Source organism: Phodopus roborovskii, unplaced genomic scaffold (genome assembly GCF_943737965.1).
Source record: "Phodopus roborovskii unplaced genomic scaffold, PHOROB, whole genome shotgun sequence".
Taxonomy (NCBI): domain Eukaryota; kingdom Metazoa; phylum Chordata; class Mammalia; order Rodentia; family Cricetidae; genus Phodopus; species Phodopus roborovskii.
Window position 1 is genome coordinate 46642062 of NW_026126480.1, and position 125601 is coordinate 46767662.

A 125601-nucleotide genomic window follows, 5' to 3' on the forward strand; every position below is an offset into this window, starting at 1 on the left:
GGGAAAAAAAAAACAAAAAAAAAACAAAAAAAAAAACATTTAATTTGGGTGGCTCACTTACAGTTTCAGAGGTTCAGCCCATTATCATCATGGCAGAGAACATGGCAGAGTGCAGGCAGATGCAGTGCTGGAGCCAAGAGGCAGGCAACAGGAAGCTGACTGTCACACCTCAAAGCCCACCCCCATAATGACACACTTCCTCCAACAAGGCCATACCCACTCCAGCAAAGCCACGCCTCCTAATAGCACTATTCTTTATGAGATTATGGGAGCCAATTACATTCAAACTACCACAAACAGTTAAGGAAAGGTACCTGATATCAAACTCTGATCTCAATATGCATACACACACTTAGGCACTCACCCATATACACACATGCACATATCCACACTAACAAGCATAGAACATACACACATACACGCGCATACACACAGAGAGATACCATATAAAAAAATAAATAAAACCCACACCACAAATATTCTGGAAGTCTGTGTGGCCAGCAGAGCAGGACTCACACCAAGAAAGCTCTGAAGGCCTCATGGGAGGATTCTCCAAGCATGAGGAGAAGGTGCTCCCTCCATTCTCAATGGTGTCCAAGAGAAACTAAGTTCAGCGATTCCAGTCCCCTCGGTAGCCATGGCACTTGATATAGACCCAACTGTGAAAGCCTCCCAGGTTGTGACTAAGTTTCGTACTCAATACACCCACGTCTTCAGATGAACTCACCGTGTTCTGTGAACTCCAATCCCTTATTGTGAGCACCCAGGAGGCCACAAGCAGGCTCTCTGCTTAGAGGTGATTATTATCTGATTAGGTGATTGTTCTCAGTTTTATCCATCTAGACATTGTTTGCTTTGTGCAGAATACAACTGATTTTGTAAACAGGGTTTACTTAAACATAGTTTCACAACAGTGCTTGCCCATGTGGTGCTCTCCTGTGTGGTCTAATTATCACACCTTCTATGGTGGTTAATCTTCATTGTCAACTTGATGAAGATTTAGAATCACTGTGGAAATACACAGTGTTTACCTAGAAAGATTTACCTAGGCAGGACAGGAGAAGGGGGTTTCCCATTCTGAATGTGTGTTTAATGATAAGAAGCCAGGTGAGTATCTGAGTATCTACCTTCATCTCTCTCTCTGCTTCCTGACCTTGGATGCAGTGTGACCAACTCTCCCTCTCTCTCTCTCTCTCTCTCTCTCTCTCTCTCTCTCTCTCTCTCTCTCCCTCTCTCTCTCTCTCTCTTTCTCTCTCTCTCACTCTCACTCTCATTCTCTCTCCTTCCTGACCTTGGATGCAATGTGACCAGCTGTCTCAAGCTCCTATAATCATCCCTTTCCCATCATGAAGCCAGAATAGATATCCTTCCTTTACTTTTTCTGGGGGTATTTTGTTCCCAGCAACAATAAAAGTAATTAATACCCTTTTCTGCTTATTGTATTTGGAAGAGCTAACATCACAGTCATTGTGAGCAGGGTACCCCAATATGCATCCCACCCCATACTATCTGCCATAGCTCCCCCAGTGAGAAGGAGAAGTTGGTCCCTTTTCCCCATTTGCCAGGGTGTGGAAGCCTGTATGAGCTGGATCCAGTCCCAAGAACATGTCAAGAGAAAAGGGAGGCTCGACTGTGGTATGGGACTCACACAAACTAAATACCTTCCCGGTCTCCCCAACCACCTGCAAAGTTCCCCAGTCTGACACCCCTGTTCTTTGTGTTCCAGCAATGACTTCTCAGTTCCCTGGGGCTGACATTCAAAATCAGTCCCTTCATTCAGCTTTGTGGACTAAGTCACCACAGAGCCTCTCCTGCTTGGCTACTCACAGGTCACCCCAAGACTTAGAGAAGCCAAGACCTGACATCAGATGCTCTGAAGTGCCACACCACCTCCCCTTCATCCTTAGAGTCTTCCCAACCCACTCTCAGGAACCAGGCTCAAAGAAGCATCATTCCCCAAAATGTACAATGGAAATGGTGTAGAGGGCGCTTCTCATCAAACTGCCTCTGGTTATCTACTTATCCATGACTGCAGCTGCTGCAAATTCCACCCACATCCTCCCACTTCCTCCAGGCAGTTCACATTGTAAGGTTTATAGGGAGGATGGGCAAAGTTGAGCAGGTCAGGCATATATGATTGTCACCTTCATTCCTAACACCTGGGACAGTGGACATTGCAGGACCTCTTGCCCTTCAGACACTTTCAGGGCCATCCAGCTGCCTAGTGGCTTCTGCAACCCTGGGGTGTTAGTACAGTGACTGACACTTCTGGCAGAAATGTGTTTGAAGTAAACAGGTGGGGAAACTCTCATCAGCCCTTATAAGAAATTTAGATTAGATTCAAGACAAAACAATGATGAATTTGACCCAAATATGAAGAAAATGAAACCATCTCATCACAACCAGAGTATCTCTTCATTATTTTAATTACTAGCTCACGTTCATTGTACAAATTCATGGTTTCACAGTGACATTTCTATACACATATATACCATGTTTTGGTTGTTCTCACCCATCCTCTGATTCTCATTCCCTCCTTCTTGCCCTCCCCATGACCCCTTTCCTTAATAATTTCTTTTCTTTTCCAACCATATATTTCTACTTGTATGTTTCTATTCATAACAACAAAAAAAAAGTGTGATTCTTGTCTTTCTGAGTCTGGCTTATTTCACTCTTCTGTTTGCCCATAAACATAATTCTGCTCTATTTATAAATACTCCATTTTATATGCCACATTTTTTTATTCACTCATTTTATCGCTCATTGATGGGAACCTATAGAAATCCCTTAGCCTATCCCTTGGTAATAGTACTTCAATAAACTTGTGAATACAGGTATCTGTTTTGCATGTTGACTCTACTTCCTTCATATAAATATCCAGGAGTAGAACTAGATTACATGACAATTCTGTTTCCAGTGTCTTGAGAAACTCTACACTAATTTCCATGGTGGCAAAGTTGATTACATGCCTATCATCAGTATAGAAGAGTTGCTTTTTCCCCCACATCCTCACCAGTATTTGTTGTTATTGCTTTCTTGACGGTAGCCATTCTAAGAGAAATGTCATGGATTCCTAATTTTGATTTGCATTCAACTGATGGCTAATGATGTTGAATATTTTTCATATATTTATTAGCCATTTGTATTTTCTTATTAATCTGTGTGTGTGTGTGTGTGTGTGTACACATTTATGCATAATAGCACAAGTGTGGGGAGTCAGAGGATTACCTCAGGATTCTGACTTCACCTTCCACATTTAGTGAGACAGTCTGCTTTTTTTCTACTGCATGTGTCAGGCAAACTAGCACATGAACTTCCGGCATTACAGACACATGCACTACTACATCTGATTTTATTTATTTTCAGGACATTTGAACTCAGGCCCTTTTGTCTGCACACCAAGGGCTTCTTGAGCCATTTCTGAGCCATTTACAATATCCCATTTATATTTTTTCCTTTGATTGGTGCCTGTTTAGATCATTTGTTCATTTGTTGATTAGATTTCTTATTCTTTGATTGTTAACTTTTTGGGTTCTTGGTATATTTTGGATATTATCTCACTGTCAGATAATAGAAAAATATTTCCCCCAATGTCTAAGATGTTTTTTCAGTCTGTAGTTTGTTTCCTTTGATGTTCAGAAGCTTTAAAATCTCATGGAATCCTGTTTGACAATTCTTGAGCTGGAACCCATTAAGTAAACAAAACTTGCCTTGAATTTACAGCAATTCTACTTCTGCCTTTGGGGCATTTGGATCGTGAGGTTGCACCACCTTGTCATCCAGCACTCTCTTAACCAATCTCCACTATCTTATCCAGAATTTTTATATCTCGCCATCTAGTGTATGACTTAGCAATTTGGTTCTAAGTGATCCACCAAACAAAAAGTCAAATATATGCATGCACACACCAAGTCTGGAGTACAAAAAGGTCACAGCAGTTTTATCTATAAGAGCCAAGACTCTGGCATCATCAAAACACCTATCAAGCAGTAATCAATAGTAGCTGTGGCTTTCAGAGTGGAGTACTGGTTAGGATGAAAAGCAAGGAGCTGCAGGCAAAGCAACAGCACAAATAAATCTCCCAGTTGTGCGGATGAAAGAGCCAGGTACAAAGGAATGCAGACACCAGGCAGCAGGTTCTGTGAGGCTTCGGAAAAGTAAAAGGACAATAGTGAACCGAAGGGACCATAAGCAAAGTAAACCCGATGAGATGACAGAGATCGCATGACTGAGCATTTGTTAAAATAGGCATTTGTGAATGCTCAATAGGTGATGAGTTGAAAGAAGGGAATTGTTGCTTTGTAAATTAGACCTCAACAGAGATAACTTCTATAAAAATCAAAATGATCTGGGCACGGTAACTCACACCTTTAATCTCAGCACTTCAGAGGCAGAGGCAGGCTGATCGCTATGAACTCAAAGCCAGCCTGGTGGACATAGTGATTTCCAGGATAGGCAGAGCTACATAAAGAAACCCTGTCTCAAAATAGTGATGATGATGATGACTGATGATAAAGACATAAATCCAGGGGGTGGGCACTTGATACAGAATATTATGAATTGAGTTCAATCCACCAAACCCAAGAACAATGCTGGGTGTGGTAGCCTGCAGGTGGAGACAAGGAAGACCAGCTAGAAGCTCACAAGCCAGCTAGACTGGCATATACTGGCAGAAATGAGAGACTGCTTCAACAAGGCAGAAAGCAAGGACTGATTCTTGAAATTTGTTCTCTGACCTCTGTCTATGCACCATGGCCTGCACATGGCTACATTCACACATACACACAGCAAAAGTATTAATGCTAAATGTTTAAAATTGTTTAACATGAAATCAGGCTGGGGAGATGCCTCAGTGGGTACAGCACTTGATGCCCAAGCCTGAGGAACTGAGTTCAAATGCCCACAGCCTATGTAAAATATCCAGGTTTAGTGGCAAGTGCTTGGAATCCTAGTACCTCCATAAGAATAACATTCAAGGTTGACCTCTAGCCTGCACAGATACATAACATATACATGCCCCTATCCACACAGAGAAGTTGCCTACAAATAAATAAATAAACACACATAAAAATAATGGAAATAAATTATTTGAAAGGTGATTGAGGTCCCTGGTGTGTTTTGGCTCACATGGCTTAGGTCCATCAATAACATGTTTGATTATAAGTTAAAGCTAGAATATTTTAGCTGTTTATTGGGTATTTATTGGTTCGTTTAAAATTACAATATAAAAATAGAAATCCTTTTCCCCAGTAACTTGTCCTTGAACTTAAATTTGGAGTCAAAGCATTTTTTTATTTAATTTATTATTTCACATGTCGATCCCAGTTCCCTCTCCCTCCCTCCCTTTTACCCTCTCTGCCCTCTCACATGCACCCTAACCACCCTCCCCTCCCATCCCCCCACCCCAATTCCATATGTAGGGGAATGCCATCCAGTTGTGGTCATGTAGCTCTGACAGGTCATGTGAAGTAGGGACTAGGGCTTCTCTCCTGTCTCTAGGTTAAGGCAGTTATCCCTCCATGGGGGATATGCACCAGGGATATATCCTGGCTCCACTGTCTGAGGGTAGACTGCTCAGTCCTTCTGGCTGACGCCCAAATTCCCAAATAATGTCTATAAATGTTTGTTTTCAGTTAAATGGACTTGGTTATATAAAATAAATAAATAAATAAAAATTACAATATAAAACCCATTTTATGGTAATGTTTTTATGACAAATAATTTTCCAAGTTTAAAAAAATACTATGAGTAAGATCTTGCTTGCAAATAGACATACTAGGGCTAAAATCCTGAACCACCATACCCAGCTTGACTGAATTCCTTTTATCAATTGATTCCCACCAAGTATTATAGGCAAGGTAAGTGTCATTTTTGAGTTAGGATCTTGTTATGTAGCTCAGGATAGCCTCAAACTCATGACCCACTGACCTCTGTCTCACAGGAACTAAAGGACTTAACCACCATACCCAGCTTGACTGAATTCCCTTTGGTAAGTTGATTTCCACCAAGCATTATAGGCCCTTGTAGAGTGTCATTACCCATGTCCCTTTGCCTCCAGCTTCCTCAGATGCAGTAGGGCTTCTCCTGGAACATCCATAGCCCAGCCCCACTTGGCTCAGCAGGTTCCTGGTCCAGGTGCTCCTGCACTAGAGATGCATGGCTCTGAGATTGGCTGCCTTTGTGATGCTCTGCAGCTGAAGCTTGTTGTTGCTTTCCCAGGCTCTGACCTGTCTGTTGCCATGGTTTCAAACACACCCTGTGCTTGAACTTCTTTCTCCCTTTCATGTTTCTTTTCTTAACAATGTGAATTGAAAGGCTAGGGGTGTTGTGCTAATGGCTTCATCTGAACTGAGGCGTGGACCTTAAGTGATAGTGGACCTCGTGGAAGTGTCATTAATGTATTTATGACCAATCTTTCATAGCATGCTATTCAAGTTGCCTTTAAATTATTATTATTGTCGTTATTATTATTACTACTACTATTACTGTGTGTGTATGGTTGAAGGGGGCACATGAAACAATGTAAGTTATCTCCTACTTTTTTGTGAGTTCTAGAGGTTGAACTTGGGTTACTAGGCACCTTATCCTCTTGAGCCATCTCATCCTTTCTCTCCATAGCCTACCTCTATGTTAAATTTTGCCAACTTGACACAGACCTAGACATGTCTAGGAAGAGAGAATCTCAACTGAAAAATTGCCTCCATCAGATTGGCTTGTGTGCATGTCTATGGAGCATTTTCTTGATTGCTAATTGATGTAGGAGAGTCCAGCCTGCTGTAGACAGTGCCATCCTAGGTAAGTAGGCCTGGGATATATATAAAAAAAAAAAAAAAAAAAAAAAGGAAGCTGAATGTGTGCCTAGGAACTACACAGTAAAGCAGAATTCCTTGTTCCTGTATTGAGTTCCTGTCACAGCTTCCCCCATTTTTTTTTTAAGTACAGCATCCTAGGGAAGGGTGTTATAGAGCCCTCAAATAGCTGTGGGTATTCTCTGATACATGCCACGCCTCCCTACAGGTTAACAGTGAAGTTAGTTCATTTTAGACTTCAACACAGAACTAATGGACTACTCCTGCCCTGTCTGTCCTGTACTCTTCTTAATTTCTTTGAGGTGAGGACTGTGGTTTTGTGTTAACACATCATGTCTGTTTTGAAGTTGTTTTGTTTTGCTTACTGTTTGTGAACTCACCACTGATTTGGCCAGGAAAGTTACTGAGGATTGAGTAGCTTTTACATGTGCTGGGACAAATGCCAGTTATCCACTTGTCTAATTTTTGCCTAAAAGCTCAGAACTCGTCATTGGCAACAAATGCTGTTGGCTTCTTTCCTCAGAGTAACAAGTTCCATTGCTCATTTGTAGAAAACATCTGACCAACAGGAAACCCAGATTAAGAGTTTCTCTGCCATTTCCTCATTCAGATATAAATCAGTAAGAGAAGAAACAGGGAACTAGGGAGATGACTCAGCTGGTTAGAGCACTGGTCGCTCTTACAAAGGACTTGGCTTCAAATCCCAGCTCCCACATGGTGGCTCACAAACAACTGTAACTCCTGTCCCAGGGGCTCCAACACCCTCTTCTGGCCTCCACTGGCACAGGGACACATATGGTAAGCACACATACTTTCATGCAAAACATTCACACTTAAAATAATAATCAATAAAGAAGAAAAGCAGCAGCATGCCTACACAGCCCAGCACTGCCTGTCATGCTTAGGGTCAGTAACAGCAGCCTTGGCACAGCGACAGAAGCTGCTGTGTGCTCTTCCTCTTGTGCTGTGGGATTCCCCAGCACAGTGTGCTGTCAGGGATTAGGACTAAGTACTGCTGGCCTCTGCTGTGTTGTAACAGGGGCTCTGAGGAGGATGACATGGAATTCTACAGCAGATGCTGCTCTGGTCCCACTTGGGCACCTACACTCTCCCATGGTGGTCTTTTCAGCAGCAATACTCATGGCAACAGCTATTTTCTTGGTGCTATCATGAGCAATTTTACCTCTTTCCCCTTTCCTCCCCACCTCTTTCTCCTCCCTCTCATCTCTGTCTTCTCCCAAGTTCATGAGTGAGGAGTGGGGGGGGGGTGGTTGTCTCAAGCTTCCCAAGAGCAAGAGACTGGAAATCCTGTATAAAGCTATAAGCTTTAAAACTGCACTACCATACCCAACAGAGGTCTCTCTGGGAGGAGCATGGGTAGCCACAGGAAGCCAGAGGCCATAGCCACAGAAGCAATCTTCTCCAATGCAGCATTGGTGGGAAGAGCAATGTGTCACCCCTTCCCCTCACAACTGGATGCTTTGTAGGCTCTTTCAGTTGTATGCTCCCTCCATGGTCCCAAGCCCCATGGTCCCTTGGCACCAATATCATGGAAGGGACCAACATGTGTGGACAAGAAAGAGCCTTACCTTTACCCTCATGCAGGAGCAGGTGGGAACCTCTGAGTCCAAGGAACTTTGTCCTTCAAAGTTATATGGGCCACCAGCTACAAGAAGTATTCCATTGACCAGCCCCAAATATATACTATTGTTTTGACTGTCAACCTAGACAATATTAAGGTATAGGAAGATAAGATATCTTGGGCACCTGGGCTACCCACATTCTGGGCAGCTCACTGACTGCCGAGGCTGGGCATCTTCCATGAAGTAGAAAAAGAAGGCATTCTTGAGGTAGACAGTATAGGCAGCTAACATTCTAACTAGAATCCAGACTCTGCGATCATTCTGTGCCTGTTACCCCTTCCATAAAAGGGAGATGATAGCAGGACCTTCATCAGAGGGTATATTTGACACTTTTCCACTATAGCAGCCAGGTTCAATGAATTTCCACATCAGAGGAGCTGCTTCTCCTGGGTAGGGAGAAGCTTGTGAGTTTACTAACCAAAGATGTCTCATTCTGGGACAGCAGCAGTCCCTAGTCCCAAAGTTTTATCTTTTCTTCAAGCCATGGCAGGAAAATAACAATAAGACAGAGAAATAAGAAAGAGAAAACAAAGCCATGTGTAGTTTAATCTCAGAACTCAGGGACTCGGAGGCCAGAGGCATGTAGTTTTCTTTTAATTTGAGGCCAGGAGGTCACATAGTCTGTTCCAGGACAGCCAGGCCTACACAAGTGAAATCCTACCTCAAGAAGAAGAAGAAGAAGAGGAGGAGGAGGAGGAGGAGGAGGAGGAGGAGGAGGAGGAGAAGAAGAAGAAGAAGAAGAAGAAGAAGACAGACATTGAAGAGTCCATAGTAGAGAAGGAAATGAGTCAGCTGAGGTTTGGGATGGAAGACAACCCACCAGGCAATTCTACAGATATAGCTCAGATCCTGGGTGCCCATCGCCCACAGACACACACCAAGACAGATAGTGCTGTGGGGGTAGGGGGTGGGGACACTGCAGTGCAAAACCATGGGCAAGAGAGGTCTACAAGCACAGCAAGCCCTGACTAAAGAAAAATCCCCATCCCCATCCCAATCTCTCTTAAAGTCCAGGCTGAAGGGACCAGACCCTAACCCAGCCTCCTGCATTGGCAGTCATGATGGGCACAGAAAAGACCCAGCATGAGGTAGGCAACATGTGCTGGGCTTCTGACCCTTCCTGACTTTGCCCCAGTCACTAGGAAGCCAGATACCCTCCATGTGGCAAGGAACCAATCAGAAGTTAGCTGGCAGACTCTGGATGAGCTTTATGGCAACTGTGGAATGCAGAATATAGCAACCACTCTGGCAGGGCCTCTGAGCATAGCAACCATTCTTGAACAATCAACTCAGGACAAATCGCCCAAGCCTGGAAGGGCACCAAACTTGACCCCCTTGCTCTACCCCAATAAATTCCCTGCCCCATGGTCCCTCCAGGTCCTTCTCACTCCACTGTATCAAATGGACAGAAGGCCTGAGTTAATACAGTTAACTCATTAATTAATTAAAGACTCTTTGCTTTTGCATGGGATCAGATCGTGTTTTTTGGTGATTTTGGAGTTCTGAATTTGGGCACAGCACATTCCCAAGGTTCCTGGAAGTCAGATACTTGTAAATTCATGGAGGCTGTGGAAGGAAAAGCAGCTGACCCCAGCCCCAGTCAGCCTGTGGTTGCAAAAATACAAACAAAAACAAAGGGGCAGCAGACCAACCCTGTCCCTGCTGTTCTAAAACCAGCTTACCTAGAAAACAGAGCTTACTTCTCTCCTGCCTCAAACAAAACCTGGCCCTCCTCCTGCCTTAGCTATAACACACACACACACACACACACACACACACACACACACACACACACACTCACTGTATTTTTCACTCTCTCAAATCCTGTTACAAAGTTCTTGTTGTGGAGGTCAGTCTGAATTTTCATTTTTTTATTTCTTCCTACAAACTTAATTCCTAACACCTACAGTTCTGTGACACATCCCTTCAAGACCCAGATTCAAGTTTACTTCGGCCAATTATTGGGACACAGAGCAAATCTAGAGACTACTGCCTCATAGGACAGCAAAGGAGACTGTTACTGCAGAAGAGAGCAGAGGTTGGCCTGAATCCTTGCGCTCTTCATTCCGGAGTTCACCTGCTGCTTCCCAACTATTGCTCCTCAGTGACATGCAGACTTTCACTCTGTATAGAGCCCCATGAGGGGTTCCTCAGTCCACAGTGATGTACAGACCCTCAACCTATACAGGCCCCCATGCAGGGACTCCCCAGCAGGAGTCCAGGGAAAATGACCTGCAGAGCATCTGTTAGCAGACTGATCCTAGGCACCCAGTGTCGCCCTTGAACAGACAGAGATGGACTATTCTTCTGGGAAGATGGGGTGGGAGAGAAGGCAAAGGACAAGAGGAGAGCAAGGGGAGCAGACCCTTGTAGGGTAATGAGGGATGGTGGAGTAGGGGAACAATCTCCTGAAAACCAAGCTCACTGTCTACAAACCCTCAACTCAGAGATTAAGACAAGAGAGCAAGCACCCATGAGCCTGCATAGTTCAGAAAGTCCAAATCATCAACAGGGTAAGGAATGAGACCAAAGACACAAATGCTAAATAAAATACACAAGCCCCCACTGGGTCATGGTTCAATGAAAAGATCAATAAACTATGGATATGTTCTGTGGGATGATGTGAGTATGGCTGTCTATGGTCTTACTGGTATTTTTGTTATGGAGATAAACAGCATTCAGATTCCCTGGGAAGACACTGTCATCTTCAGAAGACACAAACAAAGGTTTAACTAGGATGGAATCATGCTGTGGGCCACTTTCAAACAGCAGGACAAGAAAAATACATACTCAAACAAAGAAAGTGAAGGTGGCTGTCTTGGGGTTTCTATTGCTATGAAAAGATATATAGCACTTTTTTTTTTTTTTGAGACAGGGTTTCTCAGCGTAGCCTAGGCTGTCCTGGAACTTACTCTGTAAACCAAGCTGGCCTCAAACTCACAGAGATATGTCTGCCTCTGCCTCCTGAGTGCTGGGATTAAAGGTGTGCACCACCACCTCCTGGCCATGGCAACTCTAATAAAGGGAAACATTTAATTGGGGTGGCTTACAGTTTCAGAGGTTCAGCCCATTAGCATCATGGCAGGACACAGTGCCATGCAGGCAGACATTGTGCTAGAGAAGTAGCTGAGAGTCCTACATCTTGCAGGCAACAGGAAGTGATCAGAGACACTGGTGGTATCTTGAACATATATGAGACCTCAAAACCTACCTCCACAGTAACAAACTTCCTCCAAAAGGCCACACCTACTCCTACAAAGCCATATCTCCTTATAGTGCCACTCCCTTTGGGGGGCATTTTCTTTCAAACTGCCACAATGCCCAGCTTAACTTCGGTGGGATCTGGAGCCCTGTTTCTGCCTTGCCTGGAAGCCTGGTGTTCCTCCTAGTGAAAGGCTGGAGCAAAAGCTGGCACTTCTTAAACTTTGATTCTCCTTCTGAATGCACAGGCCAGGCTAAAGATCAGTGTCAGTCCCACCAGAGTGAAGAGTGGGACATGAGCTGCACCATCAATTACAGGGATGGCTTCCAGAACATCTCAACCATAGCTGGAGACTTCTGAAAAATCTCCACTCTGGGCAGCATTCGGAACACTTGATGCCTGACCTCCCTCTATCAGCAGTGAAGCACAACAGGATTAGCATTCCCCAGGACAGCTCCAGATAGCCTGTGTGCTTACCCAAGGCAGGAGGAAGCTAAAGCACTTGATAGCTCAGGCCAGGGTTAGGGAGCAGCTTCCTTCCCTCTGAGACCATGCAGCACATAGGCTGCAGATTGTGGGCAAAGGAAGGAGGTCAGAAGTCAGAGAAACCCCTCTAAATGGCAATAGGATAGGAGAGTCATGCCTGGAGTGGACAGCCATCCAGGGCAGGGCCTCAGAACTCTGGCCTCACTCAAGCCCTGTTACGTTGGGATAAGGAGAAATGGGGCTGAATCTGTTGTATGCTAGTGCTCCCCATGTCTTAGTCACTGTTCTATTGCTGCGAGGGAATGCCATAACCAAAGCAACTCCTAAAAGAAACATTTAATTGCAGGCTTACTTACAGTTTCAGAGATTTAGTCCATTATTATAGTAAGATATAGTAAGATAGCCACCCCACCGGCATCTGTTGCACTGACCATGCCCATTTGGTGCAGACATGATGGGGGAAGGCTAGGTCTGGGGTCCCAGACCCCAGCTCGCTCTCTTGCTTCCTGGTTGGGTTGCGGAGAGCATCTGGGTGGCATCTGTAGAGTGGGAACCCGTGGTGGTCATCTGTTTCATGTGTAAGTGAATCCTCCCAAATAAACATCACTTAACCTATACTGAGTCCAGTGAATCTTGATTCCCACGCATTACATTATCATCATGGTGGGGGCATGGCAGGAACACAGTGGCACTCACGGCACTGAAGCAGGAGCTGGGAATCCTGGTCTGCAGGTAGAGAGAGAGAGAGAGAGAGAGAGAGAGAGAGAGAGAGAGAGAGAGAGAGAGAGAGAGAGACTGGGCCAAGTCTGGGCTTTTGAAACTTTCAAGCCCACCCCCCAGAGACATACTTCCTCCAATGAGGTCACACTTAGTCCAACAAGGCCACACCTCCTAAATCCTTCTCAAATAGTGTGACTCCCTGATGACTAAGCATTCACATGTAAAAGCCTATGGAGACCATTCTTACACAAACTACCACACCAGGGATGATTCTGATATGGCCTTTAGAATAGGGACCAAATGCCTACGATGTCTATGACAGTCTCTCAGAGGAATGAATGAAGCATTCCCCAGATCAATGCTGAGTCTTCAATGCCTTAGCACCAACCTAGTCCTCAGCAGGTGACCAGAAATTACCCAATGGCCAAGGATGGACTTCAGATGATAGGTGTGTAGGTACCTGGTAAATATTCACTGCATGATGGGGGTGTTGACTGATGGTTCCAGAGCTTCCCCAGCGCAGATCACTGATGTACAGTTGGCTTATACAATGTGGAGCCCACAAGGAGACTCACTGGATCCTGCTGCTGGTCCAGAGCCACAACCACCAAGGCTGAGAGAGAGGAAAGGGAGAATATTAGCCTAGGACCAGAGGACACAGAGATGTTCCTCTTCAGCTACTATATGAGGTGCACAAGACTTGGAAACTGGGAAGCACCAGCTGGACCAGCCTATGGGCCCTGCCCTCCATCATCAAGTCTCTGAAGAGCCCCTTTATCAGCCCTTCCTGCCACTCTGCGGTACTTCTACGGCAGCCCACCCAGTGTTCAGATTCCCCTAATGAGAGCTGTTGGTTCCCAAGCATTGACAATGCTACTGAGAGAGAATAGGAAATGACACTAGGTAATTGAGTCTCCTGGGGCCTTGGTTCTGAATTCTTTTCTTCACAGGCTGATTCTGCCCCTGTTAGAAGTTGAAGAAACCTCCTCTACCATTCACAAGGCCAACACCCACATCTCTTGAGGTCCACACGTCAGTTCAGATGAAGCCATTAGCACAACACCCCTAGCCTTTCAATTCACATTGTTAGAAAAGAAACATGAAAGGGAGAAAGAAGTTCAAGCACAGGGTGTGTTTGAAACCATGGCAACAGACAGGTCAGAGACTGGGAAAGCAACAACAAGCTTCAGCTGCAGAGCATCACAAAGGCAGCCAATCTCAGAGCCATGCATCTCTAGTGCAGGAGCACCTGGACCAGGAACCTGCTGAGCCAAGTGGGGCTGGGCTATGGATGTTCCAGGAGAAGACTTCTGCATCTGAGGAAGCTGGAGGCAAAGGGACATGGGTAATGACACTCTACAAGGGCCTATAATACTTGGTGGAAATCAACTTACCAAAGGGAATTCAGTCAAGCTGGGTATGGTGGTTAAGTCCTTTAGTTCCTGGGAGACAGAGGTCAGTGGGTCATGAGTTTGAGGCTATCCTGAACTATATAACAAGATCCTGACTCAAAAATGCACAAAGAAAGGGTGAAATTTAGCATGCAGGTAAATGGTAAACATGAGAGTTCTTTACAGTGATGCACAAGAAGCTTCCACTTCCTGTCAGACAGGAGCCAACGACACTGTTTGTCCCACTGACTACGGCTAAATCCTCAGCACAGCTGACAGAGCATCAGCCTGAAGCCTGGTAAACACAAAAACTGTGGGACTAATGGCAGAGATAAAGCATGAAATAGGCCACATGGCAATGAACGCCCTGCCTTATTTCCTTCTAGCTCCTCAGTTATTCTCAGAGTGGCCCAAATCCCCAGGTTACACAGCAAGTTCAGCCAATAGCAACTCTGAGCCTGAGTCCAGATGCCCAGGGCTGTCATCCCTCTGCCATCATGCCCCAGGTGGAAATGCCAATCTCACGGGGTGGCATACGCCAGCGTCCCCACACTGTCTGAGGCACACCCAGCTGCAAGCATATTCCATATCACAAGGAGGAGAAACGCTGCCTTTCTGGCCAGAGACCAGGTGGAGAGGCCTGAGAGAAAGTGTTATATCAAGGAAATGAAATAGGTCAGCATAAATCTAGCAAGATAAATAAAAGATCTATACGCCAAGAACTATAAAATTCTTGTGAAAGAAATCAAAGAAGACCGAAATAAATGGAAAAGTACACCACAGCCATGGCTTAGAACACCAAATTTAGTTAAGATGCCAACTTTCCCCGAAGTGACCTGTAAATTTAACACAACCCCAAATAAATTCCCAGCACTGCTTCCTGTAGACGGACAGATCTTAAGGTGCACTGATGCCATACTAAAATATGTATTGTAGTAAGGCAAAATATTTTTGTGAAAGGAAACAAAAGTTGGCAGACATGTATTGCCAGATTCTGATTTACCACAAAGCCATAATGATTAAAATGACATCATGTTGTGAAAGATGCAGATCAATCCAGAAACAGACTGGCACAGAGATGATCAGTTAATCTATGTCAAAAGTGCAAAACTGATACAGTGGGAAAGGACAGTCTTTTCGGCAGATGTTTCTGGAACATCTAGTCCATCCACACACAATAAAAAATGTGGGACCCAACCTACTTTGCACTTTATACAAAACCAAGGGCAAGAGAGATGGCTCAGCAGGTAAAAGTATCAATTGCCAAGACTGAGGACCTGAGCTCAACCCCCTTACATGCTCACACATGTGCACACACACACACAAACACACACACACTAAAATGTAAAAATAAATAAATAAATAAACCAACTAATTAGGCTATAGACTTCAATTAGAAACTATAAAACTTTCAAAATACAATATATAATCTTTATGTTAGCAAATAGTTGAATAAATTAATTCCTAATCCCTATAAAGTTGATGGGCAGTTCAACATAAAATTAGAAATACCTAACTTTTAAAAGGCACATAAGAGAGGCTGGAGAGGTACTCACGGGGTAACAGCACTGGCTGCTCTTCTAGAGGACCCAGGCTCAATTCCCTGCACCCACATAGCACCTCACAAACATCTGTAACTCCAGGTCCATGGGATCCAATGACTTCTTCTGGCTTTTGTGGGCATTAGGCACACATGTGGTGCATATATATGTAGCCAGGCAAAACACTCATACACATAAAATGACAAAATAATAATTTGAAGGCACATAAGAGGAGAAAAAGAATAGTCACAGACTGCAAGGGAATGTTCACACATAGCACATCTGATAAAAGACTTGTATCCAGAATATGTGTGTGTGTGTGTGTGTGTGTGTGTGTGTCTCAATCACAAGAAATCTTGACAGCTGGTGGTGGTGCATGTCTTTAATCCCAGCACTTGGAAGGCAGAGGCAAGCAGATCTCTGAGTTGGAGACCTGGTCTGTAGAGCGAGATCCAGGACAGCCAGGGTTACACAGAGAAACCCTGTCTCAAAAAAAAAAAAAAAAAAAAAAAAAAAAAAGGAAAGAAAAAGAAATCTAGCAACTCACCCAGTTTCTCTCTCTCTCTCTCTCTCTCTCTCTCTCTCTCTCTCTCTCTCTCTCTCTCTCTCTCTCTCTCTCTCTCTCCACCCCATGTGGCATCTACCATAAAAGGCATAGGGGCCCTTTGATCATGCTGCTAGAGAACAGAGCTCAGCCATAGGCTTAGTATGGCCTCAACACTATGGCTGACGAGAACTGACACCGTCTCTGGCTATGGGCTAACACAACCTCCTTTTTTGTGACATTTCTCAGCCTCACAACTTCCCCTGCCTCCTCTCAAGGCTAGAACATTATGTGCTTGGGACATCCCTTGGCACTGTGTAACACAAGATCATAGCCAGCTATGGATGCTCACAACCAGACAAACTGCTGACTGGCAAGGTGGTATCTGGACACATGCTGACACAGGCATTCTACTCCTACCCGTGTGGTACCCTGAAGCTCACTTAGCTATTTGCAAAATTGATGTTGGCTGGGAAGCACAACACCACATCTGTCTTGAATGTCAGGCAGCCCCCTGCAAGATCAAAACCCAATACTTTTGCCTATGACCTCTGCGCTGTGAGTGTGCATATTCTCTCAGCTATGTGGAGTGATCCTAAATGGGAGAACTTATCAGCCAGCAGTAGGGACAGTTTGCACAGTTCTGTCATGTCCTTTCCATGCTGTTCTGATACTTCTCCATATCAATCTCAGCTGGTATAGTTATTCCCTTCCTGGAATCCCCTTGAGATACATAAAGACATCAAGTTCAAGGCTCTGTAGTGTGAGCTGATCTCCCTTTTTAAAGCCATTGATGGAAAGAGGCCAGCAAAGGCTTCACATACTATCTCACTTAAACCTCCAAAAAGTTATTCTCCCCTCTTCCACTGCAGCCCCCAGATTCAGTAATGTTCTTGCCCAGGGGTTGATCCCAGGGTCCCTTAACACTGTCTCCCACAAAGTACCTACAACAACAGGAGAGACACTGACAACTGGACTCATGGGGTCACTGGTGCTCTCTGTGAACACTACAACTGTGTTTCCTGAAACCCCTTCCCTTCTAAGAACAGGCTGGTGTAGTCCATTACAGAAGGCAGAGGTGGCACGGGGTGACTTCTGACACTAGGTCTCATGAGATGATATGGCTGCCATCTTGTTCACTTGAGCCACTAAGTAAGTGTCCATCCTATGACAGAACCACATGGGACCTTTTAACAGGCTTGAAGTCTTCCCAGCACAGGCACCAGACATAATGCAGTAGAGACTGCCCATCTCCAGTGTTCCTGGTGCATACCTGTGCTCTTGTGAGCTAGGAGGCATCATAAAATAATGGCTACTATGGGCGTGGGTAATTTGTTACGCAGCAGCTGATACTGCACCACAGCCTGCAACAGCAACTGTTCTGTCTTTCCTTCCATGCCTGAGGTGCAGTGCTTTGGATGAGAGACTGGAGAAGTCATCTTAACAAGTATGCGGAAGCAGCTGAGCTTTCCCAACATAAGCCAGCTGCTGCATAACTCCCTTCCTTCCTATAGCAAAAGGGGAGAGGCCAGCAGAGGCCAGCAGGAGGAGCCATCAGGCCTGGTTAGGACAGGTAGGTGAGTGGTCCTGTTCCACTGTGGTCACTGAAGGCTGTCCTGAGCCTGAGTCAGCTCTCAGGCTCCTGGGTAACAAGGCAGCATCCTAGGTGGTTTTCCTGAGATTTTTACTCTCTTTTCATTCCTGCCTGGAGGCAGCCTTGAACAATTTCATATTGACAAGTTAAGTCTGTCTCTGAAAGTTAGGCCTTAATTCAGTATGGGGAAGGGGGTGCTTGAAGCATTTAACCCAGCAGCTTCAGCTGGCGCTCCATTTAGAAGATGCTTATTGTAATAACATGGAGATATTTCTTCAAGGGTGTTTGACAGGCAATCTCTAGAGGCCATCTTCCCACATCAGGGTATTTTTTTCAACCTAGGAAAAATAAAAGATACATGGTAGTTATGTCTTTACTGTAGCAGAGGAAGATTTACTTTCTTAATAATGGAGACCCTGATGCAGCTAGGCCTTGCAGCATGCTGCAGTTAATGTTTGCTTTTGTAGTGCTGTTCCATCGTGAGTGTTTAATTGACAACTTGAGATTTGCCATTGCACAGCCATGAAACATCTGGGAAGCTTGAGAGACACGTGTTTTTACAGCCTTAAGGCTACTCGCAATTTGATAAGCATAATAAGATATGGATGATCTAAATGCTTAAGCATTTAATTACTAGGAAATGGAAGATGTTTTGTTTTGTGTTGTGTAGCTTATCCTTTCATAAGTTTTCGTTTAAGCATCTGGGAACAGAAGCCAACTTTCTGTCTTTGCCTGGTTCCATTGTCACCCTCTCCTTAAAAAGCAGTGTATGACACACTCCAGGAAAAACAGGAAAAACTCCTGAGGCCTGGGGTAGCCTCCACTCTCACTGTGGCACCTGAGAGCATCCATGTCAGTAGCATGTCCACCCTCCCTCTGATTTTCCTCAGGTCCCCACTCTTCCCTAGTCCTCCTCAAGTGGGGAGCCTCTCCTACTCCTTAGACCCCAGAGCAGCAATGATGTGACATGGGCAGACAAAGGCCTGTATGTGATCGAAACAAGGCTACAACCACAGCCTAGAGATACCCGATGTGGAGAAGCCAGGCACACTCTGGGTCCAGAGAGTAATAGTCAACATTCTCTTCACCAAGCACAAGCTTGGATTTACCCTAGATAATCAGGGTATAAAATCCAATGGCAATGTAAGTTTTTAAATGTCTTTCTATCTATGGATGTATCATTTGGCTAAAGTGCACCTATGTTATATGTCTACAACACAATACCGGCATTAAGCCTGCCTTTCCCTTCCCTACTTAATCTTACACACCAACTTCTCCTTCCTATTGCTTCTCCCTCCATCCCTCACTGGCCTCTTACCACCCCCAGGGAGCCCTTGGAAGAAGTGGCATATAAATTTGCCACAGTCCTTCCAACATGAGCATATGACTATTCTGGCAAATGCACATTTAGGGGGCCTTCTTCCTTGTTGATTCTAGGAAGTAAGAACATAACCAGTACATTTTTCTGAGACTTACTTTTCTCCCCTAACAGCCCATGTGGCATTCCATTCTTGGTGTTAGGGACCTCTGTGCTGTCTCTGCCCAGAATCTTGGGATAGACAGCTATAATACAGATTCCTGCAGAGTTACCTACATCAGAGTGTGTATGCTGTTAATATTGACAGTTACTATAAGGTAAAGCAGTATTACAAAGTGACTCTAACCAGTCAGGCCAACACATGAACCCCATCACTGTCAGAGATGGTAACAGCTGCCCAGCCACCTCCAGCACTATCCTCAGCTCTTGGCAGAGCTCCGATGAACTCTGGCCTAAATGCCCAAGTACCATATTCCCCATTTATTCCAGTGTATGAGTCTTGTGACCTCAAGGAAGTTTCCAACTCCAACTGTAGTCTGCTGATGGTTCAATAGCTCTCTACTGTCCACTTGGAGCTGGTGCCTCTGGATGTCCCCTGTGGCTGCCACACTAGGCCTCCCTCCCCAACAAGCCTGTTCTGGCCCTGCATACATGACACTTGCTGCCTGATGTTTTTTCCCAGGTAGAAGTAAAAGGATGGTTCCAGAACCCCACTAGCTGCCAGTCAAGGGACACCCACTCCACTGCCTGCTTGTCAAGTGACATTCTGGGCCAACAATAGGCAGTGAGAACCATTGAGTGAGCAATCCAGACACAGAGAGTGTTTCCAGGTGCTGGGAACCAGGAAGGTGAAGACCGGGGAACTGTGATGGCCTATGGAGGAGGGCACGGGCTGTGAGTCAGAGCAGGTGGAAGACAGCGAAGAAAGAAGGGATGAGGCCCAGCTGTGACATTCTGACCTCCAGGCATACATACCCTGGCTCAAAGGGATATCACAGAATGGCTGCTCTGCTACTGCCCACCCCTGAAAAGCAGGTAAGGCAGCCATGAGTCCTTTTGACACAACCAGGACTTTGGACCTGTAACCCTAACACCACCCCATCACCTGACCCATTCCAGGGAAGGTTTTACATGCATGACCATGAACCCTGCACTTAAATTTAAATGTGGTTTCCCCCCCCCAGTGATGTCAATGGGAGCAAGCATGGGCTGCTGGGGGAAAAGTCTCCACAAAGTCCAATATGGGGAGCAGGTAACAGCACCCCCCCCCAGAGATTGGTATGGCTTCTGATGACTCACAGAAACACTGAATGAGATTCAGTGAGCAAACACAAACCTTGGGAAGACACTCAGCAACATAGGGTCACCAGAGCTCATGATTCAGGCTGCCAAAGAGTTTGGTCCTCATGTAGACCCTAGGTACCTGGCACTAGATGTATAATCACTCAGTATCAGTTCAGAGATGACACCCAGTCAGCTCTCAGTGCATATGGATGCATCCAAGCCACAGACAGGCCAGATGAAGTGTACCCCAACATAGCAAGAGGCCCTGAGGCTTCTTGTGTACCCTGAATACATAGCCCTGCACAAGCAGGAAGAGAAGGCATGTGTCACCAAAACTTCTGGATTTTACAACAGGTGAAGTAATTCACCCCACACTCAGGACACCACAGAGCTCCTGGCAGGGTTTGGAAGGACATCACACCTTCAGGGCCTCCTGCCACTGCCCAGCCCCATATGGCTCTCAAGACAACCCACCATCATGTCACCAAAGTGAGCGCTGCTGACTCCTGCTCTTGGGTTAAAAACAATGCTGCCTGGTTTTAAAATATTTGGCATTGGAAGGTGTAAAACAGCACAAACCCCCATCAGAAACCATGTTCTCCTTGGGCCCCCTGTGCACCTCAAGGAAATAGGCCCAGGAGCTTGAGAGATGGCTTAGCAGTTAAGGGCACTTGTTCCTCTTGTAGAGGATTCAAACTCAGTTTCCAGCACCCACACAGTAGCTCACAACCAGCATAGGCAAGAGCAGCCCCCCCCCCAACCTTACACTCCCACCCACTCTCTGGGCAGAGAGAGAGAAACCAAAGGACAAGCACATAAAACTTCCACAGAGTCAACACCCGGGACAGAACGTGACCCTGAGATTAGCCAACCGCATCAGCCCCTCTCCTCCTTTTTCATCTCTTCCTGCTCGGGCCGGTCCCATGCTGTTCAGAGACTTCAAGCATTCCTTGAAGCTTCCTAGAAACTAGTGCTGGAGACACAGCCTCAAGAGGCCAGTGCCTCTCTTGGGAGGCAGGGCTGTAAGTCAAGGGCTTTCAAACTGTATGTACTGAAGGGCATGGAGGCACAGGCCTATAATTCCAGCACTAGGGAGGCCGAGACAGCAATATCTTGAGTTTGTGGTAAGCCTGAGCTATCTAGCAAAACCATGTCGAAAATAAACTTTTAAGATGATAAAAAATAAAATGTAAATAACATGGGGATTTGGTCAGCTTCGGTGCCTTTTCACCTTTCTTCAGGAGTAGGGCACGCTCCGGAAACCTGGTGCCACACTGACTTCCAGCCTGAGACAGACAAATATAATGTCTCATTGGACCCTGAACTGGGATGAGCTGAAGTAACTGGGCTACTTCTCTCAGGCTCTAAGGGCACCAGAGGATGTCACAGCCAACTTCTTCCAGCAGAGCCTGTCCTGAGCGGGAACAATAACACCCCTTGAAGCTAATCTCTAAGCATCTGGGTGCACCAGGAGGCCTTTGCCTTCCTTCCCCATCTGGCACCTGGAGGTGTGGCAGGCCCAGGGGATGTTTTGGAAGACAGGCCTATTTACCACAGAAAGCACAGCCAGGCTTTCAGACATGCACGCTGCACACAAATGCTCAAACCACAGGGGAGGATCAATTAGGAACGTGTCTTGTACCTGAGAAAATGAGGGGGTGGAGGTAGCTGTCACTCTTGTTGTAGAATAAAAGAGGCCTAGAGCAGAATCTTGGTGAATGCCACCCCTGTGTAGGACAGGAAAGGGAAAGGGTGAAGCTTAGTGGTCCCCTCCTTCCATGCTGTGAGTCAGATTGCTCTAAGTACACCCCAAGAGTTATGCTGTGGCAAGCAGGGACCTTCTGGCCACTCGGGAAACCAGTGTCTGCATAGATTGTCCATGTAGATGCAGGGGTCTCAAAACACAAACCGCTTGGTCTGGAGAGATGGCTCAATCAGTAAAGTGCTTACCAACAAATGTGAGATCTGAGTTCAATGCCTGGAACCCACATAAAAAGCCACATGCTACTACAAGCCTGTAATCCCAGCACTGGAAAGGCAGAGGCTGGAGCAGCCCTGAGGCCTTCTGGCCAGCCAGCCTGGTGAGCTGCAGGTCCAGAAAGAGACTCTGTCTCAAATAACAAAGTAGAGAACAGCTGAGGCTACCTAATGTCAACCTCTGGCCTCCACATGCCTGCATGTATGCACACACACTCACACACACCCCACATGCCATCCACGCACATACACACAAACACACTAGCTCTAGACATTCTGAGATGATCCCAGGATTTGGACTACTCTCTGCAAGGGTCCCCAGAGAAGCAGCTCCTCCTGTCCCTGCCCTGCCCATCTTGGCGAGCCACCAAGGAGGACAGCCACATCAGCCAGCTCTTGGAGAACCAAGAGCACACCTTGCTGGGAAGGATGCCCAGGTTCTGGGAAGCTTTGGCCATGGATAGCTTCAGCACTGTCAATCCAGGGCCAGGCCAACCCAGTCTCCCTCTTCCCAGGTTACTCTTTCTCTCTCACACATGGGCTCCAGTTCTAGGGCTTTCCCTGTGAGCCTTGTCCTAGCTCTGGCCAGGGCTCCTCACACCAGCACTCTAGGCTGGCATGCAAGACTTTTGTTTTCATTATTTTTCTATTGTATGACTAAAAGCAACTATGGATGAACTTCCTTTTCTATCACCAGCCCCAAATAATGACATGGAGATTTCTTATCAATTATGAAAGTTTGGCTTTAGCTTAGGCTTGTTTCTAACTAGCTCTTATAACTTAAATTAACCCATTTCTATATATCTACATGCTGCCATGTGGCTCACAGCTTTTACCTCTCCTCCTGCATGTTCTGCTTCCTCTCTGTCTCCTCTGGCGTCCCCCCCCCCAAAATAGATTCATCTCCTCTTCTTTTCTCTCCGCAAGGAAGTCCCACCTAACTTCTTCCTGCCTAGCTATTGACCATTCAGCTCTTTATTAAACCAATCAGAGGTGGCTCGGCAAAGATACATCTTCACAGCACACGAAAAGATTATTCTACAACAAACATGGGGAAGAAAGAGTTTATTACGTTATAGCTTACAGCTGCTCATCATGAAGGGAAGTCAGGGCAGAAACTCAAGGCAGGAAGCTGAAGGCAAGCAAGAAACAGAGGCCATGGAGGAATGCTGCTTACTGACTTGCTTTCCATGGTTTGCTTGACTTGGTTTTTAACACAACTCAGTACCACCCTCCAAAGGCTATCACTTCTCACAGTAGGATTGGCCCTCCCGCATCAAACATCAACCAAGAAAATGACCCATAGACTGACCTAAAGGCCAGTTTGATGGATACTTGTCCTCACTTTAAGATTACCTCTTCCCAGATGACTCTATAGCTTGTATCAAGATGACAAAAACCTAAGCACCACAGCTTTCCATCTCTCTTTCATAAGGCAGCCTGCCTAGAGTGGAAACCACAGGTGACTGGCCAACCCGGAGCCAGCACCTTCTACCATATATCCCCACCATGTCTGTGACCAAGAGGGCTCTGGCATGGCTGCTGCTCCCAACAGAAGTTCGAAAGGATTTTCCTGGGAAGAAGTGGGGCTTGCCACCTCCACACATCTAGCATTCAAGCCATATATGTATGTCAGTCACTGAAAACCAAAGGAAACGGTTCTACTTTCCAACCTCAGATTACTCTTCACCTGCAGTATTTGGTCTATCCTGATCTAAAACATCCTCCTGAGAAGCAGCAGGTGTCAAGACAAGCTGGAATGACCCACCAGGTACCTGAGGACCATCTGCCACTTATCCACTGTTCCTCATGAGCCCTTGTCTGAAGGACTGCCCACTGATGAACACCCAAAAGCCAGGCTACAGAAAATGAAAACAAACATAAGCACAGGCCCCACGTGCTCACTCATGCCACAGTAGAACAACTGCCTCCCTTTAAAGCAGCAGGAAAGAGCCAACAAGCAGCCTAGAACAGAGCTGGGTGACAAGAGGGGGGCTTTCCTTGGCAGATCCCTTCCCTTACCAATGGATTATTCTGGTCTAGCACTCCATGCCTGGATAAGTTCCAGTTGTGACAGCTGAAAAGTAAAAAAGCTGCACACAGAAGGACCCCCCAGCTTACCTGCTGTAGCTATTTACTCAGAAAGTTCTGGAAGACACATGCCATCAAAATGAGGAATGAAGTCAGTTTGTGTGTGTGTGTGTGTGTGTGTGTGTGTGTGTGTGTGTGTGTGTGTGTGTCAGGGGGAGTCCAGAAAATGAAGTGTCAGACGTGGAAAAAAAGAAAAAACAAATTTCAGAAAGGTGGGAGTGGGAAACATCCTCAGGCAAGAGCCAGCTTAGAGCAGGAAGCTGAAGAACTCTGGAAAGCCTCAATCAAATAAAACACAGGTAGGCCTCACTGGCACTCCAGGGAGGCTCAAAGAGCTTGGTTCCCCTGGAAGGCAATTGGCTGGGTAAGGATCTGGGACGGTGTCTGTTGCTTTAGAATGTGCTGCAATTTTTCTAAATATGCTTTGGTTAAAAATTAAGGCTAAATGTAAATAGAAAGGACTTGGGTCAAAACAGTGGGTGGGCTTTGCGATTGTAGCATCAAGCCAGTGGCTGAATGGAATTTGAAAATGCTATTACAGTGCCACTCAACTCAACAAACTGGGCTTCATGCGAGACAATACAATATATGAGGATAAAGATGGGAAAGAGGCCATGAGAATCTCTCTGAGAGCTTCATAATTACAGACTATTCTGCATTAAGAGAGCCTCAAACTCAACTACAAGGCATCAGATCTTGTTTAAAGAACAGGGCACAAAATACGAGGAGGATAATTCTACCTGGAGCCATGTCTGAAAGACATTATTCAGGAAAGAAAGGGTAAGAATGGGCTAAGGAATCTCATAATTGAGAACTGTGGGCGTGCCTGGTCTCAGGTTATTCTTATGAACTTGGTTTAACCTGACCCCCAGCTTAAGAATTATTTGCTCTGCAAATGTATTGGAGGTGTGTGTGTGTGTGTGTGTGTGTGTGTGTGTGTGTGTGTGTGTGTGTGTGTGTGTGTTTAAAAGAAAGCCTAAATATCCAATCACAGGTATAACCCTGTACATTTCATAATATCCTGGGGCAGGGAAGAGGTCTGTTCCAGGAGCTACTACTGTAACTTAAATATGTGTGTTACTGTTTAGGACTTTAGAATTCATGGAAATCCTCTGAGTAGGATTCCCTGTCCCCTACCTCATTACACTTGTTGTCTTCCCAGGGTCAATTCTCAGACCTGAGGTACTGATAATTCTGCCCAGGGCCAACCACATGGTCATTGCACCCTTAGTGACAGGTTGGTTGTGGGTCTTCGAACATCACATGGGTCAGGATCCAACGTGTAACTCACATATCAGGAATGCCTATCTCCACTGAACGCCTGAAGCTCGCAGTCCCACAGCTGGTGACCAAATTTTGCTTTACACTGAGCTGTTGAGCTTGCTCCAAGTGTTGATGTCCCCAGACAGAATCTGCTCTTGGGCCACAGCTCCACTCTGGAAACTGATTCTTAGATGGAAGCCAACACTTGCAATGAGACAACCACAGTCTTCATACTGAATGCTATGGATGACTTAAATCTCCATTTAACAGAGCAGCAGCTGTCTCTGGGGGAACTAGAGACAAATTTCACCAGTCTCTGGGCATTTTCCTTAGTATTTCCTTGGTGTTTTCCTCTTGGTCTCCATTTTTTATAATATGATACATGACTTTTGAAACTGAAAGCTATTTCCAAGGGTATGTCCAATTTCCATCTCCGAGAAATTGTTCCACAGTAGGAACCACCACCCCTAGGGAATCCTGCCACAGGGTCCAGCCTCTTTCAGGGAAACTCTGGAGTGGGTGAGGTGTTGAGGAACCGGGTCCGTTCTGGGGCAAGCGGAAAAAATGATCAGAAGCCACACTCGGGCCTGAGGATGCAGCTCTGTTGGTAGCCTGCTTGCCTAGCATGCATGAGGACCTGGACTGCCCAGTCCATGCATTTTAAACCAGGTGTGCTATTGCATGCCTGTAAGCACAGCACTCAGAAGGAGCAGGAGGATCAGATATTCATCCCGGGCTACAAAAGACCTGTCTCAAAAACTTAAAATTCACAAAAACATAACTGTCCCTCCCCCACTGAGGGCAGAAAGCACTGGGCTTTACCAGCACTGAGGGTGTCCTGAAACAGGCCTGAAGTTCACTGTCCCCGACACCCCAGGAGTCCCTGGGTCCTGTCCCCACCTCAGATTTTCACAGAGCCCAGGAGAGCCACAGGACCCTTGTCAGGCAACACAGGGACAACCATCTTTGATCTTCAGCAGATAGCAAATTGAAACTGCTTTTCTCTTCCTGGCCTAGCTACTCTAGATTGTCTCAGAGCAGCCTGCGATCTGCTTTGGGACACTGCCCCCTGTTGTCATTAGAGCAAACAGTCCTGCTCCTCCCACCTCCCTCAGTGGAGCTGGCCAGCCCCTGGGGAACTAACTCTTCCTCAGAGATTCCAGATGTCCCACCAGGGTCAGGCCAGGCCAGTCCCCTTGCCCATGCTGGACCCTTGCAAAGCCCCAGGAGCTTGAGCACCAAGCACCATGCAATGTGCCTTCCCCCAGGGCTGAGGCAGATGGGGGAGACGCTGGGGTGGTGCAGCCTCACCAGCACCCCACCCAAACACACACACACACACACACACACACACACACCCCTCACCTTGCCTCCCCATAAGCAGGGAATGGATGGAAGTGGAGAATAGAGTGAATTTGTAAATTGGCCAGTTGGTGAATCCTCCCCACACCCCACCCACAAGAATAACCACCATAGTCAGGGAAGAAAGTTTCCCTGCTGGCCAACCTGAGAACCCTCTCCCTTTCTCATTTTCTCAAATCTCTGAATGTCCCTACCTCCCCTGTCACTTTGTTGTGCAGCTACTTCATCCCCAGAAGTGCAGGAACTGTGTCCATGGATGTTGTTGCCACACAGGTCACTCTGCATCCCAGACTAGTACCCACTCAATGCTGGACAGTCATCTTAAGCCAAACAAGCTGGAGGTGCACAGCCCCACAGTGGCGGGCTTCTTAACCCATGCTTGGGAAAGGATCACATCAGAGGGCTTGCCTGTAGCTGCCCGGGTTTCTGGGGGCTCTGCCTGCCACTCGAGGGCCTTCTGGGGCTGGTAGCTTCTGGAAAGCTGTGAGTGTGAGCCTTCCTATGTTCCTGTCAGTAGGCATGCTCCAGCTGGAAAGACACAAACACTGAGCTCTGCTGGGGTGGTACTCAGGGCAGACTGCAGCATCTAACTGCTAGTCAGTTCATTGTGGCTGAAGAGAGGAGTGACATTGCTGTCCCACCCCCGCCTGAGGGAAGCTCTGTGGCCAGCTGAGCCCTTTCCAATCGCCAGACCCTATTGATATATGAAAGAGACAACTAGGCACTGCCAGTGGACTCTAACCATTTACCCTCAGTGTGCTGAGAAGAAGGAGGATGACCTGGGAAACGGCCATCTCTCTCAGAAGGTGGCCTAGAGCAAGTGCCATTCATCTTATTTGTGACAGCATGAAGCTCCTCAAGGCCATAGGAGCTGGAGATGATATGCTGAGGGGTTACCAAGGTCTGACCACTCAGCCCCTGGGCTTCAGGCCAAGGGTCCCCATGTAAAGGTTTGGCAAGGAACCAAGCGAGTGCATGCAAAGGTTTTGTTAATGGTCAATAACTAAATAAATGCTGGGGTTGTTATTCCTTGCCAAGTTACCAACCTGTGTTCTCTAATTGCCAAGTACTCACTCCTGAGCAGAGCAGATCTGGGCACCAGGGCTCATTAGGAATTCCAGGCCATTCCATGTCTTATGCTGACCTCTGCACTAATTCTTGCCCTTTTCTCCCCTCATTAAATCCTATTCGTGGAGCTGGTGTTAGCTCCCTAGTCTCTCCCCTGATTAAATAATGACCAGGGATCACTCATTTTAGGTGTTACCCACCTTCATGACACCACCAACTTGAGGCACCCCATCTTTGGATGTGTCTGTTGCTATGGGTACTGGCTGACCTGGCAGATGTCACTAATCACCTTTGGTCTATCTTCAGGCAGATGCCTCTCATGCCAATTTTTTAAAGCTTGCAGCTTTCATGGGGGAGGAAACTGCACTTCTATAAATAATTAGGTTGGGATTTGATCTTCCCATAGTAAAAGGACATTAACAAACCCATTCCTTCAATCGAGTTCTCATCTTGAAGTTTGAGGTGCTCCCCACTGATAGCCATGAAGCCTTGTTCTGGGGTCTGCCTATGACCCTGCCTCCCCTTTAGCCCTTAGCTGGTTGTCCAACTAGTGTTTAATGAGTCACCCATCATAGTCCCTGATCTGGCTTCTTTGAGTGTTTCCTGGCCTAAATTAGAAATTCCAGCTCTAGCCTGGCAGTGGTGGGTGCATGCCTTTAATCCCAGCACTCAGGAGGCAGAGGCAGGCAGATCTCTGTAAGTTCAAAGGCCAGCCTGGCCTACAGAGTAAGTTCCAGGACAGATTCCAAAGCAATACAGAAGGAGGAGGAGGAGGAGGAGGAGAAGTTGTTTCTTGCAGGTACAAATACAAATTATTTACAAATACAGTACTTGTAAATAACCAACAATCCAATTCAGATACAGGCAAAGGACTTGAGCATATCATTTGTCAAAGAAGTCTGTACTCATTCACAAATGGTGAATGAGTACATGAAAGACATCCCAGACCACCAACCTCCAGAGAAACGCCAATCAAAACCACTGTCAGATGGCCATGGCCAAAAGGTGGGAAATTGAAAGTATGGGTGAAGATGAAGAGAAAGGGAAACATTGTATATTGCTAGGAAACTAAAAAAATAGTTTGGCCAGTATGAAAAACAACACAACCCTTCAGAAAATTAAAAACAGGGCTTGGGAGGTGGCTTAGTAGTTAAAGTGTTTTCTGTGCAAGCATTATGACAGTTTGCCATCTGAGGAGATGGAGTTCCGGGCAAGAGGAGTTATTATAAAATGGACATTTTTATCTACATCAGAAAATAAAAGTGTATTAAATACTGAAGAAAAAAAAAGAACCTGAGTTCAAATCCCTAGCACCCACACAAAATGTTAATCATGGCACATATGTGTGGTCTCAGTTCAGGGACTGAAGACAGAAGGATCCCTGAGGATTGAGGGCCAGCCAGTCTAGCCAATTAGTGAGAGACCTTGCCTCAAAATAAGGTGGAGTGCAATAGAGGATGATGTCTGGTGTCAGTTCCTGGCCTCTACACATCACGTGTGAGGACGTACACATATGCATATGCGCACACACACACACACACACACACACACACACACACACACACACACATTGAAAACTTTATGATCCAGAAATTCTACTTCTGGCTAGACACCCCAAAGAACTGAAAGTAGGACTAGGGGTGTTACACAGTCGTTAGAGCACTTGCTTGACTTGAATGTGGCCCTTGGTTCAAATCCCCAATTCTGAAGGAAAAAAAAAGAATTAAAAATAAATTGAACCACATATTTGCAACCCTTCTTCACAACACTGTCATTCACAGCCCAAGTACCCATCAGCAGGTAACAGGTGAATAGATAAAGAACGTGTTGCTTTGATCTGGTCAGACTGCCATAACAAAATGCCATAAAATATGTAGCTTATAAACAACAGCTGTGGAGGCTGAGATGTCCAAGGTGAAGCTACCAACACATTCAACATCCAGTGGGTCTGCTGCCTGCTTCACGGGCAGCATTTTCCCACTCTGTCTTCCCATGGTGGAAGATACAAATTAGCTTCAAACAATGGAAGGGACCTTTTTTGCAAGGGCACAAACCACTTTTGCAAGGCCTTGGTCCTTGTGGTCTAGCTGCTTCCTGAAGGTTCAATCTCTCAATACCAGTATACTAGGGATCAGGTCTCGGGGTGACACCAACACTCAGGCCTATACACAACTGTATATACCCTGCCCTATTCATGCAATGTAGTGTAGGCAGCCCTAAAAAGGAATGAAATTCTGATGTGTTGAATGAAGCTGGAAGACACAATGCTGAGTGCCAAAGAAAGTGATTCTCCTCAACTACAACCTTTGCTTTTAAAAGCCACCCAATGCCACTAAGGCCCAGGAGTCCTGCCCTCACCAATACATGCCATGTTGCTTCAAGGACCTGGAAAGAGATGGCTCCAGACTTCTCAAAAAGCTAAGAACAAATGGGGTCATGAGTCACCAGAGATTGGTGTGTTGGTCAGGCTTTTGTTGCTGTGATAAAATACCTTAAGTAAATGACTTAAAGAAAGAAAAAATTGTCTGGACTCAGTTTCAGAATGTTCAATCCGCAGTCACTTGGCTCCATTGTTTCTGGGCTGTGGTCAGACAGATCCTTATAGTGGCCAGGAAAGAGAAATCAGAGAACAAAAAGGACCAAGGACAAGCAAGCAAGGTACAGCCTTCAAAGGCAACCCTCAGCAAATTTCTTCCTCCAGCCAGGCCCAACCTCCTAATGATCCAGCTCTGAAATCAGTGTGTTCAACTCAGTGTGTTTATCCCTGATGAAATCAACACCCTCCTGAGGCAATTGCTTTTCAACAGTGCCATCTGCTGGTCACCAAGTCTCAGCAAAAGTACTTGTTGGGAACATTGCTAACCAAAATAATCAAATAGGATATTGAATATACATCAGTGGAGATAACAGGAAGCTTCTTCTTTAGAGGAATCAAAGACAGGGATGGTCAAAGGGTGGACTTGCCATGACAGAGATGGCTGCCATTCAAATACTAGCCTTTCTGTAGTCCTTTAGGGCAACAGATTTTCCCAGCATGCACAGTGGTAACCTGGGTCTTCCTTGGGAGGAGAAACAAGATCAGATGCTCTGGAGGTTTCTTGGAGTTCTTTAAAAAGAGGTCCACTCCAAGCCTCCCATTAGAACTGCATATTCCAGTAGTAACCCCTGGCTATATATGGCCACTTCATTTCTATTCAAACAAATTACAGCTAAAAAAAAAAAAAAATAGTGTGTTTAACCCAGTCTCCAAAGTCTTAAAGTCCTCAACAGCTGTGTTCAGCTAGCAGCACACGCTGAGCTGCACACACAACTCTCCCGGCATGCAGTTCCTTCATGGGGCCCTCTAGCTCCCAGCCTGTGGCTCAAGGTCATCTGGAGAAGAGGTGAGTTCAAGTCTCCTCAGGGCACTGAGGAGTCGCAACAGAGAAGGGTCACCTTCCTGCTCAGGGGCAGGCTTCTGAGTTGTACCCACTTGGAAGCAGCAAATTGGGTCTCTGCCATGCTGGTCTCCCGGGAAAGTGAAAGACAAGTTCATAAGGCTGGTTAGAGAGAAGAGCACTATTGTTCTCCTGGTGAGTAATCTCAGGTGACATAAATCCCTGTTTAGTGATTAAACCTCCAGTCCCATCCAAATAAGGTCTAGCATTGACCTTTCGCCTCCTAAAGCCTCCATAATTGCTTTTATTATTATGCCAGGATTTTATCTCAGCTGAAAGTTTCTTTTCTTGAACCCTATTCAAAGTGTTAATAAGCTGCATTTAAGACATTACCTCACAATTATGTTGAGTAGGCTGAATAAATCAACACTGGTTCTTAGTCCATTTAAGGGGGAAAACTGAACTGCTGTGAACTTAAATATTTTAAAAGTCAGAACTGATGAACATGTTAATGCTGCCTAAAATTAGCATAGTGACAAACAAGAAGCCATTCCCTGAAAAGAAGGAACACAAGAAGGCAGGAGCAGCCACCAAAATGCATTTGGCAGAAGTTTCTAGGAGCTTCCTAGTTCCCTAGTCCATGGTGTCTCTTCCTTACTTACACCTCAAATTCAGATGAGAAACCCCTTTTGTGTGTATGTGTGGAGGGTGGGGTGAGGTGCCTCATGTATGCCCAGGCTAGCCTTGGATTTGCTCTGTAGCCAAAGGTGACCTTGAATGCCTTGAATATTCCTCCTATACCTGCTTCCAGAGTGCTAGAATGACAGTCACATGCCGCCACACTAAACCAAGAAGCAGCATTTTTAATGACAAGAGCTGGTGAGATGGTTCCACAGGTAAGAAAGCTCACTGCACAAAATGAAGCCCTGAGTGTGGACCCCAGTGTGGACCCCAGGGACCATGCAAAAGACTGAGCACATCCAGGTGTGCAGCCTGCAACCCCAGCACTTTGGGGGGTAGGCGACAGAAACAGGAGATAGCTGGGGCTTACTAACAGCCAGCCTAGGCTTCAGTCAAAAGAATAAGGCAGAGAATGACAAAGCAGGACACCTGACATCCTTTCTCTGGCATCTTCAGGCATGTGCACACAGTTGCAAGGCACAGCCATACACACACATACATGTGTACATACACCACACATACAAATGCCACCTTACACACAATAACAATAAATAAAAGCCCCTGGCAGGTGCTTGTATAGATAAGCTCCATGGGAACCAAGCAGCTCTGGACACGTCCTGCAAGCACTTTGGGAAGCTCAACTCATTCTCAACCATTTTACCCTTCTCTTCCATCTAATATGGTAGAAATGTGCCTTGAGATAAAATCCAAATGGACTCCCAGACCAAAGGTCTAACACACTTGGCCTGCCACATCTTTAATGCAAATGTCAAAAAGCCAAAGTTGAGGGGCCAGGGAGATTTCTTAATAGATAAAGTGCTTGCTTTGCAAGCATGAGGACCTGTGTTCGGATCCCCAGCACCCATGTTAAAGCTGGGTATGGTGACTTACATCTATAACCACAGTGCAGGACAGACAGAGACAGGACCCCTGGAGCTTGCTGTCTAATATAGCTAAAATGTTGAGCTCTGTCTGGGTTCAGTGAGCAATACTATCTTTAAAAAAAAAAAAAAAAGGCAAAGAGTAATAAATGAAAGTAATCAACATGAACCTCTGACCTCTATATGTACACATACAAATGGTCAGGTACTTATGCACAGATGCATACATAGGCATATATCAAGTTCAAAAGTTCATGCACACAGAGGGAGGGAGGGAGGGAGAGAGAGGCCATACTTGGATACTGGCTAAGTAGCCCAGTGGTAGAGAACTTGACTAGTGTGCCAGTTAACCTTCATTGTCAACTTGACTGGATGTAGAATTACCTAGGAAACACAGTCCAAGGTATGTATGTAAGGGTGTTTCCAGAGATGTGTGACTGAATGGCAAAACCCATCCTAAATGTGGGTTGCACCATCATATCCCATGGGCTGGGGTCCCAGGCTGAATAAACAGAAAGCTAGTCGAGGCATAGTGGCATACACCTTTAATCCTCACACTTGGGAGGCTGAGACAGGCGGACCTCTGTGAGTTTGAAACAAGCCTGGTCTACAGAGCTAGCTCCAGGCCTGGCTACATAGTGAGACCCTGTCTCAAGAGGGTAAGGAGGAGGGGCAGCGGGAGCAGGAGGAGCAGGAAGAGGAGCAGCGGGAGCAGGAGGAGCAGCAGGAGCAGGAAGAGGAGCAGCCAGAGCAGGAGGAGCAGCAGGAGCAGGAGGAGCAGGAAGAGGAGCAGCGGGAGCAGCAGGAGCAGCAGGAGCAGGAAGAGGAGCAGCCAGAGCAGGAGGAGCAGCAGGAGCAGGAGGAGCAGGAAGAGGAGCAGCAGGAGCAACAGGAGCAGGAGGAGCAGGAAGAGGAGCAGCAGGAGCAGCAGGAGCAGCAGGAGCAGGAAGAGGAGCAGCAGGAGCAGCAGGAGCAGGAAGAGGAGCAGCCGGAGCAGGAGGAGCAGCAGGAGCAGCAGGAGCAGGAAGAGGGGCAGAAAGGAATCTGAGCAACAGCACTTTTCTCTCCTCTCCCTGACAACAGTGCTGCCTCATTTCTGCTGCCATGCCTTCTCTGCCATGGTGAACTACACACCCAAACTGAGTAGGAAGGAAGGAAGGAAGGAAGGAAGGAAGGAAGGAAGGAAGGAAGGAAGGAAGGAAGGAAGGAAGGAAGGAAGCCTGCCCTCCTCAAGTTTGTTTGGGCATTTTATCATAGCAATGAGAAAAGTAACCAAAAGCAATTAGCATGTACAAGACCCTGGGTTTCAGCCCCAACATAGCACAAAAGTCAGAGTCAGGTCCCTGTGGTGGTAGCTCAGTGGAAGAGTGCTAATCTAGCACTTGAGAAACCCTGGAAGATTCCCCTTCACTACAAAAGCTGACCCAAGGTTCAATCTCCAACACCAAAGGAAAACTACATAAGCCAGAGTGGCTGGCTCCAGGCTGGGGGAAAGGAATACCAGGCACAGGTCTGCTCAGGGGTAGGTCCCACTCTCACCTGGTGAGGCTCTCCAACTCTGAGGGACTTGCCTGAGAGGATGGGGGTGTCAGGGGGTGAAGGGGAACACAGAAGATGACACCACATGCTTGATACAGGCCACGGCTGTGGAGCTCCTGGATAGGGGGACAAATGGACACACTTTAACAGGCATGGGGGTGCAGCCTGCAGTTGACATTCACAGGAAAATAGCTTAGTTCTTTGTAAATGTCAGTAGTTTGTAATATCTAACATAGTCCTTAATTACATCACTGATTGCTGGGGTCTTTGTTCCGTTTTGTTTATTTTGAAACAGTCTCTTGACTGTAGCTCAGGCTGGCCTTGAATTCACTACCCTGCTGCTTCAGCCTCCCAAATGTTAGGATAATGGTACAAGCTACCACGCTACCTCCTTGATTTTAATACATAAAACAGTATGTGAGCAAGTTCTTGTGGGATAAAATCAGTGTCCTGAGAAGCTCATCATTTTTCTCCAGGGCATTAAATGTTTCTGAGACAACAGAACAGAGAGCATCCACTCTTGAGAGACAAGACTAAGCTCTGCCCAGCAGAGGGAGGTAAAGCCAAGTACAAATTTTCTCGTGGCAACTTTTTCACAACAGCCTTAGAGGTGCCACTAATACAGCCCAGGAAGCTTCCACTCCTCTACTGGCTCTCTTATCCATCCCTAAAATCAGAGGCAAACACCTCTGCCATCAACTACATGGCCCAAGAGCTACGGGGAGGGATGGGGGCCTCTAGAAATCCTTTACCTCCAGAACAGGTCAGCATGAGTCCTGTGTTGTCAACTAATAGTGAAATAAGAGCATGCACAACTCTAGGCTGACATTCCACTTTGGTATTCTGTAAATGTACTCAAATTGCTTATGTATTGTTATTTATTTTATTTATGGAGGCTAGATTTTCCAAGTAAATTATTCTCCCCTGACTCTAATACATTAGTTTGAAATGACAAGTGTTGCAACATTCAACACAAAATGAGCTCCGAGTTAAAGAGATGTGAATCTTCAGATGTGGGGATAGAAATGTCCAGAAAGCCATTTGAAGTCTGCATATTTAAAATGTCAAATAATCTAGAGGGCTGGTGGAATTTAATGAGTTATAGCCTTGTGTTCCTTAAAATAGTTGCTGTCACAGGAAGGCTGCTCAGACTGTAAAGCACCCGGGGAGAGGGTCTTGTATGGCCACACCATGAACACTCCCTGTTTCTAGCTACAGGCTTTTCAACTGTTCACAGACCACATCTACCCAGGGGTAACTCAGGTGACCTGACTCAGTTCCCAGGACAGCCTCTGGCCCAAGATTCCCAAAAGGTCTGCTCCTAAGTTCTTCGACATTTGTAGTCCTGGAGAGACATGGGGACTTCAGCTTCACTGCTGGGCAGTAGAATGAGGGCACATTAGTGGACAGTTGGCCTGCCTGTGGGTGTAGAGGATCCCCAGAAGCATGCCGGAAAGAAATCTAAACAAATCAGTGTACAACCAAGAGAAAGAAGCCCACTCAGAGTGACCAGGTGCTAAAGGGCCATAAGAAAAGGTGGCCTGGGGCTTTTTTGTTCTGGGCTTAAGAATAGGACATTCATTCTTACTCAAGACTATGTGGAACTAACCCACGTTGGTCCGGCTGCCCTGAGGGACAGATTATCTGTGGCTTTTCCAAGCAGTCAGTGCCACTGGCCAGTCTTTGAGAGGCTAGGGTCTCCATGGTCCCTGATGTGTTCAGGTTCCCCAAGGATCCCTCACACAAGGCTCCCTCGCAACAAACCAATTCCTGAGCAAATGATGGTGCTACATGTGGTGTGGCAGGCAGGCCGTATGAGACTAGGGGTGTAGGATCTGAGCAATGACTTTGCTCCTAGTTGCTCTAAGCACCATCTAGCCCAAGTCCCTGACAACACTGAGATGTGTGTCCTAAAGGACTGGAACCATTCTGTACCAACAGCTGGCATAGTATGCAGCAGCCAGGCTATCTCCTTGTCTATAGCCCAATGCCCACTTTGAAGTAGGAGGTTGCTCCAGGCCTGGAAACACTCAACCTCAGACCACAAAGGTAAGAAGCCTGTTATCACTAGCAGGACTTCCTAGAGGCCAAAAGCATGGGGAAAACCCAGGAACCCAAAGACCAGGCAAAGGCTAAGGACCAGGTGCTTGGGCTAGGCTCAGTGCTAGGGTAGGGAGACCCAAGGCACAACCCAATCCTATAGGTGAGAACAGAGGGTCCCCACGACCTCACCCAAGAGGAAGATGTCCCTTGTTTTGGATCTTCCTGAATGTACCTTCAGTGTCTCTCTTAGGTGTTACAATCTAGATAGTGCTTGCCCACTGTGGCCTCGCCCTTGAATTGGTCATCTGGTGCTATCTTAGGCTGCAAGATGACCCAGGACCTCAGGACTCATTTGCGGTTTTGGTTATAATGAAGGATCCAGTCCTGCACCTGCAACTCTGCCCTGAGAACTATGGAGGTGCTCAAAAGACCCTAGGCCATACCTATAATTCTATCAAGTATATCCATTGCTCCTGAAATCTGGTAAATCTGCTTAGTTTGAGACACAATCTGGTGTAATCCAAGGCCCTCAAATTCACTAAGCATCAAGGATAGCTTTGAACTACTGATCCTCCTGTTTCTACCTCTGAGTGCTGGGATTACAGATGTGCAGCATCATGCCCTGTTTATGTGATGTAGAGATCAAACTAAGGACCTCACAGCATGCTAAACAGGCACTCTAGTAACTTAGCTACAGCCCTAGCTAATAGCTTCCTTTCTTAATGTTAATTATTTATAGTTGTGTGTATATGTGCAAGTCTCTGTGTGTGAACATGTACATGAGTCCTGACGGCTATGGAAGCTAGACGCATTGGATCCCCTGTAACAAGTTACAGCCGTGGGTATTGTGAGCTTCCCAGGCCCTCTTCCCATAGCCTTTCCTCTTAACAGACAGATTCTCTAGCACCAAAGTTAAAGAAAACTTCTAAACCTTTTGTTATAAAGTCTTTTGGAAAACTCACTAATGGCACATTGCTGTCTACCTAGGACCTCTAGAGGAGACCAGATTCCTCTTTAAAAATGGAACCCAGACAGAATATTGTAGCATTTCCTTAGAGGCCACAGCAGTGGGGACTGGCAGTGTAGCTCGGTGCTCAGGGTTCCCAGTTCGATTCCCAGTGCAGACCTGTGTGCTCTTTCCCCAGCTCCGCAGATAGTCTCAGCATCCAACCGATCCAGTGAGCATCTTGTTTCCTTTTTTCCACCAGGGGACAGCCAAATGACTTATACCTGAAACAATGGATGTTAAAGAGGGAAAATGGCTCTGGTAAGGAGGCAAAGGGAGACAAGCCCCAAAGTCCCAAGGAATCCCAGCAGTGCTGAATCTCACTTCAGACCTCCTCCTGTTCATTTTGTAGACAAATTAGTTAAAAAAAAAAAAATTGTTAACTTGGGGGTGGGGGTGGGAAATCCCCTTAAAATGAGACACAAGAGCACCACCCTGTGGTGAATTTCTTCCCTGCCATGTTCTGTATTTTCCTCCTAAAAAGCCATGCATATGAACACCTGCAGCAGCACACGCCTTCCAGAACATGCACGTGGCATCTGAAAGGGGAGCCTGTCTGAGGCAACCCTGCCACCCCAACCAAGGAAAGTTGGTGAAGGCAGAGGAATATTTAACTGGAAGGTCCAGGGTCTTAGAAAGACTGACCCCCCCACACACACACCACCAATGAGGCAGTGCTAAGCTTCAGGGAAAGCTTCATTCATGGTGTGCCACAATGCTCAGTGGTTTAGGCCTGGTCTTCACCACAAACCCTGGAAGTGTTGCAGCCCTGATCACTGATCTGGAAGGATAGGGGCAGATCAGGAAGGATGGGGGCAGATCTGGAAGGATGGGGGGCAGACCCTAATGGTGAGCTAGGGCTACTGGGAAGCCTTCAGCTGTGACTGCTTCTGTGTCTTCTGCATCTAGAGAAGGCCAGAACTTGATGCTGGCTAGTATGCTGGTGAAACTTGAGGACCTAGCTGTCCCTTGAAGGTACCCCATTAACAACCAAGCCCACAAAGTTGGACAAAGCCCAGAACAAAAACTGACTGATGGTGATGGGTTTTTTTATTTTTGTTTTTTCTTTTTTTGACAAACCAACATCATGCTGTTTATTACAGGTGTGCCACTTATTCCCACTGACAAGAGTCATTTGGATTCTGCATTCCCACGCTGAGAATTAACATGTAGTATCGTCATTAAACATAACAGCATCATTTTGGGGTCAGCAGTATTGTGTCCTTGTTGTTTCCCCAAGGTCTCAGCTTCATGAGTTAACGTTTTGATGTCTCCCCAAGTTACCGGCTTACTCTTCTTTTTGGAACGTCTCCTCTTGATGGGTTTGTCATCTACCTTCAGTTGCTTCGCTTGTCCAGTGGTCTCCGGGGTGCTCTCCGGGTTGGATGTATCAGGACGGGAGCCCCCTGGGACTTCATCCTCTTTATGTGGGTCACCAGGTATTGGTGGAGTACCAGAAGATCCTGAAGTCACTTGGTAAGGATTATTCGGAGTAGGATGAGGTCCTGGCATGGGATATGCTCCTGTGGGGGCAGGATATGGTGCTGGTGGTCCCCAGGCTCCCGGTGGCACAGTGCCCCATGGAATAGGCGGTACTCCTGACACTGGAGGAGGAACAGTGGGATGTGGCCCTGGGGATTGATATGGCACATTAGGATGCTGCCCCCCAGTTCCTGGTGCCCAAGGTCCAGAAGATATGGGTCCCCGTGTACCTAAAGTAGCAGCAGCAGCTGGATCTGTGGGTGCACCATATGGCCTAGGTAACTCTGGAAGAGGCATATTTGGTGTAGCATATGTCCCTATCGGACCAGGGCCTCGTACAGCAGAGGCTGGATAAGGACCACTGGGTTGGGGACATGACAGTTCAGAAGGAAGAAAAGGTGCTGGGGATCCTGGTGATGGCCCAGTCAGAGGGATGGAGGGATACAATCCTGTTGGTGCTGGTCCAAAACGCAAAGTGGAGGGTGCTGTACTTGGGGAGAGTCCAGGTAGCACAGCAGGTGGAGCACTTAGGTTACGCCGGGGGTTGGAGCCTGGCCAGCCTTGAGGAGCTTGGCCAACTTTTGGATTTCTCACAGCAAAGGTTCTGGCAGGGGACTGTTCAGGTAGCACATATGCCAACAAAAATTCATCTGGCATTTTCCAGGTAGGATCTGAGCCTGAGGCATGACGCATAGCGGTGATGAGTCCAAAGAGACAGGCAATGGAGAACCGGCCTGAGCAAGTTGCCTGCTTAAATCTGCTTCATAAAGGAAATTTTGCCCTAAACAAAACAAAACAACTGGTTGATTAGAACCCTTTTTGAACCTTTAGTGGTCTGGACACTTTTCCAAATTGAAGAAAAGGCATAGGAAAGACTCAAGTAGTGGAGACTGGATGGCTGAGGACTGAGAGGCCAACATGTAGGGAATGAGGGCAAGAACAGCATCTACAGAGCAGCAGTGTGGAGAGAGATGGTTCTAGAAACATCTCTACTGCTGATTCTAGAAAACACTCTTATAGACTGATTTTAAAAGAAGGGATAGTTTTATAGTAACTTAGTAAAATTCTAGTAGAGTGAAATTCCCCCAAATTAAGAACATTTACAAAAAGCTAAAGTTGACTTCTTTCTTAATGATGAGAAAGTAGATTATTTTCACTTGTGATCAGGAAGTACAAAGTTGGGTTGCCCATGTCACCACTCCTACTCAGTATCATAGAGGTGACCCAGCTAATGGGAGAGGAAAGGATACAGAAATGGAAAGAAATGTAGGTAGATGAGCAAAGGAAACAAAAGTCTCTTTTCCAATTATCTGATTGCCTATAAGGAAAACTCCAATGAGTTGGACAACAACCAAAATACTCCTAGAGATATAAGTGATCATAGCCAAGCTGCAGGACAGAGTCACCACAGAAAAGCCCTCCCCCCACCCCCCACCCCACCCCCGGGTATAAGCCCTACACCAGTGCACAAGCACCAAGAGAATTAACATCAGAATTCCAGAATCATCAAAACAAAATTGACACTCTCCAACTTAAAATAAGGTCATATAGTGACAAAAGGCAAGGCAGCATTATACTTGAAATAAGTAAATAAATAAATAAAAACAATGGGATGGAATAGATAGTCTAGAAATAGACCCACACAAATATCAACAGATCTTGACAAAGGAGTTAAGACATAACAATGGTACAAAGAAAGTGTCTATTCCACAAAAGATGCTGAAACCCCAGATTTCACAACCCAAAAACAAACAACTGAGACAAAGACGGCCTCCTCTCAAAAAAATAGCTCAAATGCATTATAGACCTAAAGGCAAACATGAACTGAACAAGGACAGCCCCAACAGACACACAACAGTGGACAAGGAAAAGCCCACAAAGCCTGCACCCTACACAAAGAACTACAGGCCACTGAGGAAAGCTGGGAGTGGGAGAGTTTGTCTTCCCTGGGGAAGGACATACCAATTGGTTGTCCAGTGCCAAATGGTCAGCCCTGAAAACATACAGGTGGCATTACACAGACTGAACAGGTTGTATTTAGGAATATATGTTTAGCCATATACATACATGCAATAACAGTTAAAAAGGAAGTCATAAACTTAAAGGAGAGTGGGGAGGGGAACATGGGAGGATTTGAGGGTGGAAAGGGAAGGGAAATGTTATAACTTATATTGTAATCTCAAAACTTACATAAAATACACCCCTGGTAAAGTGCTAGTGTCAAAAAAACACAGAGGAGCCCAGAGAAAGAGGGATGATTTGGTATACTGGTTCATCCAGCTATTGTAATAAATTGCCACAAACTTCATGACTTTCAGCAACAGAAGTGTACTCTCCCTCAGCTAAGGATACCAGAAGTTTACATCTAGCCTCACTGTGGACTTGGCTGGGCTCCTTCCAGACATTCTAAGGTCCTTACTTCTGCCTTCAAGTCACAGAGACAACTAGAGTACATCACTGCTGTGCGACTCCCCTCCCTTACCGCCCCCCACTCAGTCTCCATCTCATCTGCTCCTGTTTCTCTCCCTTTGCCCCTATTGTACAGTATCTGGGGCTCCAGAAAACCATGTCATCATCTCAAGACCCTCAACTTGAGACTGGAGAGATGGGTCAGCAGTTAACTGAACCCTGACTGCTCTTCCAGAAGACTAGGGTTCAGTTCCCAGCATGGTGGCTCACAGCCATCTGTACTTCCAGTCCCGGGAATCCATTGCTATTTCTAGCCTCTACAAGCACTAGACACATACGTGATACACAAGACATAACACAAACAACATACCTATGCACATAATAAATAAATAATTTTTTAAAGCCTCTCAGCTAGCTGGGTGTTGATTGTGTCCACCTTTAATTCCAGCACTCTGGAGGCAGAGGCAGGCAGATCTCTGTGAGTTCAAGGCCAGCCTTGTCTACAGAGCTAGTTCCAGGATATGTTCCAAAACAATACAGAGAAACCTTGACTTGAAAAAACAAACAAACAAACAAACAAACAAAGAAGCCTCAGCTTGATTATATCCAAAAACTTCATACACCAGTGAGGCCTCATTCACAATTCAGGGAATGGAAGTATAGATGCATCAGCCTTGACAGTCAGCACAGGAAAGCCTAAGGAGAAAGGGCCTATCAGATCACAAGGAGACATAAGGGGGCCTAAAGCCCTCTGGCTAGCTTCAGCATCTAGATAAGGTTTAGAGGGGCTCTCACATTTCCTGAGGAATCATGGTAAGTTTCACTTGTTTTGGTTTGGTTTTTCAAGACAGGGTTTCTCTGTGTAACCTGGGCTACCCTAGAACTCACTCTGTAGACCAGGCTGGCCTTGAACTCAGAGATTTGCCTCCAAAGTGCTGGGATTAAAGGCATGTGCCACCATCAACCAGCTTGAAACTGGGTTAATGTAATTCCTGCAGATGGTTGACAGAAGGGCTGAGGAGAGACGGGATCACTAAAGGGACAGCCACCAGAAATTCCAGCTCAGAGAGAAGCTTGGGCAGAAGCTGCCATATGAGTTCTGTCTCCCAAAAGAACCTGTAGGGTTGGCTTCCTCCCAGAGAATGGGGCATCTCAGACCTGAGAGTAAGCCATGTGCTCAGACACTCAGACCAAGAGCCTTGGTCAGCCTAAGTTTCCTGCTTCACATGGTAGAGGGGACACTATGCCTTCTCCTCTAAGTTGAGACATGATTTCTACATCAAAATAGTAATAAACTGCAGTGACTACATGGGATATGTTTTTCCCAGGACATGGGTCATGTTTATCAAAACTCCACAGTCACAAACAAAATGCCTGGCTGAAGGTCAGCTGGGTCTCCTGTGAAGACCTGACCCCAAAAGTCTCATCCGTGGACTAGACAAAGAACAATCAGCCATGCCTCAGAGGCAGCCGGGGCATTTTCCCCAGAACCCCAAATGGCAGATACCCGTTCTGCTTTGTGAGGGTGACTGGGCTAGGTCCTGTCAAGGAATGCAAATTTGTGTATACACGAACACACGCACGTATGCGCGTACACACACATCCTACCTACCCTGCTTCCACTCACTTCTCTCTTTCCTGCTCTCCCTTTCTCTTCCTCCCACGCCCCCATCTCTGGCAGCAGGTGAAGGTTAAAGCCAAAGGTCAGGGACAGGACATGTCTATAGCTTAGATGCATCCTAATGACCTCACCACCCATTCATAAGGCTGATGAAAAGTTTCTATCCAGGATCTTACAGTGGGTTTGCTAAAGTGTAAAGATCCCAACAGCTTGTAGGGGTAGGGCTCAGCTTCTGATCTGAAGGGATTTCTGCTTCCAGGATGCTTTTGTGAAAACAGGATTCCAATCACCTCCCTATCCATTACCTTGGTCTCTTCCAGGACTTCCAAGGTGAGCACTGAGCTGATTCCCCTCTCACAACCAGCAGAGGGCAGCAACTCCCTGATGAGGAAAACACCAGCTAAGGAAAGGTCCTCCAAAAAGGGTTAAATCAGGCATCTGGTATTTCTATGGGTGGGTGGGTATGTATTTATGTATGTATGTACTAAGACCTATAAATGATTCCCACCTCTCTGAAGCTCAATAACTAAACTATCGCTCACTGAGGCTACTAATAAGGTTTACATAGAATTTCAGTGTACTTCCTTGGTGCCCTCCTAACTCCTTATGTTAGATTAGGAACTGTTCCTCCTAACTATTGCCAATGAAGAAACTAGTTCAGAGAAGCTAGAAAGTCATTGGTGGCACACACTTGTATGTCAGCATATACCTGTGTGGTGGTACACACCTGTAATTTCGGCACTGGAGAGACAAAAGGCAGGAAGAGTCAGAAATTCAACATCATCCTGGACTAGAGTCCAAGGTCAGACTGGTCCACATGAGACAAACAAGAAAGGAGAAGTGAGTCTTCCAATCTGGTGGAGCAGAAGCTTCAACTCCTGACCTTGTTGGGCTCCTGGTGCTGGCCACTAGGGTGACTCCTGAATGGGAGTGTGGTGGTAGGGAATGATGCTGCAGCTGGAATATTCATATTAGGGTAAGTCCCAGGAAATACTGTCAAGTTCACAAGACCAAGCTCCTGGACACCCACTATGTTAGCTTAGAACATGAGGCCACCATCGGGTTAAGTTTTGAAGAATACATTGTTGCATACCTGACCCTTCCTTGTTAATGACAGACAGGAGACTGTCACTAGGCTTGGTGTGGGTTCTGCTCCTGATGGTGGCATGATTCGAAAGGTGACTCATGGGGTAGATAGCAGGTGCTAATATGAAGAGGCTGCCCTAAAAGGGCTTTCCACAGAGCAAGCAATCAGAGCTGAGGCAGAAGAGAAGCCTGTGCACTGGGGCTCTCCTCAGAGCAGCCCTCACTCCCCAGATCACATCAATCAAGCTGACAGTTCCTCCCACGAGAAGATGAGACAACTTGCATTGTTAAGGGGCTTTGATGTACAAAGAGCTTTTCCCAATATACAGGATTCCTAAGTTACTAAGATAAATGGGGGAAGATTTGACATTTATTGTGCATAATTTAAGTTCAAATAGGTTCCCAGTGAAGAAAAATTGCAAATTGCTGAACTGGGTCTGTGCCTTCAGTTCCAAGCCTTCTGCTGCCATTGGGCTCTGCACTGCACTCAAGCTGCCTTGATTTTATAATGTAGAGAACAAAGCCATATTGTAGAATATTGGGAAGTTGTATTTTTATTTTTGAAATGAAGTTATCCCCATCTGTGAATTATTTTTTCAGAAAAGCACTTAAAATGAGCAAGTATTTTTCTCTCACTTCAAAATATGTGATTCAAAATTAAAAAAAAAAAACATAAAATGGCTGACAATGTTTTAAAAATTAAAAAGAAGAAAATGCATAGGTATCCATCACATTTAGAGGAAAAGTTTTCCCAAGCCTCTAGGCCAACCTCTCAGAGACCTGCTGTGCATTAATTCAATGAAGTGTGTGCTCTGCTCTTAATTTAGGGCCTGCTGTGTTGCTCCAAAATGTGGAACACAGACATGCCTGAGTATCTGTGTATCAACTCAGGATGAACAAACTAAACTGCACTCTACACTGTCAGCAAGGACAGTAGGTTTCAGCCCTCTGCTCTATCTCTGCCTCCCCTTCAGAAATGGGAGGAACAGCAAATGGAGGGCAGCCGAAGGGTTAACATCATTTTCCTGATTGGGAGTTCCTGAGCTAATGCACAAGTGGGGAGGCAAGGGCTTTCTTCTGACACCAGGACTTGTGCATCCCAAAAGTCAAGAACTTTGTGCTGAGTCTCCATTCCTTAGCAAGATGCTATGGTCCAGGGTGTGGGGAGAGGTTAGCATTAAGTGCCTGATTCATACTCTAAGCTCTTCAGTGGCCTCTGACTTGCCAATGATATACATGCACAGACACCAGGAACATCTTCCAAATCTCCTGGGTACATATTATTAGGTAGTGCACCTGCTTCTTATACCTTGGGTGACACCTTAGAGATTCCAGAAGTGTGGCTGGAATCTGGCCAAAGCAATCTCGGGAATTCCAGACATGGAGGCTGGCAACTGAGCTAGCAACTCCACCAGAGTATAATTGTCCCAGGACTCCTGCTCCTCCCTATCCCCAGGGCTTCTCTATGCTCACCTGCCCTCTCCCCCAGGTTCCTGTTCAGTCCCAAGGAGCTCCAAAGTCTGAACCAGAATGGTAGCTTAGACTGAAGTTAGTGCTGGCATACAGCTACATGAGTCAACCAAGTTTCTACAGCCTTAGCTGAGGTTAGGCCATGACTGATGGTTCTACTCCCACTGAATTCCTGTTAACAGGGTTATCAAAGAGCTTTGGAAACAGTGCTCTTTAAGAAACTGGAGACTCTTGTTAACCATAAGCCTTCAGGCTGACATGCACTGGCTACTTGACTATCCAGTGTAAGGGGGCTCAAGGTCTGTGCCACAGCCCAAGGCAGCAGCAGCCCTGGTGCTTCACCAGGTACAAAACAAGTGTACTGCACAAAGAGGCCTGGACATCCTCTTCTATGTTCAGGGTTCTCAGGCTCCTTGAACTTATTGTACAGAAATGCTTGAGGAGGATACAGGGTGAGCAATCACCAGAACAAACCATAGCTTCTCCTGAGGCCTCATTTCCTGCAGCAGAAGCCTCTTGGAGGGTGCTCCCCTGCATTTATGGGTAGAGCCAGTTCCTTTTGTCTCCACGTTGTTCCCCAATGGAGACAGTCTCATCTGAATGACACCTACTCCACTCCCACTTCAAAGCCACTGAACACTCCATGCCTAGGGCAGATAGACACATGAGTCATCTCTATCCTCTAATTCCTTCCTCAACCCCTATCACCCATCAAGGTCACTGATGCTTCCCCAATAGCCTCAGCACCCACCTTTCTGGCTAAAGCCCAGATCCCCTTTGTTGAGCTCCCATGGACTTCCTCCTGCCCCTCCTCCTTACACAGCAGACAGATATGGCCCAAAGATGACTTGCTCCTGAATGACTTAGAGCTCCTGAGCACAGAGACTCAATCAGTCTCACTCAACAGACACAGTATTTGTTTCATTAATTACTTACAGTTGCTATGGAGACCTTAAGACCAGAAAAGGCAGGGTCTACAGCACAGTAACTTAAAGTCCCTAAGGAATGACCCACAGAACTTCTCATGAGGACAGGACCACACACTTAAGAGAGGAGGACAATAGATACACGAAAGGAAGTGGGGATGGAGTAGAGGTGGGGAACAAAGGCAGGCACTATCCTACTCCATATTAAGGCAAGCAGTAGGAAATGATGAGGTTGAAGATAGCTGGGTGGTAAAGAGCACTTGCTGCTCTTCCATAGGTCCTAAGTTTAGTTCCTAGCACCCATGCCAGGCAGTTCACAACTTCTTGTAACTCCAACACTAGAGTATTCAACACCCTCTTCTAGCCTTAGCATAGACATGCATAAATTTAAAAGAATTAAATTTTGCCTGTGCTGGCTCATTTTATGTCAACTTGACACACAGTAAGTCATCTGAAATGAGGGAACCTCAACTGAGAAAATGTCATGTAGACAAGCCTTTTGGGCATTTTCTTAATTAGTGATTGACGGGGAAGGGTTCAGCCCATTATAGGTGGGGCCACCTCTGCACTGGTGGTCCTGGGTTCTATAAGGAAGCAGGTTGAGCAGCCATGAGGAGCAAGTCAGTAAGCAGCTCCCCTCCATGGCCTCTGTATCAGCTCCTGCTTCCAGGTTCCTGCCCTGACTGCCTTCAGTGATGGACTATCATTTGGAAATTAAGTAACTCCCACCCCAACTTGCTTTTGGTCATGTTGCTGTTTCATCATAGCAATAGTAACCCTGACTAGGACAGTGATACATCCTTTAATCCCAACACTCTAGAGGAAAAAGCAGGGGAGTCTCTGAGTTTGAGGCCAACCTGGTCTGTAGAGTTCCAGGATTACCAAGGATAGATGGTAAGTCCCTATCTCAAACAAACAAAACAATGAAAAAATTTTAATTAACCTGCCTTTTTAAAAAGAAAATGCAATGATCAAAGTCAAACCCATCTAAAGTCACTGTAAGGATTCCAGCCCCATAGACAGTGGCAACACAGAGGTCAAATTGTGACCCAGTACTTCAAAACAAGCCACAGAAGCTAGTTCAGCATTAAAGTCCATTCTTGAATATCTAGTGATTGGTGACTACAGCAATGGTCACAGCGCAACTATGCAGAGGGAGCTCTGAGAGCTGTGTAAGGACAGTCCACTTAAAAGGCGAGGAAGCTGAGGTTCTGAGGTGTGACATTCACAGACTGTCTGCTAAGTCTCTGTTCATTATCACAGTTCTGCATTCATGACAGAGCTAGAGCTGGGGAGGGATGCACAGAACAGCAAGAGCCTGCTTTCCAGAGGCCTCAGATAGAATGTGCAAAAGCTGTGTGTACCAGCGTCAAAGCTGAATGATACCCAATTCTTCCCTACTGCACTGTCAGGTTGGTAGCAACAGGGGTGGCGGTGGTGGCTATCTCCTCCTCCTGCTGATGCTCACCCTCCCCTTTCCTCCTAGATCATTCTCCTCCCTTTGATTCTTACTCAAGAGTTCATTCCCCAATACACACTGCCTGTCACTAATTATTTGGGCAGCTACTTATGAGTCTGTCCATTCAGTCTACCATTCTTCATAAAGATGCATTCCAGTGTCACAAATCTGTGACAGGGGGAAACGTTTTAGTCATTGCATATTTTAGACATGCAGCTACAATTTAGCAGAATGGAATACTAAAACGACACGGGTGTTACTTGAGGTACCCATGACCCACACAGGGTCCAAATAAACTTAACTTAGACACCAGCTCTGCAAGCAGTCTCAGAGTACTCCTTCCAAAGGCTTAGCATTTCTTCTTCATGTCCCTTTGTCTGACCAGTGTCAGCTCCTCCCTAGCATGTCCTCCCAGGAATATACATGTGCTCTTAACTCTCCTGAAAATCTGGGGGGGGGGTACTCCCACACCCTCAATGCCCAATAGTCTCACACATCCAGACACCTGCAGCTCATTTTATCCTCCTACTTACCCAACAGACAGTTTCTTTCAGAAGCAACCCTGGGTGCTGCTGATGGAAAGCACTGTTCCATCATGACTCTCTCCAACTCATGGATGGCCAAAGCCAGCCATCTCATCAGAGTCCACTTCCTGCCCTGTTCCCCCTGCTATCCTACCTCCTTGCCTCCACTATTACTACTAGACTTCCAGAGCCATTTTCTCTGGTTTCTTGCCGCTCTGTAAATATCAGGAAGCTAGGTGTGGTGGAGGCCAGCCTCAGGTTGCATGGAAAGATCCCGACCAAAGTGTGTGTGTGTGTGTGTGTGTGTGTGTGTGTGTGTGTTAGGAATCGCATAAGAATAAATTGAAAGAACGAAAAAAGAAAAGGTCAGGGTGGACCCGCGTGTGCAATGCTTCCACTTCTAGCAGTGGCCCAAGACTTAGCAGGGCTTGCACTCTTGTCTCCTCCAATTGCTTTCTTAAGATGCCAACTATCCTGCTCCTATTTCCTTTCTCTCCTTCTCTGCTGTACCTCTCTCTGCCCCACTTGACTTTCCCCATGGTTTTATTGTCTCTTCTCCACTGATGAGTAAGATCCACCAGGACAGACGAATTAATTCTACACAAGCAGCATCCCAGTCGAGACTGAGAACAGGCAGGAACCTGTTAAAAGGCAGATCAGCATTTGTGGATTGGAGACTGCTCTGGTTTGGAACAACTGCCCTCTAGTGGTGCAATAAGCTCAATGCCAATTTCACAGTATCTATGAAAGCTAAATGCGAATACGTCAAGCCCACCGGCGAATAATCCCTCTTTATGCTAGAAAAACACACACCCACAAATGAAGCAAAAGTCGACAATGGCTCCCTGGGGCTATACTGAAAGATCAAGGAACCTCTGAAATAGTACTCTGATGCTAACGGTGCGCAGAAGCTAAGAAAGATACTGGGGCAAGAGAGCGTGGGAGATGGGCAAAATTACGCACTCAGGTGCTGGGCTCCTGATGCTGGGGGGCTCAGAGGCCCCGCCTGCCCACGGCGGAGCGCTCTCTATAAGCAGATTCACGGAGGTTCCGCGCTCACGTTGACTCAGCTGTAGGAAGGGTCCGGATCTACCAGCAGCGAGTCCAGCAGGCCGCAGAAGCAAGTCTGAAGCCCTAAAGACGCAGGGAGCGTCACGTCCTAGACCTTAACTCGATTCGAGAAGGCTGCCTGTACCTGCTGGGGACTACTCCAAGACACTCTTCCCACGGCCCTCAGCGGCTACGCGAGTCCAACCTCGAGACTGCTCGCGCAGACGCAGTCTGCGCACAGTGCGCCCCCGGCAGCCCCCGCGGCACTGGCCGTCGGAGGAGGCGGAGGGGGATGACGTCATCCAGCGGGGCGACGGGCATTGGGCGCCATTTTGAAAAGGGAAAAAATTCCCTCCCCGGCGGCGGCGGGAGCGGCGGCGGCGGCGGCGGCGGCGGCCGGGGCTGAGCGCTCGGAGCGCCTCGGTCGGCCGCGCTCGGCTGGGCGCGTCCCGCCCGCGCCATGGCAGGTGAGGGCCGTGCGCGAGCGGGCGGGTGGACGGACGGTGGTGGGACGGGGCGGGGCCGGCCTGACGGCGCGCTCTGTTGCAGGAGCCGGAGGAGGCGGCTGCCCGGCAGGCGGCAACGACTTCCAGTGGTGCTTCTCGCAGGTGAAGGGCGCTGTCGACGAGGACGTGGCGGAAGGTGAGGCCCGACCGACCCCGGAGCCCCGGGCGCAAGGTCATGCTCAGCCACCGGCCAGGATGCGGCCGCCTTTGCCCGCCTGGCCGGCGCTGTCTTGGGAGACCCTCGGCCGGCCAGCGGCTGAAGAGAGAGAGGGGCGGCTGGTGGGAGCCGCCTGCGTGGGGAGAGACTGCGGCGGAGGCCCGTCTCTGGGCTCTGTCGGGGACACGGCAGTGGACGCTAGCCTCGGGAGGCTGTGGGGAGATGGCCATGGGCGCAGGTCTCGAGGGTCAGTGGGCAGATGGCCGTGGAGGCCAATCTCGGAAGGCAGTGGGGAGTCTGAGGAGGTAAGGCGGGAGACAGATCGAACCATGCCCGGTAAGGTAGGCCCGTGGCCACAGGTCTCTGGAGAGTCTAGGCTGTACAGCTGTCTTGAATGCAGGCCCCAGAGCTTGTAGGGAGACAGAGCTGGGAGCTGTAGACACAGGTCTCTGGCTATGGCCCTGGGATTGAGTTAGGTAGGAGTTGGTACTATAGGGTGAGTGAGATGAGGTCCATGTGTTGTGAGAAGTGGAGCATGGCCGTTGATCTTGAGGCCTTATGGGGTAAAATCAGGTCTCAGACACTGATGTAGAGGGTCCATGTAATATAAAAGGGACCATACACTCTGGCCTTCTCGGGACCTGTACAAGGAGGGGAAAGGAGATCCATGCAGAGTTATTGGTCTCTGGGGCCCATTCAGTGAGAGACTGGAGTCTGAGACACTGCTCGGGGTTCCCTCCCCCGGTGGGCCTAGGTGTGCCAGTCTGCCCAGTTCAATCTCAGGCCAGATAAATATTGGCCAGCCCTCGGCTTCCATCTCTTGGTCTTGAGCAAGAGGGATCTACTTGGTCATGAGGTCTCCTGAAGCTCTGCAGTAAAGTGTTTTCTCTTCCTCCACTGCTCTTTTAAAGTCACTTCCCCAGACTTCCTTCTTAGATTTTTGTTTTGTTTTGTTTGGAGTTGGTTGGTTGAGAAAAGTTCTTGGTGTTGTAGCCCAGATCTTGAATTGCCCCAGTGCTGGTATTTTATATTTATTTATATTGTGTGTGTGTGTGTGTGTGTGTGTTTGAATGTGTGGGTGTGTACATGACCCTGCACAGGTCGAGATTAAAGGACAATTTGTGGGAGTTGATTCTTTTTACCATTGAGTCGCAGGGCATTGGACTCCAGTCATTCATATTTAACAACAGGTGACTTTACCTGCTGAGTCATCTTACAACCCCCTTCCCACTTAGTCCTTAAGATTTGTTTGTTTGTTTGTTTGTTTGTGGCAGGGTTTCATATAGCCCAGATTAGCCTTAAACTCCCTGTGTAGCTGAGGCTGGCCTTGAATTCGGGTGGGTTGGTTGGTTGGTTGGTTTGGTTTTCCTGTTTTTGTTTTTTAAGATGAGCTTCTCTGTACAGACCAGGCTGTCCTCAAACTCAGAGATCTTACTGTCTCTGCCTGGAATTTAAGGTGTGGGCTACATAAATGCTGGATTAAAGGTGTGCCCCACCACTCCTGGCTCTGGCCTTGAATTCTTGAGCACACACCACAATGCCCAGCTTAAGACTTTGTTCTTGAACTTCAAGGCACTGTCTATTGCTTTGTCTTTCCCTATCAGAGCTTTAAATGTGTAGGTTAGTAGACAGGGAACTAAGAGAGCTTAAGGATTGTGGAATTCTTAGATACTTGAGCATTAGCATTTTATATCAGTCATTACAAACTTGTTCAGCCATCTGAACCTTTCACTTTTAAAAGTCTGTTCACCCTACCCACTTTCCTTGCCACCAGCAGCAGCCTCTCCCCTGATGTCCTGTCCAGCTTCTTTTTCTCTCATCACCCTGATTCTTCCTGCCAGTGTCTGGCTTGACTCATAAACCTTGAGAACATCTGTAGGCCTATGGTCTCAGACAACAAGACCAGACCAAGTCATCTTGACCCATGAAACTGCCCTCCAAAAGTTACAGAGGTACATGGTTTGAGATTGAAGCCAGATGACTTTTATGTGAAGTAGTAGTTTATTGATTTTGTTTCTTCTGTATTGGCATAAAATGCATTACTGTGCTTCATTTTGCATGTGCCAAGTAGGTGACAGGTCAGCCTTACTCCTGTGATTTATTGTAGCTGTGGTAATAATGGTGGTAGGAAGGTGAGTCGGTATTAACTTCTGGTTTTTGTGGGGTTTGGTTTGGTTTTTATTGATAAATGAATTTAAACCGACTTCATACTTTGGAAAATGGCTTTCTTTCCTTTAGAAATCTTGATAGAAATATTTTGTTTGGACTGATTAGGACTTTTTGTGTTGTTTTTTAGATTTTGTTTTTCTAGACAGGGTTTCTCTGTGTATCCCTAGCTTTCCTTGATCTCTGTAGACCAGGCTGACCTTGAACTCAGAGATCTGCCTGCACCACCTCTGCCCGCCTTTTTGTATTTTTTTTTTTAGTTTGCAAGTCTTTTGTATGTATGTATAATATTGTAGTAATTACCTGTATTTTTCTTTTTAATTGTATGTGTTCATAGTTTTCTATTAACCCATATATTTCTTAATCCATCATTCATAATTTCATCATTTTTGTCAGAGTGGTGGTATTGTTTGATTTATCAATGATGGTGTGAAAAGGCAAAGGTAGTCATTGGCAACTTGGACTTGTTGTAGCAACAAGAATCACTATCCCAGTCCTGTCCAAATTCAAACTAAGAAGAAATGTTGGTGAAAGATAATTAGAAGGTGGCACTTCAAGGGGTTTATTTCATGCCCTGATGCTTGGATTTGAGAACTTGAGGTATGGCAAAATTTATCTGTTGAAACTTGTAGCTTGTGAGGCTTTTTGTTCAACTCTGCAAAATTCCATGTAGCCTTGCTCCTTGTCTTTCTGTTTCTGCAGTCCTGGGCATAGGCAGTCAGGTGTGTCCTGGAGATGAAGTCTAAGGTCTTCTGACCTGTCAGGCAGTACCCAGAGGCAAAGCAACATGAAAAAGTCTTTTGGGTTTGAGTTTCATATTTTTTAACCTAATAATCCCTGGTACAATACTGAACTGTGCACACTTTGATTATTTTTATATATTTTAGAATTAGATTTTGCTGTGAGTCGGTCACCATTTCTGTTCAAAGTAATGGTTTCATTGTGTGGTCAGTGAGTCCCATATACCTGCAAATGGGATCAGCAAGCTGGGCACACAGGGAGATTAATAATTGTCCTACTGATAGCCAGATGTAAGAGTGGCTGGCAGTAGTCATTGGGTCTCCTTGCCCTGTTGGAGAGTAGACTAGGAATCAGGAATCAAAATGGCAAACCAGGGGACTTGTGTGTGCTGCGTTTTGGGGGTTAGTTATCTGGGCAGATATGATATACAGTGACTAACAAACAGCTCCTGCTCTCTCTATCCCTGAGCATGCTTCCTGCATGTAAATATTCTATGACACTACAATCTGTTGCATGTTTATACATTTGAGTCCTCAAGCCTAAAGGCTGACTGTCACCTCTACTTTCCTAGGCCTTGCAAAGGATCCAGGCAAAAAGCAGTGACAGCTAATATTATTGGATGCTTTTGTGTGTCAGAAATTGTGCAAGGGATACTACCCATGCCAGTTAATTTTACATTTACCCATCTGAAAGGCTACAATTCCTGTTTCAGATGCACAATCAAGACACAAAGATTGTTCAACTCAGCTCCATAACCACAAAGAACAGAGTAAGGGTGTGAGCAGAATTATGCTGCCTGTTTCCAAAGGCTGTGTGCTTTGCTGCTCCAGTAACCAGTTTTAGCCAGTCCTGGAGAAGCCCCTTGTGGAATCTAGCTGTTAGTAGAGGTATATTGAACTAATAAGCCATTAAAACATGGGAAAACAGCATGCTTTTAAAAGAAATACTTAGGTAAGCCTGGCATGGTGTTGCACGCCTTTGATCCCATCACTCTGGGAGGCAGAGTCAAGGATAATCTTTGTGAGTTTTGAGGCCAGCCTGGTCTACAGAGGGAGTTCCAGAATAGCCAAGACTACACAGAAAAACCCTGTATTGAAATAAACAAGGTCAGTATCAGTAGTAAAGAGTTCAGGTGTAGTGTCATTTTCTCAAACTTCACATCAAAAGTAAACCTCACAGACATAGGGTAAGTGGAGCCCTACAAGGCACATATTACTACTTTTAAAACAAACTTGCAGTCAGCTCACTCACAGGGAGCCTGAGGGCCTCTCTCTTTTTGTGTTTGTTGCTTTTCCAGAAGAAATGGAAACTGATAAAGGAGAGTCTTACCTTGAGCTTGATATCACAAGGTCAGCCAGCAAGATAACAGCTAGTTCCTTCATTTCAGAATTTGGAATTTTAAGTGTTTAACTAATTTGTTGTAATAACTTCTTATAAATAAACTTCATTTATATCATTTCTACATCTTCCTCAGTCCCTTCCAATTCCTCCTGTAGCTCCCCACTACCTCTCAGAAGAGTAAATACAGTCTATAGTAGTATAGTAGTGTTGCTCATATGTATGTGTGTTTAGGACTGGCCACTTGGGATTGGATAATCTGTTTATTTTTTGGTTTTCTGAGACAGGGTTTCTCAGTATTGCTTTGGAACCTGGCCTGGATCTTGCTCTGTAAACCAGGCTGCTGGCCTCAAACTCTCAGAGATCCGGCTGCCTCTGTCTCCCCAGTGCTGGGACTAAAGGTGTACACCGCCAAAGGCCCACAATCTTCTTTTTTAACTTTTATATTTGGAGAGCAAATATATTAGGGGAGTGATCCATTTGGGTTCCAGTGATTAAACTTAGTGAACCAAGTGCCTGTCCACTGAGCCATCTTGCCAGCCCTGTCCTTTCTTAATCTGTGGGGCAGTTTAGGTAGCTTAAGTAATTTATTGCTTTAAATTCAACGTTAACTTTTTTTTTTTTTTAATCTAAGGAAATAAATACAAAGTCAAACTAAAGGTTCTTAACTCCAGCTGAACTTTGGGGATTATATAATAAGTAATCTGGAATAAAAAAGATATTTTCAAAAGTAAGCCCTTCTTAGGGCTCATGTGGTATTTTTGAAAGAAACAAAGCCAGAAGGTAACAAAATGAAGGGAAGTTAGGAAGTAACTTTGTTTCATTAAATATAAAAAGACATCTCAGCAGTGGTGGCCCAGGCCTTTAATCCCAGTACTAAAGAGGCAGAGGTGGGCAGATATCTTGAGTTCCAGGCTAACTAGGGCAGTTACACAGAGAAACATTGTCGCAAAAAATATCTCATCATAGGTAGTTATGTGGGGAATGTAGTATCAAGGATGGGATATTTAGTCACAATCTTTATGTGTTAGGATTGATTCCACATACAGAAAATGAAAATTGATGTTTATCATGGGTTTTCTACTTTTCTTCCCTTCTTTTTCAGTGGCAGAAGGTGTTTGGTAAGTTGAATTGTTTCCAATCTGAGTTCTGCACTCTGTTGCAGCATTTTTATTTTGCCTGTAGGAAAGTGTGTCAGGGAGAGCTTCAGTGAAGCAAGTGATCCAGTAGTAGTAAGTTTGCAGTGGAACTCAGCTGAGGAAAAATCAGACACTGCCTCTCCCCAAGATCCCTGCAGTTCTTCGTCCTTGAACACCATGTGTTTAGTCCTTGATGTGAATATTTCTTTGGAGGGAGATCCTGGCTGGGTTCATGGTTACAAGTTATGAGGGCCCCTGCTGAGCCTTGATTGTCTAGAAATCACACCAAAAAGATTTATGTTCAACAAGGGTGCTATACTTTTGTTACTGATTAAAGTACTAATCTGGATGTTAAATAACCAACTTGAAATGTTTGGTTTTAGCTGTGTTTAAGCGACATTGCTTTTTATTTACCTCTGCAATCTACTAAATTTTGTCTTCTGGTCCTGGCATCTTGGTTTTTTCGCTGTTACCCTGTGATGTTGCCATCTTTGTGTCATTATTCTGTTTCTTTCCTGTTCAAGATTATTCTTCTTGGTTCCTGTCCATTCTCAACAGACCACTGATCCTTCTTGTTTCATCAGATTGTACCTTGTTGGTAGATCCCTCCTCTAGCTGCTCTTTATACCTGGCTGTGGACTGTCCTTTCACTTGACATCATATGTTAGGCTTGTCTCTTCAGCTTGATGCCTGCCAGTCAGTACAAAAAGCAGGATACATGCAAAGGCACTGTGTAGAGATGTAGCTACAAACTCTGTTTCTGCCCCTTTAGTAGTTTGTGTCACCCTAGCAGAATACATCTATTTCCCCATCCAGAAAGTGGGGGCTTTACCTATGACCATTACAGAGTTGGTGATTTCAGAGAAACCAGAAAGCTCTGGCAAGCAAGGACACAGCTGGTGGTACCTAGGGTACAACATAGAGGAGTTGATTAACCCTGTGGGAGGCATGGAAAAGGAATGGTGATAAAGGGCTAAAGAACTCAGCAGAGTTCACTGAAGGGCTGCCTGTGTTTGGCCTGGGAAGTGCAGAAATGGAACTCTGTCGGTAGGCAGGGCTTTATATCCAAGCTAGGTCTAGGACTTGTGGAGAACCAGAGAGAAATGACTGCACAGAGGAGGATGGGAGTGAAGGGGCATGGCAAGAAGGGAAGAAGAGAACATGTGACTTAAAGAGTGCTTTGAGGAGAGGTATATAAAGCATGGCTTTCTGAGAAGTAGAAGAACTCAACTTGGTCCTTGGTGAACAGGAATGCCCTGAGATCAGGCCAGCCCTGCTAATAATAATGCCACAACCATTGAATCCTATGCCAAGGGCTTTGAGTTGTGCTGTGAGTGATTATGAGCTGAAGGACCTGAGCAGGAGTGACAACACTGTAACTGTATGAAGGTCACCCTGGCCTTTGGAGAATAACTGTGGGTGGAGGATGACAGATTCTTTGAAAAAGTCAAACTCTCAGGAATTTGCACACTTTTCCACAAAGAGCCAAATGGTAAATAGTTCAGCCTTTGTACTCTGGACTGTCCTTTCACTTGTTGTGGACTTTGTTTGACAGTGTTCAGTGTCATGCATAAGGCTTGTCTCTGCACCTTGATGCCAGTCTGAGTACAGAAAGCTGGGACACATGAAAGGCATTTTGCAGAGATGTGGATACAAACCTTTCTCAAACCATCTTCATAGAGGGAGCAGCCCAGCTGCTGCCAGAGTTACCTTTAGGGTATATACCTTGCTGACTCTCAAGCATCTTACTGGAAACCCAGAAGACTTCTGCCTGTGTGACTTAGACCTGTCAATATTTACTATATTAGAAATTAGAACAACTTAATTAAAATTTTTTTCACTGTAAAATACATATAGCTACTCTTTATTGAAAAACGGTTTCTATGAAACGGGTTCAGTGAAAAGAATCTATTGTCTTACTCTTAACAGTTCTTTTAAATGCCTTATTAAGAAACAGCTGGTCCTCAGATCTGTTCCCAGGTTGGGTCTCTGACAGTTTTGTTGAAGTTTATGAAGAAATTTGACCTCAAACTATAGTTAGAAAATGGAGACTTCAGTCACTCTTTCCAGGGAGTAGTGGGTGTTCAGCTCCTTTGTTGGGTGTTTGTTCTTTAGCTGCACCTTGGGATTTGGACCATTAGAGTTTTTTTGTTTTGTTGTGTTTTTTTTTTTTTTTTGAGACAAGGTTTCTTTGTGTAGACCTGGCCTGTACAACTCGCTGGAAGTAACTCTAGACTGGGGCAAGCCTCGAACTAAAGAGATCTTCCTGCCTCTGCCACCTGGCCATTAGGGAGCTCAGTAATACCAGGCTCCATAGTTCATAGTGCATGGAGCTATTCTGAATTTAAAGATTTTTCATTATGCTTAACCAAAAAAAAAATTGTGTTTGTTAATGAATGCTGTCATAGATCTCAGAAACTTCTCAACAAGATAAGTAGTCAGCCGCAGCTCCCCAAAGTCTAATGTCTTCTTGAACCTGGACTTTATTATTGACAACAAATTTTATTCATAACTTTCTCTTAAGAGGATCCCTTTTCTGATTTTCAAGAATCTACCAAATGTCAAAGTCTGAATAACCAATGTAAGCCATTCCAAATGAAGATAGCATTATGTGAAACAATATCAATGAGGTGCCTTTCCTGGATACAACTGTGCATGAAGAAGCAACAGACAGGCTTTGTGGAATCACAGAAAAGCCTGGCTACAGTGATTCCAGTGTTTTGTTGGGGACAGTCCTAAGAAAACTGGTTCTTTGCCTTTTCTTTTACCACATGGATGTCCTGCAGAACTTGAGGGATGCTACAACATGGTGTTGGGTTGGCTGCCTGTAGCCTCTACTCAATCCACACAGAGAACAACACTAGTCCAGCAGATCACAGATCTGTGTCATTGTCGATATAGCTTTGACTATTGGGTCCTCTTAAGGTTCCTAAAGGTTCCACAGTGAGCACCACTGCTCATTGCAGGAAGCTATTAACAGTGGGATAACCAGGACTTGACAGGTTTGAACAGCAATCACATATTTTTTTGGTCTGGCTAGATTTTATTATTTTTGTCCCAAAACACAAAAAATACAGTGTTATTTATAGAAAACCAAATGGTAGAGCTGTAGAGAAGCTAAAAAATGAAGCCTTTCTTGGAATCCCTCCTACGTCTCCACCTGTAATCAACAGTGTGTATGTTCTCAGCCATTCTTTGAACTCATCATCTGTCAGTTTATATTTTATGATTTGATATATTTATAAGCACCAGCTCCTCTCATGGACTCAAATTCTGTTTGTGGCTTGCTTATTAGTGTATGATTTGAGATCCCTTGCTAGGAAGTTTTGTTTGACTCCTTAAGTCCTAGCCACAGCCCTTGAGCTATAGCTGCTGCATTAATATCATTTCACATGTGAAGAAATAGATTCCCAATAAGAGTCATCAGGTCACTTGGCTGCTGCAGAGCTGCAGGTGTTCTAATCAGGGGTTCTGTCCAGGTGTGTTATACCCACTGTCTGTGCTCAGTGCTAGATCACCTTCATTTTTGATTCCAGTCATCCTTCATGGTAACTGCATTGTATTTTTGTATATAGGTGCCTTAGGGTTTCTGTTGCTGTGATACCATGACCATGGCAACCCTTGTAAAGAAAACATTTAATTGGGGTGACTCGCTTACAGAGGTTCAACCCACTGTCGTTACAGTAGGGAGCATGGCAGCATGCAGGCGGACATATCTGAGAATCCTACATTTTACAGGCAACAGGAAGTTGACTGAGACACTGGGTGGTGGTATCCTGAGCATAGGAAACCTCAAAGCCTGCCCCTATAGTGACACACTTCCTCCAAAAGAAAGGCCATACCTACTCTTAACAAAGCCATGCCTCCTAATCTCCTAATCTCACTTCCTGTGAGATTAAGGGGGCCAATTACATTCATACTACCACAGTAAGTGCCATTAAACTGACTGTACTTGGTACTTCAAGTGATGGCCACAATACAGTCTTGTCCATCCATCTGCCTACCTTTAGGCATGCATCCACTGAAAAGTAGGCACATATCAGTAGCTATGCAAAATGGTACGAAATTCAGTTTGCTTAACATTCTAGAGTCTCTCTTTGCTTATGTTTTAGAAGTCAATTGGCAGCTGTCTGAAGAGATGAGATCCCAGTCAGGCACATGCTTTTAAACCCAGTATTTGTGGGGAGCAGAGGCTGAGTTCAAGGTCAACCTGATCTACAGAGAGAATTCCAGGCCAACCGGTGCTATCCACAGGAGGGGGGGGGACAATAAAAATAATAATTAGATAAGTTGTAAGGAGTATGGTTTTTCCGCCCGCTGCCTGGTCTTGTCCTGCCGCCGCGCCAGCCCCAAATAATACACAGAGACTCTGTATTTGATACAATGCTGTTGGCCCGGTTACTTGTTTCTTATCGGCTAGCTCTGCCTTAATTATTAACCCATTTCTGCTGATCTATGTATTTCTCTTACCGGGGAGCCGGCCGGCATACTGCTTTCTCCAGACTCTCCATGTTGACTCTCCTTACTACTTCCTATTTCTTCCTTGTCTCCTAGTCCCTCCTATCTTCCTTTCCTATTGGCCAACAGTGCTTTATTATTAACCAGTATGAGAAACATATATACATAATGGCATCTCCCATCAATAAGTAGTAAATAAATGAAATAAAAGGCATTCAACCTTATGGTTCAGTGTACAGGAATCATACAGAAATAGGATGGCATTTCACCAAGAGGTGCTTTGCAGTTGTAGAGCCTAAGGGCAGTGAGCTGGGCCATGCTGTGTAACTGGTTAGAGGGGTCTGTGCCTGGTGAAAGCAATGTGACATGCTGAGTGACATCATTTTCCAGTCAGTGAGCCTGTATAAAAGGTGGTAAATGCCCAGGTCAGAATGGCACTGACAGTTAACATATGTTACCTGTGGATGAAGATGAGGTTGCCCTTGAAAAGATCTTTTGCTTTTATTTTGTTGCACACCAAAGTGCATACAGTGATATGGAGGTAAAAGCCAGCCAGAGTAATCAGATTGTGGGTAACAGCTAAGAGGTGGCACATCTCCTGTGAACTCCTAGTGAAGATCTTTGTGGGTTGATAGTCAGTCCACTTTTCCAAGGCACACTGGCTTTTGTAAACTGTTATAAGCTGCTACTTTTTCCTGTTTAAAATGACTTAAGGCTTTATTTTTCTCTTTTAATTGCCTTGCCTTGGGTATCTAGAACAACAAAACAGTTGTTTATAAAAGCTGTTTAGGCCAGACAGTGGTGGTACATGTCTTTATTCCCAACACTTAGGAGGCAGAGGCAAGTGGATCTCTGAGTTTGATGTCAGCCTGGTCTACAAAGCAAGTTTCAAGACATCTAGGGCTACACAGTGAGACCCTGGAGGGGGGGCTCATTTACTTACATATAGAACCTCTCACTTCTGAGCTAAAAATACCCTATATATTTGACAGTAAAAACACTAGTAGCAATGTAATGATAGGAATATGCAGGCACCCACAGTCTCAATACCTATACATCAGCATTTGATCTTGTTTGATTTCCTTTAAGAAATTAGTCAGAGTTGAATTTATACATGTAACTTCTCAGTTGCACACCTGCCACCTTGTCCCCAGCAGCAGTGTCCAACATAACCATGGTGCCCCACAGCTTGCCCCACCTCTGTGTTGATGCACAGATAGTTTCTGCTTGAGCAGACTGACTAGGATCACCTATGTGCCTTTTCCTTCATTTTCCTCTTCTTTCTTGTTAACTCTGACCCCTGTGGTGTATTCTGTGCCAGATGTCTCCTTACATGGACTGTGCCACTGTGTAATTGTCAATAGCATGCAAGATGCCAGAGATCATTGAAATGTCTTCCCTTAGAACCCTGGTAAATTCAGTGGCATTCATGTGAAACAGACACTAGAAAACATTTACCCTGTTTTCAGTTTACTTAATTATTTATTAAATAATTCAGAATTCCGTGTTTTGTTTTTTAAGTAGTCAATTTACATCACGAGAATTATGTGTGCATCTTTCAGTGGTCAAGGTAAAACATTGTTAATGGGGAGAATTTATGGGTGAAAAAGTAAGCTCTGTATAATTTCATTTATTTTCTTCAGATACTAGAGATTGAACCCAGGGCCTCAGATGTACTAGGCAAGTATTCTGCTGAGCTTCATCCACAGGCCTTTTCGTTTTTATTTTGAGAAGGCTCTTGCTGAATTGCCATGTTGGCCTAAGGGTTGTTGATCTTGCCATGGCCTCCCATGTAGCTGGAATTATGTGTATGTGTGCCCGTCTTGAGATAAATTATCACTTTGGGTGTGTGTTTGTTGTTTGAGTCACACCCTCTCACTTTGTAACCTAGCCTGGTCTCATAATTGAAATCAGCCTCCAGAGTGCCAGATTTCAGTCAGGTGTGCTCATTTCCATGGCCTGTACCTCCTAGTTTTCCATTATCCCCAACCAGAACCTTTGCCCATGAGTATTCTCTTCCTCCCTCTGCTGCACTGCTGCCAGGCATACTCTGTCTCTGGGGAGTCTGTGTATTAAGTAGGAGCACACTATTCCTCCACCTGTCTCTTATTTATCTCTTGTGTGTTCCAGGTCCCTCACTATGCTAGGGGCATCAGCACTTCATTCAGACTCCTGTGTAGTGGCAGGATATGATGAAGACTTTTGAAGCATGTGTTTTCAACCTACCTTTTTGTTACTGTTTTTAGTACAGTTTTTGTTATTTTTGTTACATTTTTTATTTTCAAACAAATATATTCCTTTAAGTTTGGGATTAAGATGTTTGTGCATTGAGTGAACTAATAAAAAGTAACTTGTTTCAGTTCTCTCCCACCCCCAAGGTAAATGATAAAATGATGAGGATTGGTAATTTTTTACCTTGATTTGATTAAAAACCAATGTATTTTGCCTCATTGATATCACTTGGCAAAGTTAGCTGTTTACAGTTTCAATTTAGAGAGGGAGCTTTGAGTTTCTACCTGTATATTTAAACATGCTTCATGTTTAGTGTAAGGAAGAGTATCTCAGGCTTGGCTATATTCCTAGTGAATGATAATGAAGGTGGAGACTAAGAAACAAGCTACTGGGAAAGATAAGCAGCCTTGTGTTTGTTGCTAATATAATCTGTTAGGTTTAAAGGCCCATCCTGAAACTCTTGAGATGTTTCTCCTTTTGGTACAGTCTCAGAATGATGGCATTTTTATATTAATGAGGAAAACTCGGTCCTTATGGTAGCCTGACTGAGTCTAAAGTGCAGCAAATTTACATCCATTCTTCTGAACAGCCTGTGCCCTTCTTGGTCACACTCAGCAGATAATCTTCCATTTTCAATTTTAAAAATTGGGTAGAAGGACATGGTGGCGAATACCCTCAATCTAGCCTTTAATCCCATCACTAAGCAGTGGGAAGAGGAAGGCAGAGCAGATCTGAGTTCAAAGACAGCCAGAGCTATGTGGAGAGACCTTGATGTCAGTTTTGTTTCCCCCTCCCCACCCCCACCCACCAAAAAAACTAGTTAAAACTGAAGCGTGGTTTAGAGCCCATACTGATCTTCCAGACAACCAGAGTTCCTTTCACAGCACCTGAGTGGGATAGCTTAAAACATTCTGTAACTCTAAAGGAACTGAAGCCTGTCACAAATAAAATAATACTATGTAAGTGCATGTGTGCATTCTTGAGTAAGTGCTAGCACTGAGTTGTGGTGTAGCCTGCAGTTCATATACTGTCCAGCTGTGTATACCCTCCACCTTGCTCCCAGAGTGTCCTCCCAGTCCACATCTATGTTGCTGGATTCCTACCACCTGCTGCTCTTCTGCCCTGCCCCCTCCTGGCTTTGAGACTTTGGGAGTCCAATTCCAAATAAGATGCTTTCTGATTCCTGCTTTTGAGCAATAGGTGCTAGCTTCCTGCATAAGCTGATGGCTTAGGTTTTTAGTAACTTCTGTCCTCAGCTACCTATAAAAACAGAAGAATTGCACTGATGGGTTATCAGTTTTATAATTTTTATTTGGGTGTATGTGAGTATATGCACATGCATGACCATGCCCACAGAGATTCGGGGTGTCAGATCCTTTGCAGCTGGAATTACAGGCAATTCCCATATGGGAATCAAACTGGTGTTCTAGAAAGGCAGCAAGCAGTCTTAACCATCTCACCAGGCCAGCCCTTTTGTAGCTTCCAGCACTTTCTTGTAAAGAGATTTGACTTTGTGTTCAAAAACATTTTTATTCCTTCGTCAACCATAATTAAAACTTGACTTGGGGTTGGAGAAATATCTGAGCGGTTAAGAGCACTGACTGCTCTTCCAGAGGACCTGAGTTCAGCTCCTAGCACCCACATGGCAGCTTACAATTGTCTAACTCTCATGGCATGGGACAGGATACCAATGTGCATGAAATAACAATTTTTTTAAAAACTTGGTACATAATCTTAAATTAATTTTTTAAAAGAGTTTTAAGGATGGTTAATATTCATTCCTCTCTCTCTGCAACCTGTATGTGGCCATCAGTTTCTTTTGTGTGATTGGAATCTTTCCTGCTCAGTGAGGATGTCCTTGCAATGGTCTCATCATCCCTTAGGTCTGCAGACTTTTGTGCCTAGGAGACTCTGGTCCTAACCCTCTGATAGATAGGCTTCTTTTTCTCTCTTGTCTCACAACTGTAAACTGGGCCATGACCATTGAAACCCATTCCCCAGCTGTGTTTTCTTTCCTATTGTCTATCTCTTTGTGCCTTGCAATTTTTAGGCTGCTTACATTTCAGGTAGAACTACCTTCTCAGGAAGACGGGTGACAGTAGCTGCCTCTCTAGAAGAGCTTGGTATATATGACGCTAGCACAGAGAGTGCCGTTAGTAGGCAGCAGGGCTAAAGAAAGTCTTTTGTGTTCACTTTTGATCCTTTATTGGTGGACTTGTGTTTTCTTCCAAGTGTCTGCTTTGGTTTGTTGGCTTTTCTCGCATTTGCAGAGCCTGTGCTGTGCATTTTGTTTTAAAAGTAGAGCCACTGTGAAGACAGTTCTGTGAGTAAGTGGTCTTGGAGGACTGTCTGCATTCTGAGCTCTAGCTAAGCCAGGTCCTGGGGTGGGGGTGTTTTTTCGCCCTCCACCTGGTCTTGTCCTGCCACCGCGCCAGCCCCAATTAACACACAGAGACTCTGTATTTAATATAATGCTGTTGGCCAGGTACTAGTTTCTTATCAGCTAGCTCTGTCTTAATTATTAACCCATTTCTGCTAATCTCCACGTGGTCTCCTCTTACCGGACAGCCGGCTATCGTACTGCTCTCTCCAGACTCCCCATCTTGACTTCTACTTCCTCTTTCCTCCTCCTTGTCTCCTAGTCCCACCTATCATCCTTTCCTATTGGCCAACAGTGCTTTATTCATTAACCAGTATGAGAAACATATACAGAAGGACAACTCCCAAGGAAATGTTCCACTAATTGGACTATCTGCCTTGGGGCAGAATAGCTGGAATTGTCTCAATGAAGTAATCTAGATATTCAGCAAGACTTGTATCAGCTGAACCACCACTTCACAGTAAGGAGCACCTCAGTGGCCCTTTTTTTGCCACCACAGTGAAGTTGCAGTCAGGTGTTCTAATAGATTGAATAACCTCAACAAAACATGGTGATTTACAAATTGCCGAGTGCCCTGTGTCAACAAACACCATGTTTATGCTTTTAACATGGGCTTCCTGTTGTAAAACAATACCTATTAGAATGAATTGATGTTGGTCATTTTAATTTTACTGGTTTTGCATTTAATTCATGTGTACATTTTAGCATTGCAACGTACCCAAGCTTTACAAAGAGTGTTTCCATCTTTAGGCCTATACATATTTTGTGACTTAATGAAATTATTTCTCATCACTGATAGGCTTGGGAATTCCTCTCTTAAAAAAATTGTTTTAATAAAGCTGATAATCACTAACAGTTTAAAATATCATTAATTATGTAATATTGTCTATCTTCCAAGTATAAATGACATAGATTTAATTGTTCTTTGAACCAATAGAAAAAAGGTTTGATTTCATTCAGGCATATTATGTTGAGTAATTTAAGGGTAATAGATGGAGGTGTGGCTGAGTGGTAGATCACTTGCCTGTTACACATGAGGCCCTGGTTTCAATGTGGGAATGGAGTGTGTGCTGATAATAAAAGTAGCCCAACTTATTATGGAGGCTCATGCCTATAATCCCATCTCTTGGGAAGTAGAAGCAAGAGGGTCAGGAGTTCAGGGTCAACCTGAGCTGCATGAGACCCTCTCTCAAAAAGAGAAAAAATATAGTCTAGTCCACATCTAACTGAAACATTTTGAGGAAAGTAGCCCCCACAGTGGGGTCAGCAAGCAAAATCCATACAGTCAAGTGAGTTCTGAGATGTCTGCAGGAAACTGCTGGCAACTATTTGATTAGTATATTGTACAGTATTAATAGAGTTCTGTCAGAAACACAGGCAGATGCATTTCTGTCTTTCCACTGTGTCAGAGCTGATTGAGTAACATAAATAAAGTCATAAGATACGGTAGTTTCGTTGGTTGCAGTTTGCCAGATAGTCCTGTTTTCCTTGACAGCCAGTTAAGACAAACTGGTTCTTTTGTTCCCGTTGTAATTATTAATATTAGCATTCATATCTTGCATCTAGTATCTCTGCATATATGTGGGTTACAGAATGGCTACAAGAGTTAAAGAGGCTCTGGCAGAATTCAGGGAGTTGCAAAGAAGCTGGGAAGCAGAAACTAGTGGAGAGGCAAAGGAGTAAGAGATTATACTCAAACAGGGGCCTGCTAGAGGGGCAAAAATAGAACCGGATCTGGTTCCCAATGTCTGGGAAGATGGTTGAATGGCAGGTCACATCATACACCATGCCAAGCTGAAATCCCTGAGACAGGAGTTTTCTGCTTTTGATGACTTGCTCAACCAGGTGGTCAGATGACAGGTTGGTGTGGCTATCACATCATAGTGTTAGGTGCCTACTTCTATGGGTTCCATTTGAGGGAGCTGTACCTTTCCTCCAGTCTGACTTGGTTTTCCTGGTGATGACTTAATATGCTCTTGTGCTCCTATAGTCCTCATTTACTTTTGGTAAATTTACAGTATGGTACCCTTTTTACTTTTTAATCAACCCTGCTTGTGTCTGTGGGTAGTACCAGGCAGATGGTGGGTTTGGTTTTTTTGTTTTGTTTTTTTACAGTGTCCACCCAAGTAGAGTTATCCTTCATTACTGCTTACAAAATGGTATCTCTTGGGACAGGGCATAGCCTTAAAAAAAATAAGTTTTGTTTTTGGTTATTGTTTGTGTTATGAATATGGCCCACTGTGCCCTTGATGGATGGTGATACAAACATGCCATGCAGACAGAGGTTACTTGAAAAGCTTTATTGGAGGAAGGGAGAGGAGATAATGATCTGCTTCCTCAGAGAAGTGGCAGAAAGTAAAGTGGATACAGGTGGGGCTTGTCTCTTGATTTCTCGGTAGACCAGACTGGCCTCAAATTTAGAGATCTGCCTGCCTCTGCCTCTAGTTCTGGGATTAAAGGCATGTGCCTCCACTGCCCAGCTAGTAGCTTTGTCTCTTAAAGGGACCTTTGCACCTGCTGACAGAGCTAGGGCACTGCTTGCCATGCAAAAGGGGTGATGCACTGTGCCAGGTTCTCAAGGGGCAGGCCCAAGGTGTGCCTAGATAGTTTGTTTCAATACATGATTTCTCAAAAATCACTGTGCTACACACTAGAGCAGGGCACAATTTGATCTCATCATACAACCCTTAATTAATAATTGCATTAGCTGGGCGTTGGTGGCGCACACCTTTTTTAGTCCCAGCACTCAGGAGGCAGAGGCAGTTGGATCTCTGAGTTGAGTCCAGCCTGGTCTACAGAGCTAGTTCCAGGACAGGCTCCAAAACAATACAGAGAAACCCTGTCTCAAAACCGAAAGAAAAAAAAAAATCGCATCTATTTATTTGGGAGTTCTTTTCAGTAATTTCAACCTTTGTTTTTATTTCTTCTTACTTGTAGAGAAGGTGCTTATAGCTGTGTTCTAGTCTACCTTTCTGTTGTTGTGACAAACAGTGAGACCAAGCAAAACTTGAAGAAAGCTTATTTCATCTTACAGGTTATAATCTTATCATTGAAAGATGCCAGGGCAGAAACCTGGAGGACAGGAAATGAAACAGCCCTTGGAAGGAAGCTGTTTGCTTGTTTACTCCCTCTGACCTGCTCAGACTGCTTTCTTATATAGTCAAGGCCAACAATGAGCTGTGTCCTTGAATATCAATTAACAATTAAGAAAATGCTTTGCCCAGTAGTGGTACACACCTTTAATCCCACCACTGGAGGCAGAAGCAGGTGGATCTCTTAAATTCAAGGTTCTCTGATCTACAAAGAAAGACCTTGTAAACCCCCAAACCCCTTCCCCGTCCCTCCCACCACCACCAAGTTTTTAAAAAGAAAATGCTTCACTGGCTGGCTATAGGCCTGTCATGGCCCATAAAAATGGCTTCAGTTCATCTTGACTTAAGTTCAAAGAGTTCTAAACTATCTTTACTTTTCCAAGGTTATAGTCATAAGACCTAAAGGTTTAAGGCATGGCTACTGTAGGATGTTTGGTCTTGGTCTGTTTTATCTAAGTAACAAGAGACTTGCTCTCAGGTGTGGTTACTCTTAACCCTCAAGGCCAGATAACACGAGATTTAGTCTAAGGTCTGGTTAGCAAATGTTTGGAGAATTAAGAAAGTATGTCTTGCCATTTCCCCAATTTTGGGTGGAGTATTTAAGAATGTTGAAGAATAAACTTGGTGTGTTCAGTATTCACTGTATTGCCCTTCTGACTATTCTGTATCTGTCTTTTACCTTTCGTTTTTCAACCCACACACTCCCTCTCAGGCAGGAACACAGGTCAATAAAGACTAGCACCGCAAAGTGGGGCTACTACACAGACCAATCCAATTGAGGCAGTTCTTAGTTGAACTCCCCTCTTGTCATGTACTTCTAGTCAGCTGGAAAACTGTAGAGTATTTATCTCTGCAAACTTCCTACTTTGGAAAGGGTGGGAGCACAGATCATCTGCAACATGACTGGCTTCAAGGACCTCACCCCCATCTCCAACAGGGTTTCTCTCTTTGTAGCTTTAGAGATCCTCCTGGCTCTGCCTCCCTAGTGCTGGGATTAAAATCAGCTATCCTTACTGCCACAAGAACTGCAGAGTCCCATCCACAGGCTATGCCCAGACTGCTTCAGTATGTAGTTGGCCTTGATCTCATTCAGGCAGCAGGCAAAACAGCTGAAATATCTATCCTAAAACTTTTTCTGGAAAATATGACAGCTTTTTTTCCTACTCAAAGGCACGGTGGAGCATATTTCTTCCCACACCTAGGGGCTGGGGAAGCTCCCAACCTTCCAGTGTGCCAATCTTGAATAGAGTGTTCTGTGCTTATACAGCCCACTGCTGCAATCCCTTAGCTGTAGGAGTGATCTCCAGGAGTCAGGCCTCCCTCATAGCCTCTGATGATGTATTATAAGTTCAGACCTACTGTGGAATATTATTTTAACATGTATTACACTTATTTATGCTGTGGAATATGTGTAAGTTGCATTCTTTTATGTTTATGTTACGTTGCATTTCTTTAACTCTGTAAAGCTGTGTTACTTTGCCTGTCTAAAACACCTGATTGGTCTAATAAAGAGTTGAAGACTCAATAGATAGGCGGAGAAAGGATAGGTGGAGCTGGCAGGCAGAAAGAATAAATGAGGGAGAAATCTAGGGAGAAGGAGAGGAGGATGCTGGGAGCTGGCCACATAGCCAAAGAAGGAAAGAAAAAATATATAGAAAAAGGTAAAATCCCAGAGGCATAACATAGACAGGATAATTAAGAAAAGCTGTCTAGAAACAAGCCAAGCTAAGTCCAGGCATTCATAAGTAAGAATAAGACTCCATGTGTTTATTTGGGAGCTGGGTGGCAGGCCCCCAAAGAGCCAAAAGATCAAGGGGGTGGGAGAGGACAGCTATAACCTATTCTCTAAACCTAAGGACTTGCCACAAGCTCTGAAGATCTTTTTCAATGCTTGTTTTGGTTGCTCTTTGAACCCGTGATCTTTACCTCTTTTGAAGATTTTAGACTATGATCTAAAATCTTTGTGTATGTATATCCTGAGAAATCTTAAGGATTCGCAATATCTCATTATCTAAATGATACTACTGATAGTGAGTGATCTTCATCCAGGCAGTGAAGTACCAGACACTGAAATGTGTTGTCCTGTAGTGTGTACAGAGCAAAATAATAGGAACGTTTTAATATTCATACTTCCTGTATTGATTCCTATTTTAATACTCATACTTCACACAGGAAGTATGAGTAATAAAACAGTCTTGTTATTATGTAAGAATTAAATTTACGAAGCTGGAAAAATGATTCAGTGGTTAAAGAGCACTGACTTCTCTTGGAGGGAAGAACCTGGGCTCAGTTCCAACCCTCATAGAGGCTCACAACCACAATCACTTGAGTCCTAGGGAATATAACACCTTTTTTTTTTTTTTCTGTCTTTGAGGATGCTACATACATGTAGTATGCACACATGCCTGCAAACATTCACACAATAAAAAACAGTATTATTTATTTTAAAAGTTGACATTAAGTATTTAAAAATTAGGTACCATTCTTCTAAGGCCAACCAGAGTGTTTCATGGTGTTTTCCTTTAAACATTTTTCAGGGGCTGGGGAGATGGCTCAGTAGTTAAGGGCACTGGGTGCTCTTCCAGAGTTTAGTTCCCAGCAACCCTCTATAATGGGACCTGAAGCCCTCTTCTGGCATACATGCAGAGAGAGCACCTGTGGACATTCAACATAATAGTTTCCTAAAGTCTTATTCTGCTTTGCAAATAAAAGCAGCCCAGTCTAGGTAGTTGGTCTATGCCAGGAACACCAAGTATTGAATCAGTGAAATTAGAGTAAGAATTCACATGTACTGGTGGGTTCTATCTTTGATTCAGAAAGCAGCCAACAAGTAAGTGGGGGGGGGGGCATGGGAATGTTTGTTTTATTTGGAGAGTTTGTATGTGTTCATTTTTTTGATTCTCACAAAAACATCAGTTGTGATTGACTCTGTCTTGTGTTGACAGCCGACATCATCTCCACCGTTGAGTTTAACTACTCTGGAGACCTTCTTGCAACAGGAGACAAAGGTGGAAGAGTTGTTATTTTCCAACGGGAACAAGAGGTCAGTGCTTTACAGTCCACAAATCAAATGGCATCACTACACTCTGCACATACTGCTTACCAGAAAGGAAGTTTTCAATATTCGCTTTTCTTTAACACTCAGTCCTATTATAGGCAATAACTGTGTAGAATATATTTTCAAATGCTACTCTGGTAAAAGAGGAAGAAATCTACTTCTCACTGTGAGTACTCCTAAACTGACAATGCCTTCATCCTGTTGTAACACTTAGGAAATACTTTTGTTAAAAACACATGCCTGTCTTATGCTGGTCCATAACACAGTTAGAAAGAGTATGAAAATATGATATCTCTGAATCATTTGTATTTGACTAATTTGCTTTGGATTACCTGCTTCCCTGTGTCATAATCACATTAAAGCACAACAATGGTCATTGTCTATCCTCGGATTCCAGGAATAGCAGCACTAACAGGACTACACCCCAGACTTGAGCAGTTATCCACGGGGCAAGGTTGCTCCATAGAACAGAAGGCAATATCTCCTGAGAGCCAGTCCAAGCAATAGGAACCAGAATGGAAACAACTGTAAAAGCACTCTAACCAAGACTGCCAGGCTACATTTACTTCTTGTGTACCTCTTGTGCTTTGTTTCCCTCTCTCTCTCTCTCTCTCTCTCTCTCTCTCTCTCTCTCTCTCTAAATTTAAAACTCATGTCAGTGTCCTGTAAACAGTGTTTAGCCATTAGACTTTTATGCTTCCTCTGATATTGCCACATTACATCTCTGTGTTTCTTGTTTTACTTTCTTTTGTACTGGCATTCTGGAACTAGTAACCAAGGTTAGCTGGCAGAAGCTGCCAGAGGTAGGACTTGGGCCCTGAAACTTCAGTTACACTGTAAACTTAAAGGACTTGACAAATTTAAGAATTGCAAATAAAGAGAAAGGTGAAGGAGGGGAGAATGCCTACAAACTTATGTCCCCACAAAGCTATTGTCTACTGCAAAAAAAACCTAGATATGCATTGAAAAGCCTGTATTTCTTCCAAGTGCATTAATGTATGCTTCATCAGAATTTTTAACCAAAACCTTTTTTAACTTAAAGTGTATGATCATTTAATGGTCATGTTGATAGTAGTAAAAATGTATCTGCATTGTGCTTTGTTCATTAAAGAAGCTGTCATGTTTCCTTGCAGAATAAAGGCCGCACTCATTCTAGGGGAGAGTACAATGTTTACAGTACCTTTCAGAGTCATGAGCCAGAGTTTGACTATTTGAAAAGTCTAGAAATTGAAGAAAAAATTAATAAAATCAGGTGGTTGCCGCAACAGAATGCTGCTCATTTTCTACTCTCTACAAATGGTGAGAATTGTAAAAAAACTATTTGATTTATTTTTAATTTTAGTGTGGATGGATTCTTATTTCAACTAATTCTAGAGGTTGTCTCTGCTTTAAACTTTGGAGAGGGTGATTTGTCAGCTAAGGTGAAAACCCTGCCTAGGAAATGCAAACTGCAAAAAAAAAAAAACAAAAAAAAAAACAAAAAAAAAAACAAAAACAGTATTACCTTGCTTATTTGTCTACATCTTAGTTTTGAAGTTTAGTGTGTGTATGATGTATGTGCACATATGTGATGAATGCTCATGTTCACATGCTTCTGGGGCCATTAATATGAAGAATAAGGTTTTTATTTTCAGATAAAACTATTAAATTATGGAAAATAAGTGAACGGGATAAAAGAGCAGAAGGTTATAACTTGAAAGATGAAGATGGACGACTTCGAGACCCATTTAGAATTACGGCATTACGGGTATATGCTGCATTTTCTTTAATCCTTCCAGCACTTTTCAGAAATTAATTCTAAAATACACTATCAGCTGTTGAGAATACTCTTTTCTTGAGGTATAACAGGCTCTGCCCTGCTGGCTCATCTATAATGATAAGACTCTCCTTGCTGTCACCAAGGTCACAATCTTCAGAAATACAGTGGTGCTGAGGGAAAAGCTCATGTCAGCTTCCTGGCAGAGTTTCTGTTAAGAAGGACCCAGGCCAGCTGAGCATCTGCGGTAGAATCTAAAGTACTTGCTGGTGGAGTAACACAGTGTAGGGTGACTGATGAGCCAGCAAGACATTAGCAGTGGAGCTGGTGCAAATTCCTCTAACTGTGAGACACTGGGTAGTGTGACTTCCCCCCCCCCCCCCATTCTCCTCTTTTAATGGTCAGCTCAGTGCAAACAATGGTGTCTGGGCAGGAACAGAGCAGCGCTATGTTTTTCAGTGAGGTAGCAGGTTTTTCAGTGAGGTTTACGACTTTGTTGCAATGGTAACCAAGTGATGGTGTGTTCATTGAAAGTAGCTGTCTCCAGTGCTGATGTGGCAGCCTTTTTTCTGACCTGCTCCCTATTAGGATGTCTCAGGCCCAGCCTGGAGTGTGTGCAGTTTCTGATGTCCCATGTGCTTGAGAAAGCTAGAAAGTGGTGACAGCCCCACGAGGACTGTCCCTGCACAAAGGTGATGGGCAGTCTTCCTCTACCACTTAGCCTGATATCAGGCCACAAAAAGAGATATTGTTTGTTCGAGTCTAAGTCATAGGACCGCAGACCCTTCTTCCATGCATACCATTAGTCATTTCTAGCATAGGATGCTGTGTTTTCATCTCTGACTTAGTATGGACATATTTGTTTTAAATCTCTCATGTAATGTGCTAGTGCCAGTTTTCTGAAACCTCCTGCTCTGGTCTTACCTCCCCTGCCGCCAGCTCCACCCCACTTGCACACACAGTCCTTTCCAAACAGAGATCCTCTCATTCAGACCCCTGCATATCCTTTAAGCTAAGCTCATGTACTTATTGTCCTAACAGGCACAGTTAACCTGAATAAAACTTGTCTGATTGGTGGCCAAAGTGAACCGTGTGAGAGAGGTGGTATTACCTTGGCACAGTGTGAAGACAGAATCATTGGCCAGCAACTCTGATATTCTTAGGTTCATAATGGGGTTTCTGCTTCTCAAAACGCAGAGTGAACATCTGACCTTCCCTAAGCAAGAGCTGGAGACATTTGTCTTTTGAGGATTTCCCACACCGCCGCTCCCTCCCCCCACCCCCCGTTATTTTAGTTCTGTGAAAAGAACTGTAGTTACAGGGGCTCTTTGAATTAGGATTGTAGTTGCTTTTGCTTTAGTTAACTGGAAATAGTAGAGGGTTATGGTAGTATGTGTCTTAGACCTGCACATTGTGGAACTGTCATTTCTGTTCTAGGAAACCCCAGGGTATAGTCAGCTCTGTTCTAAACTAATTGAGAATAGCATCACTACACGTTTGTCCAGGCTCACTTTTATAGGATTTGGCCAGAGAAGACTCAATTGAGAGATTATTCTAAACCTTCAAGTTTCTTGGTCTCTAGTTACAGCAATAAAACTGACTATGGCATTTGGTTTTCACTGGAACCTTAAGCTTCCCTTCACTGGATGATAGATAAGAGACTTCTCTCATGTGGTACTGCTCCTTTAGACTGACTCTTTATGCCTGTGTTGGGCACAAATGCTCTGGCCAGGCCATCCTTCTCTGTTGCTCCCTTTGCACCTAGCAGCCTATCCCCCAAAAGCCTCTGGTACTATGGCACTGATACATTTATGAAGGATTCAGAATGTAGTTAGCTCTATATCAGAGGGTAGAACCTTCTCAGCACAGAGGGCCTCCTGCATGCTGTCTATTGATCCCTACTGTGCACACACTCCACCACTATTGCCCATGAGTTGATACTATGAAGCAGACCACCAGTGCTATGAAACCAGATATCTGTGCGCTCAACTACAAGGACAAGGTTTTGCTGTCTCCTGATTCAGCTGTAGCCACCAGAGAACATCCAAGAAAATGGTGCCTTGGTGACCTGGAGGACACTGGTTAGGCAGTTTACCTTCTGTTTTCAACAAGACCATATTACCTCTGTAATGGGAACAAGAAGGAATATCTGGGAACAGACAGCTTTCCACTCTACTCTGTAGCAGCTCTCCTGGTTTGAGGTTGTTGCACAGCTTGAAAACCTCTTATTTGTCCCTTTTCTTGTGTAAATACCATATGCTATGCTATTGTGACCTTTGTTTTGAATTCCTTTCTCCATTCCATTTTTAGGTTCCAATATTGAAGCCCATGGACCTTATGGTAGAAGCAAGTCCACGACGAATTTTTGCAAATGCTCACACATATCACATAAATTCCATTTCAGTAAATAGTGATCATGAAACATATCTCTCTGCAGATGATCTGAGAATTAACCTATGGCATTTAGAAATCACAGATAGAAGCTTCAGTATCCTTTACCAGGTGCTGCCTCTTGCTTGTTCCTATGATCATTATGCAGTTACTTCTCATAACCACTATACCCCGGTCCCTCAGATACTGACCTTTTGGATGCAGTATGTTCTAGAGCCATGGCAACATAAGGTCTTTGAGATTGAGTGTCCTAAAGATAGAAATCTCTGCCTGAAAGTTCTTGTGAGAAACCTTCAGTCCCTTAGATCAGCTTCTGCCTTGCCTCTGGCTCCTAATACACCATGTGCCTCCTGCCCCTTGTATTCAAGTGAACCATTCACGGCCTGACTGACTGCTCTGCCATCAGGGGTTTGTGGGATCCCAATTACTGTAGTTCTTGTCACTGTAGAAGTCAGAGTACTTATTGCACCAGGCTGCCTTGCTTTGCTCTCCCTTTGTTCAATCATTATCCATAATTTTTGTGATGTCTCAAAGCCTTGGTTCCCAGCTGTTTGGTGCTTTACCCTGTAACCTTAGCAGCTTTCCATCTCTTTAACTTGAGGGTACCATCAGACTCTTGACTGGGTACTCTCTCTTCAGCAGCCTGACACTTAAGTTTCATACTGTCCCTAGTCCCTCTGGGTTCCTGTCTTAATTGTGGCAGCCGTTGATAAGACGCAGACTCATACATTGTGTATTGTTTTTCTTAGTTTCCATTGGCTGATCTCCCTGGTTGACTTCTTGCTCTATTGGTATTGCTCTGGCAACCCCATGCAAGCTCTTAAAGTCAAATAATTAGAAAAGCAAAATCGTTTGTAATTTGATACTGTTTGTGTGTTTTAATTGGTTATAGATAGAAATATGTGTGTAGATGGCACTGCTTGCCTTTGTTGTAGATGTCATTCAGTGTGCTCTGCCAAGTGACACACTACCTTGCATCTATCTGAAGCCCCTTGCTATGGGCTCCTCTGTGGCAGTATATATGATCAGTCTCTTGCAGCTCCTCCCTTAAGCCTCACTGCACAGTTGTCTATCAAATTTCCCTTGAATGGCCAAGTACTATGCCTTAACATCACACTTCAGACATTGTGGACATCAAGCCAGCTAACATGGAGGAGCTGACAGAAGTCATCACTGCCGCTGAGTTCCACCCACACCAGTGCAACGTGTTGGTCTACAGCAGTAGCAAGGGGACCATCAGGCTGTGTGACATGCGCTCCTCTGCCCTGTGTGACAGGCATGCCAAGTGTAAGTCTCCTAGAAATAGCTTTGTTTTCCAGAAACTAGCTGTCTGCACTGATGGACATCTTCCGTGTCCTCTGCAGGCCTAGAACACAGGGAGGCTCCTCATGGATCATGCTAATAAAGAGATCTCTGGCAGATTTCCTCTACTCTTACCTAGCTCAGCATCTGCCCTGAGCTCCCCCTGACGGAACACCATCATCATGGCCTCCTTTGTGTGGCAGGACCTGGGCCATTGCCGTCAAGGGTGCATTTCACCTGTCTTATCTGTAGCCATAAAGAACTGATCCAGGATATTCAGTGCTGTGTGCCTGGGGTCCCAGCTACTCAGGAAACTGAGGCAAAATCACTTGAGGGCCAGGAGAAGATTTCATCGTAACAAGAGGGCGGGGGTGGCAGTGGGAGAGATGGCTCACCTGGTAAGTGTGTACTGCTCTTGCAGAGGACCTGAGTTTGTTTTCTACTATTTCAAGTGACTCACAACACCTATAACCCCAGCTTTACAGCAAAAACAAAGCCGTGCCCTTAATCCTAGCACTCTGGAGACAGAGGCAGGCAGATTGCCAGGCAAACTGTCTACAGGTCTACATAGTAAGACCCTGTCTTAATAACACCTTCCCCCCCCAAAAAAAAAACACACACACACACAACTGAAATGTAGAAAAATAAACTTTAGGGCCAGTGAGTTGGACCAGCAAGTAAAGGTACTTTCTGCCAAGTATGATGACTTGACTGATCCTCAGGATTTACATGGTAGAAGAAGAAAACTGTTTCCTGAAAATTGTCTTCTGACTTCCACATGCAAGTCCCATCTCTAAAATAACGAGAGAGAATAGATTTATTTTAAAGGCCCAACTTTAAATCATACCATGGTCTGTGTTGTTCTGATACACCATCTTAGAAAACCACCATGTGCAACTGTCCAAGGGAGCTTCCCACTCTCATACAGGGGCACTTTTGCAAACAGGGAAACAGCTCTGGAGTGTAGCACCACAAATGTGTGCAGTGCCCGAGGTGCTTGACAAAAGTCTATCTGTCCACTGGAAAATGGTGTTGTTACAGTGAAGCGCTACTAGTATATGTAGCCTGGGTCTTGCAAATGGTGTTCCTCGGTGAGCAACTTTAGGATCCAAGAAGAGTTGTCCTTGTCAGCACTAGGTTAATTTGAGTAACAGCTTAGTGTTGGCATTAGCTGGCTTCCAGTCGGTGTGTCCCATGCAGAGCCAGAAAATATCACAAGCTCCTACACAGAGAAAGCGGGAAACCCTGGAGAAGGTTCAAGTAAAGGAAATGTTTCTCCCAACCTAAAGCATGATATAGCATGGGCATGAGTGTGTGCTGGGAGATCCAGTGGCTTGGGTAGGAGACCTCCCTCTGCTATGCAGACAAGTCTAGTCCTACAGAGGAATCGACAATGATACTCTTATTCAAATCTCAGTGGAACATAGCCGCTCACTACAATAGACACATTCCTTTCCTTTCTGGTCTTATTCAGTAGTCCCAGTATTTAGCTGGCCACTGTATTGTTGGCTTAAGTTGTGGGGAGGGGCAGTTCAGCAGTCCTGCAAGCTGTGTGCCCTCTGGAGAGCAGGCCCTTTCAAGGGCTCCCAAGCACTATTTGTGTATTACATAGTCCTGTGATGTGGACAAATATGCAGCACAAAATGTCCCCAGCCCAGTGCTTTGAGGATTCAAGCAACTGCACACTTAGATTCTGAACTATAGTCCAGGATTTGTGGGCACTGATGGTAGATGGACGACAGAAAGCTAGGTGAGTAAGGATGACACTGAGCTCTCCAGGGTCCCTGAGAAGCCCCTGCTGTTAAGGATGATAGTCTTCTGATTTAGCATACACTTTGTCTTTCAGTTTTTGAAGAGCCAGAAGACCCCAGCAGTAGATCCTTTTTCTCAGAAATAATCTCGTCTATATCTGATGTCAAGTTCAGCCACAGTGGTCGGTACATGATGACCAGAGACTATCTGTCGGTGAAGGTATGGGACCTCAACATGGAGGGCAGGCCTGTCGAGACCCATCAGGTACATGAGTACCTACGAAGCAAGCTCTGCTCCTTATATGAGAATGACTGCATCTTTGACAAGTTTGAGTGCTGCTGGAACGGTTCAGACAGGTGAGGCTGCCAGGGTCATACCATGCTGGTATCTAGAAGTGCTAGTTCCCTCAGGATCTCTAGTAAGCCCCTCAGACTGAGTGCTGCCAAGAAGGCCATCTCAGTTGCAGAATGTTGATGTGATTGTGATCCCCTTTTATTTGTTCCATGATGTATCTCAGGGTAAAGGATTACATAGATAGGTAAAACGAAGGAAGCAGGAAGTCATTTATCAGTTCAAAAGGCCACCATTCAGTTTGCCTCTGTTTCCAGAGGTTTAAGAAATGGGCTTCAGGCTACAGCCCTCCTGTGCACTGCTCAGTGCAGTCTAAGGCTACATCTTTTATCTCATGCTCATTCTGTACAGATCACACTGATCACACTGCTTTTAGTGCTGCTGAAAAGTCTTTGAAATCATCCCAAAAAAAGTCATGTTTCAGATGATTCTCTTAGATCATCATTTTGTAGAACTTTTGAGAATTTAAGTGACTAGACACTAAAAGCCCTTCTAACACAAATGGCTTGGGATATAGTGGCACAGTCTACATTTGGGTGCTACACCACCAATTCAAGGCTAGCTTATGCTATGTAGCAATTGATTCCTGTCTCAAAACTGTCTAATACCTAGAAACATTAACTGTGGTACAAGAACTCCTTTAAGTAATAATTGAGCTCCCACACTGGAATTTCTGCATCTTGGCCCTAAATGCTCATCCCTACAATATGTGTCTGTTTCTACCCTTGCAGACCTTTGAGGTCTGTCCTAGCTGCATGGGGTGGAGACCTCACACTGAAGGGCTAAATGCTTGCCTAGGGGCAGAGCATCCTTGCACAAACCTGTCCCTGGAGTGCTCAGGCACTAAGTCTGGCATTGCAGCCAACTTATCATGAACCTGGAATATCCCCTGCTTTTATAATAAGCAGGCTATATTTAATACCTTCTTCCTTGAGGTTCCCAGGTAGAAAGCATTCATGAGTCTTTCAAAAATGAAAAACATGCAAGGCTGCTTCACAGTGTGTGTCCTGTTACCCCACCCCCAACTCTCAGGACTCTTTCAGTGTGGAGTGAGTTAAGCAGCTTACAGGAAAAATTAATCAAGTATATTCAGGAAAATGCTGTCACAAGCAACAGAAACAATAGAATTTTTAAGAATCTGTCTTTTCTATTTATTTTTACTTTAATTGACAGGGTCTGATATATCCCAGGCTGACCTCAAACTCAAGATGCGTTACCTCACCCAACTTATGTGGTACTAGAAATCCAGCCCAGGGTTTCCTGCATTCTAGGCAAACCTGCCAACAAACTTAAACTTACATCCCTTTGTCCTCCACCCTTTTGTTTTTGTATGGGCTCTTGCTTTGTAGCTTGAAAGGCCTTGAACTCACAACCCTTTTATCTCAGCCTCCTGAGTGCTGGAATTAGAAATGTATACTACCTCACCTGATATAATGTTAACAAGTTCAAATGTAATAAGTATAGGGAGGAGGGGCACAAGCAATGGTTATAGTTTACATAGCTTTAATAGGATCTAGGAGACAGAGGCAGGTAGATCTGAGTTCAAGGTCACCCTGATCTACATAGTGACTTCCAGGCCAAGTAGAGCTACACAATAAGACCCTGCCTCAGAAAATAATGACTACTAGTTTGCTTTAAAAGTACAAAAGACTACAAGTGGGAGTGGTCAGAATAGAAAATAAAGTGCCAAGGAAGAATGAGGTCTAGTGGCATTGCCCTGCCTCCTGTAGTACTCTGGTAACAGCAGTGTGCTAGGAGGATTTTGCACATTAAAGACCAGAAAATATTCAGAAACCTTAAGTATCACCCAACCTGCTTAGTGACCACTGGAGAACAAAAGCTAAATTATCTATGTATGAACAGACTGGCCTGAATCACAGAATTAGTGACAGTACTAACGGTATAGCTAAATGGTAAAGCACCAGCAACACAAAAAGATCTGTGACTATTCAAAATATGACTGCAAGGGAGTTACATCCATTTGCTTTGAGAAGAAACTGCCTTTCTGGGAACAGTGAGGTGTCTTTCTAGAGGGTAGAATTTAACCATCTCAGAGATAACACATCCCCAAGAACATTCAAAGTTCTAGTATTGTTTGCTCAATCCATTCATTCCTACTATCTTCATCTTCTTGCCCAGAAGCTTCTCCCATGGGTCCCATTGATGTGAGTGTAGTCTTTGGTGTAATTTTGTCAGTGCCTGGCACCCTGCTATGAAGCACTGCCTTGCTGGGCTCCATCTGTTCTGCCCTGGGCAGGGGCAGACCTGACGCATGTTACCATGATTCTCTTGCTGCACTCAGGTGATGAGTAGGTCAGGAGGTGCCCACCTCAGTGCAGACCCTGTCTGTCTTTAATAAAGGACCCCTGCTGTTCAGTGTTTCAGTACACCAGCAGTTCACACCCTTGCTGTTGATAAGGTATCTCTTCCTGAGAAACACTTTTGGTTGCTTTATGCTCTCAATTCTTGTTGCAGTTACTATTTGCCTTTCATAAGCATTCATTCCATATAGAAATGAATTGGAGAGAACTCTAACGGATCCTCTTCTGCAAACTCAATCCTGCACACTCATTTCAGGTGCCGTGATTCTCATCTCCAGCCCTTCCTGTGTTTAAACAGTAGGTTTAAACGAACAAACAAGAATAGCTTATGTATAGGGTTCTTCTGAGTTTGGGGCAAGGTTAATCAGACTGCTAAAATATTTACAGGCATCTAGGAAGAGCCCTAAACAATGTAATAACTTGAAGGACTTGGGCATTATAAGACCACTTGCCATGTAGGAAAACTTGAGGTTTTCAGAGGAGAGGATAGATGCCATTGGTTGATTTTTTTTTTTAAACTTGCCAGGAAAGTCAGGGGGCAGTGTGAAATGTACTCGGTTTCAGTTTTGTTTTTTTGGTTGTTTTTGGGTTTTTTGTTTTGTTTTAAGGCAGTATTATGTATTGTGTAGCCCAAGCTGGCCTCTAACTCTGTATAAGTAAACATGTTGGCACGCAGCCCTATTCCTTGTACTTAGAAGAAAATCAGGAGTTTGTGGTTATCCTCTGCTACATTAGAGACAGACCAGCATGAGCTACATGAAATCTTGTCTGTAAAACATAAGACAATGGGGGGGGGGGAGTCCTCCCTGTATGGCAGCTGCTTATAATCCCAACAGTGGAAAATAATTCCCAACACTAGGACAACAGACACTGGATCTCAGGGGCAAGCTGGACAGTCTGATTCAGTGAGAAACCCTGCCTCAGTATGTAAAGTGGAGAGAAACTTCTCCAGCCTCATGCATACATGGGCACACATGCACTTAAACAACTTGGAAACAAAATACACATTCACTCTGACTCTTACGTGAGCTGTCTAGGTGGTAAGATTATAGATGTGTACTATCCACTGTACCTGGCTTTAAAAGGAACTTAGAAATTAAATTGGTCACATTGTTTGACCAGTTTTGACTTCAATTGTTGAGATGGTCAGGCTTATGGTAAACTATCAGTTAGTGACTATGAAAGATAGGGTTATGGGGGAAGGGGATGTAATTGGTTTTTCTTGGTGGGGTCTCCATGACATAAACCTTGGTGTCCTGGAACTCACTATGTAGACCAGGCTGGCCTCAAGCTGACAGAGATATGCCCGCCTCCCCCTCCCAAGTGCTCAGACAAAACTTGGACAAAATTTCCTTCCTTCTTCCTTTCTTTCTCCTACCCTGCTCTTCCCCCCTCACTTCCTCTCCTCTCCCCCTCTCCTACATTAGTTTAATTAGGGCGATGGAGTTCTTCTGTCCCCAGCCCCCATTTCAGACAGTTCACTACCTCCTATAAATAAGATCCACTGCTGGGTATGTGACACTCTTCTTCTGGCCTTCATTACAGCATTTTTTTTAATTTTCTCTCGAGACAGGGTTTCTCTGTATTGCTTTTGAGCCTGTCCTGGAACTAGCTCTTGTAGACCAGGCTGGTCTGGAACTCACAAAGATCCTCCTGTCTCTGCCCCCTGAGTGCTGGATTTAAAGGCATACTCCACCACCGCCCCTCTTCTGGCCTTCATAAGCACATATTTAAAATGATGGGTCCGTGACTTTTACTTGGACATGAAAATATGTAGGGTTCACTGGAGAAGGCACTGTATTTCTTCCCGGTAGTGTAGAAATTGGGGCTAGGGAGGGTCCATGCTTTATGTCATTGTACTGGGTGCTTCTTTCTCTGCTGGGTACTCAGTGTTCCCTCTCTCTCTTGAACAGTGCCATTATGACGGGCTCCTACAACAACTTCTTTAGAATGTTTGATAGAAACACTCGGAGAGATGTTACGCTGGAAGCCTCAAGAGAGAACAGCAAACCCCGAGCCAGCCTGAAACCCCGGAAAGTGTGTACAGGGGGTAAGAGAAAGAAAGACGAGATTAGCGTGGACAGTTTGGACTTCAATAAGAAGATCCTTCACACAGCCTGGCACCCCATGGAGAACATTATTGCTGTAGCTGCCACCAATAACTTGTATATATTCCAGGACAAAATTAATTAAGGAAACTGACTGGAGGACCAAGTGTTGTCTTGCATAGTTAAGCCGGTCATTTTCCCGTCAAAGAAAAGGCATTGTCCTCTCCATTGAGAATAGTGACGCACTTCCACCTCCCTCATAGACTCAGGAGAAGAAGGGGTCTCAGCTGGAGTCTTGGGAGAGATGAGTGCTGCTGCTGAAGGGAAAACCTACTCGAAGCTGAATTGGTGGACTGTGTTCAATAAAGGCCGTTACTCAAATGTATTTATTTAAGTCTGAGCCTTCCTTTCCAATTTATAGACCAAAAAACTAACATCTGAGAGGAAAAAAATCATCACATCTCTCTCCAGCTCTTCCCTCTATCTCTGCCATCCATCCCTGGGCCTTAACCTGGACATGGTGTGGCCACCACCCACAGTCCTCTCTGGCCCTGAAGCCCCAGTGGGCTGCATCACCACTGGTGCAAGGATATGCCCGAGCAGGCTCAGGCAGCTTTACTCACCCACTGTACCTGCTGTCACACCTTCTGTGGAGCTACTTAATAAACACAAGACACTGTGAAGTGTTTTTAAACCCAGATGGCATCGCAGTTCTTTCTTTGTTTCAATTGAGTTTGTACAGAACTTCAGATTCTAAATGTAACTATACGAAATTGCCACTTGGTTTCTGTAGAAACGTCATCTTGGAAAGCCATAATCGGGTTTACCTCTGAAAAAGAAAATTACATGGATGAGCAGCAGAATTTGCTGCTATCAGATTAACGCCTATGTTAAAGTAGACCCCAGGGGCACTATGAATAGTGCATTTACTTTTTTTTTTTCAAGTACTTTGAAGAACACATACTTTCAAAATATTGCTAAGATTATATGGGTGCCAGACATCTTGGATCTCAGGATCAAGATTTGCATGACTTTAATCACAGAGGCAGGTGGACTCAGAAGTTCGAGGCCAGCCAAGGCTACACAAACCTTTTTTTAAAAAAAGTCATAGTCAACCAATGATTGTAGGGAGGGGGCTGGTTCTGCTAGGTTAATGGCACATGCTCCTAATCCCAGCACACTGGAGGCAAGAACATAGCTAGGTATAGTGGCACAGGCTTTTTTTTTTTTTTTTTTTTTGTCCCAGAAATAAGGAGGCGAAGATCTCTTGAGTTTGAGTCCACCCTGGTCTACTTAGTGAGGTAGCTGTCATTAAAAAAAAAATGTCCTGGATCTTGATTGTGGCAGTTTACAGTGTCTGAAAGAATGCCAGGTTATAAGCATCAGTCCCAGTACCCAAGTAAAAATGGTCCTAATATAGCAGGACTGTTGGTGTGCCATCTGTTCTGCCAAATTTTAATATATTTTAGAAACTTTCCATGCAGTGCATGAATAGAGGTGAAGTGTGCAGCTTGTCTGATCTTAGCTGTCCCCTTGCTTTAGAGTGAGTGTTGTTGTCTTTCCCTCACAGGCCTGAACCTGCAGGGTCTTTTCCAAGGAGTCTAAGCTGTCTCCTGGCCTCCTGCATTGTTTGTAGTGTAGGCTAACAGGTGCTTTTGATGCAGTTAGTCTTGTCGAAAAGGACTCCTGACAAATAGGTACTCTGAAGGCTGTTTTTGTTCCCATACAAGATTCTTAACTATTGTAGCCCAGGTTGGCCTCAAACTTCAGACCCCTCTGTTTCATTGTCCCAGGCACATGTCACCATGCCTAGCCTAAAGAAAGTAAGAATCCTACAGTTTTCAAATTTAAATTGGTTGTTATTATTATATTCAAACTTGGAATGCCTAGCATTTCTCTACAATGTCCCCTTTAAGAAAGTGGTTTCTGTCAAATGTTGTACTGTGTTTCTGGGCTGATCTAGACAAGAAAAAAGCATGTGTATATGTCTTAAAAGGTAAGACAGGGAGGTCTTAGTATGTGGCTCTGGCCGGCAACTCATCACTGTGGAGCAAGCTTGTGTCAAACTATAGCAGTCTTAAGTGCCTCTGCCTCCCAAGTGTACCACTGTTTGGCATGTGTGTGGGATTGTTTTCTTTTGAGGCCAGGGCTCACTGCCTAGCCCTCCATAGCCTGGAACTCTATTTAATCCAAGTTAGCCTCAAACTCAAGAGAGCTTCTTGCTCCATAATGCTGGAATTAAAGTTGTGTACCACCACAACCACCCTATATAGTTGAACATGCATTTTTGCCTGAAGGAATGCAATCCACATGCATGGGAGGAGCAGCGATTTAAGGTCATTCACAGACATAAACAGTTAAGCCAACCTGGGGCTGACTACATGAGACCCTGGGGGGGATAGGGGTACCTAAATATGGTGGCAAACACCTTTGATCCCAGCACTCAGGAGGCGGAGACTGCTAGGTCTCTGAGTTCTAGCCAGCCAGCATTACATGGTGAGACCCTATCGTAATTTGTGTGGGCTAGCTAATGTGATGGCTAGCTGCTAGTCCTTAGATATTGCAGATAGAGAAAATACCCAAGATGTTGCAGAGTAGTCTTTCTTTGCATGCAGCATGGATGGGTGCTGGCTAGAGAAGTATAAGAGCAAAAGCTCCATTCTGGGGAGCTGGCTGTCTGCCCAGTGACAGTGAGGCTTGGGTGGTACAGGTAGCAGCATTTCTAGGGGCTCAGCAGTACTTGTAGGGGACTTGCTTCACCAAGGCAGTTCAAAGTCAGCTTCATCTACATAGTAAGTTCTAGGACAGCCTGGAGCCTTGTCTCAAAAAAATTAGGACACGACACAGGTTTTTTGTTTTTAGTTTGTTTTTAGGCTAGCTAAGCAGCAACAAGGAAATGGTTAGAAGGGTGATGGTGTCTCCAGGGAGAGCCAAAGTGGTCCTGCACAATGATTTTATATAAATTTTTCAGTAAAAAACATTTTATAATTGGAAGCTAGCCAGGCTGTGGTGGCGCATACCTGTAATCCCAGCACTTGGGAGGCAGAGGCAAGCAGATCTCTGTGAGTTGGAGACCAGCCTAGTCTACAGAGCAAGTTCAGGATAGGCTCCAAAGCTACAGAGAAACCCTATCTATAGACAGACAGATATTAAAATGGAAGCTAGTACCTAAATTTAGCTATAGCAAACAGGACCCTGTGCTATCAAAATGATGGGATTAGAACTCCTAAGAGAGTGTCATAAAGAGTGTTACACTGAAAAACAAAATCTTGGTGTGCAGGAGGAGCTTTACTCAAAAGCGTTTTGACTCTAGAATTTTGTAGCTGTTTTGAGACGATGAAATGAGACTTTGGTGGCAGTCCCGAGCTGATGAGTGACTGAAGGCAGCATGTTCACTCTGTAGTGCCCAGTTGTTTGAAAATACTTTAGAAAGTTTTTGATTTTCGCAAAGTTTGTGGTCTGACGTTGGGTCTTTCTTGCACATTTCAGGTGCCAGGTACTTAGGCACAAAACTGTCCCATCACTCAGACCTCATGCCATGGCTTGAGCAGCATGACTTCCAGCTCTTGTGGCTGGGGGGGCACTGTACAGACAATGGCCCTATACCAAATGTACCCTGAGAGGAGCACAGCCAAGACTGACAGGTAGTAGCATTGTTACACAGCAAAGGTTCAGTGACTTGTCTGGGCCAAATTCCATCGTCCCAGATTACTAGGTGAACTGGGTGTTGTAAAGCATGCCTGTACTTGGGAGGCTGAGACAAAAGGGTCACCATGAGTTTGATGCCAGCATGATACACAATGGAATCATACTTCTAAAAGGGTCTGGTTGGGGAGGGATAGAAAGTCTGGACACTGGCACAGACTTTTAATCCCAGTGCTCTGGGATGTAGAAGCAGGCAGATCTCTGTGAATTTGAGGTCAGCCTCATCTATGTTGTGAGTTTCAGAACAGCCAGGGCTACAGAGACCCTGTCTCAAAACAAACCCTTTTAGTCTGTTTATCTCAGGCCAGCCTCTACCTCACTATGTAAACCAAGGATGACTGAACCTCCTGTCACCACACTTGGTTTATGTGGTGCTGGGGATCATACCCAGGGCTTTGCAGTGCCAGGTGAGTACCCTGCCAGCTGAGCTACATGCCCCAGACCTTCTGTTATCACTTGCTTTGTTAACCAAGCTGGCTTCAACTTGTGATCTTACCATTTTCATATCCTAAGCACTAGAATTACAAGCAGGTGCCACCGCCACTCCCCAGTTTTAGAGGTGTGTTTTTTGTTTGTTTTTTGAGACAGGGTATCTACACACTCCTGGCCACCCTGAAATTCACTGTGTAGACCAGGCTGGTCTCAAACTCAAAGAGATCTGCCTGCTTCTGCCTCTGGAGTGCTGAGATTAAAGGTGTATATACCCATGCCCAGCAAAGATTCAGTTTTTTCTTCTTCTCCCCTTCCCTTTCCTCCTCCTCTCTCTCCATCCCTCCCTCTCTCTCCCTTTCTCCCTCCCTCTCTCTTTTTTTTTTTTTAAGACAGAATTTCTCTTTGTATCCCTAGCAGTCCTGGAACACTCTCTGTAGACCATTCTGGCTTCAAACTCTGAGATCTGCCTGCCTCTGCCACCCCCCACCCCAAGCGCTGGGATTAATTTGTCTTAATTTTTAAGGAAGAACTGTATAGACTTTGAGATCCTCAAAGGATCTTCAAAGGGGTAAGTAAGGTCTTTCCCTACTTCTGACCCTTGTAATTATTTTTTAGACAACCCAGTGTTAATTAAGGGATGCTCCACCTGTAACTTCACAGAACTTCTCCATTCTGTCCACAGCAGTTCAAGGACACAGCTCTGACAGGAGGGCATGTACCCCAGAACCTCCATTTCCAGGAACGTTCTGATGCTGCTGACGCATGACCACTGTGAGTAAAAGGCTCACTTTTTTGTTTTGCTGTGGATTAAATAGGTGTCAGAGAACACTCAGCTTCCCTGGTGTCAGTGTATCAGTGTCTCCCACAACCACACAGTGCTGGTTCTTAACCGTTCCTTGTCTAGGTGCACAGTGCATTCTTTCTTCTTGTCTTCCAGTCTCTTGTCTCTCACCATCTTGACAATTTTGAAGAGTATGGACAACTGATTCGTAGAACCCCCTTTTAATTTAGACCTGTCTGGTTTTGTCTAATGATTAAATTGCAACTGTGCATTTTAGACAAAAAACAAAAAGAAAACAACAACAAAAAGCCCTGATGTGGCCTAAGCATCAACCAGCAGTTAACATACCTACCAAGTTTCTTTAGCAAAAAGCTACAATTTCTGACTGAGCATGGGAAAAACACTAGAATATCTTTTTTTTTTTTTTTAAATTTAAGGGGGCTGGGTACATGTGTGGAGGTCAGAGACTAACTTGTAGGAATCTATTCTCCCAGGCCCAGGGATAGAACTCACCGGGCTTAGCAGCAAGCACCTTTATCCTCTAAATCATCCTGCCAGCCTCAGAAAATCTCTTCTTGCTTTCACAAGTTCACATTGTTTTCCATTGGTAAGTCAGCTCTGTGGTTTGCCTAGTGGTAATTTTCCACTCCCATCATCCCCTTTTGTATTAACTTCGAATTCTGTAAAGAGGAATGATCTCCTATCTGGCCAAACATGTATGGATTGAAGGGTACTTGCTTTATGGTGTGGGCAAAAAAGCATTATGTGGTCTTATCTCACAGCACACAAGGTTCACAGGGTCTCAGTTTAGCCAGCTGTGAGTCTGTCAGGATAGGCACACAGGTGTCTCCAACTCCCATGGTTACTATTTGAACTCTTCCTTTCTGGCAAGTTCCAGACTTATCTTCCCCTAATTGTTAACTTCCCCAGTGAGCCAGGCTTTTCTCATTAGGATGGCACTAAATGTAGGATCTACTGTTTATTGTCACTGTGTCTGGGGGTGCCCTAAGCAGAGTTGGCTGGATTCATTTCATCTTTCAAATATCAATAGATCCCACCATAGGCTTCAAGCAGTCTACTCTAGCCTGATTTCTTTGTAGAGCAGGTAAAAGACTGGGCTTTTATTACCCTTAACTTACTTCTTTACTCCACATTAATATCCAAAACCTAATTTCACAGTGCATTCCCTTACAAGAAACCAACTTTACTGAAGCAAGAAAACACCCATTTACTATTATGTCCTTGTAGGATCTAGTCCAGATACTACTTGCCAGCTACTGGGCTTCTGATTTTGTCTCCCAGCCCCTAAAGCATGGTTTGCTACTGGCTTGTAATTCAGTGTAGTACCCTTGTGTACTTATGTCTGCTCTTCCCCCTCCTCTGTCCTATCTGCCCACTCCACCTTCTACTGTAGCCTTCACATCTCATTCATTTCTGGCCTGTTTGCCTCAGAATTTGACACAAATTTAAATGTGCTATGCTGTCTTCAGCTCTTTTCTTTTAGGGATATTTATTTTGGTTTCAGCAGTGGGCTCAGCTCCAGGTGGCATCAGCTGGAGCTAGAAGACTGTCAGATGTGTCAGCAGGGTGAATTGGCCAGCATGCTTCCCAGCCATTGACTTGCAGTAGGCCTTTCCAATGGGCAGTTTGGCTGCTTCCCAGCATAGAGTCTGTGACCTAAGAAAGTGACCCAGTAGAAAATAGCAGCTGCCCACATTAAATCTGGATGGACCCAGGAACTAGGCTACATCACTTCTTCCTTGTCCTATCCATCAACTTGCCCAGAGTTCCAGGGAAGGGAACATACATACCCATCAGAAACTACAGAGTAGACCTGTTTTACAACTACCAGATTTTCCTAGTTCAAGTGCTCAACTTCAGCATCCTTTTCACAGTCATGTTTTACTTGCATTTTTCATGTTTAACTTGCTGTATTCTGGAACTCAATCAGTTCCTTCTATTTTAGCAGCATGTTCCTTTGTCTGTGCCATAGCTTCATGAACCAGCCTACAGATATCCTACAGATATCTGAGTCTTCTAATTATTTTTTTAGGTGTATAAGTGTTTTGCCGCATATCTTTGTACCACGTCTGTGTTTGGAGCCTGTAGGGCAACAGACCTAGGACTGGAGTTACACATGGTTGTGAACCATCCATCTGGGTGCTGGAAATGAAACCTGGGTACTCAGGAAGAGCAGCCAGTGCTCTCAACCACTGAGCCATCCCCCAGGCAGTCATTCCAGCACTTAGGAGGTGGAGGCAGGCAGATCTCAGGGTTCCATGTCAGCCAAAGCTACATAATAAGACTGTTTCAGAAAAAAGAAAGACAATCTGATACCATCCTACCACCTTTCTCCAAATGATAGAGATATGAGCTATATCCAGTAATAATTTGAATATAAACAAAAGGGTTAAAATGTTACTTTTATTTGAACTCACCTGAGTAAGTGTAGGATATATACACAGCATGTCAAGGAGCAGCCTTTAAGAGAATGCTATGAAGAGGAGGACTGGGAGTGTGCCTGGACTGACAGTCTCCAGCTACGGATTAACCCATATGCGAATCCAATACCATATTCAAATCCAGTAATCTCCAAAGGGTTTGGCAAAGATTTATTTTCATTTCCAGTCTTTTAAAGTAGACAGATCTGCTTACAATACAGTTGATTTTAAAAGCACACAAAATTTAAGTACAACAATGGGATTAAACCCAGCAGAGTGATGAAGGTGCCTGCAACAAAACTGACTGCCCAAGGCAGTAATGGCAGACAATGGGACTGGAATCCTCATCCTGCAAAACAAGAAGGGGGACTGCACAGTGGGGTCTGTGAGTAACTTTAGCCTCTACTTGCTACTTATTTCACATAGTAACCCGCGCCCATTTAATTAGCCAGGTAGCAATTTCTACTATGTAATAGGATTATAAGGCCACAATATTCTTTTGGGACAACCCCATTTGATTTCTAATATCACTTATTCATTCTTTTGCAGTGTAAAGTGTTTTAACTGGATTACAATTACAGATCATTTTTAAATACACCATTGCTAGTATATTAAAATTATACTATTTATATCTAATATTCAATGAAAATTTACTAATAAATGCTACAGTAGGCATCAGTCTGACATGCTTATTAATTGATCCCATAGGTATAATTATAGGTCATGATATTAGAATCTATTCTGTCTTACTAAATCAGGAACACTGCATTTACAGCACAAATAAACACATGAAGTGCATACACCCAAGGATCATGCTAGCTCTTGTTATCTTGTCACAGCTCAGACATGAATCCTCACTGTGTGAACAAAAGTCAGATCCAATTCTTCCATCAAAAGGTGCTAGTGGAAGTTGTCAGGCGTCTTCCAATATAGATCCTAGACAGAAAAGGAATGGCAGTCAATCAGGTCTCACAATTCTCAGGGGACTTTGCACAGTTCAACAGGGCAGGCTACTGTGGTTACAGCTTGTAGAAGGGAACTAACTAGCCTCCTTATACTTGATAAAGCATGATTGTGTGTAGTCTTTATCAAGTGTTTTAATCATCAAATATGTACTTCATATTGGTCTTCAAAATTTCAATTAAATTTTGATTTTAGTTTTTTCAGTTATATTCGAATGGCACAAAAGACTGAAAGTACAAAAAATAAGAAGCAAATATCATAGCAGGAATTGAAACTCAATGATAGAGCCCCTCTGTCATACACAAGTGCCCAGGTTTAAACCCCAGGACTCTCCTACTTACCACAAGAAGTACAAACCAACCCTAAATGCTATCACTATAGAGCTATCACTACCAGCCACCCACAGTAGAGGTGGCACAAGAGGCTGGATAGATTCTTTACTTCTTGACATCACAGTGACTTAGGAGTAAGTTTGTGAAAATGTACTAAACTATAACATTCTCTCTCTCTCTCTCTCTCTATGTGTCTCTGACTCTCCATAACCAACGGGAACGTATATTGCTGGGGCCTAGAATTGACAAGGCCCACCTTGATAGTAATCACAAAGAAACATCACTTACCCCAATCCAATGGCCAGCAGATGAGAGAGCAACAGAGACGGAAGAAAAACCTTCAGAAAGTCTGCTGAGAAAATGCCACCTTTCTTCATAACGCTGGTGTTTCTCATGCTGAGAGTAGTTGTGCGCTTCGGGTGTTTAAAAAGGAACTCCCTGGGGTGGGAAGAAACTATCCATCAGTGTGTCCTCTTGTCAAGATAAGAGCCCATCCCATGAAATTGAAAACACTTACTTGGGAGGGATGTTTTCTGGCCGACTTGACCAATCCCATATCCAATCTGAGTTTTTCTTCAAAATGCTTTCAACTTCTCTTCTTCTCTCAATATAATCTTCTTCAGACTAAGGAAAAGTAAATATTAATAAAGTGAGCTTCCCACATTCACACCAGAGATAAGGTCAGTAAGCTCAACACAGTACTCCAGACTCTTGTAACCTTGTTGAGGCCTTTTATATAGGTGGTCAGTAGAAGGTGTGGCCCCTACTAAAGGTGGATCTTCCCACCTCAAAAGATCTAGATTAAAGGTTTAATCTTCCAACCAAATGCCCAGTCATTTGGATTTTAGTTAAATTCCAGATTTGTCAAGTTGACAAGCAAGAATAGCCATCACAAGTACACACCTTTCAGCTTAACACACAATCATATCTCCTTATATCATACTTAATTTACAAATGAAAACAATAACCAGGTCATAATTACACCTAGCATGGTACATTTAAGGTGGTAATGTCCTTTGATGGACATTCTTAGTGTCTCAAACTAAAATATGATAATAACTGACCTTCTCTTAGATACTATATGATAAATGAAGTAAACACAAATATCTGTAAACACATTTTTTGATGTTGTTTTTGGAGACAGGGTTTCTCTGTGTAGCCTATGCTATCCTGGAACTCACTCTGTAGACCAGGTTGGCCTCAAACTGAAGAGATCTACCTGCCTCTGCCTCCCAAGTACTGGGAATAAAGGTGTGCCCCACCACCGCCAGGCTGTAAACAACATATGCCAGAGACACTCATGTCAACTCCAATCCTCATTTCTACAGCTGGTCACAGTTAATATTTATCTTCTTCTACTACCCATTCTGTATTTCCTCCACCTTCAGCAAGTACTTCACCAAGTCTTGGTTCTTTTCCCCTGATAATGTGGATCAATCACCCCTCCCAACACTGTCGTTCCTTTCTTAGCCTTCAAATTTTGCCTTTTTTTGTCTTTAGGGAAATCATAAAATGAGCTTCCAGTTCAATGGAATATTTGCTGTGTGTCCTGGCATGGCAGAACTGCCTACCACTACCACCCAAAAAAAAAAAGCAATGCTGTGTGGACTACAGTGGATAATGGTTTTGGAAGAAGCATTATGTACAAGGAAGGCAAGTCCATAACCAGAATAAATGTCTATTCTAGTAAAGACTAAACATTGTCCTTTCCATGGAGAAAGTGGTCAATGCAGTCAAACCACCACTAATTTCTGACTGGCACCCCAGGTAACAGTGCCATTCATATCTGGGGCTTAGAATTGGTCTCTACTGTTGACAGGCCTGGCACTCAGCAGGAGCTGTAGCCAGATCAGCCTTGGTGAGTGGAAGTCCATGTTGTCAATCCCACACATAATACCCATCTCTGACACCTTGGCCATTTTGTTCAAGGGCCCATTGGGAAATGACAGATATGACTAGGGAAAGAGGCTGACTCTCCATAGACTGGGTCATCCTATCTACTTGATTACTGAACTCCTCTTCAGATGAAATTACCTTTCAATAAGTATTTACATGGGAGATAAGTATTTTCACATCCTTTTCCCATTTGGAGAGATCTATATTACATACTCCTTCCTGAGATGGCTTCACAAATTTCCAAGTAATGCTCTTTCCAAACTGTTGCCCATCCAGTCAATCCATTGGCTACAGCCTATGAGTTCAGTGAACAATAGCACAGCTGGTCATTTCTCTTTTGAAACATGTCTGACTATGTGTACTGCCCAAAGTCCTGCTCACTGTGAAGATCCCCCTTCTCTGGTGTCCTTCAGGATTGTCTCAGGGTTTATAATGCTGTAGTTGTCCATGTTTGGGTAGTATCTGCATAATGTAAAGAGCCACCAATAAAGCAGGCCCTGGTCTCTCCCTCAGTCAACTGATCATAAGGTACAACCATGAGGCTATAGGTGCATGCTTGGCAGCAGACAGTATTATAACAGAAGTAGAAACCATGACATTTGGGCAACTTCTTTATATAACTTGTTTGTGCCTTTAGGACCTGCTTGGACCTGATCACATATATACCACTTCCGTTGATAATAGACTGCTCCTGTGCACATCCTACTTTATGACTTGGTAAGTCAGATAACACACAGCTCATGATAGACTGCATGATAATTTGGTGGCCAACTGTCAATCATTCAGTTTGTAGTATAGCCCAATACCAGGCCAAGAGCTGTCTCTAAAGGGCGAATAGTCATCTGAAGACAGTGGTGGTGCCTTACTCCAAAATCCCAAAGGTCTCTTTTGTGATTCACCTATAGGGACCTGCCAGGGGCCCCAAACAGCATCCCTCAAGTACTATTGGGTCTTCTTTCTGGATCAGATTTCCAAGGGGTAGAACAGCCTGTGCAGCAGTCTGGACCTGTTGTTGAAAAGTCTTCTCCTGTTCTGGGTCCCACTCAAACTTGGTTTATGGGCTAGAGTAACCATATACCCAAGTGAGACATGTGCTATCTCCAGAATTCAAATAGGCCCACTAAATGTGCTTCTTCCTTGAAGATGGGAGGGACCAGGTACAATAACTTATCCTTCATCTTAAAGGTATACTTCTGCATGCCCACACCACTGGACTCCTAGGAACTTTACTGAGGTAGAACACCATTGAGTTTTGGTTGGATTTCCCATTCTTTGATGTGCACATGTATTATTAGCAATTCCAAAGAGGTTGCTACCTCCTATTCACCTATCATCAATATAGTGAACCAGCGTGATATTTTGTGGATTAAGATCCCATTGAACTGTTATGACACAGGGCTCGAGAATTACTAAATCCTTGAGATAAAACTATAAAAGTATACTGCTGGCCTTATCAAATTGAAAGTAAATTATTTCTGGTGATCTTTATGGACAAGGTACTAAGATGTGTTAATCTGCTCAAATAAGGAAACCACTTCTGGCACAGCAGCTACTCATGGAGTCACAACTTGATTGAGTTTGATAGTCAACTGTCATTCTCCACAATCCATCTGGCCAGATAAGAGAGTTAAAAGTATGATGTGGTGGGAACCACCATTGCCTCATCTTTGAAGTCCTTGATGGTAGCACTGATTTCTGCAATTCCTCCAGAATTTTTGACCCACTATTTTCCCTGGCAGAGGCAACTCAGAAGACTTAGCCTCTGCAACCATAATAGCCCTCACTCCACAAATCAGGACCAATGTAAGAATTCTGCCAACAGTTCACAACTCCAGTTCCAAGAGATCCTTCATAAAGATATACATGCAGAAAAAAAGAATTCTGCCAACTTCTAAGTATATCTATCTAAGTTAAATATTCTGGGACTGGGGAAATAGCTACAGGATGAGTTCAGGGACCACAGGACCAACTCTGAGTCAAGACTTCAGCCGAAAATCCATTAATCGCCTCCAAATATGCTCAGTGCTTCCAAATATGCGCAGTGCTTGTTGTGGTCTCCTGGAATCAACATCAATTTAGATCCAATATCCAACAGACCCTAAAATGTCTGTTTCTTTTCCCCAGTGTACAGTTACATAGTTTTGTCTCACACAAGCTGTGGCATGTGTTCTTCTTTTATGAACATGTCCAATTTGTCCAAGTCCTACTCAATTTGTTAATGCAGAAGGTTTAGGGACTAGAGATATAGCTGAGTTTGCAAAGTATCTGCCTAGCATATACAAAGAGTCCTGGGTGTTCCATTCCCAGTGTCATATCAAGAAGGTCTGGTGGCAGATGCCTTTCTATCCCAGCTAGGACAGGGGGAAGCTGAAGTACAGCCTAAACTATAGAGTAGGAAAGACTCCACCTCAGAATACCAAAAACACTGTTCTAATGTCATGAGGATCTAGATAACAACAGCAGAACCTATTCTAGCAGAAGAAAATGAGAACACTCTAAAACGAGTCAAACAGGTGAGGCTAAGTAAGTAGAATATTATAACAAGCCAGTTTAAAAGATGCTTTTGAGGAAATGCAGACAATTTCAACTACATTTTTAAATTATGTAACAGCAAAAAATACTAATTAATAATTAAGATGGTCTCCAAAAAGAGAGATAATAGGAAATTTTCTCTTTCATTCTTAAAATACTTAAGTGGGGGTGGGGACGTATTTAAAAATAACACAAAAATTAAAAAATATGACTGCTCCAAAAGTGGACATGCACTCAAGTATACAGAAGGCTGAATGAGTTTCAGAGGCCTTTGGAGCCCACACTGGGGCCAGAGAGAGTTCCCTGGAGAAAGCCTAGGCTAGAGGTAGAGACAGTTGGTTTCTGGTGATGGGATATTGATAAAAAAAAAAAAAAAAAATTGGCTCAGGAAGAAACAATACTTTTAGAAGAGACCTTGCTTCCTAAGACAGCTGCTGAATTACTTATTATAGAAGGTGTTATTCATCTTCACCATATTAAACATAAAAATGAGCACAATTCCACTGCCTCAAGCTACTATATAGAAATGGTATGAATAAGAACAGTCAGCTTTCAGGGCAGTGGTGGCGCACACCTTTAGTCCCAGCTGAAGACAGAGACAGGTGGATCTCTGTGAGTTTGAAACCAGCCTAATCTATAGAGCCTTCCAGGACAGGCTCCAAAGCAATACAGAGAAACCCTATCTCAAAAACACAAACAAAAACAAAACAAACAAACAAAAACAACAACAAAAGTCAGCTTAAACAATAATCCATCTATACAACTCCCCCTGAGGTTCTGTGGTGGTTTGATTAAGAATGGGCCCCATAGCCTCAAATGTTTAAATGCTTAACATCACGGAATGCCACTACTTGGGAGGGATTAGGAGAGGTGATCTTTGGAGTAGGTGTGCAAGCCAGGCCCAGTAGCTCTCCCTCTTCCTGCTGCCTACAGATCCAGATGTAGAACTTTCAGCTACTACTTCTCCAGGACCTTTATCTACATGCTTCCTGCCATAAGAATGGACTAAACCCCTGAAACTATAAGCAAGTCTCAGTTAAATGCCTTCTTTTATAAAAGTTACCAAGGTCATGGTGTTTCTTCACAGAAATAGAATACTCACTAAGACAATGCCAAGTTAAAACTCACCAAGTTTCTGTTAATATTAGAAAAGTGAGCTCATGGACTGGTGTATAGCTCAGTTTGCAGATTGCTTACCATACACAAGGTTCTGAGTTCTAGTCCCACACTCACTACATAAGCCAAGTGTAGCTAGCTGTCTACACCTATAACCAGCTCAGCACTAGCAAAGTGGATTTCCCAATAAATTAGCTAATTTCTAAAATAAATAAGCTGTGTAGGGCTGGAAAGATGGCTCAGTGGTTAAGAGTACTTGGTGATCTTCAAGAGGACCCAAATTTAGTTTCTAGCACCTAGACCAGGTGGAATTACAGGTGCCCATATTTCCAGTTCCAGGGGACCCAATGCCTTTGGATTCTAGACTCCTGCAGTCATATGCACATACCATACAAACACAGACACACACAATTTATGAGTTTTTAACAACTATTAAAGCTGGATAGTGGTAGCACACACCTTTAATCCCAGCACAAAGGAGGCAGAGGCAGGAGGATCTCTGAGTTCAAGACCAGTCTAGTCTACAGAGTGAGTTCCATGACAGAGAAACCCTTTCTGGAAACAAACAAAAAATAAATAAATAAATAAATAAATAAATAAATAAATAAATAACTCTATTAGAAGGGGGGAGTGGTGGGTAGGGAGGTGACTCAGTAAATAAAATGCTTACTGACAAGCATCAGGACCCTCAGTTCAGATCCCCAACACCAGTGAACACCTTCAATTACAACACTCAGGAGGCAGAGGCACAGGCAGGTAGATTTCTTTGAGTTTAAGACTAGCCTTGGCTGATGTAGCAAGTTCCAGGAAAGGCAGAATGAACAGAGAGTCCCTGTCTAAATAAAATCCAAAATATTGGGTGAAAAATGCTGCTGTTCCCACCACTCACACCAGGCAGCTTATAACTGCCAGTAACTAGCTCCAGAGGATCCAGTGTCCTCTTCTGGAATCCTTGGCCACCTGCATATGTGGCATTCTCTCACACAGACACACATATATGCATAGACCAAAAACTTAAAAAAAAAAAAAAAAAAAAAAAAAAAAAACAGAACTGCAGCATTCACATATAATGCCAGGCAGTATAACACTTCTATAATCTCAGCCTTGGAAGGCACAGGTCAGAGGAACACTAGGACTCATTTGCCAGCTAGTCTAGCCAAATTGGTGAGCTCCATGTTAAATGAGAGACTCTTTCTAAGGGGGAGCAAAGGTGGGGGGGGGCTGAATGTATGATATCATGTAAAAGTCATTAGACTGATGATATGTATGCTGAACTTTACAGCATGCTCCTACCTATGGCTTACCAGAGTGCTGTTTTTCTCTCCAAAGCTGTGGCTGTCTGTTTCAGCTCTGTTGATATCTTGTGGTGTCTGGGAGCGAGGTGGGCTTGATTAGGAATTGAACAAAACAGAGCAGCATGTTAATTCTGTCATAACAAGCATAAATCCCAAGCAGGGCTATTGCCTCAGAAAGGGGGGGGGGTGGTAGAGGACTCTCAGTAGTATGCCTTTTCCCTTCTGTCTAACACCAGAACAGGGCCAAACAATGAGCACACAGGAGCCAGCCAGGCAGTTCTGAGGGAAGCTCCACCCTCCTATATGATCTGTTGCATAGCCCTCAGAAGCATCTGACCTTCGATCACTGACTCTAAGCACACACCGGGATTCACTCCCTATTAGTGCTACCTAGGAACACAAGCCAGCTGGGGGTCATGAACAAAACTACACATACTTGGTTTCACAGTGAACAGTTTCAAAAAAAAGAGGCAGTATATTAAGGGGCTTTTTTATTTGCCCCTAGGTTTAACATGGTCCCTCCAAACTGAAACCCAGCAGACTCCAGGATTCCTTTTATCAGGACTGTTTCCAGAGTTATTCCCAAATGTAGCCCCAGACCTGGAGGCTCACCCACAAAAAGCATATTCATCTGCTGGAACATCAACACTGTAAAAGACAAGCAGCAAATTCATCTGCTGGAACATCAACACTGTAAAAGACAACCAGCAAACCTACCTGTCACAGTGAGAACTCTTGGAGCTACTTCGTCCAGATTCATGCTGGGCATCAAGCAGTATTTTTTCCATGTCACCATTATAAATAGAGACAGAGGCTGGAACACTGCTCCCATTCCCATTGCTGAAATGCAGTTCTACCCAGGAGCCTGAAGAAAACAAAAAGGGCAGTTAGAAATATACCCACTCAGCCAGGTAGTGGTGGTGCACACCTTTAATCCCAGCACTCAGGAGGCAGAGGCTGATGGATTTCTGCAAGTTGTAGGATAGCCTGGTCTACAGAGCTACTCTGTCTTGAGAGAAACCCTGTCTTGAAAAATCTAAGAGAGAGAGATCTATCCACTCTAGGGCTTGCTGATGTATACCTTTATTCCTAGTACTCTGAGTTCACGGCAAGCCAGGATCTTGTTTCCAAAGCTATAAAGACAGACAGACAGACCTGCCCACTCACATTCTCAGGAAATACCAAAGGTGCCTCCTGATAAGCCATCACTCTAGGCCCTACTTTAATGCCACTTTAGACACTTGCATTTCTGGTCTGCTGGCCTCTCTTTAGGTTCCTAAGGCTGAGGCACTGCACTGTATCTCTTGCCATTCCTTTATTCCATGCAGCTATTCTACAACCCTGTTGCTCTACAGAGGCCAGGATAGGCGTCTTGTTTAGGCTGGTGAAAAAACTGGAGGTCTGGCCCCTCCCTCAGCCTTCTGTGAGCTAGATTAATAGTCATGGGTCAACATGTCTCCCTGAAGACCTAAACTACTTCCACATTCCAGGATCATACAAACCTGAGGCTCTGTAAAATTCACACTTATGACTGTTGCTTGGTATTTATATCAGAAATCAGGTTACCAAGTTTTGATAAAGAATAGTTAATTTCTGGTTACATTTCATTCACTAGAGGGATCTACCTTTCAAGTATTCACAAAGCTTTATACTAAGGAAGTACAGTGTAACACATTAAAAATGGAAGTCCAAGGGTACAGTTTGGTCCCCAACACCACAAAAATAACTGTACTGCTATATCAGTGGCTTGATTCCAGTTTGGGCTGCTGAATGCATCTATAAAGTATTTAAGTGCTAGTGCTGTAGCTCAGTGGCAGTGTGCTTGCCTTGAAATCATAAGGCTCTGGGTTCAATCCCCAATACTGCTACATGTTTGAGTGTACATATGTATATCTGTCAGCAGAACATGGTGGTACATGCTTATAATCCCAATATTCAGGAGACTAAGGCAGGAGGACTGCCAAACTTGAGTTCAGTTTGCCCTACAAAGATCCTACCATTAAAAAAAAAAAAAGAAAGAGAGAGAGAGAGAGAGACCTGGGCTGTGGTGGCACACACCTTTTGTCCCAGGGCTTGGGAGGACATCCTAGTCTACAAAGAGTTCCAGGGCAGCCAAGACTGCTACATAGAGAAACCCTGTAACTCTCTTATTCTCTCTCTCTCTCTCTCTCTCTCTCTCTCTCTCTCTCTCTCTCTCTCTCTCTCTGTGACACTGGAGGGAGGGAGGAAGGGAGGGAGGGATGGAACCACTTATAATTAATCTGAGTTGGAAATACAGCTCAGAAGTAGAGCTTATAAAAGGCCCTCATTTCAATCTCCAGTACCAAAAGGGAGGGAAAAGGCAAGAGGATCACTTCAAGTTCAAGGCCACTTGGGCTACATCAAGACTTTGTTTCTAAACTGCCCCCCCACACACACACACACAAATCTCCAAAAAGAAAAAGTAACTATGCATGGTGGCACACACCTATAACCAATAGAGATAGGAGGATTTAAAAGAGTTCAGGGCCACCTTCAGCTACCAGTTTAAAGAAATCTGTACCCTGTGCTACATGTGAGCTCTCTAAAACCAACAAAATCCCCTTAAAAAGCCAGGCATGGTGGGGCATACCTGCAATCCCAGAATTCAGAAGAAGCAGAACGGTTGCAAGTTTGAGGCCAGACTGTTACACGGAGCCAGTATCAGGCCAGCCACAGGTACATAGCGAGTCTTCAAAGCAAAACACATATACACAATCTCTGGGAAGGAGAATGCTATAGTTTCTAGGGCCCCCAAAAGAAGGGTTTTAACACTCAGAAACACCTGGCTAGTGTAGTTGTTGCATAATAAGTCACACTAATCAGAAAAAAAAAAAAAAGGCCCAGAAATAAACTGGATGTGCAGTTTATACCATCAACAGCCTCTCAGTACACTAACAAATGACTATATAACACAAACTTGAAAATAAACACAATTTTCCTCACTAGGCCTTAGGTTGCCTTGTGGAGAAACAGGCCTAACCCACATGAGCACAACACAAGCTCAGGAGGGCAGAGTCCAGAGCTCTGTGTGGCTGCACACAGGCAGAGGCCCCAGTGCCCTCTGAAGTCTGCAAATCCCCACACATCAGTCCCAGACACTCCAATGTCTTATGCTGGCCTTCATCCCTTCACTGGCTGATGACACTCAAAAACACTCAAAAGCTAGGGATGGCAGCTCAAACCTAGAATCCCTGCAGTTCTGAGTCACAAGGCAGGAATGTTGCTCTGAGTTCCTAGCCTGGTCTACAGTGCAAGCTCCTAAATCTAGTCTAATGAATGGTACATATCTTTAGCCATGAGTAGTTCCTTTTGTCTAGGCAAATCTAGTATTCAGAATCTGAGCCAGTCCCAACTATGTGATGAAGCTTAATGTTATCCAGATCTTTCCTGGTATCTAACATAAACAAAGTTTGAGATTGTGTTATCTTCTTCCCAGCACCCACTACTGATAGCAAATGTAGACTTTTTCCTACACCAACTACCAATTTTCCAAATTCAGAGGAGTCTAAGAATTCAATACTTCTGACAGTATCTCCTAAAATTAGTATCCAGTCCTATAAATTAAAGGCTGAAGCCCACAAGGATGTCCCATGTCAGATACCAGCCACAAGCAGAATACAAGCTATCCACACAGCTGCTCAGTCAATTGCAAATTTAAAATACAAAAACTGAAAGACAAACTCAGGCTCTCCACAGCCCCCTCAGATTTAATACTTTGCTGGAGCTCAGAACTCAGGAAAACCTGCTGCTCAGTTTGTGCTAGAGTTCAGAAACAGGCCCAATGGAAGCACACACACACATACACAGAGCAGGGAACACCACCTTCCTGTTGCCAACTCACAGCTCCATGAACATTCTGGTTCAAAGTTGGGCTATCTTAGTGGTGTCTTCTATTATTAACAGCCCAACCTCCAGCTCCCTCCCTGGTGCTCCTAAATTTATGCCTTCTGATAACTTACTAGTGACCAAACTCTAGACTGAGGCTAGCTATTCTGGGTCCCCAGTAAGTCATCTCATTAGCATAGTATTAGGAGGCTCCTTATAAAATGGACCTGAGTAACAGGATCAAACTCCTCCTGGCTGAGAGATTTGTTTCATGTCCCCATCACTCCCAGCACTTGGGAGCACCAGGAGTTCAGGCAGGCTGGTATATAAATTAAGACCTACTACCTCAAAAAAATAAAAACAAAGACCAGACACTCAGGAAATCCCACAAGTTTAGGAGCTCGTGTCAGGAACTGAGCCAACAGCCAGATGTGTGTGTATTTACTGCACAATAGGCAACTGAAAATGTAGCAAGCCATTGTCTCTGTCCTGATCTACACTACTGTAACTAACAGTACACCACAGCTTGGTGACTATAAATAAGTTATTTATTTCTCACAGTTATAGAAGCTAGTAAGCCCAAGCTCCAGTCCATGCAGTCTGTGAGGAAGCCAGTTCTCCTCACCAGACTCTTCACCTGGGCTCATTACAGTGCACGGGCGGCACTGGACTGCTGGAGACAGATTCATGTCCTAGCAGTGCTTTCAAAAAATCACCAAGAGGCCCAGCACCCTTGAGGTGGGGAAAAATCCCATCCAGAATGATCTGCTGGGTCCAAAAGCTCTGTCTCCAGAAATGATTTACTAAGGACCAAGTTTTATCATTAACCTGTGACTGGATAAAAAGTCTAAGTCCTGGAAACCGGAGAAGACACTATTCATTTACATACATCCTGCAGTGATTCATCAGGATCTTCCATCTTTTTAAACAAGAAAGGTGGGAGTGAGCACCTATAATTCTAATAGAAGAACACTTAGAAGTTGAAGGCAAGTTTAAGGCCAGAATGGGCTACATGAGCATGACTTTGTCTCAAACAAATAAAATTTAGTGTTTTTAAGAGGAAGAGCACAGGATTGCTTCTTAACAACAAAAAATGTCCTCAGTTGTCATCACACAACTTATTTCATCAGAAAGGCAGCAGTTCTTTCTGCTAGCCCCAAAGCCCTCATTTCTGTTTTCCAACCCTCTCCCACTTCTGAGCTATACCAACAAGTCACGAGGCAAGTATAACTTAATCTCCCTGAGTCTAAAGCCACTGGGAACTGAACTCAGGTTCCCTAAGAAGTTGAATGTGCTCTTATTTTATGTGTAAGAGTGTTCTGCCTGCATGTATATTTGTGCACCATGTATGTGACTGGTGGTCAGTGAAGCCAGCAGAGTGTATCAGATCCCCTGGAACTGAATTACAAGTGGCTGTGAAAAGTGCATGATCTTAACTGCTGAACCATCTATCTCGCTAATCCCACCTTCATTTGGTTTTGGAGACAGAATCTTACTAATAAGCAAGGTTGGCCACTGTGCTACTTGGTTTTAATTTGTCAACTTAACACAACTTAGAAACAACTGAGAAGAGAGGGCTTTCTGAAGTATTTGAAATAGCAGGAATTGGTTCTTTCCTTCTACCATGTGGGTTTCTAGGGACCAAACTCACATCAACAGGCTTAGTAGCAAGCACCTTTACCTTCTGAGCTATCTTGCCAACCCCACAGGAAGTGACTCTTACTAGATCAGGTTGGCCTATGGTTTTACCCATGGAGCACTGTCTTGATTGTTGATTAATATAGGAAGACTCTGGCCACTAGTCAAGGGGTCCTGAACAGTTTAAGAGAAAGATGAATAAAAAACTAGCAAGTGGGCAACATGGGCACACTAAATCCTCTCTCTGCTCTTGACTGTGGATGTAACTAGCTTCATTGAGTTCTTCCCTCAACTTCCTCAACAATGGAGTAAGCCAAATTAACCCTTTCTTTCCTAAACGGTTTTTGGCAAGAAGTGAAACTAGGTCAGCCATCCAAGTTAGGCTCCTCCTTGAGTGTAGTTCAGCTGATTAGAGTACTTAAAGAGCATGATTATTGCAGGTGGCGATTTATGGCACCACATAAATGGTATGCTGACACATGCCTGCAATCCTAGAGCTGAAGATGTTAGGAAGAATAAAAGTCTAAAGTCACTCCTGAACCTAGGTTCAAGACCAGGCTGGAACAAAAAAGTTTTTTTTTTTTTTTGTTTTTTTGTTTGTTTGTTTGTTTGTTTTAATAAAAAGAATTTCTCTACCTTAGTTGGCCACTGGAGTAGTGAGATTAGAGGGTTGCTCTACAGACCTGCCTTCCAAGATGCTTATATAAGGACAACCCAGGGGATCCCCTAGTGTACTACCCTCTATATCCCAAGGCAAACTTGTAGAGTGTCAATGCCTAACAATAACTACAGCCAACAGAACCCCAGTAGAGGAAACACAGGGTCCCTATTCTCAAGGCCACCCTACTTCCATGGCTCTAGAAGGAGAATCATCTTTGTTATTTTTTCCCATGGTTTTCCAGAAGCTGAGCCCAACTTGAAAACAGAATTAAGAGGTTTAAGCAAATATGCTGACCAGCTCAAGCAGGGACAGCATCCAGCCAGAGCTAAAGGTCCTCAGAGAGGAGCAGGCAAGACACACAACCTCAAAACAGAAATGTAGTGCCAGAGGAGAATGATGCAAGTACTATAGCATCCAAAGAAAGCCAAGCAAGGGAGCTAGTCTGAGGAAAGCAGTAGTGCTCCCAAGTCAAACAGGGTTTCTCCAGAAGCAGCTTTTGCTGTCTCAGCTCTTAACTTAGGAGGGGTACAAGAGTTGGCTGGCAAATTTTGAACAGACGACAATCCAGGCTATCGGCTTCCCCTTTCCCTCTCCTTCTCCCTCCCCCCCCCTCTCTCTCTCACACACACACACACACACTTTATTGACAGTAGGCAGTCTGGCTTTAAACTCCTGATCTTCCTACCTTCATCTCCCAAATACTGGGATTACAGGCTTGCAGGATGTCCAGCTAAGCTATGGGCTTCTAAGACTAGTGCACTTGTCTCTTTGCCTATTGCCAGGCTGTGCCTGTCTAATGCATCCTGAGTCAGGTGGCTCCAGGTACTGAGCAGTCTGTGGCATGTCCTTAACTCAAGTAGTCATCCTTATTTCCACTAAACCTTTGGATCTAACTATTTGCAGAGGCTCAGCTAGAGCCTAGAAGAAACCTCTTCAGTCTAACAATGTTTTTCTCTTCATGCAAGCCTGCCCCTGAGTTTGCCTACAACCACAGAATCACTAATCAGAACTAGTTGCAGACAGGGGCAGCTGAGTGAAGGCTTTACTGAGTCTATAAAGTGGGCCTTTCAGGCAACAAATATTGCACAGAAGTATCACAAAGCTTATCTCCCCTCCTGCATGACAAGGCCAGCCATGCTTCTAAACACCTTTCAATAAGATGGACCAGAGGTAAAACAGAACCAATCAGCTTTGTGGGTAGCACCTTCAGGAAAACTGTTCCCAGAGGTTGCTAAGGGGAATATTTGCTGTCCCACCTACCAACAAGGCTTCCACAGCTCTCAGCTTCAGAAGTAAACAAGGAGCGAGCAGAATAGGCAGGCAGAGGAGCTCAGACTCCAAGCTGGGATTCACATTTCATAGGGCAGCTGAGATATCCCATGTGACTCAAGTGACCCCTCCTACCCTGGGCTAGACGGTGAGCCAGTGCAGGGCTGCACGTACACCCCAAACAATGGCCCAAATCCTTAGCATGAGTTTCCACACGGTAACCATCTTTTTATAGAATGAGCAAAACAGAAAAACAAAAATCATCTTAACCCTTGAAATGACAAATGACAAACTCACTTTACCAATGACTCAGCAGTCTAAAGTATATATCAAGGAATTAGAAACTTCCAGAGATGAAATCTAAGAAACAGTGTTAGATACAAAATCTCAGTAACTACAAAAGTGACTTTACAGCAAACATTATAAAACATTCCTTGATCTCATTTTAAGAGAAAAGACAATAAAGCTTCTCAGTCTATCAAAGGAGAAACTCCAACCGACTAACATTAAGGAGTAAAACCTGAATTACAAGATTTCTTTCTAATGTGACTGTAGTTTTAAAATACACATTCTGTAATCTATTAGGCTGGTTAAATTCTACCTACTAAAATCTTGTTTAGAGTAATAAATAAATGCAGCCACTAATACAAGCTTTTTAAAAATTCTTTCTTTACACAGCCCAGCACAGTGTTGCCTGATTTTGATATCAGCACTCCAGGAAGACAGAGGCAGGTAAATCTCTGTGAGTTAAAAGACAGCCATCTACACACATTCTAGGAAAGCCAGAGCTACACAGAAAAACCATGTCTCAAAAATCCAAAGCCAAACCAAATCTTCCCACTAACTTGGGTGCAATAGCACACTCCTTTAATCCTAGCACTAGGGGGGCAGAGGTAAGTGGAGTTCTGGGAGTTCAGAAACAGTGAGACCCCCATCTTAGAAAAGAAAGTAAAGCACTCACTTTAAGGTTCAGATGGTCCTCTCATGTTTATTTACATGCTCATTTTACTGAGTGAACTCTTGCTTCAGAGAAGACAAAGGTCAACAGGATCCTCCTCCAGTTTTGGGGCCTTTAGCATTAAGGCTGGGCTCTTACTCAGACCCACCAGGTGGCTCCCAGAAATGTATGATGGCACAAACAATTCACGATGGCCTTGCAAAACCAGCAGCTCTCTGCTCAGTGCTAATAGTCTGTAAAGGCTGCGTGCCAAAAGAGCCTTTTTGTTCGTGAGACAGTGTCTGGCTACACACCCCCTAACTAGCCCAGTATTGCTGTATAGTTCAGGCTAACATTGAACTTGTCAAGATTCTGCTTTCACCCTCCCCCGTGATGGATTTTAGATGTGTCACCACACTCAGCATAGCTTCCATTTTCTTAACCTACAAATCACTGCATTGCTTACAGTGAGATTACTGGGCTAAATTATAAGCACTGTAACCCCGTTTTGTGCTGTGTGCAGCTCTCTTCCACTCGAGCTGCACCCCTAGTCCTATTGCCTCATTTCTGTCTCTTTTTCTCTTTTTGCAGTCTTCAGGGTTTATCTGTGTAGCCCTGTCCGTCCTGCAACTCTGTAAACCAGAGATCCTCCGTGAGTTCTGGGATTAAATGGCCACCACTGTCCAGCTATTCCAACACTTCTTAAAGATAAAAGGTCCGACGGTGATAGCAAACACCTTTAATCCCAGCACTCGGGAGGCAGAGGCAGGAGGATCTCCTGTGAGTTTGAGGCCAGCCTGGTCTACAGACTGAATGCCAGGATAGGCTCCAAAGCAACAGAGAAAACCCGTCTCGAAAACAAAACAAAAATATAACAATCTTTTAATTACGAGAAAAAGATGACAGTGGTCTGAAGTCTTAGGTCCTCCTCTTCCATTAGGAAGAGATGACAAAGCAAGCCAGGGGTAAAGACTGGGGGGAGGGGTGTGGAGGGGCTGTTAATTCCAGCTACTCCAGAGGCTGAGGATCCCAGCCTCTGGAGTGTTGTTGTTCGGAGGTTGAGCACTTGACCTCGCACGTTCAAACCGGGTTCCACAGCCAGTACCAAGTGGGAAAAGTGAGAGACACTAAGGTCATCAATACTAATGACTTCAATCAAAACATGAAAATTCAACCTGCAACCTCGGGCTCACTTAAACAACGTTGAACCTGGAGTGGAGGACGAGGAAGGCCTGTAATATAAACTACTCAGAGAGTAAATCTCGGAGAGTTCGAGGCTTGCCTGAACTAAAGAGACTGTGAAGACACAGAACTATGACAGTGTGAACAACAAACCACAGAAGATTCACCCCGGCCTGACTGGAAAGGGACTGTCTGTAAGAAGCACCGAGGCTCATCGCCCTACCCTGGCTGCAACTCGCAGCATCACGGCCTCCACGCACGGCACCCCGGCCCGCGACCCTGCCACTCCCGCGAGACCCCTCGGCCCACAGCCTTACCCTGCAGGTTCTCCTCCCCGCTCTGCGACATGGTGGCAGGCCTCAGCGGCGGTCACGAAAGATAGGAGGGCCACCCGCCGCCTGCTCAGCTCTGAGGCCAGGCGACGCGGGGCTGAGGGACAAGGGGAGGGGCGGGGCGGGACGCACGCGGCGGCGGCGCCCATTGGCTGGGGGGCGGGGCCTACAGGTGGAGGAGGTACGCGGGGCGCGTGCGGCACGTGCGGCGCGTGCGCGAGGCGGAGCCTGGGCGGGACGGGGGCGGGGCCCGAGTCAGTAGGCGCTGGAGGGCGGCTGTTTTTAAGCTCTTGAACAGAGGGGGCTGGGGGGCGGGACCTGAGGCTAGAACCACTGGGATGAAGACCTGAACGGATAGGGGCGAGGCTTGGGGCGAGGCCTGATGTGGGAGCATTGGGGCTCCGAGGTGTTTGCAATGCAGAGGCGCTAGGGGAGGGGCCTGAAACCAAGCAAAGGGGGCATGGCATGGGCGGGTCCTGAGGTAGGCGTGACGTGGAGGATCTGATTCGGTGCTCTGATGTGGCTGGCAGGGGGTGGGGACCTGCTCCACCTGCCCACGGTTGATCCTCTCTGTACCCCTAGCTTCCGAACCTGCAGGCGCCAGCGACAGGAGCACGCGGTGGTCTCGCTGTCTCTGTGAAGACTTACAGATAGGATCTTTGGTTGCATTTTTAAAGAAAAACTCAATCCTGGAGTGGTTGTGCATGCCTGTAGCCCAAGACCTGGTTCAGGGCCAGGCTGACTGCACAGTGTAAGACTGTTTAAAACAAAGCAAAGAAAAACAAACAAAATTTGCCAGAATTCTGCTGCAGCAACAATGGCGAGTTGGGGGATGCCATGGCAGACTGCAAGCAGAGAACATCAGGGCATTTTGGAACAATTGGAGAGGCCTTTGGAGGGACACTGTTGAGAAGGATTCTGCATTGTCTTTGTACCCTACCCAGTCACTCCCCTGTTCTTGGAGGCTGGAATTCCTCTTGACACAGTTCTGGGATGGGCGGGGGGTGAACCTTAAAAGAAACTGTCTCAGCAGCAGTGGGTCAGGTCACAAGAAGCAACTTCATTTGGTGTTTGTCTTTTTTCTTTTCCACACAGGGTGTCATAAAAGGAGGCTGGCCTTGAAACGTCTGTGTATCAAAAGCTAGCCTTGAATTCCTGACCCTACTGCTTCCACCTCCCAAATTCTGGGATTACAGCTATGCAGCTCTGACTTCTGTTCTGTTAGGATTGCTGAGATTATTATATTCAGGGCCTTGCACATACATGCTACACAAATAAGTCCACTGCCACTGAGCTATCTCACCAGACCTTGTTTGGTGCTTTTTTTTTTTTAAAGACAGATTCACTGTGTAACCTAGGCTAGTCTTGAACTTTCCATCTCCCTGCCCCATACTTCCAGGTGTTGATTATAGACAGCTCCTCCTATCTCAACCAGAAATTTCCTTTCTTGCAGTGCCTAGGGCCTTGCAGGTACTAAACACATTCTCTACTGCTGAGATTACAAGCATACTGCCATACCAGGCAAGAAAGAAACAAGAGCCATGGTGCTGCCTGGTCACAGATTTCATGTCTTACATGCCCAAGAGCCTGGGTTCAATCCCCAGCTTCCATATATATGTGTATGAATGAAAACAGAAAAAGAAAATTGCCTGGAAATTCTCTACAACAGTATAAAAAAAAATGGATTTGAAGGTGTTAGGAATGTTATAAGTAGACATGTTTATTCTTTTTATTTCCTGTTAATTAAAAATTAAATAATAATTAATAATTAGTTCATTAAGACAAGGTCTTTCTATGTTGCTCTGACTGTCCTGGGACTCACTATGTACCCCAGGCTGACCTGGTCTATTATAGATCCACTTGCCTCTGCCTCCTTAGTCACAGAGATCCTCCTGCCTCTGCCTCCTGAGTACTGTAGACATTTGTTTTTCAAGGGAAAACCCTTCAGACTCTTCAGTAAAAATTAGCATAGGAGCCAGTTGTTTGTAGTGGACCATGCCTTTAATCCCAGCACTCTAGAGGCAGAGGCAGATGGATCTCTGTTAATTAGAGGTCAACCTCTACATAGTGAGTTACATGGTGAAACCCTGACAAGTAGAAAGAAATCTGTCTGGGAAAATTTTACACTTCCTGAGTGAAATTCCCAATTTAACCTTTGTCTTAGTTGTTTTCTATTGCTATGAAGAGACATAATGACCATAGTAATTCTTATAAAGGAAAAACATTTTAATTGGGGTGACTTACATTTTTCAGAGGTTTAGTCCATCCATTATCATGGTATGGCAAGGTGGTATGCAGGCAGACATGGTACTGCAGAAGTAGCTGAGAGTCCTAACATCTTGACTCAAAGGTAATAGGAAGTGGTCTGAGATAGTGGGCATGGCTTGAGCATATATGAGACCTCAAAGCCTACCTCTGCAATGGCATACTTCCTCCAACAAGACCATACTTACTCCAACAAGGGCACAACTCCTAATAGTGCTACTCCCTTGGGGGCAATTTTCTATCAAACAACCACAACCCTATACCCATGGAAAATCTAAATGAATCACTTTCTCAACTGCCACAAGACCCCAGACACACTCATCTCTATTCATTACTAAACAAATAATGCCAGTAGTGTAGCTCAGAATCCTGGCACATTTATTAACAACTTCTAGTCAGTTGTTGTATATTTGTAATCCCAGCATTTGGGATGTGAGCCAGAAGGAGCAGGAGTTCCAGGATGAACTTTACTGACATAATGAGTTTGAGGCCAGCCTGATCTACATGGGATGTTGTCTATATAAACAAACAAACAAACAAACAAATAAATAGCATAAATTAGACAAGGGCCTTGGAGATGGCTTGGCAGGTAAAGGACCTTGCCACTAATTCTGACAGCCCAAATTCAATCTCTAGAATTCACATGTTGGAAGGGGGAAAAAAAATCACTCCCAGGAGTTATCCTCTGACCTTCACTTATGCCAAGGACATGCACATGTACACATTAATAAATAATAATATTTATTTATAAATTAGTAAATAAAATGCAAAACATTTTAAATAAAAAAACTCAGAAAATTTTAAGTTCTTTATTTTATTCATTTATTGAGATAGGATTGTTGGGCAGTGGTAGTTCATGCCTTTATTCCCAGTACTCAGGCAAAGGCAGTTGGATTTTCAAGGTCAAGTTCAAGGTCAACCTGGTCTATAGAGTAAGTTCCAGGATGACCAGGGCTACACAGAGAAACTCAGTCTCCAAAAAAAAAAAAAAAAAAAAAAAAAAAAAAAGGAAGAGGGAGAGGAAGGGAGGGTACAGAGGGATAGTGAGAGAGAGAGACAGAGATACAGACAGATGGATCTCACTGTATAGCCCTGGCCATCCTGGAACTCTCTGTATGGACAAAGATAGATCCTCCTGCTTCTGCCTCCTTAGTGCTGAAATTAAAAGCATGGTCTGCCACACTGGGCTAGTAATTTATTCTTTAAAGAAAATTAGCCGGGCTTACACCTTTAGTCTCAGCAATCAGGAGGCAGAGGCAGGCAGATCTATGTGAGTTCCAGGCCAGCCTGGTCTACAAAGCTACACAGATGTGGCAACTCACACCTATAATCTTAGCATTCTAGAAGCCAAGATGGGATCATACACTCATTAAAATGTATTTAGTTATTTACAGGTGAGTGGGAATGCTCATGCCATGCTCATTTATTGAGGTCAGAGAACAACTTAAAGGAATTGGTGCTTTCCTTCCACAATGTAAGTCCCTGCTAATGAGCCATCTCAACTGCCTGAGCCATAAAGTAAGTTCAAGTATAAGACAGTGTCTTAATTAGGGTTTTCTTTTGCTGTGAGAAGATACCATGACCAAGGCAACTCTTATAAGGAAAACATTTCATTGAGGGGGCTCCCTTATAGTTTCAGAAGTTCAGTCCATTATCATCATGGCAGGGAGCAGGCCAGCATGCAGAAAGATGTGGTGATAGAGAAATAATAGCTCAGAGTCCTACATCTTGTAGACTATGGGAAATTACAACTGGGTGGTAATCTGAACATAGGAAACCTCAAAGACATACTTTCTCCAACAAAGCCATACCCCCTCCAACAAAGCCACAACTCCTAATAGTGCCATTCCCTATGAGATTAGGGAGGTCAATTATATTCAAACTATTTCACTCCTTGGCCCCTACAAGCTTGTTACAATATCATAATGCAAAATTCAGTTAGTCCAACTTCAAAAATCCCCAGTCTAACACAGTCTCAACAATGATTTAAAGTTCAAAGCTCAAAGTTTCTTATGAGATTCATGCAATATCTTAACTGTTATCACCTGGAAAATCAGAATCAAAAAACAAATCACATATTTCCAACATATAATGGCACAAGATATATATTATCATCTCAAAATGTAGGGAAGGGAATGTAGTGAGGAAATAGCAGATCAAAGCAAGACTGAAAACCAGCTTGGGAAACTCCAAACTCTGCATCTCCATATCTGATGTCAAAGTGCTCTTCAGAGCTCCAATTCCATTCAGCTTTGATGCCTGCAACACACTTCTTTCTCTTGGGCTGGTTTCACTCCCTGTTAGCAGCAGAGCAGTGCTCTCAACCTCTGAGTCATCTCTCTAGCCCTTACTCCATTAATCTCCTTGAACATGGGGCTTAGCTCTATTCCACTTCTGGTGTTCTTTTCCTCCTCAAAATTTACATATTGCAATTTGCCCTGCTCAGTATGCTCCTTTTCATTATAAATCTTTATAAGCATGAACACATAGTAACTACACGTTAGAGTCTATATTAGGCTGTTTTGAGATTCTTCTGCAAATGGAATGAATCCAAAACGTTTCACTTTAGCCTCAGAAGGACTCCAGACCAGGGCAAAAAGCAGCCATTTTCTTTACCAAAATATCCTAAGAACCATCTCTAGGCAACATACTAAAATTCTTCTCCTCTGAAACCTATTAAGTGAGCATAAACCTATTGAGTTCAGATAACTCACTGTCTTCCATGCTCCTACTAGTATGGCCCATTAAGCAGTGCTTAAAGAATTCTACGCTTTCCAAACCCAAACTAACATAGTCCAAATTCTTCAAACAAACGCATGGTCAGGCCTATCATAGCCTGGTACCAACTTCTGCCCTAGGGTTTTCTATTTCAGTGAAAAGACACCATGACCAAGGCAACTCTTATAAGGAAAACATTTAATTGTGGGGGCTCACTTATAATTTCAGAGGCTCAGTCCATTATCATCACAGCAGGGAGTATGATGGCATACAGACAGATGTGATACTGGAGGAATACCTCAGAAACTTATCTTATAGGCAACAGGAAGTTGACTGAGACACTAGTTGGTATCCTGAGCATTGGAAACCTCAAAGCCTGCCCCCACAGTGGCGTACTTTCTCCAACAAGGCCATACCTACTTCAACAAAGCCACACCCTCTAATAGTGCCATTTCCTATGAGAACTACCACAGACAGTATATGGAATTTAGAGAGGCTCTGTCTCAAAAAGTAAAAAGAAGATTGAGGAGAATCAGGCTGTAGATGCTTGCCTCGCATGCATGAAGCTCTGGATTTGATCCCGGGTGTTATATAAAAACCAAGCAGTGTGGCGGTCCACACAAAATGAAGCACGTGAGAGGTAGAGGCAGGAGGACCTGCTATTCAAGGTCAAGTCTGAGTTACATGAGACTGTCTGGGGGGGAAAAAAAAAGACTAGGGATATAGCTCAGTTAGATTTCCTCCCTGGCATGTGAGGTCCTGGGCTCAATCTCTAACACTGAAGAAAAAAAAAAAAAAAAAAAAAAAAAAAGAGCAGCGTGACAACAGCCCAGGAACAAGGATCAACTTATACTAATTGACTTTCCACCAAGAAAAACATTTTTCTATCTATCTATTCATTTATTTACTATGCTTTTGAGACAAGTTCTCTTTATGAAGCCAAGACTGGACTCCAACTCATGGATGGTAATATTCCTGTCTCAGCCTCCATACACTAGGATTGCCACAGGGCTCTTCCACACCCACCTAAAGTTACAAAAACTTTAAGGTGAGGAGGTAGATAAGTAAGAGGATGGGGGGATATCTGGGATTAGATACAGTCTTTATTAAATTCTGAGCCTGAGGGCAGGAGGCTAGGCAATGCGGTTGAGTCATACATTCCAAGAGTGTTATCCTTAGTTAAGAAGACGTTAGGGTGGACCCTGCTGTGGATAGTAAATACCTTTTAAAGGGAGCTAAAGATAGCCCAAGATCATTTTGGCTCTTGATTTACAGCTTTCCATCTCCAAAGTCAACATGTTCTCAGCCAAGGTCAGGCACTGCTGGAATATCTAAAATAGGTTCTGCTTCCCCAGAACCTCAGCTCACATAGCATTATCCTAAAGGAATATACGTATGGAGATAGCAGTTAAAGGACTGGAGAGATGGCTCAGGTTAAGAGCCCTGGCTAGTCTTTCTAAGGACTCAGGTTCAATTCCCAGAACCACATAGAATAGCAATTATTAACCTTCCTAATGCTGTGACCTAATACTGTTCCTCATGTTGTGGTGACCCCCAACCATGAAATTCTTTTCCCTTCCTTCCTTCCTTCCTTCCTTCCTTCCTTCCTTCCTTTCTTTTTGTTGTTGTTGTTATGGTTTTTTCAAGACAGGGTTTCTTTGTATTTTTTTGGAGCCTGTCCTGGAACTAGCTGTGTAGACCAGGCTGGCCTCGGACTCACAGAGATCCGCCTGCCTCTGCCTTGGGAGTGCTGGGAGTAAAGGCGTGTGCCACCAATGCCCCACACTTAAAATTATTTTCATTACTACTTCATAACTTTAGTTTTGCTACCATTAAGAATCATAGTGTAAATATCTGATATGTAAGATTCAATCCATGTGAATGGGTCAGTTGTTCACAATGAGCTACTGAGCCAGGGTAAGGCAGGGGACCCTTAAGAACTCTGGAGAGGACCAGAGTTCAACTCCAAGCACCCACATGGTGGCTCATAGTAGATCTGTTGCCTTCTTCTGGCTTCCTCGGGTACTGGATGCTTATAGGTACAGATAGACATACATGCAACCAAAACACCCATAAACATAAAAATAAAATAATATTTAAGACAAGAAAAAAGAACACATTTCTGGACTAGGCATGGCAGGATACACCTTTAATCCCAGCACTCGGGAGACAGAGCCAGGCAGATCTCCGTAAGTTCAAGACAACCTGGTCTATATAGGGAGCTCCAAGCCAGGCAGGACTACATAGGGAGACCCTTTTTCTAAATCAAACAAACAAAATACATTACTGAGAGAAGTCAACCTGAAAACACTATGTTGTCAACTCCAGCCTATGGTATTCTTGAAAAGACAAATCCGTGGAGACAGAAAAAAAAAAAAAAAGATGTGAGGGATGCTAAGGTAGAGGGTGGGGACTAATAGGGGAAGCCATGCCATTCTGCACATGCCAGATCTAGAGAATCTGCACCAAAAGCAGTATGAGCTGTGGGCAATGGAGGCCAACAGTGACTCTGTGGGTTTTTGGTTTAACAAAGACACCACCCTGGTGAGGACCTGAAAGAGAGATGTGCACGTAGGGGTCCGGTTGTCGAGGGCATTTGGGAAATCTCTGTACTTGATGCTCAGTTTTCCTGTGATACTGAAAAGGCTTGTTTTTGTAAAATAAGCAAAAGATTGGGCTAGGTACAGTGCTGGCAACCAAGCATCAACAAAACCTGGGTTTGATCCCTAGCATGAACTGGGAGTGGTCACACCTCTAATCCCAGTCCTCAGGAATAGAGGGGTAGAGGTAAGAGGATCTGTTTGTGATCACCCTCCACTACTTTGTCAGTTTCAGGCCAACTTGGGATCCAAGACTCCCTGCCTCATTAAAAACAAGTAAATAAAAAAGGCAAGTGATTATTGAGCCAGGTGTGGTGGGACACACCTGTGATCCTGGTGCTTTGGAAGACAAAGCAAGAAGATTGACAGCAAGTTCGAGGCTATCTGGTTTACATATTAATACTGTCACAAACAAACAAAAGTCCAACCAAGCAAATACACAAGAATAAAAAAAAAAAAAAAAAACAAACAAAAAAAAAACGACAGGAATTTGTCCCAAGAGATCAAGATCAATTGAAATGTTTTCAGCAGAGAGGAAAAAAAGAGACACTCTGGGGTCTGGAGATTGCCTAGTGTCATCTTCCTGCTCACAGCCACCATGCCTTCCTTTCCTATAGAAACCCTTTCTTCCTTCCATTTCCTCACTCCATGGCCACCATGTGGCCATACAGAGATGGATGCTTGCCTTGAGAGGCTACAGGACAGATATGATGTTGGGCACGTTTCGTCCTGAGACAGTTGCTGGCATGTTGGTCTCAGGCCATCTGACCAGTTACTTCACTTCTTCAATCTCGGTGCAGCAGGCCTGAAGTTATTGCCTCACCAACCAAGGACAAATAAACAGCCGCAGCCACAGCCCAGCACGCACTGATAGGTCCCCAGGGATACTGTCCAGCCTCAGCATGACTGTGGCTGACTTTCAGAGCCCGGGCTGCTTCCTGTTCTGAAAGTTCTTCGGCAAGTACAGTCCAGGCTTTTATCAAAGGACACTCTTTCCTCCCCCAGGGATCTCACTTTGGAGCCAAGTGGGACGCTGCACAAGCACAAACTCAGGGCCTGAAGTGTGTGCATGTTGTTTACAGTTCTGAATATTTCATCACGCCTGTTTCTAAAAATAACTCGGTGTGTGGCATAGGCGCCACTGTGAATTCCTGGAAAAGTGGGCGTTTTCCTGGAGGAGGGAAGGATCCAGAACAAAGTGGTCAGTACGGCCTGATGCAGGAGAGTCCTGCCAGAAAGGTGGAAGACTCCCAGAGGGCTCCTTGGCATTAACCTGCCCTTGGTATCTCTTGTGTCTCTCCTATCTCCCACGTCAGAGGCACACCTCCTGGGAACAGCCAGCAGGGCTGCGTTCCTTTCGGTTACCCACCTGATTTTATACCGTGGAGAAACAAACCCTCATTACAATCCCTTTCTTCCAGTGCCTGTGACTTCTCCCAGCTGGGTGAAAGTCACGTCTGTCACTTCTGCCACCTTTGGCTCATGCACTATATCTTCTTTTCACTTTGGGCTCTCACAATGGTAATTATTACACTGTGGCCAATGTGGCCATCCAAACCCTCAATTTTATTCTGGCTCTGTGCTCAGGAAAACTTCACTGTTTACCAGGGAGGTGTGCTGTGATGGTTAGTCCTTTTTTTTTTTTTTTAATTTATTTTTAAATGATTTATTTTGGTGTATGTTTGTGTAAGAGGCTGCCAGATGTGTGCACATATCTTTGGAAGACAGAGATAATGGAATCCCCTTGCATTAGAGTTTCAGGTGGTTGTGATCAGCCTGATGTGGCACTGGGAACCAAACTGGGGTTCTCTGGAAAAACAGCAGTGCTCTAAACTGCTGAGCTATTTCTCCAGGCCCTTTCCCTTGAAATGATTTTATTTTTATTTTATGTGTGTATGGGTGTTTTAACAGTATGGTGTGTGATGCACATGCCACCACCGCCTAGACCAACGGTTAGTTTTAATTATCAACTTGACACAACCTAGAATCACCTGAGACTAGAGTCTCACTGAAGAATTTTCTAGATGGGCTTGGTCTGTGGGAATACCTTCAAGGGATTGTTTTGATTGCCTTGGTTGATATGGGAAGGCCCTGCCTAAAGGTATAAAGCACAATGTCTAGGTTTGGAGCCTTAGACCTTATATGATGTGAGAGACGTTGTGGCTCAAACAGTTTGTCTTCCAGGACTTTAGTCTAAGTGACCTGATAGAGCATAGTGGAGAACTCCCCAGGAGTGGTACCATGGGCAGCCTGTATGAGGAATATGTTTACTGGAACAGAGCTGCATAGGACCCAGCATAGGGACCTGAGAACCTTCACAGGGATTCATCTGTACTCATCTCCATGGGGCCTCCTCTGACCAAGGATGAAACAGCTCATGCACAGTCACCAGTAATGACCCACTGACAGCTCACATTTCTGTAAGCACCTTGAGTGACCCTAGAAGGTAAATGGTTCATTTCCCTTTTACCACCAGAAATAATGCAAAATTATGCAAGTCAAGAAGTCAGCTCTCTTGTTTGCTTTATAAACACCCACGAAACTACCAGGTTCTCTAGGGTCTGCACATCAGAAAAGCCATCAAGTCTATGAAAATGTCACTTTACAGAAGTAGTATGTGCCATTCTGGAGGTATAACAGTGGTGTGGGTCAGTATACTCAGGACAAACCCTGGAGTTAGGCTGGATCAACTTTGGCTACATATATTTAAAAATACAGAGAATAGTTGGGTGTAGTGGTTTACTTTGTTTGTTTGTTTTTCAAGACAAGGTTTGTGGTTTACTTCTTTAATCCCAACATTCCAAAGCAGAGGCAGGATGATCTTTATGAGTTCAATACCAGCCTGATCTACAAAGCAAGTTCCAGGCCAGCCAGGGCTACCTAGTGAGTATGTCTCAAGGAAAGGAAAGGAAAAAGCAGAAAGTAATGCTGATTTTCAGGTTTAGGCATGGATTATTTTCAGATCATTAGACACATACATCCAGGAGGTAGGCAAAGCACTTGAGATTTTGAAGCCCTCTTACAGAGCTCACATACTTAGCCACATTAAGAGCTCTCATGTCACAGTAAGGGCCCATGACTGAAAAGGAAGAAAAAAGGTATCCCTAAAAAAGCCAAAACCTACAGCACAGGGATACATTCAGTACAAACAGAGCACATTAAAAGTTAAAGAAAATGACCATACAAAGTTCTGACAATAATTGAGTGTTCAGCTGTGGATGATCATTTCTATCAACTCCCCCACGCCCAGGACTCAGGAAACAGCTCAGAAAAGGGATCTCAAAGTGCTAGAGCACAGGAAAGAACAGTGACATCATATGACAGTTGTTCACGTCGAATCACAGCAGCTGTGGTTACTTGCACAAGACCTGTACAAGGTTACCATTCCAGCATGGGTAGGAGAGGGGCTGCTGAAGTAGGGAACCTCGGTGAGCATAAGCACAACACTGACTGAGAAAGAGAGAGAGAGAGGGAAAGAGAGAGAACATGAAGTTGGGAGGAGGGTAATGATAGGGTGTAAGGGGGAGAAAATTGGAGGAGTTAGAGCAGGAAGTGGGGGGGTGAATATAATCAAAATACATTGTATACATGTATGAAAATTTTAAAGACTAAAGAACATTATTTAAAATTATTATAGTTGTCAAAGTCCCTTCGTATTCGTGCACTTAATTTTTCCTAAGTTTCAGAACTAAGAACATGGTAGCAAATACTGGGCCACAGATAATTCCTCCCAGGAAAATCTGAGACCTGGAGCTCTCCAGATGGCCATTTGTTGGCTCGCTGACACCCTCTGCTGTTCAAGATGCAGAAGTCTGAAAATAACACAAGCAAGTGCCCAAGACTGGAAGCTGTGCACAAAAATGTCTATAGCATTTTATCCAGAACAGACACAAACTAAAATGTCCCTCAGAGCCCCTCCACGGGAGAACAGGAAAACAATGATGACTTCATGCACCAGCATAATCGCTATTGTGTTAGGACTTTCTGTCACTTTGACAAAATACCCAAGAAGGAGGAGTTAGTTTGGCTCCTGGCCAGCCCGCTCCATTGCTTTGGACTTGAAGAGAAATACAGCATCACATTGTGTGAAGGGCAACACTGCTCATCACAAGAGGTTGGGGGGGTATAGCTCAGTGGTAGAGCATTTGACTGCACAAGAGGTTGAGGAAGGAAAGGCCGAGCAAGAGATCCAAAACAACACAAGGTTTCAGTGACCTCCTTCCTCCAGCTAGCTAGCCCATCCTGCTGTGTACTGATCAGTGAGTGGAATGTTCTGCTGGTGAACTTACTTCTTACTGAGGGACCAAACCCTCAACACAAGAACCTTTGGGAACAGTTTACCTCCAAATAAAATACCCATCAATAAATAGGAACAAACCACAGAAGCAGGCAGCAGCTTGGCATGTGTGATCATGCCAGCTCTCCATATCTGCTGGTTCTGCATCTATAGATCCAGTCAATCACAGAGTACAGGGTTGGGTATTGTCTCAATGGTAGAGAACTTGCCTAGTGTGCATAAGGCCTAGGGACAGTCCCTAGTTCAGTGTGAGGGCGGGAATCAATCACAAATTGAAAATTTATGTTTTGTTTATGACAAGGTGTTGTAATTAATATAGTTAGCTTGACAGGATCTAGAATCACCTAGAAGATGCATCTGTCTTTGTGCATGCCGGTGATATAGGTTTGGTTAACTGAGATGAGAAGAGCCACTGTGTTTGTGGTCAATATCAGCCCACAGACTGGGGTCCTGGACTGGTAAGGAGAACGTGAGCTGAGCACACATTTCCATCGCTGTCTGCTTGCTGATTGTGGGCACAGTGCAGCCAGCAGTTTCATCCTTCTGCTTCCACAACTCCCTTCTTCGCCATGGCAGACTTCCCTTTGAACAGTGAGCCCAGCCAGTTCTCCTTTCCTTAAGTCACTTTGGGAAGATTTTGCATCAAAGCTACAAGGGAAGTAACAATACACAGGGGTTTGTTTTAGCACTCTGACCAACTTGGTACTTGCTATGTAGCCCAGACAAGCTGTCCTCAAACTCATGACAATCCTCCTGCATCAGACTCACCAGTGCTGGAATTCCAGGTGTGCATCACCACTCCTGGCACAGACTGAAAATTCTAAAATCCAGGCAGGAGAGTGTGTGTTGCTCAATCTCCATCACCCACATCAGGTGCCTTCTAGAGGAACAATGATCCTGGCCTTTGTAAATACCTGCATGCAAATGTACACACACACACACACACACACACACACACACACACACACACACACACACACTAAGTGCCTATAGAGATGGTTCAGCAGTTAAAAGCACTGGTTACTCTTCTAGAGGACCTAGGCAGCACACACATGGCTGCAGCCCCAGGGATTTCTTTCTTCTGGCCTCCACAGGCACTAAGCACACATGTAGCACACAAACCTACATGCAGGCAAAGTACCCATAGATGTGAAACAAAACAAAAATAAAAACTAAAATATAAATCTTTCAAATTTTGTATTTGTTTATTTTTTTCAGTGCTAGGACTGAAGTCAGGGCCTCACACATCCTGGGAGGTTCTGGAGCACTGACCTACATCCGCAATGTCTTACTTTATTTTCCTGTTGCTGTAATAAAATACTCTGATAAAATCAACTCAAGAGAAAAACCATGATAGGAGTGGAGGGGATGGAGTGATGGAGAGATGGATTAATGGATGTGATGAGGGATAGAGGAGATGGAGAGATTAAAGGATGGAGGTGATGGGGGTTAGAGGGGATGGAGGAATGTAGGAAAGGGGAATGGATTGAGGAGATGGAGGGATGGAGAGATGGAGGGATGGATGGGATGAGCGGTAGAGAGGATGGAGGGATGTAGGAAAGGAGGGGATGAGGAATGGAGGGGATGAGAGATGAGGGAATGGAGAGATGGAAGGATGAAGGGGACATAGGGATGGAGGGGTGAAGGGAATAGAAGAATGGAGGGAATGGACAGGTAGAGAGATAGGCTAGAGGGGTAGATGGGAGAGATGGAAGGATGAAGGGGACATAGGGATGGAGGGATGAAGGGAATAGAAGAATGGAGGGAATGGACAGGTAGAGAGATAGGCTAGAGGGGTAGATGGGAGAGATGGAAGGACGAATGACAGATAAATAGCAAATGAAGCTGCTCTTAAGTGCATTAAGTTTCTTAGCAAAGGTAGGCAGTGAGTGGATTAGGTTGAAGAGGGACACACTGGAAGTCAGAGGACCAGAAAGGTTGCTGGGGTGTCTCAGCAACAGCGCACTTTCTCTGCAAATCAAAAATGTAACCTAGAGGAGGACCCTCCCGTCAATGACGCCAGTCAGTCACAAGGACAGTGCTGTCCTAACCGGGGCCTCAGCATAGCCATCTGCTTCACAGATTCACAAACATACCAGTCAGCTCTTGACTGGTAGAGGCTGAGTGCCTCAGTTTCCACATCTGCTCTTGACCAAGGGCGTGACTAGCTGCTCATGTTCCTGCCTTCACTTCCTGATAATGACGAATCCACCAACTGAGCTGCATCCCCAGCACACCACCGCTTTTTATCCTACACTTTGTATCCAACTGTGGTTGTACTACCTAGTATGTTGCTTTAGGTAGTCTTTAATATGATATAATGCTATATACACTTATATATTTATATATTATATATTACCAGGATATATAATATACTGTTCATGTTATTCTTTTTTGTTTGCTTGCTTTTTGTCTTTTTGTTTCCAAGATAAGGTTTCTCTGTGTAGCCTTGGTTCTTCTAGAACTCACTCTTTAGACCAGGCTGGTCTCTAACTTGGAGACCCGCCTGCCTCTGCTGGGATTAAAGGCGTGGCCACCACAGCTACTACCACCTGGCTGTTCCAGTTATTCTGTGTGGTGGTGATTTTGTTGTTGTTTTGGTTTTTGCCTTGGTTAGTAAGCTTTTGTTGTTGCCGTTTCTGTTTTTAAAGGACAGTTGACAGCTTCAACCCACTTCTAGTTTTCTGTGCGTGGTTGAAATATGATATCTCAGCTTCCTGCTTCTGCAGCCATGCCTGTATATTGCCATGCTTTCCCTGACAGACTCTGAAATCTTAAACCAAGTTAATTCTTCTTTAAGTTGCTTTTTTTTTGTAATAGCATTCTATCACAACAACAGAAAAGTGACCAATAACAAGGCCTCATGCCATTTTAATAATTTTACACACACAACCTAGGAAAGTACCATCTGTGCTTCAGATCTATGCTGTGTAGATCTGAGTTGTACTTCAGAGAATAGATTCCCTATGAGTGGATGCTTGATAGTTACACAGATAATGTATGTGGTGAGCTGTGACCGTCAAAGTACCAGTCACATGACTCATATCACCCTAGCCTTTGGCTCAACATTTTTACTGTCTAGAGAGGCTGGGAGCCCCTGCAAGGCTGTGTAATACTTTTGATATTGATATAGTTGTGTGTTTTGACATTACCACACTTTGCATCCAATAACTTTTTGAATTGCATATGATAGCATATGTCCATAATCTTAGCATTCAGGATGCTGAAACCGTAGAATTTAGGTCAGCCTAAGCTATACAGAGAGACTCTATCTCCAAAACATAAAAAACAAGTTAAGGAAAAAAACCAAAACTCAAGCCCACACAGATTTTCATCTTCGCCCCTGCACATTGGGTTGGTAGAAGCTGCCAATGAGGCCATCTGTGCTTAGAATTTTATTTGGGGAAAGATTTTTTTTAATACATTGATTCAATATCTCTAAAATCTTTTTAAAGCTAATTTTGTTATGTTTCCAGAACTTTTCATTTTATCTTTAATTTTAAAAATTATTGGCACAGAATTTACAAACCCTCTCACTTTAAAATGTCTGATGCATTTTAATAAACGTGTCTGAGATTTGTGAATTGAATGTTAGTTAGTGTGGGTGTGTTATATGCATGCATTGGGGCATTCACTTGCCCATGTGTGTAGTGTGCCCACTCGTGTATGCCTGCAAGTAGAGGCCAGAGGTCCAAAGCGGATGTCTTTCTTTATTGTTTAGTTTTTTGAGGCAGGGTCTTTCACTGAACCTGGAGCTTGCTGATTTTGCTAGGCTAAGTAGCCAGGGATCCTATTTGCACTCCCAAGCACCGAGTTACAGAATTATGTGGGTGTGGGGATTTGAGCTCAGTCCTCACTCTTGCACGGCAAACTCTTCTTTACCCCCTGAGCCATCCCTGCAATCCCTTTATGGGTTTTCAAAATCTCATTATTTCTTTGTTACTCTCAAATATTCTTATTTTTGCCTGGGCTTAGAAGCAGAAGCTCTTAGTGAGGGCAGCCTCTGTCTGTCTTTTGTCAATCTGTTCTTGGCATTTTTCTTTGGCTTCCCTAATTCTCTTGACCAAAATTTTAGCACATTGCACAGCCTCCACCTTATTTTCCTCAGTGAGTTGTTTCCTTGGAGAAATACATTGGCGTTTGTGTTTCAGGGCACATGAAGTAACAGGACTCTGGGCCTTGAGTGCTTTGGTCCTGGACTTCTTATTTTCCTTCAGGGCTTTCTTATAACATATCAGCAGACATTATCTTCAGAGAGATTGATATGTTTTCAGATTCAGATAGCTTCTTCCAGCCCCAGCTGCCAAGGCACAGTAGTTATCTGTCCACATAACCACCTTAAGAACACTCAGATTAGCACCCACAATGAATACTCAAATAGACTTGCACTTCCTCTGTAGTTTTTCTTGGTCCACAACACAATAATAGCAGGCACACTCTGGTGAGTCAAGAAGCCCTGCCTTATGGGAGAACCTTATTTGTGGTTCCCACCACTGATAGGAACCCCACAACCCTGTAGTGATATATTCACCCCTCTAGGGCCTGTCGCACTGACCACTCCCATTGGGGTGGGGACAGGGGCTGACATGACATGGAAGAGTTCTCTCTTGCTTCCTGGACCGAGACAGAGAGCATCCAGAGGCATCCTTGGGACAGGAACCTGCTGGCGTTCATCTGTCTCTGTTGTAAGTTATTTCTCCCTGAATAAACATCTATTCAGCCTGTTTCCCCCGATCCTTATTTTTCTATGATACAACCCTTCTATTCTTCACCAGAGCATCAGCAGTTTCTTATATGGCCATAAGCTTTTCATAGAAAATATGACGTTTCATTCTTCATTGACTTGAATGAGTTTCTGACAGACAGTAGCTGGAAGGATATACTCAGTTTCACGAACTACCACACACACACACACAAAAGCCTCTATGGGTATTTTTGTCTTGTTTTGTTTTAAAAGACAGGGTTTCTCTGTATTGTTTTGGAGCCTGTCCTGGAACTAGCTCTGTAGACCAGGCTGGCCTTGGACTCACAGAGATCCACCTGCCTCTGCCTGAGTGCTGGGACTAAAGGCATGTGCCACCAATGCCCGGTCTCTGGGTATTTTTAAAGTAGATTTCTGGCTTAATGTGTTTTTCTATTGTCCTTCCCCTCATATTTCATGAATTTTGTCTTATAGTTCTTAACTCCTCCTTTCACTTTATTTGAATTTGATTTATTATTTTTCTAAGTTCTTATAAAGATGGGGGGGGAATGTTTGGGTACACCAAGAGCCCTGCCCAAAGCCATCTTTGCTGCTTTACTAGCTAACAAAATAGATTTGAGATGGTC

The 125601-nt window shown here is 44.5% G+C and overlaps 3 protein-coding genes across 4 annotated transcripts; 1 reads left to right on the top strand and 2 right to left on the bottom strand.

Moving 5' to 3' along the window:
* Positions 1–38848: 38848 nt before the first annotated feature.
* Positions 38849–50136, bottom strand: LOC127228483 (MAPK-interacting and spindle-stabilizing protein-like). 2 transcript variants are annotated; one of them, XM_051193244.1, is made up of 2 exons: positions 49993–50136; positions 38849–40083 (listed from the first exon to the last, which is right to left on the bottom strand). In XM_051193244.1, exon 2 carries the CDS (start codon positions 39993–39995, stop codon positions 38952–38954), a length of 1044 nt encoding a protein of 347 aa, XP_051049201.1. In that variant the 5' UTR covers positions 39996–40083; positions 49993–50136; the 3' UTR covers positions 38849–38951. The 2 variants fall into 2 exon arrangements, with proteins under 2 accessions (XP_051049201.1, XP_051049200.1); XM_051193243.1 differs by lacking the exon at positions 49993–50136 and adding an exon at positions 49761–49962.
* Positions 50137–50161: 25 nt separating this feature from the next.
* Positions 50162–83733, top strand: Ppp2r2d (protein phosphatase 2 regulatory subunit Bdelta). The gene is made up of 9 exons (XM_051193242.1): positions 50162–50314; positions 50397–50489; positions 71002–71099; positions 72248–72413; positions 72749–72861; positions 75181–75358; positions 76384–76548; positions 78410–78671; positions 82901–83733. Exons 1-9 carry the CDS (start codon positions 50308–50310, stop codon positions 83178–83180), a joined length of 1362 nt encoding a protein of 453 aa, XP_051049199.1. The 5' UTR covers positions 50162–50307; the 3' UTR covers positions 83181–83733.
* A 6795-nt stretch (positions 83734–90528) lies between these two features.
* Bnip3 (BCL2 interacting protein 3) lies at positions 90529–108472 on the bottom strand. Its single transcript, XM_051193245.1, has 6 exons — positions 108379–108472; positions 99246–99393; positions 98538–98619; positions 92207–92313; positions 91978–92127; positions 90529–91330 (listed from the first exon to the last, which is right to left on the bottom strand). Exons 1-6 carry the CDS (start codon positions 108407–108409, stop codon positions 91285–91287), a joined length of 564 nt encoding a protein of 187 aa, XP_051049202.1. The 5' UTR covers positions 108410–108472; the 3' UTR covers positions 90529–91284.
* Positions 108473–125601: the final 17129 nt, after the last annotated feature.

Bases quoted from the DNA above. Each gene is read 5' to 3' on its own strand.
- LOC127228483 (XM_051193244.1), bottom strand. From the start codon at position 39,995: ATGCGTCATGCCTCAGGCTCAGATCCTACCTGGAAAATGCCAGATGAA.
- Ppp2r2d (XM_051193242.1), top strand. The intron at 71,100-72,247 runs GTCAGTGCTTTA...GTTTCCTTGCAG, and splicing joins TTTTCCAACGGGAACAAGAG to AATAAAGGCCGCACTCATTC. The intron at 72,414-72,748 runs GTGAGAATTGTA...TTTTATTTTCAG, and splicing joins TTTTCTACTCTCTACAAATG to ATAAAACTATTAAATTATGG.
- Bnip3 (XM_051193245.1), bottom strand. From the start codon at position 108,409: ATGTCGCAGAGCGGGGAGGAGAACCTGCAGG. The intron at 99,394-108,378 runs GTAAGGCTGTGG...TGTTTTCTTCAG, and splicing joins CGGGGAGGAGAACCTGCAGG to GCTCCTGGGTAGAACTGCAT. The intron at 92,314-98,537 runs GTAAGCCATAGG...ACTTTTCCTTAG, and splicing joins GAGAGAAAAACAGCACTCTG to TCTGAAGAAGATTATATTGA.